The sequence below is a fragment of the Danio aesculapii genome, chromosome 8 (assembly GCF_903798145.1).
Source record: "Danio aesculapii chromosome 8, fDanAes4.1, whole genome shotgun sequence".
NCBI classification, from domain to species: domain Eukaryota; kingdom Metazoa; phylum Chordata; class Actinopteri; order Cypriniformes; family Danionidae; genus Danio; species Danio aesculapii.
The window spans coordinates 9255390-9399568 of NC_079442.1; the positions used below are offsets into that span (position 1 = coordinate 9255390).

The following is a 144179-nucleotide window of genomic DNA, read 5'->3' on the forward strand; positions in this document are numbered from 1 at the left end:
CAGTTTGTAAGTTGAGACGTTTAAACTTAAGAGTTGACTTCTAAAGTGGCATTCAATTTTATCAGTAACTATTCATTTGCAACTTGATTTAGTCTGAGTAAAATAAAAATTACATTATAATTCTGCTATCATTTAATTGTTTTTTACACTTCATAACACTACACTACATAACATAAGGCTATAGAAGTCAATGGCTGTTTTTCCCCAAAAACATTCTTCAGAAAAACTCATGTTCAGCAGAAAAAATAAGTTTAAAACAGATTAAATTCAGTACATGGTTGATGTTAACACCAGAAAGGACTAACTGAGCCTTCATAAGTTGTCACATTAAAGTTTGATTATGCAGCAATTTGATTGGACAAAAAGGGTAAAACAGGATAAAGCACAATGATGCGGCACTGATAAAATGAGCAGTTGCTCCATGTTTTACATTTCTGCGCATAGAGGTCATGTTTTGATCTATATGTCTCACGCATTCACGTGATGCAAGTGCGCAGGTCAGAGTTCACCAAGCTTGAACTTTGGTATGCAGCGACATGCAAAACTTGAAACACAAGCTTGTGTTAGGGGTCTGGCACATTCGCATTCATATGAATGGAAGTCAATGAGGTGAAAAGTGCCTTTAGGGCTGATAACACTGAATGTGTGTTGCAGTAAGATGCACTTTTATAATTTAAAATAAATACATTTTTATATTGGTGATGAGCATTTTGTGTGCTGCTTATGTGCTACAAGAGCCTCAAATTTTTGCCACCTGCTATGCATCACAGTTTTGCGCAAGCACTCTCAAGCCTGGTTGAAGCGATTGCTAGTTCAATTGTGTGCGCACAGCCAATGTGACGTCATTGTGGTGTTAGCAGAGATTCGTTTTGGGTGCGCGCGACATTATTTCAGCTGGTGGAGCACACAAAATTTTTTTAAGACTTGAGTGAACAGTTCGCACAGCAACGCGTTGAATATGAATCGCTTTGAATAATTTTTGTCTGAAATGGGTATGATTGTATACACATCTTTATGATCTGTCCATGCGTAATCACAGAGACGACTAGAAATTGCAGCAGCAGTGGGAAAAAAGACATTTTTGTTAAGTTTAGAAAAACTTGAGGGATAAGTTTGTTAAAACCAAAAAAAGAGGCCATGGCAAAAGTTGATGCCCATGTGGTTTTAATACACAATTACAGAATATGTTTTTCCACCATTTATAGGTTTGATACTGATGTATATATTACAATTTTAATTTTACAACAATTTAATAGTTACACAACTGAAATGAAGTAACATTATTTCTTTGATGACTGGAAAAGAATATTTGAACCTTTCGGTTTACAATATACTGGTGGCCTATTTTTCTAGGCTTTATTGGTGATGATGGTCAGGAATGTTGGACCATTTTTGTCTATTATCATATAAGTAGAGAACACACTAGCCAGACAGTAATGTATGAATTGTTGAGTGGGCTAAATCTATTAAAAAAGTTAGTATTTTTTAGTAAGTGAACTTTTTTTGGCTTTTATTCTTGCCATAATAAAAAATATATATATTTGTAGAGCAACATATGTTCTGTTGTCATTGATATTTAACTATAACAGTTAGAACTGTCCGAGATATGAACAAAAGCAAGTGATGCATCAAAGTTTGATTAAAAAAAAAAATCTGGAATGGTTATAAAAATCTTTATAATCATTAAAATAAATTATAAAAAATAATAAAAATAATTAGCTATTATACAGTATAATATGATGTAGTTCCGGAAACTTCCTACTTCTCTGTTTATACGTCTGACTTTACGTTGTTTTAAAGGATATCACAGCGGCGAACACGTCAACTATAAAAGCCTCATCCATTTCATGAGATGCGTGTGCAGTAAGCGGAGGTCTGCGATGCAGCGCCAGGCGAAAGTATAAATCAGCCTTTAAATGGAAAAGTGCCTGATGTCACCCGCTCCGGCACAAAGGCAGTCAATTCAGTGGTTGTCTAGCAACACAAAAAGCACAGTGCACTGCCCTTTTCTGAAGTCAACCAAAATGGACATTGTTGTATACCTCACAATTTCAGACTTGAAAAGCATGCACAATGTTATGTTCATAAATTTGTGTGATAGTCACTAAAAATGCCCCCAAACATAACGATGGTTACTGACAAAGAACAGTTTCATAAACATCTGACGAACAGCCTCCATGAAAAATGCTACCACAGTGCGTCATGTCTTTGTTTTCTATTTGTTGCCGACTGACACTGAATGGCCCTTATGATGTCCGCAAACTCGTAAAACAGATGTTCTGTGACTAGAGGCATACTCACACATTGTACAGTTGCCCATCTCCCCCGACTGCCCGCACTCACATTGCATTCGGGCCTGAGCATGCTTACATCATCGATGATGTGCTGTTCTGTAAGAAGCGCTCTCGCTCAGCTCAGTGGAGATTTCTTTATATCAATTTAGTCGTTTAGGATGGAATGAGACACAGTGCTGCAGGAATTAGGAGGTTTGCTAAAGGTACAGCTGTCGTGCAGTGAGGGGTTTGCGTCTTTACTAATCTACGACAGTTTGCATTCATTGAGTAAGAATGATTAATAAATCCTTATGAAATAGTCCCTTAAAAGTCACGTCTCGTCTTCAATTTCGGGCTCAGGGGCGCTTTGCACTCTCACTACAAGCGTACAGCACCAAAGCCCAAGTGAACCGCGCTCTGGCACACCTCTTCCAACCGGGCCAGGGCCGGCCAACTGAACCACGCCTGAGCCCGATTTAGAGCGTGCTCACTTCTTAAACAATCCGGGAAACGGGCCTTGGTGCGGTTCGGATAGCATAGTGAGAGTGCACCCTAGGTCGACTCAAAGGTATTTAGTAGCTAAGTCAAAGCCCCTTCCCCAGAAAAGTTTGCTTTGGTGAGCTGTTACGAACTGACAAAATTACCTCAAAAAGAATCCAGTTTAGTAAAATTACATAATTATGTAGTTTCAGTTTATTCTTTGATTTAGTTTGAAGTATAACAGGACCATTGTCACCTTTTTTTCATTGTGTGGAGACAAAAAATAATGTTATACTCATTGTAGATGTAGTAAGTATTGCTTCCTCCACTTTAGAATGAAATACAAATGATAATGATTATGCAAATCAGATTGCTATGATTAGGGCTCATTAAAACACTTTATGTAAGTTATTTACACCTTGTTTTTGTGACAGACATGATTTTTTATTTTTTAGACCAATTCTACTCTGTCTGACCCTGATATTAATTCAAGGGAAACCAACATGTTTAATATTGCTTGCCTCAAAATGATGAGTGGACACATTTTGCACAGGCTAACTGAATTCTCTGTCAGGTGGACTCGTTTGTGTGTCGAATGTGTGGACGCGGGGATGAGGACGAGAAGTTGATGCTCTGTGATGGATGTGATGATAATTACCACACATTCTGCCTGATACCTCCACTCACAGACCCACCCAAGGGCAACTGGCGCTGTCCCAAATGCATAGCAGAGGTGAGGGAGACCTGCCAAGGAAATATTCTTGCATCATGCTGTTGTTATAAAAGATGTGTTTGTTGGAAATCACTTTTGTATGTGGGACCTTTAGGTAACTATTAGTTGTCTATGTTTATTGACTGGGAAATGCATAAATATTGAAATACTTTATATAGCATGATTAAAAAATGTTCAATCTAGTGATTAATTATAAATGTGTGTTTTGTTTGTGTAGGAGTGTAAGAAGCCATCAGAAGCATTCGGCTTCGAACAGGCCACAAGAGAGTACACGTTACAGAGCTTCGGTGAAATGGCCGACACTTTCAAAGCAGACTACTTCAACATGCCTGTCCATGTGAGTGCTTTCCTGCCCTTTAATCCGTCTTGTGATCCCACAGATGCACTTTACATGTATGAATCACACTGCGTTTGTTCTTTGTGGGTTTTTTTTTTTAGATGGTACCCACAGAGTTGGTTGAAAAGGAGTTTTGGAGGTTGGTTAGCAGTATTGAAGAAGATGTAACTGTAGAATATGGTGCCGATATTCACTCAAAAGAATTTGGTAGTGGTTTTCCTGTCAACAATGGCAAGAGACACTTAACAGAGGAGGAAGAGGTTAGTTACTCTTATTTTCCGTTTTCAGACTTGCACGTTTTGAGTGATAAACTGAAAAAAGAAACGTAGACAAGCAACTTCTTTTTAAACTGCTACTCTGCTAATTTTGAAGTGCTTCTTTGATCCTCACTTTTTATTTAAAAGCATCTGCTTAATGAATAAATGTTAATGAACTCCTCTATCTTGTTTTTGTTGCAGAATTATGCCCGCAGCGGCTGGAACCTGAATGTTATGCCAGTGTTGGAACAGTCGTTGTTGTGCCACATCAATGCAGATATCTCTGGCATGAAGGTGCCATGGCTATATGTGGGCATGGTGTTCTCTGCTTTCTGTTGGCACATAGAGGACCACTGGAGTTACTCCATCAATTATTTACACTGGTAATACATGAGCTTTTATGTTAATATTCTTTGTAGTATTTATCTGGAACTCGTTTTCCTTTTTAATCCTCAGCTGATCACATGCCTGCATTTTACATCTGGTTTTAAGATGCATTTTTATTAATCCAAAGTGAACAATTCTTAGTACCAGTGTAAATAGAGTTTAAATGTTTTGCCCGTGACGTGCTGTTATAGGCCTTCCTATGGCACTAGCCATGCCAAGTTTGTTGCTTTTGATTTTCAGAGAAAGCAAAAGCTGATAAAATGTGTAGCTTCAATGCAAAGTAAGTTGCTTTAGATAAAAGCATCTGCCAATTGCATAAATGTAAAGGCACATCAAAATAAGACTTTGATATTTATACCAAAACCCACAGATTAGGCTCAAAATCATAGTTGCCATCAACATCCTTTTCATTTTATAAATAATTTAAATGATTAATTAAGATTAATTAATTAAGATCATTATTAAATCACTATTACTTATTATTTTCACACACTTGATATTTTGGTTAGATTACTTTAGCCAGTCTACGCTTCCTGGCAAAAGTCTTGTTGTCGATCCCAATTGTAAGAGCAACAAATAATAACTTGACTTCTAGTTGATCATTACCCAAGTACCCAAAAAATTAACCCACATGGACTCAGAGTTTTCACAGAAATCGGTGAAGTATGGTGAAGGAAAAATCATGGTTTGGGGTTACATTCAGTATGGGGGTGTGCGAGAGATCTGCAGAGTGGATGGCAACATTAATAGCATGAGGTATCGAGACATTTGTGCTGCCCATTACATTACAAACCACAGGAGAGGGCAAATTCTTCAGCAAGATAGCGCTCCGCAAACGCTAGCCTCAAAGATCCTGAAAGCAAAGAAGGTCAAGGTGCTCCAGGATTGGCCAGCCCAGTCACCAGAACGAACATTGTTGAGCGCATCTGAGGTAAGATGGAGGAGGCATTGAAGATGAATCCAAAGAGTCTTGATGAACTCTGAGAGTCCTGCAAGAACGCTTTCTTTGACATTCCAGATGACTGTTAATAAGATATTTGAGTCATTGCAGAGATGTATGGATGCAGTCGTCCAAGCTCATAGGAGTCATACACTATTCATTCTTTTTTCACTGCACCATGATTTTATATTCTATACTATTCATTATTTCTGTTACGAGACAATACTTTTGTCTAAGCAAAGTCAAACCTTACTGTCCTAATTAAATATTTAAAAATCAAGGCATGATCATATTTTATTTTAGTAAAATAAGCATAATCTAGAGACCTTTGCCTTTCATATAAGCCACTACTCATACCAAATGATCAACTAGAAGTCAAGTTATTATTTGTTGTTCCTAAAACTTGGATAGGCGACAAGACTTTTGGCAGGTAGTGCATATTTGAAAAGATCTTCTTGTAATACCTTACGCTTTGTGTGCTGCTTTTGTAGATTTAAGTAAATTCTGATGTATTCTCTATTTCAGGGGTGAGCCCAAAACATGGTATGGAGTTCCAAGTTCAGCTGCTGAGAAGTTGGAGGAGGTGATGAAGAAACTCACACCCGAGCTATTTGAGTTCCAGCCAGACCTGCTCCACCAGCTAGTCACCATCATGAACCCAAATATACTCATGAATCATGGAGTGCCGGTTTGTAACACTAACTTGCAATTTTCATTAGTGCACTTAAGATAATCCTGTGTTAAGCCATTGCTGTTTTAAAAATCCCAAATAGGGCCTGAATGAAAGCGCCCAATTAAATTAAGTAAATTTGATTGCGCTGGTTTATGATGTGTTGTTAAAAAATGCATAATATGTGCCCTAAAATAAATATATAAAAACATATATTGTTTTTTTAGAAGCTTATTTATTTTAAAATACAATTATTGCTTATAGTTTAAGTGTAATGAGACAACAATATGTGTTCTATATGTAAGTGGATTTGTTGGTGGGTCATAATTCATTTGTTGATTGACAGGTGGTTCGGACAAATCAGTGTGCTGGGGAGTTTGTCATCACCTTTCCACGAGCTTACCACAGCGGTTTTAATCAGGGATATAACTTTGCCGAAGCAGTCAACTTCTGCACTGCCGACTGGGTAAAAAATAAATACATGCTTAGACATACTTTCATTTACTTCTATAATGTGAGTGTAAACTAATGTGTGTAATAGTTACCTCTGTCTTTGAAGTGGTGCATGTTTGAAGTTTTGAAGACCTTGTTGTGATATAATGTGTCTGTTGCTTTTCCTGTTTCTGTTCTAGTTGCCCACAGGGCGCTCTTGTATTGAGCATTACCGGCAGCTGAGGCGCTACTGTGTGTTCTCTCAAGAGGAACTCACCTGCAAGATGGCGGCCTGCCCAGAAAAGCTGGATCTAAACCTGGCAGCCGCCACACACAGGGAGATGTTCATCATAGTGCAGGAAGAGAGGAAACTACGCAAAAGCCTACTGGAAAGGGTAAGAGGACTAAAAATGACCATAAATGAGTAAAGTTTCATGTACTGTGTATAAAATTTGTGAAGTAGAAATCAAAGCTAAAGAGAGCATCATGGTTATCAAAAAATCTTTTTTTTTTTTTTTCATTTTATTTACCTTCTTTTGTTGAAGTTGTCAAATAACTCTTTATAATCATTCATAATTAGGGATGCAATGATTATAGATTTTAGTTGTAGGATATTAGTCCGAGGAATAATCACAGTTTCATGGTTATCACAGTTATTATGCATTTATTCATTTCAAATCACTACTAGTTTAGAAAATCACATGAAAACTCCTTATATTTGAATGTGTTTATTACTGCTCAGTAACTAAATAATCAAGCACCAAATAATAATAAACTTAAGTTATAATTTTACACTGAAAATAAATGACAGAGCAATGAATAAATAAATAAAAATAAGAATAAATATATTTAATGTAAATTTAAGCGTCATATTAGCTAAGTATTTCCCTTTTAAAGAGAACAATTGTAGTCTGAAAGGTACTTTTGATCAACTATATTACAAATTTATTTTCTTGTTGTATTTTTTTCTATTTGGAGTAGAAATGCATATGTTTCATACAAAGTATGAAGAAGAATGGTCAGTTCTTGTCACGTGACTCGCATCATTCTTTCGACTAGGTGCACCTGGAAACAGTGAGCACATCGTTCCATGCGCGCACTGCTTGCGAATCACTCCCAGCATGCACGCAAGAAAAGAAATAACGAACTTGTGTGTGCAAAAGACACAACATGTTAATAGGACCTTAGTTAATGGCCTTAGCCTTAGTTACCTTAGCTTGGAACTTTAAAGTAGCGCACAGTTGTTATAACTTTGTTTATTTGCAGCATTTTTGTTCCGTCCAGACACACGTTGTTGGGTAGCCCTTATGATTAATCAATCGTAGTTAATAGTGAAATCGATTAATCATTACATTCCTATTCATAATAACTAACCTACCAAAAAGGCAAAGTTGCCGTTTTGCTCTGTTTCCAGTACATTATTTTTTGCAGCCCACCATATCAAAACTTACCGCCCCAAAGAGATTTTCCAAAAGCCTTTTGGCATTGTTGAATGAACACTGTGTGTTTCTAAATCAAAATGCAGCATTGTAGTTTAATATGAATGTGTTTTAGAAGAAAAAGTTTCACAAAAGTTTAATTTCCATTTAGACAGCTCAAGCAGTCTAAACCCATATATAGTTTTAAAAAAATATGGACATTTAATTTTTTTTAACAAATATCTGTACACTATATGTATAATATTGGTTAAGTTTCAAATACATTTGCATGGTCTTGTCTCATGTGACATTCTCTGTGTGGGGTAAAAAGCAGTTTCAGCTCAGTCTCTCCTTTACTTTCATTGATTGTAATTCAGGAAAAAATTTCTAACTGCATAGGTAAAATACTATGAGTGCTAATTTGTACTATTCTTATAACCTTGTGAGGACACTAGTGTTTTTAATATGTTCACATAGATTGCAAGAGAACAGCTAGCTTTTCATGTGGTGAATTCAGGTGCTCTTATTTCTGCACTTCCTGGCTGTCTTTATTTTTGGAAACTCACTTTGACAAATATGTCAAAGCAGAAAGTCTGTTATTATCAAAATGCCTAATATGTAACCTGTTGAATTTGCTGTATTTTACTTAAAAAAAAAAAAAGTCAAGAAGATGTTTGTCAGTGACACTCTCAGCTGAATTTACAATTGGGTTTTTTGCTATATAGACTAACTTTATTTGAGTCAAGCTGGAATAATGGGTTTACAAAAAACAATTCTGACAGCTGACCCACAGTACTCTTCAGTTTTTACCATAGATTGTTTTTTTTTTACCAAGTTTATTTTATATATATATAGAGAGAGAGAGAGAGAGAGAGAGAGAGAGAGAGATCTATCTATCTATCTATCCTTGGTACACACATGCTCTCATATTACTTTAGCAAAGTAGTGTTGAAGTCTAAATAATTGTTACACAGATTTAAATCTAAACTACATGGATACATATTTTACAATATGCTGTAATTTGAATGTGCATTTTTTTTCTTATTTACTACGTATACATAGATATTACATGAAACATTAGGTCATAAATATTTCCTTGAAAGTCAGGAAAAAGTAATGGATTTTTACAAGTAAAAATGTGTACAAATACTGTACATTTATATTTCCCACGGGAGTAGTGCCATCATATACAGTGCAAATCTGTCGGCAACACTGTGCTCTACTGTCTTTTTCTTTTACAGTTGCTTTTTTGCTCAAAACTACCATAATCTACAAACACACACAAATTGACTTCCATAAATTAAGTTCCTGCCTTTTGTTCTGTGGTGTTATCTCTCAGGGCATCAAGGAAGCTGAAAGGGAGGCCTTTGAGTTGCTGCCTGATGATGAAAGGCAGTGTGACAAATGTAAGACCACCTGCTTCCTCTCAGCCCTGGCATGTTCGAACTGCCAGGAGCGTCTCGTATGCCTCTATCATGCCCAGGACCTCTGCTCTTGCCCGAGTGAAAAACTCTACCTCAGGTAAAATAGTACTCTTTCTTGCTGTAGATATTTAGACCTAATTCACTAATTGATGCAGGTTTTATTGGGTTTGTTAGCTCTGTCTGTTTGTGCGTATAAGGCTTGTATTTACGCACTATACATACTGAATCTGAACTCATTAGTTGTAGATTGTCTTAGAGTGATTTTCCACATTTGACACACCTGTTGGTGCAGTGTGAATTAGCTTTTAGGCATCATTTACATGATTCAAGTGACCCAATTTAGATTTTTTTTCTTTGTGTGTGGCACAGATTGGATATGACAGGTTTATGTGTAAGATGAAAAAAAAAAAGCATGTGGATTACGATTGGTTTCAAACCTTATTTATATATGGAATTAAATCTGATATGAATCAGATAAATGCATTTGTGTCTGCCGTATAAGCATAGAGGTGACGTATTACCTTAATAATGCAAGTTGTACATCATTGGAAAAGTGACTGATGAATTGTCAACTCAGGCGGACACCAAGCAACCTACTATTTCAGAGGCACAATGGAGGAATAAGGCTCAACCCAATGGAGTCATGCTAAAGTTTTATATTTTGCTGATGTTTACAAATCATACAGGATGCAAAAGCTTCCTCATTCATTGCAAATTGCACAGTTGTAAGCATAAGCTTTTCAGGGTCAGTACGTGTACTTTCAATTGTTTTGTGTGTAGTGTAAAAGCTGATATCGATTACTTAAAAAAAAAAGTGAGATGGTAAATAAAAAAATTAATTAAATAATAAACATCAGATCTGGCAGCAAGACCTTAGTGTTCTGAAGTAAGTGTTGTATGTACTTCTATATGCAGGTATCGTTATACTCTGGATGAACTATTGGCTATGTTGCATCGGCTAAAAGTTCGCGCTGAGTCTTTTGACTCTTGGGCCAACCGTGTGAAGGAAGCCCTAGAGCAGGATGAAGGCAACAAAATAGGTAACTGTATTTCTTTACGTCAGTGGTTCTCAATGATGTTCCTGAAGCCCCTCCCTCATGAACTGCACAATTTACATCTCTTTGTTTCATGCAATAATTTCAGCTTCGGGAGAAGGGGTGCACAAACTTGGTTCTGGAGGGCAACTGTACTGCAGAGTTTAGCTCTAACCCTTAATTAGACATGCGTGAACCAGCTAATCAAGCTCTAAACATGGCAGTTTGTTCATGTTTTATGTTGTTGAAACGATCGTTTGCTCCTTTGTTTTTTTCCGGCTTCTCCTTTGTTTTTTCGCACTTCACTCTCACGTTTGCCCGCTTCTGAAAGGATTGGGTGTCAGAAGCACTTCAATAATCACGCGCACGTTATTATTATCAGCTCAAGAAGTTTACTATTTAAAATATAGACACGAGGCGAGCGCAAGCGAGAAAGCAAAACCACTCGTGCTTTAGACGGCCTTGTAAAAAACTACAGAGCACAGGGTAGATTCTGCTCTTTTTCTTGGCTATGTGGCTGTTTATCAAGACAACGACAAGGTTTGTTTGAGCTCTGGTCGACCATGGCTCGTTATTATATGTATATATTATTATGGTATAATGTCTCTGCTGTGTTTTTAAAAATTTGTGGTTCCTTTGTTTTAATTTTCGCTTGTTGCATGACCGAGTGACGTATCTCTGTAAACCAATAGCGTTCACTTGTGCATCTTGCTATGCTTTTTGGTACCCTTTTGTTGTGCTAAGTAACCCTTTGCAAAGGGTACCCAATAAGTGGTACGATACAGTTTGCTTTTAGGTATATTTTGACAGTGGAAACGACCATAAAAGCATACCGTACCGTACTGTACTGAACCACTCAGTGGAAACGGGCCATAAGGAAGGTATACAAAATGTGCAGGGTGGGGGGGCCCAAGGATTGGAATTGAGAACCACTGGACTAAGGAGACATGCAAAACATGCAGTGTTGTGAGGGGATCTATGAACGTGGTTGACACACTGCCTTAGATGAAAACCATTTTTGGGGAATGTGCAAAACAATGCACTAGTCCTTACAAAGAAATGAGTGTCTTAAAGTCTAACCGTCCTTTAAGCCAGTGGTTCTCAAACTTTAAAGCCAGCGACCCCCAATGTAAGATCGTCAAGAACTCGCGACCCCCCCCACTACCAAAGCATATACAAACAATAAAAATAACTTATTTTAAGCTGTTCACAATATTTTACCTATATTTACTACATTACAGGGCTCGAAATTAACATTTTTGCTTGGTAGCACTGGTGCTCCTTACTTTTAAAAATTTAGGCGCACCCGCCAAAATTTAGTCGCACCCACCATTTATGAGCACCGTTACTACAAGTTTTATAAACATATTTATTGCATTTGAAATCAACACTAATCAAAACTAACAACAAAAAATATATATGCATGAGTGAGGAAAACATGTCTCAATGAAATCTCGTTATCACAAGAAAATACATTTTTATAACATAATTAAGTGACCAAAAGATACACACGGACCGCTCACCAGGCCTGCACGCACTGCTTGACATAAATGAATCTGTTAATGATAACTGTGCTGTGTTCTCACGGGTGGTGTCTGATATTGCACAGATGGTTTTGACATGTACCTTATTATTTGTATACGTCATTTTAATAGCAATACCGGTCTTTTCATGAGTTGAAATATTAGTTTAACCTTAGTCAGTGCAAGCCCTTTTGCGATGGTGTATGTGGCGTTAACTTTTACATGTATCTGCCACTTGCACGGCAGACAGCATTTGGTGATTAAATGAAGGATTAAACAGAAACTCTCGTGCTTAAAATGTGTAGATGTGGCAAACAGTTACCTGAAAACCCTGTCCCACTGACTTTACAGTGAATGCTTTAGTTATTTTTCATAGCGGACTTGTCAGTGTCAACTGTCTGTGTTGTTTTCATTCTCATCTTCAGCGCTTGTCAAAGAAGGCAGAAGGCGTTGACTGAGTGATTGACAGCTGATATTAACCATTCTATTTGCGTTCGGTTCTTGAGCAGTGGGCCAATAAGAAGAGCGTGAAGGCGGGCAAGAGTTACGGGCTGTGTTTACTTGCGCAAGTTGACATGACAATTGTTTTAAACTGTTCCTGAGCGCTGCGTTTCAAGTGCAAAGATGCATTCTGCCTGAATGTGTCCTAAATACTTTATGAATTCATCCTGATATTTCTGACGTTTTCTACTTTTGTCTGATGGGGTCCTGCTCTAATGCTTCGTCAAAGAAGACGGCTCCGTAGACTGTTTTCACATCCAGATGCGTGCTGTATTGATAACTAGCGAGTTATTCGCTGCACAATTATGATGTTCCATTCACTTTTTTAAAACAAATAATCAGTAATATCTTAAAAAAAATCAGAAAATTTTAGCTTTTACTTGTAATACTGAAAAATATATATTACAATCACTGAAAATTAGACAATTTTTAAAATCACTCTCGCGACCCCTTGAAATTATTCTGCGACCTCTACAGGGGTCGCGACACCCAGTTTGAGAACCACTGCTTTAAGCAGTTGACATTCCCTGAAAGCCCACATATATTTTTATCTTCTGTCTTCAGATATTAAAGATCTAGAGGTATTAAAAGAAGAGGCAGCTGACAAAAAGTTCCCCAATAATGAGCTGCTCCAGCGCCTCAGCACCGTCTTCACGGACATCGAGAAGTGCGAGAGCAGCAGCACAGAACTCCTCAGCAACAGCCAGAGCAGTAGAATAACCCTGAAGGAGCTGAAGACTCTGGTGGACACCATGCAGAACCTGCCATGTGTTATAAAGCAGCAGGAGGAAGTTCAGGTAGAACATACCAAAGATATGCTCAATAGTCTTAATTATTTTTAGCAGCATGCATCTATGTGACCCTCTGTTAATTGTTTACCAGGTAATATTGCAGAAGATTGAGGAGTTTGATTCCCGTGCTCAAGTTCTGGTCGACAGCACCAAGAGTGAGTGGAAGCAGGACTCTCCTCTTCCTGCAGCCACTGAAATCCGGGCTCTGTTGGAGGAAGGAGCGTCACTGCCGGTTATTGCCCCAGCATGTGAGCTTCTGAGTGGGCTGTTGGAGCAGGGGCGCTGGCTGGGAGAGGTCAGGCGGACGTTAGGGCCAGAGGGCAGTGAGGTGACTCTGTCTGTGCTGAGGAACTTGATGGAGTCGGGCTGTAACGTACCACAGAGCGTGTCGGTGGAGACTGCAATGGCTGAACTGCAAGAGCTGTTGACAATAGCTGAACGCTGGGAGGAGAAGGCACAGATATGCCTGGAGGACAGGTGAGCTGGAGCACAAGAGAAGAGCAGAATGTCACCATACTGTTACAGCCATCGTTTATCTCTCAATTGTCTTTTGTGAGCAGGCAAAAACACCATTTATCAACGTTGGAGGCTATTGTGAATGAGGCTCAGCTAATACCAGTGCAGCTTCCTAATATCCTGTCCCTACAGGCCTGCTTGAGCCGAGCTCGGGCTTGGGTTACCGATCTAGAGGAAATTCAGGTGAGAATAGTTTGGTCAGTTCTGAAATAAGCTGCTAATGATGTTGCATATGCTTGTATGTGAAGCTGCTTTGAAACAATCTACATTGTAAAAGCGCTATACAAGTAAAGGTGAATTGAATTGAATATGGTCAACCTGCAATTCAGTGTGGTTGATTATTGGTGAATGGATCATTGAAATTTTCTTTTTCTGATCTCTTGTGGAGAAGAATGGTGAGCACTACCCATGTTTGGATGACCTGGAGGGTCTGGTAGCCATTGGGAGGGACCTGCCAGTGAAGATGGAGGAGCTAAAGCAGCTAGAGCTGCAGGTGGCCAGTGCTCACTCCTGGAGAGAGAAGGCCAGCAAAACCTTTCTGAAGAAAAACGGCCAACATAGTCTGCTCGAGGTAAAGCAGATGCTTTTGAAATACTGGAGTAGTGGTGGGCCAGTAGGACATGTATCCACCGAGCATTTTGCGCAGCTGAAAATGGTAGTTTTCTTCCAAAATCGCTCAGTTGAGAGCGCTTTTTCCAACTGTAGGAGCATTTACAAAATGGTGAATGCAAAACAGATGCTCAGTGCCTCACCCCACTGCTGGCATTCTAAAAAAACGCCACTTCCATTGAAAACAACTGACAAAATATGCTGCGCTGCTTGGGAGAAAAACTTTTCAGTCAGTGGAAAATTACTGTGTAATTCACAGTACTAATTTAGACATTTTCAGAAAAAGTTGTTTTGGCAAATTGTTTTAAAGTACAGATACAAACTTTACTTTGACCTGATTTAGTTTGAACAACATAACAATAGTTATTTGAGTTTGTTTGCAGACCTTAATGCCACCAATTAAATTCCAACCATTAATTTTTGCAATTTTGTAGGTGCTCTGCCCATGTGTTGAGAAGAGCAAGAAGATGGAGGACAACTCAATGGCTACAGAAGCAGATTCGGATGTCAATGTATTAGGTCTCACAGCTCAGGACCTCCGAGACCCAGGAGCTATTGTGAGTTCCTCTATATACATAACTGCTACTTTTAGGAGACTACCTCTGAATCTGTGTATGAAAAACACTGTTCCAAAATGTAATGTAGTAACCCTTTTCTCTTCATGAATGTTAAGTGTTGACCATATTCAATGTCTTTCTTCAGTGACTACAAATTGACTACAGTCACACAAAATTAAATGCCAACATATGAATTATACTTTGAGCTTTAGGATTTGGAGGACACTCCAAGGTTTTTGGAACTCCGCCTAGAGTAGATATAAGCAACCCTGGTTCTGGAGGCACACCAACAGTACACATTTTAGCAACTGGGGTGTCTACAGTAGTCAACATTTCAAGGGGATCATCATCTTTCATCAAAGTTGTCCTAAAACTGTTCAACAAAATCTATTCTTGTCTTAGGACAATTTGGGAAAAAAATTTTTGGTCCACTTATAATGTTGACTATATAAACAAAGCTGATTAGTTAAATTGGGTGCTTGATTTGGAAAAGTTTAAAGACGAGTGCTGTTGGTCTCCATGAGAAAAAGGTTTTTGAAATCTCCGCACGTCAGAATATTAATGCAATTCCCAAAGTGATTGTAAGTTTTACATCTTTGTCTCATTTGTGTCACCAATATCAGGTGATGGCATTTAAAGAAGGGGAGCGTCTGGAGAAAGAAGCCCTCCTTCGCCTCCAGCAGGTTAATTTGGCGAAACCCAGTATCGAAAATGGAGCAAGCACTGACCAGGACAGTATCAAGACAGAAAAGAAACAGAGTAACTCCATGGAGACAGATACACCCCTTAACTCAGACAGTCCCATGTTGCAAAATGGAGGCTCTTCCCATTCCCTCACCTCTAGCCAAACTGTGTGTGTTTGCGGTGGCCCACCTCGCCCCTTGCTTCACCGGTGCCATCTGTGCAAAGACTGGTTCCATGGAGGTTGTGTGTCCTTCCCACCACTGTTGGCCTCCTCAGACACGCATCTTGCAAAGCCCCTCTGCTGGTGGGACTGGAACACACGTTTCCTCTGTCCACGGTGCCAGCGATCCCGACGGCCACGGCTGGAAACCATTCTAGCGCTGCTGGTGGCGCTGCAGAGGTTACCTGTACGGCTGCCAGAGGGAGAAGCTTTACAGTGTCTTACAGAGAGGGCCATTAACTGGCAGGGCAAAGCCAAACAGGCGTTAGACACTCCAGAAGTACAGGGGGCACTAGAAAGACTGCAACAAGTAGAGGATGAAATGGTCAGTATAAAAGAGGAAGAACCAGAGGAGAAAAAGAAATGGAATGGAGATACTGTAATTGTGCTTTCTGACTCGGAGGAAGCAGAAGATGGTGTTATCGATCTGACGGAGGATGGGAACTCGCCAAAAAAGAGTGAAAAGAACGGCGTTAATGGTACACAGGTGAGCTTGTGCGATTGTACGTAAAGGAATCCACAATACACACCTTTTCCACCAAGGCAGTTTGAGTGCTAGTTCAGAGACAGAGCATAGTTCCAAATTGGTTCTTTGACTTTGGACAGCAAAATATTGCTGGGCTAGAAGAAAGAACCCCTTGTATTGGGGGGCTCAGGCTGGGGTTACGATGATCAATTAAATGAATAAACTGTTTTGACTACCATTTTTGAATTCGCAGAAGAACACAATGATAAACACGCTATTCTCATCTATAATCTCTGCCTATAGAAATTATTGCTAGTTGCACTAACACTTTGAATCAGGTTTTCCACAGATAATGGAATTTCTGCAATGTCATGGAATTTTAAAAGGTCTATTCCAGAATTGTATATATTTTTTGTCCTAGTCATGGAATATCAGGGATTTTTTGGAATGTCAGGGACCTCCTATTTATAAATATATATTTATTGTGCCTATTGTTATGGTTAGGATATTTTCATTTATTTTTTTTCCACTTGTCAACTGCCAATCAAATGCAGGCACCAGACTCTAGTTATTGTATGTGGGTGTTTTTTTCCTGCTTGGTGCTCAACCAGTTCCTCCTGCATTTTGTGGGGCAGAAAATCGGATTATTGTAGTCCAAAATTACTAATTAATTTTGTTGTGACCTTTCTCTTTACATTGATAGAAACTATATAAATCAGACCCCCTGTTTTTTTTTTTTTTTTGCAATTTAAAAATGTCTGATTTTGTGATGGTAATTGCCAGAAATTTGCGGACAATTTTGCGATTAAAATAGCATACAAATATAAAAAATTTGATATTATATTATTATATATACATCTCATCTTATATTATGTAGCCTATTATGTTAGATGTGCAATCTGACACAATGACACAAATCATAAAAATAGAGCTTCTTTATTTTGGTCTTTTGTCAAACAGTTAGATCTAAAACATTCGGGATTAAGCCAAAGGTAGGTTTATAACACCTATTTTATCCACGATCTTACTTTCTCTCTCTCAGATTTTACTTCCCGAGCCATCTGACATCATGTACCTCACTCAGGACATGCATTAGGGCTTTCCCTACCATAATACACCTAAAACACGGATTGCCTTAACTCGTAAATGGCAAGGAAGTGTTTTCTTTCGTTAACTGCAGGGAAAGAGTTAAACAAAATAATTTATCGATTTGACGCTCATCAAAATACCAGCCATACATGCAAAGCACAAATAATGTCCTTCAATTTGGTCACATCCAGCAGCCTTGAACCAATCTCCATCATTATAAGCTGCTTGCTTTTCTGTTTGTTCCATTACTCCGTTTGTTAGATGTTTGCTCACACTTTCGAACTCGGGTCGCCGTGAGCACAGAGTGCATGTGTCGACGCACTAACCACTACACCACTGGCGCAGACGATTTTTCGAGAGATACATCCAGTGTGCACAACGTCTCTAAGTCATGTAAAACAATTAATTGCAAACTGAAATAAATCTAATTTGACTATATGATTTGGAAGTGGATGTTTTATTAGATTTACATTTTTTTGTGTAGGTTCACAAAGTGGTTGTTCAACCAAAAATGTGAAAGTGCATTTAATATTTACTCACCATTAATTGGGTATAAACCTTTTTGCTTGATCTCTAGCATGTAAAAAAAACTTAAGACTTATCAGAAAAACCAGCTCCAACTCTGCAATGGCTCTAGCTCTGAACTAGCCCCAGTTTCATGCTTGTGGAAAAGGGTTATAAGTCTAGCCATCTTTTCTTGTTAGTTAACAAAAACATGTCTGTCTTCTGTACAGTCTGGCTGTGAGAATGGAATTGGCAGAAAGTTGAGCACACGTGAAGTTACAGGTTTGTTCGTTTGCTAGATTCCCTGATGTTGGTTTTCCAAGTATTGCTTTTAGTCATTTTTAACCCTGTGGCTTTTATTAGGGGTGGAGTCTCTGTTGTCACTAGTGCCGAGTCTTAAAGGGCCAGTGGTGGAGCTGAACACATCCGTCAGAGCACAGCTGGAGGAGCTTCAGCTTGAAGGAGACCTGCTGGAGGTCACGCTTGACCAGACCCACACTATTTACCGCATCCTGCAGGCAGCATCACAGCCACCACAGGACACCCTGCGGACACTCATACAGGTGAGGGAAGAGTGCTTCACATCTCTAGATTTGTGCTGTGGAGACCAAATTCTTATGTCAGGATACAGTGCTAAGGGGAGAAGTCAAAACCTACAATATTGCATAGGTTGTCCTCAGATTTTCAAATTTTTTCTTTTTTATAATAATGTTTGATTCACGAATAAAATTAAATCTGTGGTACACAAATGAACAGGACACACTCACATTCACACCTATGTAGTAACGATATAGACATATACACTGCTTCCAAATTGGTATTTTTAGTGTGTAATTCACATAGAACTAAGTTATATTTTCACAGACCTTCTTTTACTTGAGGAATTGAAAATAAATGCATAAATAAATGTACAGAAACGTGTCATTTGTTTGTTTTGGTTGTTTTCATTTTAATCGTTTCATGATGATGCGATGGTGTGCTTTATCTGCCTCTCTAATTCCTGCTGAACTGGGCGGGTTGTGTGATGTTTGATTCGGGGGACGTTCTGGAGGCGGGGTTTGCATGATGCGCTGCGAGCTACTAGCCCGACAGTGCTCATGCTCCCGGGTTATTGGCACGGCCCGGCCCAATAAAAGCCTTGGCTCGCACTGGCCTAACAGTGGAAATGCAGCTAATAATTTTTGAAGCTTTCAGAAGCACATAACTTTGTCATAAAACTAAACCCATACATTGCTAGTGGTTAGTGCATGTTTTTAAGGTAATCAATGAGTTTTTGTAACAAAAATGTTGCATAATTTTAAATTGTAAATTCAAATCACTTTTTCCGTTTGCTGCTGTATTTGCATTCTTGACTGAACTTCTCGGCTAATCTCTTGACTTGACATATGATACATAATGTAAGATGTGTTCTTAGCAGAAACTCCAATGAGAGTAGACAAACAAGGTTAACTAAACCCTGGTAAGAAATTGGAAGTGGAAACGAGAAGTTAAAATGTTAAAGGGTTTCACTGTTCGTCATTGTCTTGTGTTGTAAGTAGTTAATGTGAGCGGTTCACCAATAAGCTTTATACACAGGCTTATACAATAAGCAACAATAAACTTTATTCATTTCGGTAAGACAAACCGTTCACTTCCAGTGAACTGTCATGCCATCATAAACTCTGTGCTTAAGATCTTCATTGTTCAAACTCTGACCCTGACTGCAAGATTGAGACACAATATAATAAGGTTCTCTTGCCAGACAAGAACTACAGCATCAAGTTCCATTGTGCCATGCCATTTCTTTAAAATATAAACATTTATTGTACCACAATATTCTTGAGTTTTCAGTGCTCAGCCACTGCTCCTTCAGAAAGCTCACATTTTAAACATCTTATTCTTCACATATGAGTGGAGACTTTCGGTCTCAATCCCTTTCATTGATTTCTAGATTTTAAAAATGGCTTGTTATGCTTATTGATGTTACAAACTAATATTTTATGATTGTGTTCTACTTTTTATGTATAGTCATGAACACACTTGTTTGTAGAGCAAATAGTTTGACCCATAGGCAACTGAATCGGAAGTTCTATAACAATTGCAAAAACGAGCGCACTTCCACATCATAGAATAGGGTCAGTATTTTGACTCTGTTAGGGTGCTTTTACATCTGTGGCTAGGTTCATTTGCTTCAGATCAAGAGCAACAAATGATACATTGTCGCATTTTTCAGCATTTTAGGTTTCTTTACAACACATTTATTGCTCTGGTCTGAACCAGTTGAAACAAACCAAAAATGCAGTCCTGTGGTATCATCCATATCAGTTGTTGACCAGATATCTCCTAAAGTGCTTTTTAGTTGGTCAGATTTAACTTGCATGAAAATTCCTAACTCCCTAAAAGTAAACCGAGAGGATGAAAAGAGAGCTGTTGTTGGAGCACTGAAAACAAATACGTGCCCTTATCACATAAAACACAGCACAGCTGACTACTGCAGATGATTTAGTCCGAGAGTGTGCAGTACTTTTTGCAATTGGGTCTCTTTGAATTTGGATCATGTTCTCACCACAAACGAACCGATTCAGTCTTTGTTTAAAAAGCGTACTAAGGCGGCCTTTACAAGAGGGTCTCAGTACTCTTGTTAGGTCTAATTTTGGTGTCTTGCATTATATGTTGAGTCAAAGATCAACCAAGAAGTTGTCTAGACATTTAGCTGCCACCAGAAGTCAGTGATTTGAGTTCATAATTATACATTTAGAAATATTTTTGATACAACAACACATTGATCTGGTTTATAAGATACACGTTTTCCCCCTGGCAGTATATGGCTTAGTGTAACAACAAATTGATGTGCTCTTGTAAGCTTTAAAAAAGAGCCACTACTAAAAACTATTATAGAGCATGGAAGAGCCAGTGTAAAATTAAGGGGACCTATTAAGCGTCACTTGTATAAAGAGTTTACCACAGTTGTGTAGCAACAATGTGTGAACATCCAGCCTCTAAAAATGTATTAAATTTTTTCTAATCACACTGTATAAAAGCAGAAACGCTTTATTTGACATTCTCTTATTGTACATGTAATCTTTAATGGAACATCTCCCTCATTGCCGTAGACAGTCCTGAGTGAGAAGCAGCCATCCGCTGTTAGAGTTTTCGCACCATACCTTCTTCCAAAGATAATGTCAGTGACGAATTATAAATGTGGAGTTTTAGGATGCACAAATGAGCACTAGTCTTCATAGACTGCCTTCTGAGAGCATTCGTTGGCTCTGCCCTCTTCTAAAAAGAGGGCTGGAAGCAAAATCTCATTTGAACTTACAGCAAAAGTCACCAAAACAGCATTATTGGTATAAAATCCTAAAAGGGTCTGTTTCAAATAGTTATAAAACATTATTTGTGTTGTATTTTGAGCTGGAACTTCATGTACACCCTCTAGGGACATCACATCTTGTAAAACAAGGGGCATAATACGCCTATTTCACGCGGCCGCCATTTTAAAACACGAAAGCGAGGCTGCTGTGGGAAGAAACCCGGAAGTATAGGATCAGCACTGTAAACATTGCAGCAATATGCTGTGTACTACAAGCCTCCAGCTGTTGCCGCGATTTGAAAATGCAGATGTGGTGTAAACATCACTTTAATATTGTTCAGTTTAATTTAAACAATTAAAACAATATTAGGCATCAAACATCATCACAGTCTCTTTAAGAGTAATACACTTAAGTGTCCTCCTAGGCTTCAGTTCATGGCAGCAGGTTAACACTGTGAGGACGCTTCCCTGCTTCAGCCTATGTAACCCGGTAAGCGATAAAGCAATGAAGTCCTCTGTAGCACACCCTCGTGTTGTCTTCAACAGTGTTGTCCTGGTAATAAAGTTTTAAAAATGTCCATTTCCCGCTAAAATTTAAGTGCTGCTGAGCGCTTTCTTAAACAGCACTGATTTGCCATAGTATTCACCAGTGATCAACAGAAAGGACTCTGATTGGCTGTGAAGGTCATAAGTTCACCGCTCTTCACAGATCGCAAACAGATAGACGGACATTGGAGTGTTTTAAAGCCGTGAAGATCAGTCGATTCATCTGCGGATCGCTCGGCTGTGTTTGCACTTGGTAAACATCGGTGAAGAGCGATGAACTGATGACCTTCAAGTCCAATCACAGTCTTTTCTGTCACCATGGCAAATCAGAGCTATTTAAGAACGTCATCAACAGTGCTTAAATGTTAACGGAAAATGGGCGTTTTTTTTTTTTTTTAAGTACCGAAATTTTGGATCGTGACATGTCTAATATGGTAAAAAGAATCAGTTCATTAACTTGAGTTTAGAGTTGGCCTCTAAAATGTGTGTTTGGGAAAAATAACGTTAGCTAACAAGTGCCATTTCCCTTAACTTAGCTGAAAATAAGGTCCGATATCCCTTTTTATTTTCACTATTCATTCAGAACGGACCTTCGGGTCACTTGGAAGGTGGCGAAAGTATAAATTTGTGTCACTTTCTCTTTGCTAATAAGATATACAGCCAGGTACACAACATTCCTGTGTGACTCCTCTGTGTGACTCCTGTGTGATACGTCCGGGTTTCTTCCTACCGCAGCCTCGATTTTGTTGTTTAAAATGGTGGCCACGTGAAATCAGTCTATAGGTCCCCTACAAGAAAATTATGGGGTAACTTTCCTTCATGGCTGCCCTTTCCGGCTCGCTACCTACTCTGTGTTGACTGGGTTTGTGTTTCAGATTGAACTGCAGGAGCAGAGAAGCTCAGGTCGTGGCAACAAGTCGAAAGACTCCAAGAGGAAGAGAAAGAGCCAGAAAACCGAAGGCGAGCCGAAATCCACAGAGGCTTCAGACTGCAAGAAGACGAAAGCCCTCAATCACAGCCCACCTACAGACACACACAGAGGTACAAAACTCTCCACTCTTCATCCGTGAGAGCCATCTGTCGTCTGTGAAAGAAACAAACGCCTCTGTTCTTCCCTTGCAGATGTTGTGATGTTTTCCTGAAGCTGTGGAGGAGCCGATGGAGAACCATGAACCACAGAGACAGAAAAGCGCAGGGCTCAGGCTCATTCCCCCACATAATAAGCTCACGTTAATGTTTCTTTTCAACCCATCAAATGGATGATCCTGACCATACTAACCACTGCACTTTTTCTGTTTGTTTTGTTTTCTCCTCCGTTTGTGTCTGTTCACTCCCCTCATCCTGAACAGTGCACTGGCGCAGGCGGTTAATTCCGTTTCTGTTAGAGGAGGGATAAAACGGGATTCGCCCTGCGGTTAAGCTGTCTTGACTTTACAGTATAGATGTACCAAACTGTTCTTAACGCCAATGCCGTGTGCTGCATAAAATGACTTGTCCAGGTATACACACGTTCACACACACACATACTCGGCGGGGCAGAATGGGAGACTGGCATTGGCTGCCACGATGACACCGTATTCTTTTTGTACAGAGTCTCACGTTTTTGTCTGGGAGGCTCGACGTTGTGAATAAACTAGTACAATATTTTGAAAGTGTGACGGAAAAAACAAAGGCATTTACGTTCTGGTGCTACTTTCCTAAGATAGGTTCCTGCATAGTCCTTTTCCACTTCTTCATTGTCATTTCCTTTCAGTGCTTCTGTTGTGTCTCTTAAGCTTCCTGCTGTCCTCTCCTGTTCCTCTCCACACAGCTGTACAAACTCTCACTTTAACTCCCTTTATGTCCATCTTCTTTGTCACTGGGGTTCTAATAATTCTATTATTATTCTATTATTATTATTATTATTATTGGTATTGCTATTGCAGACACGCGCTGTCGTGGGTTTGTGTATAAACATTTTCATTTCCATGTTGCCTTTGTTTCTTTTCACTCTTGTTAGAAAATAAAAGTTTAGAATTGTTTTAGGAATCGCTTTCATTTACTGTGAGGCACTTTGAGTTTCAGGAGTCTTCGGTTAGAGGAGCGTTAGTGAGGAAGATGCTTAAAGGTATGAATGTTTGCTGTAAATTCACACTCAGCTATAAAAAAATGTACTTGACTTTTTTCTTTAAAGAGCCCCTATTATACATTAAAAAGGGTCATATTTTGGTTTTGGGGTCTCCAACAACAGGCTTATATGCATGCAAGGTCAAAAAACAATTTCATTGTCTTATAATATGCATTTATCTTTACCTAATTAGCCCAGCGACTCCCATATGATTCATCCAGCGATTAATTTGTTCCCAAACCCCTCCTTAGCACGATGCTAATCTGTGCTGATTGGTCCGATGGCCCAGTCTGTTGCGATTGATTGGTCTTCTTGCAGTCTGAAAATTACCTGAACACAGCACAAGGCTGGGGCTATAATGCTGAGGTATTTTTGCAAAAATAAACCTCAACCACTGACTCTTCAAAGCCTTATCGTTGGGTAGGGAAAATAACAGTAACTTTTCCTCACACTTCAGAGCACAGCGTCTTCGCAGCTTGAGTTAACCGAAATCTGCTACAGTGTTTGTGGGCGTTCAGTTTTCCCAGGTCTGTGCATGCAACAGCTGGGCAGGGCTTGAGTTCCGACGTCACGTGGGCACGACTAAAGATTTGTTACCCCCATGATTCATTTATAGATGAATCAATAATTTGAAACATGGCACACTTTAGATTTAAGCCTTCACTTCACTTAGAGCTGTTACACACGGCATGGAAGGTCATTTTCAAAAACCCATAATAGGGGCTCTTTAACAGAACATGAGTGAATTTGGTTTTCGTGATGATAAATATGCAGCGGGGTGTCAACGGGGTCTTAAAAAGTCTTCATTTCAAAAACTAAATTTTAGGCCTTAAAAATTCTTAAATTCACTGAAATATTGTCTTGTAGTTCTTAAACCATTTTACATGAGTCTTAATTTACTTGTATATGCTGAACACTGTATATATACAGCTAGGGTCAGCCTGTTTTGACCCATTATATAAAATGTGGTTAAGAAATAACTAATTAGAATTATTTTCTTTGAAGTGGCAGGTACACTTTTTTTTTTTTTTCTTTTGTGCCATTTAAAAAAATCCTTAACGTTTAGCCTTAAGTCTGAAATTCTTTGTGGTCTTAAAGTGTCTTAAATTTGACTTTGTGAAACCTGCAGAAACCCTGAGCAGGCGCAAACTACCATGTGAGCTGATGGGTATTTTTAATGTTCATTTTTGATAAATGCAACACTTCCTCCGTCTTCCTTTTCCACAAATACAGTAGCATCAGCTCATCTGTAAGTTTGTTCCAGAACATTAGTGTATTGTAAAAAAAAAAAAAAAAGTATTTTCACCAGCAAAAACAATGTTTTTAAATGGATGGTTCACTCAAACATTTTTATTTACTCGCTCTTTATCCAGAAGTGGGTCTGAAGTTTTGAATATCTTCTTTTGAAGATGGATGGATGGATGGATGGATGGATAGATAGATATAAATAAATATAGAAATATGTAGAAGAAAGCTGAACGCCTATAACTCTGGGCCTGCAACGTTTAGCTTCAACCCTAATGAAACACACCTGAACCGATTAATTAGGACCTGAACAGCACTTGATAATTACAGGCACGTGTGTTTGATATGGATTGATACTGAAATCTGCAGGAAGGTACTGTAGTGCAGATTTCCAGCAACAGGGTTAAGCACCCCTGCGGTGGCCACTTCTATAGTCGGAAAAACAAACATTGGATGGCAATGGTTACATGAATTCTGCTTTTTTTCTTTTTTTTTTTTTTCCTCCTCCAAAATATTTTCCGTTGTGTTTTATAGAAGACACTCGTAACTGTTTGAAACTAGGGTGAGTAAATGACAGAATTTACTTTTTTAATTAGCTATCCCTTTAATGCCGAGTTTAGCCTCGATTTTGACAAATCTCCGACAAATGCCTCAAATCACAGGTAAATCGATGCTCGTTAATGTGAGTAACAATCACAGCATGAACTATCAAGGATGCGATTTGAGAGAATCGCCACTGAGTCGCCGACGCCCGTGAGATATTTGGCATGCTAAATATCTGGTGCTTGTGCTCTGATTGAAAATAACATCGGTGATCTCCTACAGCCAATGAGAGAGCAGCATTTACTAGCGTGGGTACCTGCAGGCCAGCGGGATGGTGGGGGAGAAGTTAAAACGCTCTTTCAGGTTTGGACCCAAGAAATTGAGGAAAAACTAGTGGAAATTTGGCAGGAGCACTCGTGTCTGTTTGACGTGTCATCTGATCAATACCACAATTGGGTCGAAAAGTAAATAAATTTTTTTTTTTTTAAAGTTGAGAAATTGGTAATTCTCATCAAAAGTCAGGTGAGCAACATAAGTAGCTAAATTTTCTGAAACTAAAGCCTTCTTTTTCTCATTATGTAGTTAATAACGAAAGATATATTATGTGACCCCGCACTGTTTCCATGTCACTTCTCGCATGTGTTTGGTTGTGAGACGTAGTTTGGACAAAGTTGTGGTGATTCTTCCTATTTTAAAGTCATGCAGTGTGAACTCTCCTGTCGCCAGTCCATCCTACAGTATAAACCGCATCGACAGAAAGCTAACCCAGATAGTCATACAGTGTGAAAACATCCGAGACGCTGCTCGCTGCAGAGCCATTTGAGCTCCAGCGAGGGGGAGCTTGAGCTCCTCCTCCTGTAAGCTGTTTTAATCAGGTTTTAATGCGTACACCCACCCCACCCCTAACCCCCAGTGACATCACTCGTAGAAGAAGCGCAAGGAAGGAGGAGCTGGAGCTCAGCTCTGCCCAAGTGGCTCTGCAGTGAGCACCACTTGAAACATCCGTGACACGACTACTTTGAAAATCATGCAGTCTGAACTCGGCATAAGTTATTTCTATCTTTTGCTGTAGTGTCAAATTACAAACATCATTTGTTACTATAAAGTGTAATAATCCAGTGAGATTTTTGCACAATGAGTCTGACAGCAGCCAGTGCTCCACACAGAGATCTGAACATCATCTAGGTCCACCAGCACTGCATGTTTTGGATGTCTTTATATGTTACACCCATTACAGGTCTTTCAGTTTCTGCTGATGATTTGAATCAGGTGTGTTAAGAAGATGTGCAGAGCTTGTGCTCCTCCAGGAATGTGATTGAGAAACACTGATCTAGCTCATCTGGAAAGACACTTGCACATATGTGGTGGTTGCACCAAACGGTAACTTAATTTACTTAAATGCTAAAGAAAGTCTATTAAAACAGTACTGTAGCATTGCACGTAGATTTCCTGAAGCGTCTGAGATGTTGCCACAGATCTGGATTCAGTCAGTCTTGAGTTTCTTCATTATGATGGTGAGATCAGATCTCTGGCTGCTGTCTTATTCATTGTACATGCAGAAATCTATTCATCTTATTACAGTGAATAGCAGAAAATAATGTTTGTAAATGTAAACTGGTATTTGACACACTAAAGCAAAAGAAACAATTGACAATCTTTGTTGATAAATACTAGTAACTTGTATATGCAGTCTGAACCATTTGCCAAGGTTTGTTCAGTGTCTTGCAAAGACTTTTATTTTTTTTATTTTTTAAATGTAGCCACTTCACAGTTTCAGCTCTGTAATTTTAGCAATGTACTAAAGAAAAGTCACCTCCTGAAATTCTGAGACTTCTGAGTGTAGTTTTGTGTATTTGAGAGTACTGAGCTTTACAAAAATCTTGTCAGCTAAATGATGTAAGTGCTAATTAAGGTTAGACAAAAGCAAAGACTTAATTAAACATTTATTTAGAGCTCTTTACATGTAATTTAATCATGTAGGAATTACAAAATATAGAGGGATTCATAAGAGCTTCATAAAAAAACAGGATATTTTTCAGTTTCAACTCATCCCTGATTAAGAAAAAGTGTTGTATGTAGGAATTAATAAAAGCCCTTCACAACCCAGTGAACAGCACTGGCCAGTGCAAACAAAATGACAACAAAAACAAAATAATCATGGTCCCTTTTTCATCATAAACAGAACAACAAAAAATGATGTTTAAACTCAATCTAAAACTGACGTTGATGCTGTCAAAGGCAACATTAGAATGGTTAAAAGTATATCATTAAAATTGCATTTTATCCTAAATGATCATATTCTGGGTGTTTTACGCATCTTGTCTGTCAAGAAGACTGTCCAGAAGCTTCTCACACATGTAGAGACATCGAGGAATGTGGAAGAAGCCTGTATGGTGGGGAAAAAGGGGTAAATATTGAACAAGCTTGTGTTAAAACAATGAGAAGGCATCATTTCTTCAGTGCGTTTAAATACCATGTTAAATGATAATTGGCCAGATAGATTTTTATTTTGTGGGACATATTCAAGCAGGTAGTAGAAAAACCTATAGCAGAAGTCTGTTTCCGAAAGCAGGTTAAGTCTTAATTCTGAAATGAGAGATACTGGCTTTTCTCTTTTAAAATGGTAGCTATCTCAAACCTGAGAAAGCAGGGCGAGTTGGTTCCATCTCTGAAACAGAGTTCACTTTAACTGAGTTATTATGGTAACATACTTTAAACCCATCCTGATCTGAAGCACGTTTACTTTGGTAAACCCAGATGTGTTTTGTTGATTAAGCAAATATGTGTTCTTATAGTAGATATAAAGCAATATATGCAAATCACACATTTAAGTTCATGTTTGTATTTTTATTTAAAAAATGTTTCCAAAATTGCAAAAATTACTTGACATTCATTTACAACCATTAAAACGACATATATATAAAATACATGCATACATATAGATCACAATTTTCTATTCATTTATTAATTAAATATTTTCTTCAGCTAAAAGACTGAAATTGCTTGTTTTATAGAGGAGCCTTGAGATGAGGTGGCTGTGTCTTCAAAAAATTCCACAATTTCTTCTCAAATTAAATCGACTGTTAAATGAATACGGTTTAATGTATTTACTAGCAATTATAAACCAAATCTGCATTTTTTTGGAATGTGAAGTTTTTATTTAATAAGACAACTTGTTTCACATTGGCTAGAAGTAATTCAGTCTGAATATTTAAATATAACTGTATATAAACAGTAGGTTCAATAATTTACTGTTCTGAAAGTTTACCTCATACGTTGTAACTGTGGTTAAAAATTAACCCGTTTATGTACTGACTTGCGGGAACTTTCTATAATAGCTTTTCACCTTTTTTATGGATTTATGTGACTATAGTCACCATAGTTGCAGTCATACTGGAGGAAAAGTATGTGGATTACTTTATTTAGGTACTGTTGCCATGGTAAATTACACAAGAATCAAATCAGGGCTCAATTGATCATGGTTTTTTTATAGTCATGCATTTGATTGACCGAATCAACCTTTCTGAAACCAAAAATTCTGAGTTGGTTAATTTAACTGATTAGGTTGAGTTGATTTACCATATTGGTTGAAACCCCATATTAAACAGGCCTCAGGTGAACGATAAATTGTGACTGGTGGAAAGTAATTTCTCCACGGCTTCTCACCTTTAAAGGGGCCTCCTTTAAAATCCAGCACAACTTCCCCTTGACGATTCAGATATCCAAACCACTCGCCCTGCTCCTCATCAGAAAACTGAAGCAAAAAACAAAGTACAAGGCATTTGAACATTTCGTCAGTAAATACTGAAATGCGTGTGAAATAGATGTCTTACGTGTTTGAAGGTGTAGTTGTAGATCAATCTGAAGCGTTCCAGTAGCACAGGCTCTTTACTGTGACTGTAGGCCATCAAGTAGGCAATCAGAGCTTCACAGTGAGGCCACCACAGCTTCATATTCCACTCTAACTGTTCACACACACAAATGCATATTAGTACAGAATTCTATTCTGAAAAGCTCCCACTTGCCTTGTCCATCACATGAAATGAAGCCTATTGAAGAGCCCTTAGAAGTAGCTAGCTTTAAACACTTTTGTGCCATTGATTTTTCCAATTTGAAACCAAGCTATAAAGAATAATTCACCCAAAAATGACAATTCTGACAATTTACTCAACCTCTCGCTCCATACCAGTTTGTTTTCTTTCTCGCGTTGAATACAAAAGATATATATACAAAACAATGTTGGTGGGGAAAAAACAACCATTGACTTCTATAGTCATTTTTGTTCCCACTACAGATATCAATGAGTGCTCGTTCCCAACATTTATCACATCTTGTTTTCTGTTCTACAGAAGAACAAACTCTATAAAGGTTTGGAACCACTTGAATGCAAGTAAATAATGAGAAAATGTTCATTTTGGGGTGAACTGACTCTTTAGCTGTTCATAATTGTTTAATTGTTGGGGGGAACTATCCTTTGGTCAGGACTTCTAGCACTAAACCAAATCTTTTGAAGATGCCTTCATGGATTTGTCTTTAACTGCACTTGGCTAATCTCACTGACTTGATTTCTTCCATCACTACTACTCTATCCAACTAATAGAGTCTAACCTGAGTCGGACAATGGCCATCTACATCCAGGAAATAGAAAAGACCGCCATGCTGTTTGTCCCATCCAGCGAAGAATGGAACCTCCATAAACTTCTCCACTGCAGTCTTCTGCAGCTGAACATCTCCTTTTGTGAGCGCATACTTCAGCAGGAACCATCCAGCTTCAAGAGCATGACCTTGAGAAACACAGCACAGAATGATCATGCTGAATTTATTCCAACAGACTCAAACCAAGCAAATCCTTAAAGAGAACACACAATAATCAATATGTTATTATGACGTCAATGATTGTTTTATTTTGAAATGATCCATTACCAGGGTTCTGCAACCGCCCTTGACACCCAGGAAGCTCCTTTCCATTCAAAGTGACATTTTCCAAAATGGCTTTTCCATCTCTCTGAGATGAAAGAATTTTGGATTATTTATCATTCTGCTTCATCTCAGAATTTCCATTACTTTGCTATTTGATGCACTGAAGACGGTTCACACAAATAAGAAAATTATGTTATTAATTACTCAAATACTCCAATTTTCTGAGATCTTCGAATCATCTTCAGTCATTCAACGGATAATTTAGTTTACCCAATGCACATGTATCGTATGTCTTTGGACTGTGGAGGAAACGAGTACCTGGAGAAAACCCACGCGAACATGGGGAGAACATGCAAACTGAAATGCCAACTAACCCAGCCGAGGCTTAAACCAGCGATCTTCTTGCTGTGAGACGATCATGCTACTGTGACGCCCATTCAAATCATCTTCAGAACACAAATTAAGATATGTTAGATCAGGGGTTCCCAAACTTTTTCTTATGAAGGGCCAAAAGCCTAACTTGATTGAGGGCTGTGGGCCAACGGTAAATTTATCAAACTGTATTACAATACTGTATTACAATACAATACATGGTGATTTCCTCATTTGCTACAAAATAAATAGAAAACACTAATATTATATTTTTTAACGAACCTTTTATAATGAAAACATAAGAATTCCATTTAAGTTTAATGCTGAATACTCTAGTCAAGCTGCACCTGCCTTTGCCTTGATTTGCTTACTGTTGCTCAATGGATAGACCACAATTCAGAAGTCCTCAGCATGTTAATTTTTTTATTTTTTATTTATTTATTTTTATAGCACTTTTCTGAACACTTAAAGCGCATTTACACATTGGGGCAATCTCCTCATCCACCACCAGTGTGCAGCATTCACCTGGATGATGCGACAACAGCCATAATGCGCCAGACCAGCTGATTGGTGGAGATGAGACAGAGTGATGAAGCCAATTATGATTATAGGGATGGTTAGGAGTCCATGATGGACAGGGGCCAGTGGTTAAACCCCCTTTTTTTTCAAAGGACATCCTGGGATTTTTAATGACCACAGAGAGTCAGGACCTCGGTTTAAAGTCTCATCCGAAAGATGGCGCTCACTGAACAGTATAGAGCCCCCTTTACTATACTAGGGCATTAGGACCCACACAAACCGCAGGTTGAGCGCCCCCTGCTGGTCTCACTAACACCACTTCCAGCAGCAAGGTAGCTTTCTCATGTGGTCTCCCATCCAGGTACTGACCGGGCACAGCCCTGCTTAGCTTCAGTGGGTGACCGTGTGAGAGCTAGCTGCTGGCAATTTACTACAATTGATTGAAAAAATTTTTTTTTTGTACCTTAAAAATAAAACTAACAAATGAAAAGTTGTTAAAATAGACATGACATTGTGTATTAAAAGGCATTAACCCCAGCCCTTCCCCAAATTCTCTCTCTCCTATCAACTGGAATAGTGGGCCAAATCAAAGATTACCATGGGCCAACTTTGGCATGCGGGCCCTAGTTTGGGCATATCTGTTTTAGATAAAATATGAGAACTCCCTCAACCTCCATCGATAGCAATGATCAAAAGACATTCAAAGTCTAGAAAAGGAACCAAAACAGTGTCAAAATATTCCATGTGAATTTAGTGGTTTAACTGTAATCATACGAAGCTCTAAAAACACTTTTGTGCAGCACACACAAAAAAAACCCAGTGAATACAACCAGTGGCGGTTCTAGTTTAAATGGCACCCTGGGCGAGATCCCCCCCACCCCAATTCCCCCGAGAAATAAAGACTTGACTTTTTATTACTGTCATTGACATACATGTAATTGTCTCAAACTATTCAGACAACATACTAACATCTTTACTAATAATAAATATATTAAATTATTTTCAGTAAACATAACTCTTTATTTGTATTTATTAAAAATATAATAATAATAATAATTATTATTATAATTATACAATGATTCTAAATAAATAACAGAAAACAATCCAAAATTTAACTGGAAAACAATGTAGACACGACTGGAGTGATATGCTAAGATCACTTAATCTTTTGCATGAATATTATGACAATCTATGACAAAATCTATAGAATACAGAAAAATATGTTTTATATTTCTTTAATTATCTGTTGTGTTAGACCCAACTTAGTCCCACACGGAATCTGTGCACGCAGATTTTTAGCCCGTCATTGATTGTTTATTTACTTGTGTAATTTATATTTATTCAGTTTTTAAATTGTTTTCAGTAATAATATTGACAAATACTAAAATTGAAATTACAGTTTGTAAAGCAATATTTTCTATTTATGTTGTCCTTTAGTAGAGATATTATATGAGTGACTTGCTTTGTTTACCAAATAAAGTGGATCTAATTGGATTTGCATGGTAAACATTGAATAAAAGTTAAAGTATTTTTTATTTAATATATATAGTTTTTAGTTATGATTCTCCCAAAATCATTCCACATAAATCCGCAGATTTTTTACTAAATTCTCAGCAGAAATAGCAAAAAATGTCCGCAGATGTCTGGCCCTACTTATGATCAAGAACTAATTTAAAGTCTTACCTCCCTGACTCATCGTCTCTCCTTTCTGCTTCATAGCTATGCTTAGCCAAAATAAAGTCATCATCATATTATTTATATAACTCATATTTTATACAGTATAACATGTATAACAACTTATTTAATATATATAACTTTAGTTTTGTTGATTTGCAACACTCGCTGCGTGCCAACATCTCTGCATAAAAGGCTGTCACTTTGGTTTCACAGTGCATGAGTGGCACGTATTTTATCGGTGTGCAACCGGGATGCATCAGTTTGATAGAGTAACAAACGTGCGCACGGAAAAGATGGCAAATGTTAATGGCCCCTAACGTCTTTATTCTGTGTGATTACTCTAATATATGCATAAAGTAAATCATATCTCAAAGCTTTTACTGGGGCACGGTTTCCTTTTTTTTTTTTTGCACTGTCTCCCCTTGCGGTCCCTAGTAAAATGCCTAAATCCACCACTGAATACAACTTTGTTTGCCTATATTTTCTCTCCTAGCGTCAGGTCATGGTGTGCATTTATTACATGCAGTACAACATATTGAAAATAGTGTCAGCAGTGTGACACACACTAGTGCTGTATTGCCAATAGTAAATGCGCACCTTAATATGGTCTCTGATATGTTAGCCATTGATAGACAATGTTGACAGTTTTTGGCAGACAAAAGTGATCTTGGGGGTTTGAATGATTGCAGTCACACAGAATGTTTTGAGAAGGTTTTGTTTCCTTTTCTGGACTTTGAAGATCTTGTGATCATTGTTATGTGATCATTGAGCTCTCAGATTTCATCTAAAATATCTTAATTTGTGTACTGAAGATGAATGATGGTGTCAAAATTATTGTAATGATATAAGAGTGAGTAATTAATAACAGAATTTCATTTTTTGGTGAATTAATCCTTTAAGCTTGGTGAAGGCTCGTATTTTACGTTTACTGACCTGTATATGCTGTAGAATCTGTTCCACACACCATTCACTCAGGTCGTTGTACTTTTCTGCAACCTCCGTTCTATCCTCTGTCAGCTGATCTACCAAGCACAGGAGCATCATGGGAACTGCCATGCTATTGACAGGTGGATCCCCAGGAAGTTGAGGACGGCCGAGAGATGATGAATCGGTTTGAACCCATAACACCAGCTGATCCATCATGCTCTCGGCATCTGCCTAGGGTGAACAGGGGCAAACATTTGGCAATCCAATCATTAAATATATAAACCTAATACATAAACAGAAGTTTGAGCTTCAAGATGCCTCTCATATGGAGAATGAAGTCACATGCATTGCTCAGGTGTGAGTTTTTCACAGACTTCAACAGTAAAAAATCTTGATGGTTCTGTGGGTCTTGTCTATCAAATCTGATCTTTATTTTGTATTTTATATTGGATTCAGGTCAGATGATTGGCTGGGCCATTCTACAGCTTGTTTTTCTTTCTCTGAAAGCATTTGAGAGTTTCCTTGGCTGTGTTTTGGATCATTGTCTTGTTGAAATGTCCACTCTGGTTTCATTTTCATCATCCTGCTAATGTAGATGTTGGACTGAAGCAGCTACTATTCAATTACAATGAGGACAAGGGCAAAGAGTTGCTGAAGAACTACTGAGATTTCAGCTGCTGTCACTGCCTTTCTTCATATGTTCAATACTATTTTTGTGTCATTTCATTCTATTACACATAACTTAATTTGTAAAGTAATTAGGTGAATTTTCTTTGCATATATGAATTTATTTGGAGGTTATCAACATCTGGTAAAAATTTCAAGTCAACAGTACCTTAGAAATGTGTTTTCTGAGAAAAATGGTGACATGTTGAATACTTATTTCCCCTATTTGTATATGACGTCATATGTTTTAGGTGACATGCTGGCTAATAGTTTTACCTGCATCACTTTGTCTTGTGTAATCCTGGACAGCTCGTCCATGGCCATCACATAAAAACATTCACTGAATATTGTTCTCTGAACCTTCACTGCTCGACCGTCTCTTGTCAGGCAGAAGGCACATTTCCCTGGCTTGCGGGAGGCCTCGACTCGAGCAAACTTTTGCAGAAAAGCAGCACCTGAAATTAAAGTAGTTATTCAGTAATTATTGTATATGTAAACATTGATGTCAAATAGTTACTATATACAATGTAATAAAAACTACTTGTAATCTTTTATTACTAACATTTTAGTCTCTTACAGTGTAATGTTTAGTTTCTTAACATGTAATTGTAATTACTTTTCCAGTGTATTATGCCCACCAAGGCTGGATTTAATCTAAAATAATGTTAATTGTAGAACTAGAACCCAATAATATTAAGATTTAGATTTTTGCAACCCGTCAAGGTGACCATTATTCTAAATAAGCATTCTTTTTAAGTAGTCTATCGTCCAAGTTAACAATGGGTATTTTATAATACAGACTAGATCTAGATGAACTGACTAGAAGCTTGTATCAGAGGTGAATTAGTTGACTAGCCAGTGAAGTTTCAGTTTAGTTTGCACCAATCTTGAGTTTTAGGTACCATGAATGTGGCTCGGAATTGAAATGCATGGCTAACCTGCTCCAGCGCAGGTTATGTTCTGGTCTAGAGATCACAAGCTGAGATTTAACCAATCAACTGTGAGCAAAGTGACAAAGATGCTCCCCTAGTTTCTAGTGTCTCTTTCTCCAAATTAATTGTTATTATATAGTAAAACACATTGAAATGTATATATGCATAAATAAGCATTTTTAGTTTAATAACATTTGTGTTTTGTTTCAATAAACAAATAACTGCAAAATAAATAAGTTGTATTTTTATGAGTAGATTTAAAAAAAAAAAAAAAAAAAAAAAACCTAGATTTGAGTCTGTATACCTACACCTTGTATTGACAAAATTGTACCAAGAAACTTAGCAGTCTTTTTTCATGGATAGCTCATTTCATCTTGCTATAAATATTCCCTGTGAATTGCACCGACGCAAGAGAAATATATCACAGAATCTTTGTGTTTACAGGCATTTGATTGGCTGTTTGCTGTCTGGGTTTACAGAGAACATTGATTATCAGTCTTATGGTAAAGCTAGACTGCACTGGTTTGATTTTTGTCATCTCAGAATAGACAGACAGACAGATATATACAGGCATATATATATGCAGATGGACAGAGAGAGACATATGCAGAGACAGACAGACATATACAAAGACAGACGGACATACATAACATACTTATATAAACAGACAGATGGACAGACATGTATAGATAGATGAAGAGAGAGAGACAGACATGCATGTATAGACAGATGGTTAAACAGACAGAAATATATAGACAGACAGATGAACAGAAACAGACAGTCATATATATATATATATATATATATATATATATATATATATATATATATATATATATATATATATATATATATATATATATATATATATATATATATATATATATATATATATATATATATATATATATATATATATATATATATATATATATATATATATTAATATATATATATATATACAGACAGATATAAAGACAAATAGACAGACAGAGGCTGACACAGAAAGATAGACACACACATACATACATACATACATACATACATACATACAGACCTGATTTGGCAGCCTCAAGAATCTCAGGTTTGTGAAATCTTTCCACCGTACGATACAGCCTGCTGTACATCCATACCTGATAGAAACATTAAGACACATCTGACAACTGACCAATAATTGTCAATTAAAATATTTGATCAGCAGTTTGTTATATAAATAATTCGTTTTAACATGAAAAGCCTAAGAAAAGCTCTGACCTGTCTTCCTTGCAACCAGACATATTTCAGCTCATCGTAGACCTTCCCATCTTTTCCAAGACAGTTAAAATATCCACTAAGATCATCATAATAAAACAAACATTAAACTAATAATATATCATCTTAAATAAAACTAACAATAATAACTAAGCAAAGTAATTACCCATCATGCAGCCATCTGTTAACTATCCAAATACTCAGTTAAAAATGTGAAAATTTAGACAGACAGATAGACAGACAGATAGACAGATAGACAGACAGACAGACAGACAGACAGACAGACAGACAGACAGACAGACAGACAGATAGATAGATAGATAGATAGATAGATAGATAGATCAAATTTGGCAGAACTAAAATTTCTCAAATTTGATTAGATATGGAATTATGAGAGAAATTCCACTAAAGCCATGTATTAAAATGTAAATCGTCTCACCCGTGTTCCTTGTCATGGGAATATTTGAGCCAGAAATCCACAACTCTGTCCAGTTCAGTCCGGATTCTGTGTCGATACTCTTCCAGCAGTGCTGCAGTCATTGTTCCTTCAAAAAGCAAGAGACACTTTAGGGCCATGGCATGATGGCTGTTTTATAGTAGGTCCAATAAAGTTTTGATATACTGGTGTTGTGGCTGCAGTAGTGATCCTGTGATCTTAAACACCGACCCTTGATCTTTGCCGGTGAATCAATGCGTTTAGAACTTTAAACCTCTTCAGTCAGTTTTCAGGATCATGAATCTAATTACTATGGTCTTTATAATAATTCAGCATTAAAAAGATGAATTAATTCTAGTTTTTAGAACAGAATCTGACCCATTTTAGCAATATGTATGTACTATAATTGAGGTAAATTTGGTTTTAGATTCACACATTTGTTCAGTGACAACTTGTGACATGCTCCCTGCATTTGCTTACCATGGTATTTTAAATATACACATGTAAGAATGACTTCAAAACAACAGCGTTATTTATTTGATCATGAAGAATGTTGTACTTCGATAGTCATTGGCTGCTAATATGATTTACCCATTTAGAATTTGCAAAGAATACATTTCTGCAATTATATTATTAAGGAGGATGTCTTAATGTGCGAATATAAAACCAACTTTACCTCAATTGTATTATATAATAGGTATAGCCAGAATGTACAATATAATGCTTTCACTGGATTTTGTTGTTATTGTCTATTACTTTTGGTGCAAGTACTGTACAGTTGTTAATAATGATAAATTAATAATAAACACATGGAGTTCCCAGTTATGGGTTGTGGCTGGAAGGACATCTGCTGCATAAAACATTTGCTGGATAAGTTGGCGGTTCATTCCGCGCTGGCAACCCCTGATTAATAAAGGGACTAAGCCGAAAAGAAAATGGATGAATGAATGAATGAAAGACATGCAGAAAGAAAAACTCCATAGTTTGTCCTGAGTTCAGGCAAATAGAAGTAAAGTAAAACAGCAAACACTGACAGCTGTTTAGGTCACTGATTACACAGAAACTTGTGCTCAGTGCTTCATTAATATTATCTGCTTGAATGCATTAAAAGCTCCAACGTTAGCAAGAAAGTGATTGACGACTCTAAATGTTAATTCTTAGAGTTGTTATCTGTCATGATCGTTATCTGTCATGAAAACATGGGGTAAAATGGTTTTAGATTCGCACATTCTGACTTCTCCTTAATATAATTTCAGGCAAGTACGTTATTCTTTGCAAATTGTAATGGGGAAATCATATTAGCAGTCATTGACTATCAAAATACAAGCTTGTTTAGTCAATGAACTAGTGCTAATGTTGTTTTAAAGTCATACTTATGCGATTTTTAGACAGAATATTTAATGTATCGTGGTAAACAATATAGAGACCGTGTCACAAGTTGTCACTAAACGAATGTGCGAATATCAAGTAAACTTTACCTCGACGTCTTGAAATTTTCCATCTCGCAAAACCCTTCATAAAACACTCACCGGCTTTACAGACGAAACAAATTCCTCTTCTGTACTTTACTGTATTTAAAACAATCTTCTTTGTTAGTTAAAGCGAAAACTAAAGCGCTGTAAAACCGCCTCTTCCTCGAATTTGCAGAATCAGTTAAAACGCGATGCATCATATGACCTGCATCCAGACAGCTGCTCCTGTTTATTCGGCTTTCCTGAGATGATTCGCCAGCTCTTTTTCTGCTCCTCCAATCACGGTCCAGGAAAGCACGCAAGCGTGTGTTTCCTACGCTCATGTAAGTATTACAGTTGCGCAACTCCCATTCCATTTGCAAAAAAACTATACTGTTTAATTACTGCAAACGTAAAGAGGTTAACATTAAAGCTGAATAGTAGAACAATGTTTGTTTAGCGCAATTAATAATAATTGTTTAGATTTTTACAGTTCAGACGAAACGTATTGTCATTACTGACAATGCCTTATACTCCCTTTACCTAACTCTAACCTACTACTGTAAGTTGGTAACAGGGTAAAGTTAATTAAAGTTACTTGCAATATTAGGATCTACAACAACAACAACAACAACAACAACAACAAAAAAAAAAACTTCAATTTCTTGTTGGTTGATCAAAATAGCATTGTCATTCCAGCAATTCGGTGCCATAACAGTTAGCTAGTAACTGTCCCTTAAAATATATATATATATTTTTTTTTATTTTCAAGATTTTATAACTTTAGTTGAAGGAGTACTTATTAAACTATAAGAAAAATATATTGGACCAGCTCAGGATATTATGGTTTAGCATTTTTTACAGAATTTTCACATGTGACAGGCCAAATGGCCCCCTGCAGCAAATAATTTTGTGTTTAATAGCTATCTAAATGTATACAGCTTGGCTAAAACAAGGCTAAATTTGTGTTGCCAGTGGAAATCTAATAGACGTCTAAGAAGCCACTAGTCATCAAATAGACAGATGAGCCAGACTTTATATGTGTGGTCATTAGTTTCTGTTTATTTCTAGTATAGTTTTGGCCTATCCTTAAAAGTCTATTAGATACCGACAGCCCAAATAGCCTTTTTTTAGCCAAGACAACTATGTTTAGACGTCTATTAGACATCTTTTTTAAAACAAAAAATGCTTGCCGGGCTGTTACAGGACATTCTCGTATCTTTTAAAAGGTGTTTAAAATAATTACCGTAATATTTATATTTTCTAAGGGCTAAAATGTCCCTCACTTTACACTGCGATAGTATTTTTTAAAAGGTAGCCTATTACTAAAGAAGAATTATCTAAAAAAAAATTGTATGAGTTGTTACGATACATGAAATAATAATAAAAAATTACAAATGTTTTCAATTTTAAAATGGTTCTAGGTTTCATAAACTATTAGAACTGTTAATTATGACTATATTACATATTCTCTTGGAGAAAATAATCACTATATGCACTCTTTTTAGTTTTTATAAAATAAAACAGAACAAAGCTATAATTATGTTTAATCACAATCCTCAACGTTGAAAGGACCAATCCATTATTTTATAATAAGGAATTAAATGATCAAATGGTTTTAAATAGATTTAAGGAAATTAAGATTAAAAACTTTAAAAGAGATAATTGAAACATTATTTTCAATTAAAAACCAAACTGAAATAAAATTTGACACCTACACATAAAAAAAACATGATTCAGAGTGACAGAGAATTGATTTGAAAGTTTTAACTTATGAATTTAAAGCTCTAAATGGGCTTTCCTCAGCTTATATATCTGAACATTTAAGATTGTACTCTTCCCAAAGATCCCTCACTGTTCATTGAATCCCACTTGAAAACAAAGGAGACAGAGCTTTCTCAGTCTATGCTAACTTTGGAACACATTACCTTTAGAAATTAGAGCTTCATCTACATTGGGTGTTTTTTTTTTTTAAATCAGTCAAAACCCACCTCTTCTCTTTGGCCTATTGATATAAATTATTCTTTTTTAGGACTCACTGACTAGACAAATTTTTAAAAATTTATTTTCATTTTTTACATTTTATTGTAGCATACGTGTATATTGTCCTGTCTCTCTAATTGTTTATAATTGTTGCCATGTTTATGAAGCACTTTAGTCAGCACTTGGATTGAATTGGCCTTTTCTGTCATGACATTAAGTATCAATCTGAGACAAACCAGCCTAAATATTTACATTTTGTCATTCTAATAACAGAGCGGCATCAATATCAAATGTTTAATGGGAATGATAGTTATCCTACTGCAGAACATAAATGAAGTCAACTTTAACAGAATAAAAGGTAACACTTTATTGTTGAACACTTTAGACACTAACAGCAAGCAAGTTTGCAACTACTTGTCAACTAGCAGTCATTATTAAAGAGTAAGTAGATTATTGTTATTAAAGGGTTAGTTCACCCAAAAATGAAAATGTGGTTATGAATTACTCACCCTCATGTGGTTCCAATCCTCTGAGACCTTTGATCATCTTCAGAACACAAATAAACATATTTTAAGTGAAATCTGAGAGCTCCCCCATCCTCCATAGACAGCAATGGTCACAAGACAATCAAAGTCCAGAAAAGAAACCAAAAACATTGTCAAAACATGTGACTTCAGTGTTTCAGCATGAGGGGGTGTAATTTACTTTATTGGGGGGGTAGGTGAACTAATCCTTTTAATATTTGCTACACTTCATATCATGATGGATCCACAACAGACACTCAACTGACTATAAGTAACTTTGCAACTATATGTCAGCTCGTTTCACTAACCCTAAAACGAACCCTAAATGAATAGTGTAATATTCCACTACACTCAAAAATTACCTTTGCTGCATGTTTAAACTACTTATAACACAATTTTTAAGTTTTTTGTGGGGAACAACTTAATTGTTTTAAGTTCAACCACTTAAATTGAAAAAAAAAAAACGAATCATTTAACGTAATCAATTTGAGTTGGGACAACATGTAGAAATTATGTGGAACCTTTTTACAGTACTCTAATGAGAGTTAGTTGACAACTATCATTGCAAAGTTATTTATCGTCAGAACAATGTCTAAAATTAACTATCAAACCATAGTCCAACTGAATAAAATGTATGAAATGGTTTAATAACAGGATTATTTCAATGCATCACCACGTGCTTTATTTCAAAATGAAGCTGGATGTCCAAATGAAGTTTGCTTTAGTCAGATGATCTGCTTCAGGAGTGAATGTTCTTCTGTAGAGCCGTGTGGACTTTCTTCAAGTTCTGCCGCACTCGCACGAACTCCAAAAGCTGAACCTCCTCACGTACCTTCTGCTCCTCTTCTTTCTCCTTCTGAAATATTAAAGAGACAAACCACGTAACACACTACAAATAAAACGGAATGAGATTTCACTCTTTAACTGTTGCTTCTATCAAAATATCAATTACTATAGTCGTTAAAGTGATGCTAAATAAAACACCATATCATGTAAATAAATCCAAAATCAAACAAAAATAGCTTCAGAGGTAGTTATCACCATATCATGTACATTTATGATGATATTGTTACTCTTTACATATCATGAATATAAGCAGCTATGCTATTTTAAATGTAAATTATGGTTAAAGGCACGGCATGCGATTTATTTGCGCCACTAGAGGGCGCGTATTCACAACAAACAAAGGTGTAATTTGATGATGTTGTGACTAAGCATGAAATCAAGAGAGTTATCATCTTCATTACATCACATGTGCAGAAATTATGTTCATGGATGAGCTGAAGTATTCAAATCTTATAAACATGATCGTATGAAGCAGATTAAGGCAGAAAGCTGTCGAAGCAAAATGAGACAGATGAAGCAATTGGGAATTGTTTTAAAACAAACGAGTGTGATGCAAACTTGTCAACGTCTTCCAGCCATGATTACATGTAGAAGAAGCAGCACTGTTTTATCACTCATAATACATTTTAGAGTTCTGTTAAAATTATGTTCTGTGCAGTAAAAAAACACAACATATTTAAGCAACTTTAGTGTATCCTTGTTTTCAAAATAACCAAACTGGAAATCAAGGGTGTATGACGTAGGGCTGCACGATTAATCGTAAAAAGATGCAATCTCGATTCATCCCAACAAATTAGCTTAATTCAGCTTTTCTGCAAATCAGCCAATTATATTTTCAAGGTCTCCAAATGGCGTTAAAAGTGTCAAATCCTGTATTTAGAAGATATTATTCAAAAATGTCATTTCTGTCTTAATGTAATGATGTATTGGCTGCCGCAAAATCCCACCTGAGCTGACACACTGTTGTTTACAACTGAGAGGAATGATGTCTACTTTAGTGAACAGAACCTGCATACATAGGCTGTGAATAACGTTCAGTTTGTTGTAAACTGAACTCAATGTGACGGCAGCCATGTGAAAAGTAAAACTGAAAGCACGCACATCATTTAAATGATTATATCGCACTTTTGAGTTATAATTACAAGCATTTTAATTTTTTTTTTTCATATCGAACACAAAATTTTGTGCATGTAAATAAATGTTTAAGTGTGTCAGTATAACTACTCTAGCCTATATAATGCAAAAAGAAATTTGATAATGACAATTTTTTTATTTCACCAGAGGAAAAAAAATGGTCTAATGTTTTCAATGACAAATGACAAGCATATGTCTCAAACCTAATAATTCAACTTCAGAATTATGATTAGTTATATTCTGATGTCATCTTTTTACTGTGAATTAACAACCAGTACATATTTAAAGTCCGTTCAAGTCCACCTTTCCAAGTCTATACAGAATTTAGCATTTTAAACCACAGTAGACCTACACACAAGCCTAATATTATTGTTGTTTTACCATATGTTTGAGAAATAACAATAATAGCCTACTCATAGTAACCTTACATCTACAGAATTGTGAGAAAATCGCGATCTTAATTTTAAGCAAAAAAATTATAATAATAATTGTGATCCTCATTTTTGCCAGAATTGTGCAGCCCTTATATAACGTCATTAGCATGGTATTGACAACACAAGACATGTGCTGTGTCCTAAATGGCACACTATACACTCATGCAATTACACACTCAACAGCATAGTATATGAATTTAGTTTTGTCCCAATAGGGTATCTGCACAGCTAGGGTTTTTCAGCCAATGATGAACTTCCGGTGAAAGCTTAATGTGACTATTTCCAATTTTTAATTATTTTTTTATTTTTAAGGTTCCTTTTAATGCATCAATGTTGTAATGTTATTAAAATGCATTCAGTTAAATAGACTTCAGCATTTATTTGGATGTTAAAGCATAAAAAGAGACGAAAGACCATTTAAACACAGGCGCCGTCAGTAGCAGCAGGCTAGTGCAAAAACTCCTTTGAAAATACTGGGGTAAAATAAATTTCCATTTTTTTAAAGACATGGCACGGAAAAATATCATTTAATGCAATGCTTCTTGTTTGTTCTGATACTCACTTTATATCGTATCTCAGCCAGGCAGTGAAGATTTTTAAAAGAAATCAATTTAGGCATTTAAAGTAGAATAAAAAGAATATTTCAGTGTGAATGCACTACTTATGCTATTTATACTACAAAATGATGAAGAATGGTGCATAAGTATGGAATTTGGAATGCACCTATGGTCCCAAATCCCATGCTTATGCACCATTCTTCAGCTAAAATTGCTTATTTCTCTGAATTTTAACATTCTTTGAAACATTTGGTTAACATTTTAAGTACATAAATCAGCAAAATGCATAACGTTGTTGAAGTGGTTTGTGGATATTTTAATGAAAAAAAACCTACATATTGTACCTTTTAAGTCAGTTTTTATCAAGAATGAAGCAACATGCAAAAAAATTAACCTGAAATGCTAGAATAAAGGTTTGTGTTTGTTTGGTTTCAGCACACACATTTAGGAGGCTGCTGACCATCATCTCCTGATGCTTCTGCTGGCGTTGGAGAAGCACCTGCTCCAGAGGACTCCTGCTCTGCTCGCCCTCCTCCTTCTGAGTCTTCTCTCTCTTCCTCCTCTCCAGGACCATCTGAAGCTCTGGCTTAGCACACACCACCAGCCCTCTGTCCCGCCCAAAGAGTCAAAGCACAAACAACACATATCAAAGTAACATTTTACCAGTGCTATTTCACTAATAATTGTATAATATTATTATGGTGGCTGGAGAAAGCCAACATATTGTTATACTATATCAAGCTACAGAAATCAAACTCACTTCAAACCTCCAAACTGGTCTGACTCGGGTTGCTATATCTTTTCCAACTGATCCGACTTACGGATTTCCGAAAACTGACCGGAAAAATTCAGAAAAGTCCCATTGACTTAACACTGGACCAAACTTTACGACCTCATAACTTTGCACTAGATTGTCAAACAGACTTAAGGTTGGGCTTATAAAGTCTATTTATAAGACTTTATACTATACAGTACGCTAAAATCAGTATGCGACCCGAGTAGTATGTCCGAATTCACAAAATTCGAAAATCAGTATGCGAGAAGTACCCGAATGGCATACTACTTCCGGCGAGATTCTGAAGTGCGCATCCCATGCTCACTGCGCTATCCCATGATGCCCCGCAAGAGAATTCATGAATGGGAGTGAAGCGACACAACGCAACGGGTAAGTCTAGATTGGATATGTGGCCCGCCGGAAGTGTGACATGCACATTAATAAAGCAGCATTTTTTTATGACACTTTATAACAATAATTAATATTTTTACAGTACTGTGATGGTTTGGTTTAGGGTTGGGGTGGTAATAGGTGTTAAAAATACAATTTATTGGGTAATTTAATAGAAAACATATCTTATACTCGGTACAACAACTGTTTTTACATTACTGTGACGGTTGGGGTAGACGTTAATAAAATACAATATAGGCCGCAAACGTGTCCGATCTAGCAACAACCCTACGCAACTCAGGAGGATAGGTCACGTGATCATGACAAAATAGCGGATGTTGTACGTCCGAATTCCATTCAGACTACTCACATTCACACTGTATAGAATGTACTTTTCTAAGGGCCGAGCAGTACGTTTAAATTCAAATGCAGTACCTACTGAGTAGTACGTGGTTTTGGACCTAAGTGAAATTTACATTTACATCTATGCACTTAGCAAATTATTTATTCAAAATTTAAGAGGAATTGTGGAAATAATTGAAATGGTTAAAGAAAAAGCTACAAATATTATTGAGATATTTTCATGTACTGTAATTTCAAAATGTCCTTTTTGCATTGTGACATCATATGGTACTCTACATCAGTGTTTCTCAACCATGTTCCTGGAGGACCACCAACACTGCATGTTTTAGATGTTTCCTTTGCCTGTCACACTCGTAACAGGTCTTTCATTCTCTGCTAATGAGCTGATGATCAGAATCGGGTGTGATTGGTTAAGGAGAAATGGAAAATGTGCAGAGCTAGTGGTCCTCAAGGAATATGGTTGAGAAACACTGCTCTACATGATGCCGCTCTCACAAAGCTTTTGTGTGCTCCTAAGAAATATAGGTTTCTCTCACAAAACTTATGTAATCTCTCTCAAAAAACCATTGCAATGTACTTTTTTCTATATTACTTCCATCACATAGCAAACGCTTTTAAAAAGCTTTGGAATGGTGATTGTGAATGCTATCATAACAGCAATCAATAAGCAATATTTCTTTGTATTACACATTTAAAGTTAAATATACATTTATCCAACAGTAGCCTCACAGCAAGAAGGTCGCTGGTTCGAGCCCCGGCTGGGTCATTTGGCATTTCTGTGTGGAGTTTGCATGTTCTCCCTGTGTTCGTGCCGGTTTCACCCCCCAGTCCAAAGACATGCGGTACTGGTGGATTGAATAAGCTAAATTGGCCGTAGTGTACGTGTGTGAAAGCAAGAGTGTATGGGTGTTTCCCAGTGTTGGGTTGCGGATGGAAGGGCATCTGCTGCGTAAAACATATGCTGGATAAGTTGGCTTAAGTTGGATAAATTTCTGATGTGACCCCTGATTAATAAAGGGAAAATGAATAAATGAACATACAACAGTTCTGTCTGGTTCTCGGTTCTGATTGGCTGAAAGATGTGCGATATTCTGCAATATCAGAACTCCAACAGCCCCTCACCCTTCTGTATTACTTCGTCCACTTAGAGTGACAGCAGATCAATAAACTCTCTACAGTTTGACAAATATTGCAGCTGTTGGACAACAATGTATTTTAAGGCTTTTTTAGGTGAGAATGCAGTTGTTTATATTACAACTATGCAGCGTCATCCACAAGATTGTGATTAAGACCGCATAATAAGCCCTTAGAGGAGGAAAAACTGAGCGTAATTTTAAACTACAGCAGATCAAATTATTATAAAACTGGTAAGTGAGTTTCTAAGTCAACCTCTTTTGTATGTTGTAGTCGGTGGCGTAGCAGAGGGGTCCCGCACAATACAATTGTTAGGTTAAAAAAATAGATATAACTTTTTGTAATTTACTTATAGCAATGAACAAAAGTTTATAGGCCTATTTCCTTGCCATATTTTTGGGGATTATATGCAACATTCTTTATTTATTCTCTTAACTTAAATATCAAACTTGAAGGGAAAATGTGCTTTATGCTTCATAAAGCATCCGAATCGGCACTCAGTATCAGTTGATCATGATGACAAGGAATTGGTACTTGGTATTGGCTTCAAGAATCCTGATCGGAGCATTATTTTGTGTCAAAATATATTACATTATTAAAAAAAACATTTTTTGCAAGCTAATTCATTGTTTCTTGGAGGAACTGTTTTTAATATACAGTTGAAGTCAGAATTATTAGCCTCTCTTTTAAGTTTTTAACTGTTTAACAGAGAAAGGAAATTTTCACAGTATGTCTGATAATATTTTTTTCTTCTGGAGAAAGTCTTATTTGTTTTATTTCAGCTAGAATAAAAGCAGTTTTTGATTTTTTAAAAATCCATTTAAGGTCAAAATTATTAGCCCCTTTAAGCTAATTTTTTTCGATAGTCTACAGAACAAACCATCGTTATACAATATAACTTGCCTAATTACCCTAACCTGCCTAGTTAACCTAATTAACCTAGTTAAGCCTTTAAATGTCACTTTAAGCTGTATAGAAGTGTCTTGAAAATTATATAGTCAAATATTATTTACTGTCATGATGGCAAAGATAAAAAAGATCAGTTATTAGAAACGAGTTATTAAAACTATTATGTTTAGAAATGTGTTGAGAAAATCTTCTGTCCGTTAAAAAGAAATTGGGAAAAAATAAACAGGGGGGCTAATAATTCTGACTTCAACTGTACAAATACTCCATGAAATGTTGAATTAGCTTGCAAAAAGAGATCTAAGGGAATGCAAACTTTTGCATAAACCAAAAGCATTAAAATAGTGATTTTCCTCCCATCTCATTCATCAAGCCATGCTCCTTTGATTCACTATTGAGCTTGTGTTTTTCTACAGTAGCAGTCAAACTGACTGATCTTCTGATTTAGTCTCTAAAGGACACGCTGTCAGGACAGGCCTATTATTACAGTGTCTAACACAGCGTGGCCTGAGCATACGCTGCTGATAAAACCAGAGGGTGTACGATTGCAGTCGGTGTGTCCACACATGACTGCCTGATACAAAAGCCCAGCGAGAGAGAGCGAGCGCGGCTTCATCAATATTTCACCAACCCTTCTCCAAATAAAGCGATTTATTGGAGTCCTCATGGATCGTTTTATAAGGCAGAACTTTCTGTATAGTGATCTTACTTTCTGTGGGCCAGTAACAGCTCTTTGTGAAGCTCCTGGTGGCTCCTCGAGGCTTTCACTGGGTTGTTCAGGTTCCAGGGACCCTCGGCAGTATCACATTTATCTGCATTTTCTTAGACACAAAATATTTCTGCAAGGTTCAATAAGACACACTTCTCATGTCACTGCGTGTGTAAAAAATAGCATGGCAACGCACCTCGATTATGGCCATGATGATGCAAAGAACTGCAATGAACTGTGTCTGAGGTGGACTTGGCTCTGGGCTGTGCTGGTCTGCCGGAGACGTGGTTGTGTCCGCTGAAGCTGTTGGATATGGCATTTTTCAGTTCTTGCTCGGATGGTCTTATCGGGAGTGATTGTGCAGCGGCTGATCTCATCGCACACGCAGGTATCAGAAAGGGCCCTCTGCCAAAGCTCCTGCTGCATGCTGGGAAACTGTGCATTGGGGTCGCCAACGAAAGCAAAGAGAGTAACAAGAGGGGAGAGATTGAGTTTCACCTAAGTGGGAATCTATAATTTATCCGCTGGTCAAATACCTGCCCCACTCAAATCATTTGTCATTTCAAGCAAAATCACATCAACAGATTGCTTACTGGCACCAAAATGTGCATGATGTACAGTTGAAGTCAGAATTATTAGCCCACCTGTTTATTTTTTCCCCCAATTTCTGTTTAACGGAGAGAAGTTTTTTTTTCAACACAATTTTAAACATAATTGTTTTAATAACTCCTCTCTAATAGCTGATTTAAAGTGACATTTAAAGTCTTAACTAGGTTAATTAGGTTAACTAGGCAGGTTAGGGTAATTAGGCAAGTTATTGTATAATGATGGTTTGTTCTGTAGACTATCAAAAAATATATAGCTTAAAGGGGCTAATAATTTGACCTTAAAATGGATTTAAAAAAATTTAAACTGCTTTTATTCTAACCGAAATAAAACAAATAAGATATTATGTAGAAAAAAAATTATCAGACATACTCTGAAAATGTCCTTGCTCTGTTAAACATTTGGGAAATATTTAAAAAAAGAAAAAACAATTCAAAGGGGGGCTAATAATTCTGACTTCAACTGTATATGTGACCTGGTCAAAAGTGTTGTATTTTGGAAATGTATATGTATGTGTTATATGGTAGTTGAGTAAATAAGCTTTCTATAGATATACATTTTGTTAGGATTGGACAATATTTGTTAACATGCAACTAATTTAAATCTGAGGATAAAATAAAATGGAAATACTGAGAAAATCTCCTTTAAAGCTGCCCAAATTAAAGTTTTGATAAGTTTACAGTAGGAAATTTACTAAATATCATAATGAAACATGATATTCATCTAATATTCTAAATTTTTTGACATAAAAAAAAACGAAATTTGATCATTTTGACAAGCATTTGTATCTTTTGACAAAATGTTACCTGTGTGTAACATATTGTTTGTCTGGTTTTATCAAATTCACACATTTTAGAAAGCTTACAACTAAAATGTTTATTTACTGCATACATTGTAATATATAGAAGTCCGTTCCAGCTGCTGAATAAAAAAAATAACAAGGTTATTGTGAGTTATTAAGTCAAAATTCTAAATATTAAGTAAGAATTCTGACTTAAAGTCACAATAACCCTTTTATTTTAATTCAGAGGTAATAGTAGTTGTATTTGAAACGTTATTAGTTTGGTTTAGAAAATAACACACCAAAACATGCATGAGGTAAATAATTCACATCGACTACAGCATGTATATGTTGTAAACGTCTAAACAGGCTATCTTCATGTATTGTTATGCAAATCACCATTAAAACAAACCGTCTTGCTTCAAACACTACGTTGCTGTTAAACGATACTAGAAAGAGCGAAAGCGTAGTTCTGAACTCACCAAAAGTGTGTCAGGGCTCCATGAGCGAGGTCTCTTCTGAGCAGCGGCGTGAGTATGAGTCAGATATCTGTTACCTCTCAACACAACGGTGGACACCTGAGAAAGGTGGTGTGGCTGTTGTATCGATGCGCACTTCACTTGGTCACCGCTTGGGGGCAGTAAGCGTGCGAGAAATCAAACGACTTCCAATCCTAGCGCCACAACTTCTTCACATTGAAAGGGATAGTTCACCCCAAAATTTGAATTTGATCAACATTCGCTCACTCTTCGGGTGTTCCAAACCTTCATGCGTTTCTTTCTTGTATTGAACACAAAATATGATATGTTGAAGAAAGCTGGAAACCATGGCTGAAGGTACTGGCGCATTGTTTTGTATCCAACATTTCAACTTGACATAGACGTTTTTACTCAGGTTTTTGCAGTTTCAGGGCTATTTATAAAAAAAAACAATAAGATAGAAATAAAAATGCTGCTCTTAAAGGGATAGTTCAGCCAAAACTGAAATGTCTCCCTGCTGAAAAATCCAGCTTAAACCAGCCTAGGCTGGTTGGCTGGTTTTAGCTGGTTGACCAGCCTGGTTTTAGAGGGGTTTTGGCCATTTCCAGGCTGGGTTCCAGCCATTTCCAGCCTGGTCTTAGCTGGTCAGGCTGGAAAATGACCAGCTAAATCCAGCCAAAACCAGGTTGACCAGCTGGACATAGTTGGTTTTGGCTGGGCTCCCAGCCTGGCTAGGTGGTCAAGCTGGTTTTAGCTAGTCATTTTCCAGCTTGACCAGCCTGGAAATGGCCAAAACCCCTCTAAAACCAGGCTGGTCAACCAGCTAAAACCAGCCTAGGCTGGTTTAAGCAGTTTTTTTCAGTAGGGTCATTAAACTTGTTTGTCTTTCTTCTTCCTGCTGAACACAAGAATATATTTTGAAGAAAGCTGGACACATGTAACCATATTGACTTCCATAGTATTTGTTTATGGAAGTCAGTCTTTACAGGTTTTCATCTTTCTTCAAAATATCTTTGTTTGTGTTCAGCAGAAGTAAGAAACTCATAAAGCTTTCCCTGGTGGAAAAAAAAGCCTAGTCTGGTCACCTCCCAGCTAAGACCAGGCTGAAAATGGCTGAAAACCACCTAGAAATGGCCAAAACCCCTTTAAAAACAAACCAGCTTTGTCTGGTTTACGCTATTTACAATCCATGTAAATAGGCTACTGTTAGACTAATCAGACATTTGTTTTTGCTTCGATGATTATTAGACCAGTAGAGAAGGTTTTTTGCATTATACAAAACACACACATATTTACAATTACGTAATTTTAATTCATTTGGCCTGCAGTTCCAAAAGCAGACATTATTTGCTTCACAGTTCTAAAATGGAAAATAAATGGGGAAAACTTTTTTTTGACTTTCTTTCTCCTGTTGAAGACAAAAGAATATATTTTGAAGAAAGCTGGAAACATGTAACCATTAACTTGCACATTTAGTTTTTCTTATTGATGTCAGCGGTTACAGGTTATCTTTCTTCTATCTTCTTTTGTGATCAACAGAATAAACTCATAAATGTTTGGAACAACTAGAAGGTGAATAAATAGTAAGTAAATATTTATTTTTGAGTGAATTTTTTTCCATTAAGTGTTTCTTTGACACCACATTTTAATGAAAAAAAAAAAAAATATATATATATATATATATATATAAATACACTTTCATTCCGACAAATTTCGCCAGTCTCTTTCATCACATTTGGGTTGAAATAACTACAAAGAGAAGTTTTGGCCCTCTGTCAGTCATGTAAAGTCACACTGAGCTCAGGGATCTGTTTACTGCAGGACGCAATGACAAAAATTGACCCCTCCAACTAAAGATGGCCAAATGTCAAACTAGAGGGCCCAAAACGCTCAAACCTGAAATACGATTCTGGGAACTGAGAGGGAAACGGAGCACTCCATAATGAATGGAGAGCACGGAAATAATGCAAATTATTATTATTTGAATACAGTAAGAGTAACAGTATCTGAATTTTCACTAATGTTACTAATCATAGACATAAGAACTCACATTCAGAAAGTAGAGGTTTGTTATTCAAGTTAACAATCAAATAAAAGACCAAAAGAGAAACATTACAATCGCTTTGCCTTCTTCATGTCAATGTTATTTGTTTTTAGTAACTGAAATTAATCCAATTATTTTTTCAACATTTTATTTATAATTTATTATTAAGTTTATATTATTATATGTACTAGTAAAATGTATATAAAATAAAACATCCGAAATGTTAAAATGACTTAACATGTAATCTTTTAAAGCTCTACTTTTTAAGAGTTCACAGTTAGCTGATTGATAATAAAGCTTGTTTGGCATGCTGTCCTGAGAGAGAGCCCTGAGATTATGAGATCCTCGAGCCCTGGGTTCCATCCCGTTTGCAGGGCAAGAGTTTGAGCTCAGGTAGACATGATGACAGATATAGGATGGCTAAGGACAGATGTACACTTGCGAAGGTATCAATTTGGTACGTTCAATTTACTTAGGTTGCGTGTTTTTGAACTGGGAGGAAACCGGTGAACCCGGGGAAAACCCACGCAAGCATGGGGAGAACGAGCAAACTCCGCACAGAAATGTCAGGGACTGGGACTAGGGACTTTAACCAGAGACATTCTTGCTGTGAGGCAACAGTGCTAATCACTGGGCCGCTGTGTTGCCTATCTGGAAAGGAGGGGGAGTAGGCTGTATTTTTCAAGACGAAGATACTGAGATAAGAAAACACTGGTTATTTATAGTGAGTTGGTGAATCAATTATGAGCTGATGGGGGGCTGCTGTTAACAATAATAAGCATGTGATCCTCTTGAAAATTGTTTATAAATAAACTTCACTGAAATTTTATCGATTATAGGAAAAACATCTTAAATATACACTGTAAAAAAAATCCGTAATTTTACGGATTATTTCCGGCAGCTGGGGTGCCAGGAAAAAAGGTAAATAACAGCTATTAAATTACAGAAATTTACTGTAACATGACAGAGATTGAATTACAGAAATTTACCAGAAATTTATATTTAAGGCATTTTCAGTAATTTAATGGTCGTTATTTTACGGCAAATTTCTGTAATTTAATGACCGTTATTTTACAGTAAATTTCAGTAATTTAATGGTCGTTATTTTACAGTAAATTTCAGTAATTTAATGGTCGATATTTTACAGTAAATGTCTGTAATTTAATGTCCGTTATTTTACAGTAAATTTCAGTAATTTAATGGTCGTTATTTTACAGTAAATTTCAGTAATTTATTGGTCGTTATTTTACAGTAAATGTCTAATTTAATGTCCGTTATTTAACAGTAAATTTCAGTAATTTAATGGTCATTATTTTACGGTAAATTTCTGTAATTTAATGTCCGCTATTTTACGGTAAATTTCTGTAATTTAATGTCCGTTATTTTACAGTAAATTTCGGTAATTTAATGTCCGCTATTTTACAGTAAATTTCAGTAATTTAATGTCCGTTATTTTACAGTAAATTTCAGTAATTTAATGGTCGTTATTTTACAGTAAATTTCAGTAATTTAATGGTCGATATTTTACAGTAAATGTCTGTAATTTAATGTCCGTTATTTTACAGTAAATTTCAGTAATTTAATGGTCGTTATTTTACGGTAAATTTCTGTAATTTAATGTCTGTTATCTTACAGTAAATTTCAGTAATTTAATGTCCGCTATTTTACAGTAAATTTCAGTAATTTATTGGTCGTTATTTTACAGTAAATGTCTAATTTAATGTCCGTTATTTTACAGTAAATTTCAGTAATTTAATGGTCATTATTTTACGGTAAATTTCTGTAATTTAATGTCTGTTATCTTACAGTAAATTTCAGTAATTTAATGTCCGCTATTTTACAGTAAATTTCAGTAATTTATTGGTCGTTATTTTACAGTAAATGTCTAATTTAATGTCCGTTATTTTACAGTAAATTTCAGTAATTTAATGGTCATTATTTTACGGTAAATTTCTGTAATTTAATGTCCGTTATTTTACAGTAAATTTCGGTAATTTAATGTCCACTATTTTACAGTAAATTTCAGTAATTTAATGTCCGTTATTTTACAGTAAATTTCAGTAATTTAATGTCCGCTATTTTACAGTAAATTTCTGTAATTTAATGTCCGGTATTTTACAGTAAATTTCAGTAATTTATTGGTCGTTATTTTAAAGTAAATGCCTGTAATTTAATGTCCGTTATTTTACAGTAAATTTTAATAATTTTATTGGTCGTTATTTCACAGTAAATTTCAGTAATTTAATGTCTGCTATTTTACAGTAAATTTCTGTAATTTGTCCGTTATTTTACAGTAAATTTCAGTAATTTATTGGTCATTATTTTACGGTAAATTTCTGTAATTTAATGTCTGTTATTTTACAGTAAATTTCAGTAATTTATTGGTCGTTATTTTACAGTAAATTTCTGTAATTTAATGTCCGGTAATTTACCATAAATTTCAGTAATTTGTTGGTCGTTATTTTACAGTAAATGTCTGTAATTTAATGTCCATTATTTTACAGTAAATTTCAGTAATTTATTGGTTGTTATTTTACAGTAAATTTCAGTAATTTAATGTCCACTATTTTACAGAAAATTTCTGTAATTTAATGTCCGTTTATTTACAGTAAATTTTAGTAATTTATTGGTCGTTATTTTACGGTAAATTTCTGTAATTTAATGTCTGTTATTTTACAGTAAATTTCAGTAATTAAGGGGTTGTTATTTTACTGTAAATTTCTGTAATTTTATGGCCGTTATTTTACGGTAAATTTCTGCAATTTAACAGCCACTATATTATGTTTTTTTTTTCCAGCACACCAGCTGCCGGAAATAAATTGTATAATTACAGATTCTTTTTACAATGTATACAAAAAAAAACATAGTAGTATATGGTAATAAATAAAATTTGACACCATTCTAGAAAATGTGTCACACTACTGCATGACAAATTCTTAAGACCCCAGAAAAAGCAAAAATACATAAAACATTGAAAATAATTATATTTCTTCACTACATTTACCCCAAACAAGATAAATCTGATATTACATGAAATGTATTACTCTGTAGGTCTGAAAAATAAAATATAAAAAGAAAAGCAGGTAAAAATAGAATGAAAACAATAAAAATACAACAGAAAGATTTAGGTTTTTTGCAATATGGAAATATTCACCACAGGCTGAAGACGAGATGGAAGTGTTAGACAGGCAGGTCAACACAACATCTTACACAGTTCTCACAAGAACAATCAAATATTGGTTGCTAAGGCCTAGTTTTTTTTTAACAAAACAGGCCTTTTCCAGGGAATGTACCATTTTCAGCACATACATACACAAACAAATGTCCATAATTAGTCTTAAAACCATCTAAACTCCTCTGTTAAATCAATAAACAAAATATGAAACCAATTATCTTCAAACTTCCACTCAAATCGTCAAAGAATTAAGGCACTACTTTAAATCCAATCATAATTTTCTTTTGCCATTAATGTGTTTCCAAGACTTTAACAGTCCAACACAGTGAGGAGTTTTCCACAGTCTGACTCCGTAAAAATAAAATCACATGTCAAACAGTGCTGCTGGTTAACCCTTATTTGAAGGCAGAATAAACTGGCAGTTTGGTAAGTTGATTTATTTATTTTTATTTTTTTGTGCACGAGCTAATTAGCAGCAAAAGTCTTTGTACATCTGCATAGTTCATTGTTCTGATTGCTACTTGTGTGTGTTTGTATCGGTCTTTAAAAGGCCAGGTCAAGTTGCTAGTAAATAACCAATAAAAACTCTGTAGACTTATAGTCAGTTACACCAGAGGAATGTCCTAAAAATTCCACCATTCAGTGTTTGGCTGGGAAAGGTCAGAAAAGGTCAGTCACAGCCAGTGGGAAGTACATGCGTTCATGAATCAAGAGAGAACAGTTGAATGATGGGTCATCATGAGATGTCATGATGGTGTTCAGCTTTCAGTATCTTGAAGCTGAATGACTTGATCAAACACATGGAGGATAAAGATGCGAGAGAGGGTGGGAGAGGCACGAGGAGAGACAGAGATCCAATGAGGTGAGGTCTGATGAGGGTGGAGGACACGAGGAGATGCTCATCTCTGCAAAGACAGCGAGACAGTGAGTTAAAGATCATTCACACAAATGACAAATGCTGAGCTATATATAAATATATTTTTTATACAACAGTTCTGTCTGGTTCTTGAATCTGATTGGCTGATAGCCGTGCGATATTCTGCAATAATAGCATTTGTACAGCCTCCTCACTCTTCTGTATTACTCTTCCAACATACTGCAACAATAGGACACGCTACAATTTGACAAATATTGCAGCTGTTAGACAACAATGTACTTTGAGGCTTTTTTAGTCGAGAATTTTATTGTTTAGATTGCAACTATGCAGTTTATTTATAAGGATAGTGCCTATTTTAAATATTTATAATTTCTGAGAGACAAGCGTCGGCATCTATTAGCCAAAGAAGGTTGATGTTGTCTATTCACAAGATGGCGCCAGAACCGCATAATGTTTAGAAGATTTAAACAGCGGGATTTCTAACTACAGCTGATTAAATCATTATTAAACTGGTAAGTGATATTCTAAGTTGATCTCTCTCTTTTGTATAGAAATACTGTAGACTGTAACACTGTAAGAAGATATCTCTGTAAAGGGAGGGTATTTCATGTCAATTTCAGCCTTATATTCTTAAAATGTCAGCAAAATCACCTGTTTTGTCATCACTTTATCCATTATGCTTGAGAATCATTCAAACACTACCTCTAAAGTGACGTTGGTGAATTAGTAACGGCTTCTGCTGTATTGAATGAATGGTGGAAGAAAGTAGTTCTTAATACAAAAGGGTTTTTTTAGACTCTCCGTGTTTGATTATCTTTTTTTAGATCCACACAATTGTGCCGTCGAACTGTTGTATAAATGTAATATCATACTCGTAGCAGTGCGATATGGCTGTATATCAGCACTGGTGGGATGCTAAGGCACTCGGCCTGTGGCCTCCCACCAGTGCTGATATATAGCCATGCCATATCACACTGCTACGAGTATGATATATATATATATATATATATATATATATATATATATATATATATATATATATATATATATATATATATATATATATATATATATATATATATATATATATATTTTTTTTTTTTTTATAAAATATATTTTTTACTACTACTATTTACTGTTTTTACTATGTTTGTTTTTTATGTTTTTTGTTTTATGTTTTTATGCATGTTTTTTTAAATGTAAACTTTATAAATTATTATTCAATTATTGCATTGAATTGAATTGAATAGAGATATGATTGAATTTTGAAAAAAACTTTTATATATATATAATACAATACACAAAGCTCCATTATTGCACCAAATCCTTTGTAAAGTAGTCAAGTGTTTCATAGATTTCTAACATTTAAAATCAATCCACACTATTGATTTGACCAAAATAAAACAACTAAATTAAAACTCCTTTTGCAGAGATTTTTGTTCAATTCTATTTTCCCGACTGATATAAATTGCCATTTTTGCTTGTCCCAGCATAAAATTAAGCAACTGACAAACACACACTTATTTGTGTGTATTTAAGTGTGAAAGGGATAATTAACACATTTGCTGTGAGTTAAAGGATGTTAATTGCACGACGCAGAGGCAAAGAACACCAAACGGCACAAAATGTATGGTTAAGCATTATAGCTATTTTAATTTAATGGTTTAGTATAGTTAAAGGGATCGTTCACCCAAAAAATATAATCCTGTCATAATTTACACACACTTTATGAGGGTTTTTTCTTGTTCAACACAAAAGAAGATATTTTGAAGAATGCTGAAAACTTGTAACCACTATCTGCTTTTTTTCTACTAAGTTCTTTCAAAATATCTTCACGTGTTTTCAACAGAAGAAAGACATTCATAAAGGATTATAACCATCTGAGGATGAGTAAATAGCGAGTACATTTTAATTGTGGGGTGAACTATCCCTTTAAGGTAGGTTTTAAGAGTTCACATTTAGATAATGCTTGATTGTGATAGCAGGATTGGCATGCCTGAGCTCTGAGCTGGATAAGCCCAGGGTTCCCACCTGGTCAATGAGCATTAGGAGGGATACGAGATCAGGGATTTCTCGAGAGCCCCAAGTTCTATACTTTGGCTAATATGGTGGATCTGATTGATTCAGTATGTATGCGTTAGGTGCTTGTGACTGTTATTATAATTTGCTTATGTACATGTTTTTAAAATGTGGGAGGAAACTGGAGTACACAGGGAAAACCCACGCGAACACAGGGAGAACATGCAAACTCCACGCAGAGTGCGCCGACTGGCTCAATTAGAACTTGAGCCTTGGCCATTCCACTGCGAGGCAGCAGCGCCAGCCACTGAGCTGCCATGTTGAAATTAGCCTGTGAAACTTCACTTAGTTTAATGTGAACTGGGTTTAGAAGCTTGGAACATTTAAACGTCAGGTTAGGTCAGGTTTAAGAGTAAGCTGAGGTTGTCTTCCAACAACACTACTGCATGCACCAACAAATGCATCTAGATTCTTGAAAAGATTTGACATGAAATAGTTTTCCCCCAATGGATCCAATGTTGAAACTAGCAATAAAAGATATTTTATTATATATATATATATATATATATATATATATATATATATATATATATATATATATATATATATATAAAGGATATATAGAAAATATGGAGTACAGCCATTTTCAACATTTAGAATGAGAAATGTTTCTCGAGCACCAGATCAGATCAACATATTCATAAAGTGCTTTGGAAACCTCTCTAATCATTTGCACATTATTATTGCAATACAACAACAGATAAACCCCAGTAGCACCATTATAAAAAAATGCTGTGCTGCAGATCATTTGATTGAAAAATGGAAGAACCACTCTTAATTTGTAGAATGTTTTTACCCTGTTAAAAGCCCTTACACAGCAATCATAGAAAAATGACCAGAATTCGCTACCATTAAATACAGAATTTTGCTGTTCCTTCCTTCTTTTTACTGGTAAGATTACACTACCGGGCAAAAAATTGGGATCAGTAGCATTTTTAAATGTTTTAAAATAAGCTTATCTGCTCACCAAGATCGCATTTATTTAGTCAAAAATACAGTACAAATTGTAAAATTGTGAAATGTTCACTAGTGCACTATAAAAAAAAAAAACATATTATCATTTAATATTATATTATAATATTTTCAGCTTCATTAATCCAGTCTTCAGAGTTACATGAGCCTTCAGAAATCACTCTAATAGTTATTATTGTTATTATTATTATTATTATTATTATTATAGCAATAATGACTGAAGTAATAATTTCATTTGAAAATACATACAATAAGAAAGCAGTTATTTAATTTTTTTATAAACATTTAACAGTTTAACATTTTTTACATTTAATAAATGCTGCCTTGATGAACAGAATAAACTCAAAGTTAAAAAAATAAATAAAATAAAAAAAAATGACCCCAAATTTTTGACCAGTAGTGTACATTCACACATCAGTCCTCAAATACCAAATCACTGGAATATATTTGTGACCCTGAGCCACAAAACCAGTAATAAAAGGCCATGAATAAACCACTAATGTATCGTTTGTTGGGACAAAAATTAAGTTTATACATTTCCACAAGAAAATTTACAAAAAACCTGATCTTTACATAATATTCTAAAGATTTGTGGCATAAAATAAAAATCTATATTACTGACTCATACAATATACGTATATTTGGCTATTGCCTAAAAATGTACCCATTTTGAGCAGGGTCCCTTTTTATATACAGTTGAAGTCAGAATTATTAGCCACCCTTTGAATTTTTCTTTTCTTTTCAAAGAAATTTTCACAGTATGTCTGAATTTTTTTCTTCTGGAGAAAGTCTTATTTGTTTTATTTAGGCTAGAATAAAAGCAGTTCTTAATTTTTTAAACACCATTTTAAGGTCAATATTATCCCCTTTAAGCTATATTTTTTCCGATAGTCTACAGAACAAACCATCGTTATACAATAACTTGCCTAATTACCCTAACCTAATGACCCTAGTTAAGCCTTTAAATGTCACTTTAAGCTGTATAGAAGTGTTTTGCAAATATCTAGTCAAATATTATTTACTGTCATCATGGCAAAGATAAAATAAATCAGTTATTAGAAATAAGTTATTAAAACTATTATGATTAGAAATATTGAAAGAAAGAAATTAATGAAAAAATCTTTCCGTTAAACGGAAATTGGGAAAAAATAAACAGGGGGGGGGGGGGGGGGGGTTAAAGATTAAAGTCTTGGGCTAATAATTCAGGTGGGCTAATAATTCTGGCTTCAACTGTATATGCTATTCCAGTTCTTCATTCAATAGGATGCAGAGGTTTAGCAAAAACGCAAGTACCGCAATAGTACTGCAGAGTGCAGACACTACTGTAATAAATGTCACACAACAGATTCTATGAATGGAAATGAAAGAAGAGTTTTGAGCACCAATGGTCATGTGTTCATCTTCCACATAATTATATAGGAACACTATAAAAACCAGCATTGATGTTCTGTAAACATTTTTATGATTGGCCCAAGGCTGACCTCTTACGTATGCCCTCAGACACCAAATTACAGTGATTTACGGGTAATGTTACTTCTCATAATTAACCTGTTAATACTGTGAGAAGGGGCTAGTGACCGGTTAAACTGATCCATCAGGTTTTATCAGAAGCACCAGATTCTCTTCATGCATGCTTTTTAAATCAACTTAGGGTTGTAAAAGTTGCGTTACAGTTGAAGTCAGAATTATTATCCCCCGTTTTCCCAATTTCTGTTTAACAAGAGAGAACATTTTTTCAACACATTTCTAAACATATTAGTTTTAATAATTTATTTCTAATAACTGATTCATTTTATCTTTGCCATGATGACAGTAAATAATATTTGACTAGATATGTTTTAACACACTTATACAGCTTAAAGTGACATTTAAAGGCTTTACTAGGGTAATTAGTTTAACTAGGCAGGTTAGGATAATTAGGCAAGTTATTGTATAACGATGGTTTGTTCTGTAGACTATTGAAAAAATTTAGCTTTAAGGGGCTAATAATATTGACCTTAAAAAGTGTTTAAAAAATTAAAAACTCCTTTTATTCTAGCCGAAATAAAACAAACAAGACTTTCTCCAGAAGAAAAAATATTATCAGATATACTGTGAAAATTTCTTTGCTCTGTTAAACATCATATGGAATATATTTTAAAAATAAAAAAAATTCAAAGGGGGGCTAATAATTCTGACTTCAACTGTAGGTGCCATAATTAGCACCAACAACTAAGCAGTTATGTGGCTCTAACTAAACTTGGTCTGGTTTCTGTAAGTTTGTGATGACCTGTTAGCAGCATCGACACTTCTTTGTTGTTTTCGTAGTTGATCTTGCTGCCTCTTAATCTCACGACTTGGATTAGAGATCCTTTCCTCAAAGTCACGCTGGGCTAACCTAGAGGATGTTTTTGTTCGACAGGGGACGGTCGGCTGTTTATCTGATGAACTGTATTGTGTGGACTGACTACTAGAAGATGCGACACTTGCGGTTGCCTTGGGGCGAAACTTCGATTGGGTCGAAGAAGCCGTATTTGACGCAGCAAACCGGCTCCAAGTAGTTCCCTCAGCAGATCGCGACTTAGAGATGTTAGATTGCTTTTTGAGGAACGCACGTTCTGCATCTGATTTTTTGGAACGTTTCAGATCATTCTCCATTGTAACTTTACGTGCTTTTTCTGATCTATCAATATTACCCAATCGTGTGGCAAGAACTTCGACAGAATGCATTTTGGACACAGGTAATGATGCACGACGTGTTTTAATGAATGTGTTACTGCGCAATGGTGCGGATACTCTCATAGTATTTGCCTGCGACACGTTAACTTTAGGGGGTCGTGACTGAATAGCGAATGGTCCCAACCCTCCAGTAGAGTCATCTAAGGAGCGAGACGAACTTGAGCCATAACTACGAACAAAAGTAGTGTCGCGCACAAGTCCGACAGAAGATAAACTCTGAGTGGAGGTTGAGGACTCGGGTTCATTTGAGGCAGAAAAAGAGGAGGATGAGGAAGAAGATGAAGAAAGTGCTCTTACAGGACTGCAGTGAAGACTGCGTGAGATCGTCCTCATGTGGCTGCCAGTAGGAAGCACCGGACTGGAGCGTGGACTGCTTCTCATGGGGCTCCGCGGAGCTCGTCCAGATTTGGTCATATGTTTGGTTCGGGAAGAATGGCGTGGACTGCCACCATTGCTGAGTGGGAAAAGAGGAGCCTCCAGGTCCTCCAGCCGCTGTGTGAGAGCCAGCTTCTGCTGAATGGCCATGCGGAGCAGAGAGTTGAGGGTCTTCTTCTCATCCTCAGCGGCGGCGAGCTGTCTCTGCATCTCATCTAACTGAGTTACGTACTGGTCACATCTGTGAAAACACAGGGAACGATAAGAACACAGGAAACAGGAATGGAGATACATACAGAATCAAATAATAAAAGAATAGAAAGGCTTACTTTTTGCATAAACGTCCCTTAAAAAGCCTTTAGTTTTTATTAAAGTCTGATGAAAGATTGTGTGGAATAGTTGCAGTTGTCTGCACCCACAACAAAAAGTCAATTCTTATTAGCCCCAGACTTCTGACATTTTGGTACGTCACGTCACGTATTTTAAAGAGAGGAAGTACCATGCAAAACTTAATTAATGTAATTAACCTAAAACTAATTGAACCTAATTTAAACAGTTAAATTAGGGCTGGTCGATAAAATCTGTATTGGTATTTATCGACCGAACACTACTGTCAATAATGCAAACATTTTTTTTTTTAAAGTTCGGTATGAAAGTTTTGGTATGAAGCGCTATAGTTTTATTAAATGTGGCTGCTATGCGCGGGCATTGGACGGAATGGAGGCGTACGACTTGCAAGACACGCACATGGGAGCAATGCGCACATTGTGTGCAAACGGTACACATGTGATGCACGCATTTTCCAGGCGCTCAGAGTTTAAAAAAAAAAAAATCTGAACTTTTCTGAATGCTTTTATGAACTTTTCGCGATTTATGCAAGTCGAAGCAACTTATCTGCTTTACACGTTGCATGAAATATTCACATTTCATAAATAACGGTATACTAATTACCTCAGACAAACACTGCACCCAAACACTGCAGTGTCTTTTACTCTTCTCCATAAACTTGCAGCAATGGTTTGACAGTTTGTCATCTTAAAAAAAAAAAAAAAAAAAAAAAAAAAAAAAAAAAAAAAACGGTTTGATGGTTGCCTACTTACAGAGAGACAGCAGGGGAGCACGAACGCAAAGCTCATTGAAATGGTGAAGGAAATAACACACTCGCGCTTGTCACTTCAGGTCAGAATAACAAATTATTGAAAATTAGTGCCGTATAGCAGCAGTGACGAGATTGTAAATAAAAAAGGATGTAAGAATGTCGCCAAGGTGGCTATTTGGTTTCTTTTCTTGTGCATCACAGCTGCACCCAATCTGAAAGAGTTTTTAGCATAATGATAATGTAGTCATCCAACTTCACAATATGTAATGTTGCAATATGTATTTGAATAATGATGGTTAGGTCCTTTACTTGAAAGCTCAGATTTAATTATTATAATTTGTTTAGTTGACAGAGTTTGAGGTTTACTGTATAATTATTATTGACACCTTACAGATGTTGATCTACCTTCACTATTGCACACACTTTGTAACTTTTCTTTATCAAGTTTAAGAGTCTCTTTAGCACTCATGTTTATTTTATTATAAAGAGATCAGATATTTTGTTGAAATATTTTAGTTTTTGACTATTAAAACTATCTGCCTTAGTAATGTTGGTAAATTATAATAAATTGTTTAAATAAAAAAATCCTAATATTCCTAATTGTATTGTTAAAAAATATTCCATCATTTTCGATACTGAATGATATGAAACATTATATTGTGATCTTTTTTTTTTTCAATATCGCCCAGCCCCAAGTGAAATTTTTCGATTGTTGTTGTCAGTATGCCTGAACACTTATTTTGCTTTGTTGCACTTGTTGAAAGTATGCATGAAATCAAAATCGAATAATCTTATTTTTATATGTATATAGTAGTGTTTGTTATAAACCATGTATCTATTTTTCTTGAGGCAACTTAAGAAGAACCAGCTTTCATCAGCTGTCTTGGTGAATTTCTACCGCTGCACAATTGAAAGCATCCTGACCAACTGCGTCACAGTCTGGTATGGAAGCTGCTCTGTTGCTGAGCGTAAGGCACTGCAGCGGGTGGTGAAAACTGCCCAACACATCACAGGGACCACACTACCAGCCATAGAGGACATCCAGAAGAAACTGTCTGCGCAGAGCACGCAGTATTCTTAACAGACTGTTTTCTCTCTTGCCTTCCGGCAAGCGCTTCAGGCTCTCGCGGACAAAAACCAGCAGACTGAGAAACAGCTTTTTTCCCAGAGCTGTCTCCCTTTTGAACTCTGCCCCTTACTGACTCTTTTGCCCCCCCAATACACCCCCCACTCTCCTCTAACTTATACTCCTCACAATCACTGCACTGTTTAACATTTGCACATTTAAAATTTGCACATATTCATTGCACTACATTGCACTGATTCATTTATTTGAACTGTACATACCCACTGCACATGGACATTTGTAATTATGTACACACCCACTGTACATATACATTTGTAATTATGTTTATCTATCTGCACACTTCTGAATATTAATAGCATACTGTACATAAATTCATTTATTGTAAATCTCTGTTCATAGCTAATACAACCTGTATATAATGTTGATAGTACATCCATCTGTAAATATCACCGTAGTTTTTCTATAACTGCACTTTATAACTTATACCTGTATCCTGCACTTGCTGCTATTGCACTGCTGGTTAGACCTAAACTGCATTTCGTTGCCTTGTACTTGTACATGTGTAATGACAATAAAGTTGAATCTAATCTAATCTGTGCACTTAATTTGTAAAAAAATATCAAATATAATCACTATCATTATCAGGGTTTCTGCAGGTTTCTTTAAGTCAAATTTAAGACTTTTTAAGACCCTTTAAGGACCATTGTAAATGACATTTTAGACTTATACAGGGCTAAACACTAAGGGCGTACTCACAATATGTCTCCTCCCTTCTTCCCCGACGGCCCGCACTCATATTGCATTCGGGCCTGAGCACACTTATGTCATCGATGATGCGCTGTTCAGTTTCAGAAGCGCTCTCGCTCAGCACAGTGAAGATTTTTTTTATATCGTTTTAGTCGTTTGAGATGCAGTGACATGCAGTCAAATATTTCGCTAAACATATCAGCCACTTTTGACACTCATAAACAATCGTAAAGTCCTCGTGCTGCAGGAATTAGGTTTGCTGAAGGTGCAGCTGTCGTGCAGTGAGGGGTTTGGTTTCTTTAATAATCTACGACATTTTGCGTTCAGTAAACAGTAAGAATGATTAATAAATCCATATGAAAGTCCCTTAAAGTCACGTCTTGTCTTCAGTTTCGGGGTCCAAGTGAACTGCGATTTGGCACACCTCTTCCAACCGTGCCTGAGCCCGATTCAGAGCACTCACACTTCTCAAACGATCCGGGAAACGGGGCTGGGCACAGTTCAGATAGCATAGTGTGAGTACGCCCTAAGGATTTTTTCTAATGGCCCAGTTACTTCAGTAAATAGTTTTTATAGTAATGAAAGATCATGTAAAGACGTGTTGCTTTGATTTTCTTTCCTTGCTTAGGGAATTTAATTAGAAGAATTTGCTGTAAACATGTTTAACAGCTGTTGTGATTTATGATCTCTTTGCAATAAAAAAAGTTTTGAGATGGGACATAGGAAAATTAAGACCTGTTTAACATGATTTAAGACCTACAACAAAATATTTAAATGAATTTAAGGCCTAATATATATAAATATATTTTAAATTTAGGACATTTTAAGAAGACCTCACAGACACCTTGATTATATACTTTCAGGGGTTTTGAGTATGTAAATGCCCGCAACCCCCCCAAAACCTTAAAAAAGTATATAAATAAATAAATAAATAAATAAATAAATACAATAGGTCTTTCACCCATTAGGCTTGGGCCCTAATACAGGGTTTCATTAACATGTAAAATAGTGTTTAAACGTTCCATACAGTCTTTTTAAATTACGAGATTTTAAACATTATCCTTGCTTTCACTATTCGCCGTTCCCTTGACATTTGATCTATGACATCAGCCCAGACTGAGCTGCCCTCGCCTGCACACGGGATCAGAACGAGCGCACGTTAATCAGCATGTGAGGGGAGCTCGTGGGAGAATGGGCCTTAAGATGATAATCTTATTAGCTTGCTCTTAAAACAAGGTCCTGACTGTCTAATCCCTGTGACTCTGTATACCTAAGAGCTCTCCTCTCGTATGCAGTTCAACAAACATAAACAAACACTGCCTGCTACCCACAGTGCAGGTTACTCTGACTATGAAAGCCTTACATCACGCACACATTACATTTATTATTATTGAGCCAGCCCAAGCCAACATATCAGTTAGATTATTAGATTTAAAACTAAAATTGATCAGTTTATTTTGTGAATTAACATGAAAATCTGGAAAATCAACAGTGAGAATCAACTTCTCCCATGAACTCTTCTGAACTCTGCGCATAAATCAAAGCAGTTTACACACATCCGGTTTAGCCTTAAGAAAAAAGGGGCTACATGCTTCAGACGTTGACCTGAGAAATTTCCCTGGCTCGTGAGTACACAAATCACTTTGTGCACATGTAATCCCATCATACCTGCTTGCGAACATGACCCGCAATGAGGAGAAGGTGGCTGCATCCTCCTTCAAGGCTTTCAGCTCATTTCTCAGCTTCATCATAGTCTCGGTCACCATGCTCTTCTCGGTCTCATACTTCGTCTTTAGGTTGGTCAAAGCCAACTCTGCCGTCTAAAAGAACGAAAGCATATTTTTTAGTTTAGAATCACACTAGACACTACAAAGAGTAAAAGACAGGGGTGAAACAATCCACATATTCAAATCGAATCGTTCAGTACAAGCGCATTACAAACCAAATGATTAAAAAACATTAGGAAATTAAAAGGTCTGCCACTCCAACCCCAAAGAAAAACATACTACTCCAGTCAGACATACACTGGACAAGTTCTTTGCAGTATGGCTAATAACATTAATGCGACTAACTGAACAAAAAGAACTTGTTTAGGCTACGGGTCCACAAAAAGCGGTGAGTGGTTGAGAGCACTACTATAGCACTGAGTTTAACTCATTTTCTAATGGTTGGCGCATTTAAAACACGCTGAGCACTCAGCAGTGTGTGCCAAGCTCCTTGTCATGATGCTGCCACTGTAAAAAAAACAAAACAAGGAAGAGGTTCCAAGGAAAACCTGGAATTATTTACTGTTTACATTAAGAACTGACAGACCATAAATTCTGGCTGTCCCTATCGTCATGGCAGACTTGTCGATATTCAATAATTTAATACATCATGATAATGAACATGCATAATATTGATATCATGTGCACGGAGTGTTTTTTTTAATATTGTTTTGTATTTGCAGACTTAATTGGGCTTAATAATAATAATAATAATAGTTATGATGATGATAATGATAATAATAATAGCACAATAAAAAAATGTAATCTTATTACAAGTAATTATTTTATTATAACTACAACTAATGAAAATTATTTATATTTTATTATTTACATTTTTTTATTTGAACAGCAACTGTAATAAATTGCTTTTTCTCACTGCTGATTTTGATGCATTAACTAATGTTTACTAATGATATTTTATTGTAAAGTGTTACCTATTGTACTTTATAATACTTTTGCAATTCAATTTAGTTGAAACAGTAGTAGTTCACTTTGAAACCTGTATATAACTAAGGAATGCACTAAGCATTTTTGGCTATTTTACCTGTTGATGTAACCTTTTTCGCAGCTTAGATCAATATCTTATACTGTATACAGATAATATCTTATACTGTGATAAGAGCTTCAGCAATTAATCGCAACAAGAAAAATTATAAACCATCATAAGCCTAAGCACGAGCGTATTCCACTGCAGGTGATATTGTCGCATTAAGCCAATCTGTGCTGACCATAGAAAATGTCATATATATAATGTCAATATATATATATATATATATATATATATATATATATATATATATATATATATATATATATATATATATATATATATATATATATATATATATATATATATATATATATAATGTTATTTACTTTTTTATTTATTTAGCATAATATCTTTAAAACACTGTCCCTTCCCTGCCATCCAAAGCCACGGCTCCTGAAACCTAAATGCGTGCACCTTAAAGATGACAGTAGACAACCCACTTGTTCATGTCAATTGCCAGTAAGGAAACTTTATAGTCCTTTATAATACTACAATTCCGAATGAAAAGCTGTATTATATCTAGCAAGTTTTCAGTTGTGTAGCAAGCAAGACTTGTCATAATGTGCAATATTTCATGTATGCAAGGATCGCTGGTCTAACTCTCTTAAGCATTTTGTCCTAAAGCGACTACTGTATGCTTGGCCGGAGGGGTGCAGGAATTACAGTTATTACTAAGCCATAGTTGCACGCTATATCAGACCGAATATTTAAAGTAGCATGGACAACAATATAGGGAGCATCACAGGTTATCATTGTTCAAAAATGAACCAATGTGAATATAAAACCAACTTCAACTCAACTCAATTTATTTCTATAGCACTTTCAACAAACCACAATGGGTACCAAAGTGCTGTACATAAAACACATAAAACGCATGCAAATATACACAAAAACCAAAATACATAAACTCACATCACATGATTAAAAGCTAAAGTGACCTCTGAAAAGACTCAAAAGTTGGAGCTGTTCTTTAGGACAGTGGAAGATCGTTCCAGAGTCTTGGAGCTGCTACTGAGAACGCTCTATCACCTCGACATTTTAAGCGTGATCGTGGAACTTGCAGATAGAGATGATCTCTAGAGCGAAGAGATCTCACAGGTTGGTGTATAATAATTAGCTCAGAAATATACTCAGGGGCCAGGCCATGGAGGGATTTAAAAACATACAACAGAACTTTGTACTGAATTCTAAACTGGATTGGCAGCCAGTGTAGGGAAACCAGTACAGGTGTAATGTGTTCTTGTTTTTTTGTGCCTGTTATTCAGCTTCAGCTCAGTAAAGCAGGCTAGGCGGAATAGCACAGGCTAGGCGGAATTGTTGTTAAAAAAAAAAACAAAAAAAAAAAATACATTATTGATGCAATAAAAGGTCCCTTATGAAATTGAAAATAGTCACATTAATCTTTCGCCAAAAGATTTCAGAGGCTGAACAACACTTCCGTGCATATAACCCATTCGTAACACAACACAATTTACATCAGCCTTTCGTGAGTAAACTAGTTTTAAAACATTAACATTACCTGTCTAAAAGAAATACTTCAGCCATGATGTCATCCCTCCTCCAGCGTGCAAAAGTAACTCCAATATTAATTCAGGATTTGAAAAAGTTTTGATTCAGCATTCGTTTTTACCGCTGTCACGCTCTCTCTTGTGCACGTGTAGTGAACGCGGCGTGCGTGCATGTGAAAATGGTGGATCTACGTGATCAGATGTACAAATCTACATTTGTTGACAGACAGTTTGAGCTACTTAATAGAATTATGGGAACTGTTAGCCTGACAAATTTTAATTGGATGAACATTTTTCAGTCTTATGCCTTACCCAGAATATAAAAATACATATAAACACATTTAGATCATTTCCTTTAATCATTACTATTGGAATGTGAAGGACTTTCAACCAGCAAAACAAAAAATGTTTCTGGAGACAATCACCTACTGCACCTTTAAGTACAGCTCTATCATTGTTCAAAGCAAAATAAAATAAAAATGATTCTTTAGGATGTTAGTTTTATTTATTTTTTAAGATTTTTTTCTTTTTGCTGTATTGAAAACAAATAAAACAATGACACCGCTGCATCCAAACCGAACCATTATATCCCTAGTAAAAGATTATTTAGACCACCGTTCAATCAATTCAAAATAAAAACATTTATTGATTAATATATTAGCCGACTAATCAATCTATATTATCCAATTGAAGAATATAAGATATTTAAATCTACTAACAGCTCTCAGAAAAATCAATGAAAATACACAATAAGACTCTACTGCTTGAATTTCATTCAAATTTACAATAGAACACAACCAAAGGATATTATGTGCATAATAATAATAATAAAATAGAACTGAAAAGTAGGGCTTGCATATCAAGTATGTTTTAAATCATCTTACAAATATAACACATGACTTACCTGTTTGTTAGCTTTTAGGACAGTTCTGAGAGTGGCTATCTGCTCTCTCTTGGTGCTCAGAAGTGACTTAAGTTTTAACACCTCTTCAATCAATGCTTCTGTGTCGCGGTCAGATTCAGTGCTTCCACCAGCTGCTGGAGAGGACAAAAAGCTGCGCTGCCTGCACAAGTCCACCGCCACCTTCAAAAGGTGCAGAAATAGGTCAAATACATTTAAACCAAACATTGCTAAATTACAACACAATAGAGCATGTACGGTATGACAGAGAAATGAAAAAATACAAACAAAAACTAAAATATAGGCATATTTTAATATTTATATTGACTTAATTTTTTATTTTTTATTTTATTACTTTAGTTGACAAAGCAAAAAAGCAGCTATTCTCTGAACTTTGGTATTAAAGAAGATTCAGTCAGGCATCCTGATGCAGCCTGTGAGATCAGTTCATAGTTCTCCCCCAAAAAAACTGCTTAAAGGCTTATAAGGATGGTTGACTCAAAGATGAACATTCTGCCATCATTTACATTTACTACCCAATTTCCCTTTTTTATCTTCTCATGTTTTCTGCAATACATTAAAGTCAGTAATAACACAAACAGTTTAATCCTTTGTAGGGAACTTATTAAAATACTCACAATGTGAATGAAACAGTGTTTACCTTAATAAAAACTGATCAAACAACAGCAAATTTAAGAGTTATTTAAGATGCAACAGCATGATTTTATGTACTTTCCATGTAGAATAAAAACACAAACAGATGTGCATTTGTTTGTGCATTAATTCAATTGCAGCAGTCACATGGTTTGCATATGTTTGTAATACAAAGAGCTTGCATTTGTGAGAAGCTGTGATACTTTTAACTCCATCAAAGTCAAATAAATCTGTCTGCATCTTAAGATGCTGTTGTGTTGATCGTCTCCCATCTCCTCCTCCACTCCTCAGCTGAACATGACAAATAGCAGCATTTCTCAAAACGGAGTTGAAAACTAAGTAGTGCTGAAATGTAACTGGTACGTTTCCAGAATAACACTCAGGACAGCTAAGCATTCTTTTTATTGCTAAAGGGCAAAATTACACACTAAAGAAAAATGAAAATGCGGTTTTTGCAGGTTTCACCAAGTCAAATGTGATATATTTTACAATATAACAGGGTTTCTGCAGGTTTCACCAAGTCAAATGTGATATATTTTACAATATAACAGGTTTTCTGCAGGTTTCATCAAGTCAAATGTGATATATTTTACAATATAACGGGTTTTCTGCAGGTTTCACAAAGTCAAATGTGATATATTTTACAATATAACGGGTTTTCTGCAGGTTTCACAAAGTCGAATGTGATATATTTTACCAAATAACGGGTTTTCTGCAGGTTTCACCAAGTCAAATGTGATATATTTTACAATATAACAGGTTTTCTGCAGGTTTCACAAAGTCGAATGTGATATATTTTACAAAATAATGGGTTTTCTGCAGGTTTCACAAAGTCAAATGTGATATATTTTTCAATATAATGCGGTTTCTGCAGGTTTCACAAAGTCAAATGTGATATATTTTACCAAATAACGGGTTTTCTGCAGGTTTCACAAAGTCGAATGTGATATATTTTACCAAATAACGGGTTTTCTGCAGGTTTCACCAAGTCAAATGTGATATATTTTACAATATAACAGGTTTTCTGCAGGTTTCACAAAGTCGAATGTGATATATTTTACAAAATAACGGGTTTTCTGCAGGTTTCACCAAGTCAAATGTGATATATTTTACAAATAATGGTTTTCTGCAGGTTTCACAAAGTCAAATGTGATATATTTTTCAATATAATGCGGTTTCTGCAGGTTTCACAAAGTCAAATGTGATATATTTTACAAAATAACGGGTTTTCTGCAGGTTTCAACAAGTCAAATGTAATATATTTTTTAATATAATGGGGTTTCTGCAAGTTTCACCAAGTCAAATGTGATATATATTTCAATATAACAGGATTTCTGCAGGTTTCACAAAGTCAAATGTGATATTTTTCAATATAACAGGGTTTCTGCAGGTTTCACCTAGTCAAATGTGATATATTTTTCAATACAACGGGGTTTCTGCAGGTTTCACCAAGTCAAATGTGATATATTTTTCAATATAACAGGGTTTCTACAGGTTGTATTGAAAAATATCACATTTGACTTGGTGAAACCATGCAGACACCCCGTTATATTGAAATGTATATCACATTTGACTTGGTGAAACCTATACATTTTTCAATGTAACTGGGTTTCTTCAGGTTTCACCAAGCCAAATGGGATATATTCTTCAATGTAACGGGGTTTCTGCAGGTTTCACCAAGTCAAATGTGATATATTTTTCAAGATAACAGGGTTTCTGCAGGTTTCACATAGTCAAATGTGATATATATTTCAATATAACGAGGTTTCTGCAGGTTTCATTAAGTCAAATCTCAAATGTGATATATTTTTCAATATAACGGGATTTCTGCAGGTTTCACCAAGTCAAATGTGATATTTTTTTCAATATAACAGGATTTTTGCAGGTTTCACCAAGTCAGATGTGATATATATTTTTCAATATAACTGGGTTTTTTGTAGGTTTTACCAAGTCAAATGTGATGTTTTTCAATATAATGGGGTTTCTGCAGGTTTCACCAAGCCAAATGTGATATATTTTTCAATATAACAGGGTTTCTGCAGGTTTCATCAAGTTAAATGTGATATATTTTTCAATATAACTTTTCTGTACAAAAATGGACAACTTTTAAAAACTAGAAATAAACAATGTATTTACAACAGTCTGTCGAAGTCAGTGTCCTCATCAGGTAGCTATAAATACAGGATAGAGAACTTTCAAACAATTGTTATTGTAAGGAAGACAATACAACCCTCTTTGGTAAAAAGAGCTAATAAATAAAACGTTGTTAAAAGTTTTGAGTGGGATTATTTATGAATGGATGGGCATTTGCAATGGGCATTGGCCAGATTGGGTAGATTTACATGAATGTAGAAAATTATGACCGGTTTAAATGATTATATACCTATGAATATTTGTGTGAATTTAAGACTTTTGAATGCCAACAATTTTGCTTTTAAAATTTAAGACATTTTAAGACTATTGAAAAGGGATGAACCAATATGAATTTTTCGCACAATATCAATAACAGATAACTCAGCCGATAACTGACATATCAGCCGATAAATATTTCAAAATGTTATATTTTTATACAGTGAACAACTGATTTTATTTTAAAAACTTCCAAAAAGTTTGAATTGATCTTAGAACAGCCAACAAAAAAAAAGTAATAATTTCAAAATTGCAAGGTGATCATATAGAACCTATATTCATGGTTTCACATAAATCAGCATGCCAAAAATTCTCATCCAATCATAACCAATTAAATGCTCTCCAGTATCTGACATGCCCCGCCCCCTTCAATATGCTTCTCATTTGCTTTTCAGTTAATGCGCTTGAGCTCAACCACTCTTACCGGCAGAGCGCTGATAAAACAAAACGCTATTGGCTGTTTTTAAAAAAAAGGAGGAGCTACACTATAGCTGCGCTTTATCATTATGGTTGAGACTATGTCACAATTTCAAAGTACTTCATGGGACCTTTAAGTGAAAACCATTGTCTTTCTTCTGCCTCCAAATTGTTGTACATACAGATGTGAGACATACCTGCAAATGTTTAATCTGACAGCGTATAACTGCCACCAGGTTGCGCACATTGGTTGGGTCCCTGAAGTCTAGTGTAGGAGACCCGGGACAACTTCCACAGTTAGAGGGTGCATCTCCACTTCCTGTGCTGCTCGGGTCTAGCACTTCACCAGACCGTCTTTGTCTGCGCAAGGATCCACGGTAGTGGTGTGGCAACTGATGGTTTTGTGTTCTCCCTGCTTGGGCACCTTCGCGATAGTAATCCAGTGTAACTCGACTGGGCGTGAGGTTGTTACTAACACACACGTGATGGTAAAGGTTGGCCAGATCCTCTGAGAAAGCCAGAAGCTCTTCCTGTGCAGCACTGAGGTGGCCCTCAGAGTCGGTGGCAACCTGCCGCGTAGCACCGATTTCTCTCTCCAACTGTCCAATTCTCTCCTGGTCTTGTCGGCTAGCAGTAATACACTGGCGAATTTGATCAGCGAGATCCTGCGCCTCTCCTCTCCAACGTTGTTTCTCTAGCTTGCATCGCTCCTCCAGGGTCTTATAGCGTTTTTCAGCATCTTTAAGCTCCTCGTGTAGACGTGCAAGCTCCTCATTGGCTGCTTGCATTCGGCATTCTAATACTTCTGTGCTTTTTGTGTCCACTTCATAGTAGTTGATGCCATTTTCTGGATCTTGGGATGTAGGAGACGAGCTCATTCTATTCCCTTCTTCAGCAGATCTTTTAGAGATCATGCTCTGAAGGTTCTCCAAATGCTGAGTCAGCTGATCCATCTTCTCCTGTTGCTCACTGAAGGCATCTTTAGACTGGATTAACTGCTGCTGGAGCTCATGCACAGTGCTGCTCAGTGTGGCTTTCTCTCTCTCCACCTGGATATGGGTACATAATATGGCTATCAACAAATGATATAAATTTTTATGAGATAGATTCCAACTGGTCAATTAAAATCAAATGCTCAAATTGGTACTGAATGGACTAACAAACAAACAACAAACAAAAGCCCTGTAAAACAACTGATTAATGTAAAAAAAAATTGGTTTCCATTCTGTCTCCTAACCAGTGTTGGGGGTAACGCGTTATAAGTAGGCCCACATGGAATCTGCGTGTGCAGAAACACTCAGATTTCTGCAGATTTTTAGCCTATTGAGTCTATTTATTTATTCACTTGTGTAAATGTGTGTAAATTTAAATTTATTCAGTTTTTAAAAAGATTTCAGTAATATTATTGACTAATATGAACATATTCATTTGATTTATTTACAATACAGTTTGTAAAGTAATATTTTCTGTATTTTAGGAGATATATTACATAGCGACTTGCTTAGTTTACCAATGTATAAGTGGATCTAATTGGATTTGCATTATAAACATTAAACAACACTTAATTTATTATTTTTTATTTCATGTATTAAGTTTTTTACGATACTCCCAAAATCATTCCACAAATCCGCAGACTATTTACAAAATTCTGCACAGAAATAGCAATTAAATTCCGCAGATGTAACGCGGGTTACTTTTTACCTTGCTTAATTGGCTTTAAAATATATATTACAAAATAAAATTTACCTTATTCACATACTCAATGAGAGAGTGTGCTGTGAGGGAATAGACAGTCGGCTTACATTCATCAGCATCAGCTCTCTTTTTTCACAGATAAGTGTACTGTTCTAGCTGGATAACTCAGGATAGTGGTCTATTTCGAGTCAGATGGGGCTATCCGGCATCTTAAAAAGTAAGTAATAAAGTACTTGGCCTACTAAAGATGCAAATGTTTTACGCCGACTCAATTTGGTGAACTGGTTTAACCGGTTCACTTAGAAGATCCGGTTAAAACAAATGATTCATTCACAAATCGCCTGTCATCAATAAACACAGTTAGAAACAGAAACAATGGCAGGCCGAAGACTTACATTTTTGCAATGGATTCTTGTTATTTTGAACTCATTGAAGCAAAGAAGTGGATTGTCATAAATGTAGATTATGTGCAAGTTAAACTTGTCGACTGCAAGAAAATCAACATCGAATAACGTTACCGCCAGCTAAACAACAAATGATTGACACCAGTTCACGTTCCCTTAGGTAAAACAATTAATTTATTGTTGAGGATAGAAGCCACTGTCTACTGTAGAAGCGACTACGTTTTTGTAATATAGTAAGATTTTTTCTCTTTTGGGAAACGATTTACACATTCGTTAAGGCCATGTGAAGCAATTTATTCAATGTATAAAGCGCAAAGATTTATTTTGATTTGGGGTGTTTTTTTATCGTCTTACTGTTCATTTTGTTATAAAAAATTTCAAAGGTTTAAAATCTGTTTTTGCCTTAATATAAAATATTTCATGTTAGTAATCTTAGGTTATTGCTATCTTTATCTCAATGGACATTGAATTTAATAACTAATAACACAAAAATGTACAAAAGTAGCAAAAACATTACTTTACATGCTTTCATTAATCTGTATGTACAGCATGTACAGCTCTGGGCTTAGAAAGGTCTTAAAATATAATTTTTATCCAACATTTTAAAAGGAAAATGAACCTGAACCTCAGCCAGGAAAGGAAAAGTAACGCAAAAGTAATTTTAAGCTTTCCATAAAAACTAAGTAACGCAATTAGTTACTTTTTTGGGGAGTAACTCAATGTAATGCACTACTTTCAAAAGTAACTTTCGCCAACTCTGGTCCTAACATATCATAAAGAACATCAATGTTTACCTTAAAAAAATTACATAAAAATGATTACAAATTTTCAGGTAATAAAACTTGATGTATAAAAATCTGCCTGAGCAGGAAGTGGTGTGAAACAGGAAGCAATGTTCATCTCAGATGAAACTGCCAAGTTAAAAATAAAAACCATGTTATTACATCATTTGAATCTTTGGTTTGAGGTGAGATCTGAAGAGATAGACTTTAGTCAGCAACCTTCATTAACTTTCTTAATCAACTTCCCTAGCCCTTCTGATTTATAAACAGGGTCAGAGTAATGAATTCCCGGTCATATATTATATACAGGTACCTAACTTTTAATTACCTAATTCACAATTTAGAACATACATGTACATGCCAAAAAATTTAAATATCGTGGAAAAGTCCATTTATTTCAATAAATTGTCTCAAAAAGTGAAACTTGTGTATTATACTAATTCACTACAGACAAAATTAAATATTTCAAGCCTTCATTTGTTTCAATTTTTATGATTATGGATTAAAGATCCCCCCACAAATGTAGTATTTCACAAAATAAGAATAATTCATGTGACCAATAAAAAAGGGTCTTAAACAAATCTTGGAAAGTGTGTTATTGTACTGTTTTATGTCCTTCAGGTGAGTTTCCTGGCCAATTAAGAACAGGGAAACCATGGTCCTTACCATGGTCCTCATTGTAGCTTTGGCACTGTGTGCAGGTCCCAAGTCCTGCTGAAAATTAAAATCATCATCTCCAAAAAGCTTGTTGGCAGCAGGAAGCATGAAGTGCTCTAAAACAAGTTGACTGTGGACTTGATAAAAAAACAATGGACCCACACCAGCATATGACATGGCTCTCCAAACCATCACTGACTGTGGAAACTTCACACTTGACTTTAAGCAGCTTGACTTTTATATCTCTCTGTTCTTCCTCCAGACTCCGGGATCTTGATATCCAAATGAAATACAAAATTTGCTTTCATCTGAAAAGAGTTCTTGGAACCACTGCACAATAGACCAGTACTTTTTCTCTTTAGCCCAGCACAGACGCTTCTAACGTTGTTTTTGGTTCAGGAGTGGCTTGACACATGGAATTTTACAGCTGTAGCTCATCTCATACAGCTGTCTGCATGCAATGGTTTTTGATGCTCTGACACCAGCCTCAGACATCCTTGCTTGACAATCCTCTCAAGCTTGCGGTCATACTTGTGCACCTTTTCCAGCCACCTTTTTTGTCCCTTCCTCTTAACACTCTAATAATATACTTAGATACTGCACTCTGAGAGCACCCAGCTTCTTTTGCAATTGCCTTTTGAGACTTTTCCTCTTTATGGAGGGTTCCAATGATGGTCTTTTGCACAACTGTCAAGTCAGAAGTCTTCCCCATGATTCTGAAGCCTAGTTTCAAGGCTTTGCATTAATTAGCAGACTAGATTGAGACACAGGGAGCCTACAATGTTGAACTTTGTCATGATATCCTAATTTTGTGAAACACTGGATTTGAGTTTTTTTTATCTTTAATCCATAATCATTCAAATGGAAACAAACGAAGGCTTGAAATATTTCACTATGTGTGTAGTGAACTAATATAACACACAAGTTTAACTTTTTGAAACAAATTATTGAAATAAATGGACTTTTCCTTGATATTCTAATTCTTTTGCACATACCTGTATATTCAGGATGGAACCAGGATCTTTAATTTACAACAGGTTAACATGTCAATATACAGAAAGAAACCTGTATTTGATGTCTAATCTGGAAAGCTAAATTTGCATGCACGCGTGCATGCAAAATAAGGCCAGGAAAGACAGAGGGAAAGCCCAATAACCCAAAGAAAATGAATAAAGAAGCATGTAGAAGAGGTTTCTCTCACCTGTAGCAAGCTGTTGCTTAAGTTTCTGGCTGTCTGACAGGTGCAGCTCGCTCAGCAGGTCAGACACCAGCCCAGGAGCTTGGGTCTGAGGAACACTTCACTGCTTCTGGGTGTGGAGCACCTGTTTCTCTCCATGCCTTTGGAGTTATTATACCCACTGTCCATTTCTTCATCCTCTTCTTCCTCTCTGTCCTTCTCTCCCTCCCGGCTGTCATTCAGCTGTAGCTCTAAGTGGCTAATAGAGTCGAAGGGATTGAGGGTGAGGGCGGCAACCTCTCGCCTCAGGCTGTTCTTCTGCTCCCTCTCCTCCTTCAGGGCCTCGAGTGCTTCATCCAGTTGGTGCTCTGCAATCTCCCGGAGACGGCCAGCTTCTTCCAGCTGTGCCCTCATCAGCTCCAGCTCCTCATCTTTATGGGTCAACTCCAACTTCACAGACTCAAACTCCACCTGCAAACAAGCACAAATGTAATGTATTTGATAGTCTGTCTGCGTGTAGCTGTGATAAAGTACTAAACTAAAAAAAAAAAAAAAAGGCCTAACAACTGTAAAATGACTTAAATGGGAAGGTGTTATTTACATAAATTATGATTCAACACAGGTTCAGGTGTGTTTTATCAGGGTTGGAGCTAAGAAAATTCTTAAGAGATTCTTGAGTTTGTGGTGTTTTTCCATTTTAGTACTGTAGCTTTACTTAAACGACACATTGCATAGATGACTATTTAAAATAAGCTGATGTTTTTATCAAATATTTATATTTTACATCAGCTTTCACTTCAGTTACTGAAAACTATTTTTATTTAATAATATTTATGAGGTGAATGCACATGAATGACATTACAAAGTTTTTTAAGCTCAGAGGTCCAAAGTTGGGGGTATATCAGAGAGAAACATTGCTGGATCACTAAACTATAATAGAAAATTGTACATTACATATCTTATTATTTATAAGTCAGTGGGTGGAATTCATGGATGCAAAATGAGAGACAAAACAATCAGAGTTAAACCATGCTGTATTTTTTTTTTATAATTTATCAGAATTATATACGTAACTTGTGTCGACGAAAGTGGCTTTAACGTACCTTATGTCGTTATTACGACTTATCAACTCAGTGCTTCCCAAAGGTTTGAAATATACTTGCGGTGGTAGCCTGATTGAAACACACCATTTACCCACATCACATAAATAGTTAACTATATTCGGCAAAATCGGTTTCTCCCTCTCTTTCAAATAGTTCAAATTAATAAAATAATCAGCAAATGAGAAATGAATGACAGAAGGAATATAAACATATTATTTACAAGATTAAAACATGTAGATTTAAAACAAGGCAAAATGCGTTGATTAACCATTACAAATGGTGTACATATATTTTGCAGCCAGTTTAGACCAGTCATTTCAGTCGTACTCTGCAAGCGTATAGTAAAGTTACTCTGAGTCATTTAGATTAAAAAAAATGTATTATTTAATATTTCTCTTGCTTTCGCGACTGTACGCTCGCAGTCAGCAGTGAAGCCAAGCGAAAGTAGGCATTTGTAAAAAGGTAATGCGAAACGCATAGAAACTTCAGAAAGCCGAAGCAAAAGTTGAATTCCGGACATTTTAACGAGATTTAGAACCCGGGCCAGCTCGCCTCTGTGGGTCTGCAGAGCATGTGAGATTGTCTGTAGAAGTGTTGATCTTGCGCACAGAAATGGGTAAATAAGAGAAGATTTTCCACTACTTGGGCAAATTCATCGTGGATGTTTGGTTATATTGGTTGGATACAAACAACTGTAAAGGATGTTAATAATAGTAAAAAAATACAAATAAAAAAAATTACATGTGTCACTAAATATACTTGGGCAGCCGTTAATATACCTGGGTGGCTCGCCCAAGTAAAGGTCTATGTGTGGGAAAGCACTGCAACCTATAAATGAACTAAATCAGGTGTGTTTTGGGTGACATACAACATGCATAGAGCAATGGGTCCACAGGAACAAAATTGAAAACCACTGGACTTCACTGGAAGTTTTCACATTGTAACTTCTATACATTTTTGACACATGGTATTAACAAATAATTTCCTAATATATTACACACCAAATGGATACAAACATACTGTAAGCACTATCACATGGCAGTGTCAATCCCAAAATGATGCTTCTTTAAATGCTGGTGGCATATACTCAAACTTGCTGTTAGATTCCTGACACGACACATATTTGTGAGTTTACTCACTATGTCTAGTCTTGTTACAGAATCAACTCATCAGAACTACTCCACTCATTTGTATATTTAATATCTGAGGCCCTGTCCACACGAACAGAGGTATTTTTTTAAACCACACTTTTTTCTACGCAGTTTTGCTGTTTGCCCATATAAAAATGCAGTGTCAGGTGATGGAAATGGAGCCTTTCTGAAAACTCTGGCCAAGGTAAAGATTTTTCACAACCGGATACAGATTTTCTGATACAAACGGAGATTTCGCCTCATGACATCAGCGTGCGCCCTGTTTTCTCCTTTCTGATTGACCAATTGCTTGGTTCCGCAAGTTTGTGGCATACGCATCGTGTATTCCACATCATCTGCCTGTTATTACATTTGCATTGACCTGTATGGAATATACCCACGAAAATCACATTTGCACTGAACTGTATGGAATATACTCACGAAAATATTTAATTCCCCATTTGAAGTAAATCCAGCATAAGTGTCATTATCTCCGCCTGTTGGTTTGGCTCGCCCTTAACATGCAACAGTGTGTATTGTACTTTCATGTGGACAGAGATTTGTTTTAAAACGAAAGTGACAATAACAATAAGTTTATAAAATACCCCTGTACATGTGAACATGGCCTGAATTTACACTGAGCAAACCAGTTTGTGGTCCAATAGAGGTGGTGTTCTAGTGCCTGTGACTCTGAATATTCATGCACAGAAGTGAATAAAACCTTTCTCTTGTGCAGCTCCTCAGAAGGAAGGCTTTGTCACAAAAGCAGCTGAGACTGAAGGACTACAACAGAAGTATTTGTGCTGCCGTGACTGCAGCTGCGAAAAACACATTGAAAGTCACAAGACATCTCTGGTGAAGCAAATTCCATAAAGGGCGACTAATGTCCAGAAAAACACCAAGTGTGAGGTTTAAGGTCAATCTAGTGTTAACCTTAATGCAGAATTAGTGTTGTCAGTTTCAGTTCCACCACACATACCTGTAGTTTTCAAATAAGCTAGAAAGACTTGATCAGGTGAGTTTAATTAAGGTCGAAGCTAAACTCTGCAGGAGTTTGACGCCCCTCAATTACAGGTCTATTATGCCACATTTAAGGATAAAACAGCTGGTTATATAAAGAAAACAACACGAACAATAGTTAAATCTAATCCTTCTCCGAATCGTAACACCTCTAACATGTTTTTCCCCCACACACCTGGTTCTCCTTAAGCACTGAGACTTGTTTCTGCAGGGAGATATTCTCCTCCTCCAGCTCGCTGTTATCCTGTAGCTGCTGCACCTCTCGAGTCTTGTACTCCTTCATCTCCTCTCTCATTCGGGTCTTCTCCACCTCCAAACACTCACACTCCTAAAGAAAACAGGTTGTCAAAAACAATCCCACTGAACTCAGAACAGACGTTAAGGAATCAATTAAAATCTGCATGTGGTGGTAGCTTTATAGGGTCATAAAATGGACAATCCAAATGTTTTTTCAAATTTACACATATAAGGTGTTACTCTACAATTCTACAATCAACACGGCACATTTCAAAACTAGCCAGTTTTAAGCATAACTCATTACTTTTCTTACTTTCTGAAACATGTGGACAAAGAAATTGTAAATTGATATGCCACATAATATGAGTGACTAGCTGGGTTTTCATCATCTTGTTATAATGTGCATTTTGAAGTATGACATGACAAACAAGGGATGGAAACATCAAATTTTGATAAAAAAAAAAAAAAAAAAAAACAACAAAAAAAACCTCATCTGCGTCACCACTCTGTGAACAGTGCTTGTGGTTAGAGCCAATTACAGACATTTCTGTTGAGCATAATTGGCAAACATAGGCTGCGTCCAAAACCACATACTTCCATACTATACAGTACGGTATAATCATGAGGCGAGCCCAGTAGTGTGTCTGAATTCATAGAATTTGAAAATCAGTATGCGAGAAGTACCCAGATGACTTACTACTTCTGGCAAGATTCTGAAGTGCGCATCCCATGCATGCTGCGCTATCCCATGATGCCCCGCGAGAGAATTCATGAATAAGAGTGAAGCAACGCAAATGACGCAGGTAGGTCATGTGATCATGACAAAATGGCGGATGTAGTATGTCCGAATTCCATACATACTTCTTAGATTCATAGTGTATAGAACATACTTTTCTAATGGCCAAATAGTACGTTTAAATTCAAATGCAGTGCTTACTGAGTAGTAGGCGGTTTCAGACGCAGCCATAGACATTTAAAAACTTGCTTGACTACGCTCAAAAAGTAAGCAGGGTTATTATCTACTGTTGTGTATTTGCTCTAATGGCCCTTTTCCACTGAGTGGTACAGTACGGTACGGTTTGGTATGCTTTTATGGCCGTTTCCACTGTCAAAACGTACCTAAAAGCAAACCGTACCATACCACTTTTGGCCCGTTTCCACTGAGTGGTACAGTACGCTTTTTATGGCCGTTTCCACTGTCAAAAGGTACCTAAAAGCGAACCATACCGTACCACTTTTTGGGCACCCTTTGCAAAGGGTATCTAGCGCGACAAAAGGGTACCAAAAGGTGCAGCTAGACGCACAGCTGAACACTATTGGTTTACAGAGAAGCGCCACTCGCGTACACACAAGCAGAAGAATGAAAAAGTAACCACCATTTTTAAATACACAGCCAAGATATTACATCATAATACTATATGCATATAATAACGAGCCATGGTTGACTCGAGCTCAGACAAACCTTGTCGTTGTCTTGATGTACAGCCAGAAACAAAAACCGGAGCACCGGAGAGCATGTGTCGACGCACTAACCACTACACCACTGGCACTGACACCTTTAGGACTATTATGAACTCAGAATGATGGAATTACTTTTTAACAGAGGTTCCATGTGCTGCTGAAGATTAAAGATAGAGATGAGAGGTTTGCACTGACTGTGGGCTATATGTTGCGTGTTGTTTTTGAACCCAAATAAGGACTAAAATGTATGCTGTGTGTAGTTTTTTTGTAATTGGTAACATATCAGAGACTGTAAGGGGCTGCATGTGTTCATATATGTTGCATTTATTTATTTTATATAAATCACAGACATTACAGTAGGCTATTTCGCATTATCATTGAGCTGCAGTTATGATCAAATCATGTTCATTGAAAGGTTAGTAATGAACATTTATGCACAAGTATTTATGTGTATAAAGCATCTGTTTTGAGGGAAGTGCTTCTCATATAAAACAACCCGTATGGGTTTACTTTGACATTCCCTTGAGCAAGAATGACGTTGATTGAAACTTTCTGTCGTACACCACATCCGTCAAAAGGGTACCCTTGGTACCCTTTAGGCCAGGCATGTCCAAGCTCGGTCCTGGAGGGCCGGTGTCCTGCAAAGTTTAGTTCCAACCCCAATCAGACACACCTGGCTAGCTAATCAAGCACTTACTAGGCTTTCTAGAAACATCCGTGCAGGTGTGTTGAGGCAAGTTGGAGCTAAAATCTGCATGACACCGGCCCTCCAGGACCGAGTTTGGACACCCCTGCTTTAGGCAGTGGAAATGCAAGCCTGATAAAGGTGATCCATAACGACCAGTACCATACTGTACCACTTAGTGGAAACGGGCCAAATGCACCTGTTGTCTTCTGTGCCTGTACTTGAGTTTTGTTTACATTAAAACTGGTGTGTTTTCTTACAGCTGGTAAAGTTAATGGTTCAGTTCAAATATCTGACTGCTTGTATTAAAAGATTAAATTGCATTATTGTGAAGTAAAATATTGTGTGGAATCGAAGACATGATAATCGTAACCAAACTGAACCATGAGATCAGTATAAGTTTGGACCCCTAGTCTATCCATTATGCTTGCCTTGTTTACTTTTGGTAACTAGGTTACCAAAACTACACTCAGCCTCTCTAACAACTTGATGGAAACACACCATGGCATGTATTGAGGGTTTGCAATATTAAATTACTAAAAATAATATTATTTTATTCATTTATTGTCCTTTATTCACTGAAAATTATAAAAACATTGTTTTATTTTGTTTTAATTAATATAATAAATAGCATAATGCTAAACTGTGTATATTGTTAACCACTAGGAGATTACAGACAATTATCAATTTTAATAGTATTACAACAGTTAAAATAATAGTTGAAACCTTTGGGACATTTACTACTAGACTAGGCTACTAGACTAGATCTTATTCTAACGTTTAATGCAGAGAAGAAATCTATCCCTGAAGCCTAAAGCCCTGGTCAGATCACACAATTTTGGCACAATTTCCTTGACATAGGGTGTCGTGGGGATTCGTAATCGACAAATGGGTGTCGCGACACAATTCAAACATTTCTTCTCATGTAATGTGGCATAGTTCACGACAAACAATGCCAATCACAGAAAGTCTAGCATGTTTAATTTTTGCCCCAATCTTCACAAAGAGTTCCGTCACGTGGATGACACTGTGCAATAGGAGCACATCTATTCTCAGTTATATCAGCGAGTGCTGCCGTTAATGCGCTGGTCAGGTAATCAAAAAATAGGCAGCATATTTACTTTTGGGTGGGTCACGGGTGGATAAGATCAATCATTGGTTATGCAAACTTTAACTACCTTTTTTTAACATATTAAGGTGTTTAAAGCAATTTTTCTGACAGACTGGCACAAATATGCAGACATCTTCATTTTCACAACAAGTCACGTTCATTTTATTTAACAATAAATGTTCCAGTCCAGTTATCTCTCCAAGAGTAGTCCCTTCTATTGAAACACTGTCAAAACTCCATACAAATTTTCCTGTTTGAAATGAACTTGTGTATGAAATCATTCAATGATCACGACATGCTCGTTTATATGTCATTACTTAATCAAATATCTGACAAATTAAAAATAGATGTGTAAGTGTGTGTTTGTTTATGAACAGTGAGAATATTTTGCCATTTCACTGCATCACCACCTTTAAAATATGCTTGACATTGATACAGCTGTCTGTGACAAGTGTATTGTACGTGCACAATAGTTCTATAAGTAGTTCACATGGCCTCTCTTTTTTTCAAGCTGACACTGAAACTCAAGCAGGCTTGGTGTCACATGATCTGGCCTCATGAAAACAAGGTGTCTTATTCCCACTTTTACTTTGATCAGCTAGAGATCTAGCAAAGGGTACGTCCTTTATCACCATTTCAGCTGTTTATTTGTGTTTAATGCCACGCCAGCATCTACAGCAGGGATAAAAAAATAAAAAAAAGAATCCGGTCCCACTAGTTTAGTATGTCTTAAATTTAGAGGTTTCTTTTTCCAACATTAGGACTAATTGCATGGAGTTTGTTCCATTAGTACAGATCTTATTCTCTTTTTCATTTGTTATTAACATATGAGGCAATGCAGTGGTTATCGCTGTCCCCTAACAGCAAGAAGGTCGCTGGTTCGAGTGGAGTTTGCATGTTCTCCTTGTGTTCGCATGGGTTTCCTTCAGGTGCAATAGGTGAATTGGGTCCATAGTGTATGTGTGTGAATAAGTGTGTATGGATGTTTCCCAGTGATGGGTTGCAGCTGCAAGGGCATCCGCTGCGTAATACATTTTGGATAAGTTGGTGGTTCATTCCGCTGTGGCGACCCCTGATTAATAAAGGGACCAAGCCAATAAGAAAATGAATGAATGAATGACATATGAACAAAATATTGGTACTATTTTAGTCCATAGAGGTTTTCTGCACGAAACTGGAAAAATATGTGATATTCGATTGATTAGTATTGTCATAATATCTCTTATGACTTTCCTTAGAAATGTTTTTTTTTATTTGCTGTTTTAAATTATTTATTTATTTATTTATTTATTTATTTATTTAATGACATTAAAATAAACAGGTAAAATATATTTCTTTATATTTTAGAAATATATTTTATTTATAACTAATTAATAAATTATATTTATTTATTTATTTGACATGGACATTACAATTAAACTGGACAACCAAATGCTTTTGATTAAGTGTTTTAGCAGACTTGCTAATTCTCAACACCTGTCCACAGGAGGCTTGACAAAATGAAAATAAAATAGATAAATACACAACATTATAATTCTTTACATAAAATTACTGAAGGCAAAAGCAAAGGCAGCATGATCAAACAAACTAGTAGTCTAATTAATAGATTTATAAACTACATATACTTTATATATCAAATTAATCCTAATTCAGACAAAAAAAATGTGACAAGGTGCAAATATTCTGTCGTTTAAAACACTATGAGTGAGTGAAAACCTAGGCAGATATTCATTTTCCTGTCATCTCAACTCCCGCTATTAGTGCTACTAGTGCTTATTTTCAGCTCTGAGTTCACTTTTGGGCTGCTCCAGCCAACAGCAGAACAGCAACTACTAGGGTGGTCGTAAAGATCGTAAAGCCCCATCTGATTGTATAAAAAAAATTGATAAACAGATAATGCCTTAAATCAATGTAATTTATCACACACCTGCGATATGTAGTGCATAAACTATTAAGTTTAAGTAACAACGTAAAATAAGTTAAAGCAACATAAAAATATTTGTCTTGAATTTTGTCATTACATTACACTATAAAAAGAGTTTATTTTTATTTTTTTATATGCAGTTATGAATACTTAGGCCCAATCCCAATTCTACACCTTATTACTTCACCTTACCCCTCATTCATATGAAGGGGTATCCCAATTCTCTTTAGCTTGAAGGCATAGGGCTGAGGGTTTTCCAAACAGATTTTCCAGGACCACACTAGAAACCAAGGGGTACAAAATTACCTTATTACAGTGTCTGATAGGGCTGTGCAATTTGGGCAAAATATATAAATGCGATTTTTTTTTTTTAAAGATATTGCGATTTACGATTTACATTTGTAGTCAAGCTTCAGCTCAATAATCTGTAAGCCGTGGCAACAATTCTGCGACAGCTCTTAAAAATGACCTGTTTGTTCAGTGTCTGTGACTTTGAAACTAAAATATTATATTCCCATATTACAAATGCTGTTTTTCTTGGATATTAATTTGTCTATTAATGCTTCTGAAGCAGCAGATGCCATAACCCCACTTGTCAGCGCTTTCCTGTTTGTTTTCTATTTTTTATTATTGTGGGCGTAGTTCAGTTGCACAATTATGATTGGGCAGGATGAAAGTGTGCTAACTCATTTGGCTAGTAAGGCTGTCACACACAGCCGATGTTCTGTCGATTTACTCTACGTTGTCAGATTGTCCTACCTCCCATTCAAAAAGTGAGTAGCACATTTTGGAGACGCAATATGCTACCCATCAGATTTTGCTACCAGTTTAAATTTTAATGTGGATTCAGTGTTTCCTCTAGGATTTTTTCCAGCTGTGGCAGCAGACTCTGTTGGGCCTTTTACACAGATCTACCTGTGGTGTTATTTCATTGACAAATTTCATGAGCGCAGTATTACAAGTCGAGATCTTATTCATGTAATACAAGCATGTAAATCTCTATGCTCGAGTGGCGATTTTCTCTGTTCGTGCACAAATTTCTTGCGCGCGCTCAAATATACGCTACTCAAGTGCAGATTGTCTTGTGCGCTCTTAAATAAACGCTGCTGAAGTGCGCTTTAGTGCGTTTATGTAACGAGAATGTCTCCAACATTTATTAGATTTGCTAGGAATATTTGTGAATGTCTCCAATAGACCTACAGAGCGGCGTTAATGCGTCCTGAAGTAAAGTGAAACAGTTATGTAGCACTACTACAATTAGAGAAAAGTTTGCACTATTATAATTCACTTACCTTTTAATATGTTTTGTTGTGATTATAGCCTGCTGTTTAAAAAAACAACTGAATGTTTTGAATGAGAAGCTGTAATGTAGCCGTGGCGGGATGAATTTTGTTGTGGCTCCCCGCCATGGAACAATGTATGTAGTGGAAACCATGGGATTAATGTTATATGAAGCTGTAATATAGCCCTAATCTACCTAATCCCAAACCTCAGAACCATTTAAACAGTGTTGATAGCATAACCTGGTGTGTAGGATAAAATGTCAGTACACCGGCAGCCATGTATTTGCTCTGGGCAGCGGAAATTAAATAATCCATATACATTTATATCGTAGCTTCTTGCTTTTAACTAATCACAAATTGCGATTCGATTCAAATTGCGATTCGATTAAATCACACAGCCCTAGAATCTAGAAACACTATAATGTTCATGTTGTTTAGAGCAGTGTTTCTCAACCACGTTCCTGGAGGACGACCAGCGCTGCATGTTTTGGATGTCTCCTTTATCTCACCCATCACAGGTTTTCAGTCTCTACTATTGAGCTGATGATCAGAATCAGGTGTGTTTGGTTAAGGAAACATGGAAAATGTGCAGGGCTAGTGGTCCTCCAGGGACATGGTTGAGAAACACTGGACTAATAAATATGATGAATAACGTTATATATAGATGAATATGGCCATGGGATTAAAACACAATAGACAATTACGAGCTTATTGCCACATTGCATCATTGTGATAACATGATATTGTTGCCTTCAGTCATCTCCCGAAGATAAATACCAAAAAATAATGCCACCGGAATAACTACAGCAGTCACCATCATCGACATATGATCACGTGCGAGTCCCATTTGAGTCCCCATGATAACCCATTTCTTAAGTGTGGGAAAGGGCTTTAAATTTACCCCCGTTTCAAGGGCCAAGGGGAAGGAGTAGGGAATAAAACATATAGAATTGGGATTTCTTTTATTATAATACAGTATTACATATCTAGTGTTCAACCTTTTATTATAATATAGTATTACATATCTAGGGTTCAACCTTTCTGATTGATGACATTATAAACGTACCTTCTTCATCTGTGTGGAAAGGCTGACCAGCCTCTCGTTTTCAGCCGAGGTATTGTTCAGCATGACTCGGGCCTGTTTAAGCTCCGCCTGCAGCTCGTCCATGCGAATATCCATTTCTGCCTCCTTGTTGGCCGACTCCTGCAGGAGCCGCTCTTCTCGACTCTCGCCATCTGCAGCTGCACGCTTATGGCTGCTCACAGAGTCTGCCAGTGCCTATAAAGCGCATACACATTTCAATCAATCATTCACTGTTGTCCATTAAAGTTAAAACACTGAGTTACACTATTAAAGACTGCCAATTCCCAACAATAGAAGAAACAAAACAATGAGATGATTGACAGAACCAACAAGCGATTCTGACACAATTTACGTCCCTCTGCTACTTTGCGTGAATATGTGAAATTCTTTTAACGGGAACAGCAGTTTTCGGAGCTGTTGAAAATTAAGAAGTTGTCCGTCTTGAGTTATTCGAAGGAATTTGTTTATTTGCCTTGCCAACAAACAACAGCAACTGCATCGAGAGTGGTTGAAGTGAAACACTATACACATCACTGCTTCACATTCTGACTTCAGTGAGGGTGTAATTACAATGTTTAGTTTACACTAAGTGCTTTGACAAATGGTAACAAACGTACGGCAGATCGTCTCGCACTGAACTGAGCCGCTTCCAGATGATCCAAGATTGTCCAGGTTGCTAGTAAATGTAGCACACAATTTTCTGAACATTATAATTTGTGTCGTGTGACAACATGTGGGAGAAACATGCTTGTGCTGCTCTATAATTAATGATGAAAGGAAGCCTGAAGAGGGGGAAGTGCTCTATACCTCTCTGTATAAGTTAACAGTATGTTTAGCTGCTTAAAAAAAGACTAGCCTCGTTCAGCCAAAAAAGTTAATATCAATGTCATCTCAACTCATCTCTTTAAATTATGGGAAATAAAGATGACAGTATTTCTGAACTCTTATCTATCATACAAAAGCATGAGGTGATTTGTAATGCCAAGCTAAAAAAACAAAACACAAAAAAGTATTAAAAGTCACCCATGGTTTCGAAGTTCTTGCAATAGGTGGCGAGGAAAAGGAAAAGTCAGAAAATGTACAAATGTAAATTTTTATTTTATCTAAATGTATAATGCAAGTTGCAAATGTGTTACTGAACCTGCAAATGTGTTTTAAAATGATCTTTAGAAGCTTTAAAATAATCCTTTTTTTAGATTTTATATTATTTTTATTATTAATATTATTATTAATAATAATTAAATAGGCTACGCAATAATGGAAAACTTTGACATTGCGATATTTAGTTTTGCTGTGATTTACATTGCGATATGAATACAATTTCACCAAAAGGCTTGAATAGCTCTATTTGGAAAGAATTCATTAAATTTGACTGATTTGAGATTATTCTGAAAGATTACGGGAATTATTCTGGATTATTATTGGGAAGATAGAAGTGAAATATTTTACATGACAGTATTCAAGCACAGAAATTCTCAGAAATTTCTCTCATTCAAATTGTGTAAATTTAATAATCAAATTATAATAATTGAATAATAAAATAACACTGTATAGTCTTTGTTGTATAAATAATTTAATAAATTTTTCAGAGTACTGAATATTTTACAATTTATTTTTATTCAGCTGATTATTTCTTCTTTTATTTTCAATAAAATTACAGGATCTAAGTTTTGTTTATTAAAACCAAAATTGTCTTGCAGTGCTGTGTTGTAATAAATGGAAAGCAAATAACATTTGTCTCCTCCCCTTTTTTTGGCTGATACGAAAAACGGTCCGATCCATGACTAAAAAACATTATGTGATCCGTTACATCACTTATACATAAATAATAATTTTAATAAAAATTATTCCATTGAAAAGATGCATTCATTCAACCCAAATATTGATTAGTAGAATCATGAAAGACTAAACAGCAAATTGAATGTGAACCACGTCTATATGTGTAGATCATACAACTACCAGACATGCTTTCTCTAGCCCACTGAACCCAGATCTGTTCATTCCAGTCATCTCACTCTACCACACTCACCTACTTTGATGATTTCATGCTCTACTAATCAGACACACAGAGAGACAGAGAAATACACAAGCCTAATCTTCATACACCAGAGGCTGTTCATCAACCATGTGTCACATGTGAACTTTCAATAAAATGAGTCACATATTAGCTGTAGTTTGCCAATAAATAATAATACATAGATGCATGTAACTGCCTAAATATGCTGCTAAATACAAATACTCTAAATGCTCAAGGATTTTGGGGAGCAGATTTATGTAATAAATCGGATAACAAAGAGAGAAATATGCTGAGGCATAGCAGGCTTACAGGCTAAATGTTTTCAACTCTGGCCAGAGACCACAACAACAGCTGTCTAAACAGTGCTCTATTAATAGCATCTTAAAATGACAGTGTCCACACAAAACCTCTGTAATCTAAAACACAAGAAAAATAGCAATGTTTTTTCTCCATTTATGAGAACATTTGCAAAACAGCAACTGGAAAGTGTTTTGATATTATTATTTTTTAATCTGAGTGAACAGAAATGAGCTGACAAGTTCTTGCAAAGCTCCAGCACTTTCAGCAATTCAAACATTCATTGCTTATGTTAAGCAAAATGCAAGCTATTGGACCGTTCTTCAGTGCTTGATGAAACATACTAAATCATTTAGTTTTTTTAACGATATCAAGACTACTTGCACACATTTTAAGACCTCATAACCACTTAAGGTATCAACCGGTAACATTGGCGATATTTTAAACGACAGTAGATTTCCTAAATATTGATTGTAAGAAGCTAATCCTAAACTAAAACATTATTCATATACAGAATAAAAATGCTAATCCAACAGGTGACTCCTATAGACCTTTTTATTTGTTGCTGCATGGAGGGTGCCATAGTGACCAGCGCAGAACTTGGAGAGTGGAGAGCATGAGAGTGGTCTTCGCTGACATCCAGCGTTCTCCAGCCTTCAGCGCCTAGACTGCAGCTCTGCAAAAGACGTTTGGCCATAGGAAAAATGGCCGTGTCCAACTGAGCCTGGTTTCTCTCAAGGTTTTTTAATTCTTCACTTCAATTGTGATTTTAACGACAATTTCAACGACAATTGGTGAAGTTTTTTCCTCGCCATTGGTTTGCATGGTTCGGGACATGTAGAGCTGCGCATCGATGGATTGCTCTTCAGTGTTTGAACTACGTATTGAATATTAAACCACACTGAACTGAGCTAAACGGAACTTAAACTCTGAAAACTGAACTGACACAGTTTCAATTTACTATAATCTTCTATGTGAAGCTGTTTTGACACAATTTACATTGTAAAAGCGCTATAGAAAAAGGTGAATTATAATTGAACTTCCGTTAAGAACTGTCATCAGCCAGAGCAGCGTTTCTCAACTGGGTGTCAATACTGTTTTCAGTGGCTTAAGGAGTGTTTTGTGATGCAAAAATTTAATTTTGAAAGAAAGATGTGTGTTAAAGTTGTTATACTTCTGTTAGATGTGTTTCAAGTGCGAGAGAAAAGCGCTCTCCTAATTCAGTGTCTGCCATCAGATCAGATGCTGGAGTATAGTGTCAGAGTTCCTGACCTGTCAGCTGTTATAACGTACTCTGCAGCTCTTCAATGCAAACAGACACACAAACAATACCTCACTGCATTATAAAGAGCAAACCATATTACTGACATGAAACTAGCAGGTACGTAAACCATGCAATTTCCAAAAATGACAAATAAAAGTATGTTACTAATACTCTGCTGGCTGATTTGCATGTTGATTCTAATCGGGAGCAGTTATGTTTCATTTACGTTAGTTAGTTTGTATTGGGTAGTATTTATCATGGTATGTTTTTTATGTCATTTCAAAATGCCACTTTATTTTCACTTTGTGACACTTATAAAATCAAAGCACTAGTGGAACAGTACAGGCTACGTGTGGGTGTCAAACATTTTAGTGAATTACATTTGTTTCAGCTAGTTATATATTGAAAAGAACGAAAAAATTACCACTTTATCGATGACGAGGCTTCATTTAAAATGGCAGAAGATGCCTCGCAGCAGTTGTTTTCCGTCCCATTGGATCACATTTTTTAAATGATCAGCCCAGGAGGTGGTGCTAGATAGCAGTATTAGATCAAATACATTAAAAGCAAGTAAAATCAAACTATTAAATGATTAAAACTGCAGTTTCAAAGCTGTCCTAACGTGACTCTTTATACACATCAGCAGCCGACCGGAAGTTCTTAGCATCCTCCTTGCGCATTCACGCAAAGCAAAATGGGTAATTTTGCGTCTTAAGAAAAAGGTCTATAGATGAATTAACATGTTAGTAAACATCCAGGATGTGCGTGCAGCGAGGTTGCAGAAAAAAAACTGGGAGCGCTAGCATTTACAGCGAGGGAATGACATCCGATGCAGTACAGAGTTTGTTGTTGGCTTAGACACTAAATATTACCTATGAAATGCCTTAATGCTTTGTTTTCTTTGTTTGCTTGTTACTACACCTGTACGCAGTGCAAAAGTCCTGCATGTTCAGATTGACTTTGGTTGACTGTGCGGTTGAATGACATTTGACCTGGGAGCACTGTACAAATATGGCAGTGGTATAGATGCATGATCAGGTGCCCTATGCGATATCTAATGCATAGATCTATGATTGATTTCATAAAATATGCAGCACCCCAATATTATTACACATTACAATATTATTATACATACAAACGTATAATTCAATACCTTGTATAAAATAATTTAAGACTTATTAGGGGTCATAAATTTCTCTAAATTAATTTATGAATTTTTAATACTATAAAAGACACAGGGAACACCCTAAACTAGGCCCCAAAGAAGAACCTAGATTTAAATATTAAGCTTTAATAGCTCTTTTCACACCCAAATTCAGTGTTGCGAAATGACAAAATCCTGCATGACAGGGATAAACAAAGAAAACAGGTCACTGGAAGTTAAGTGTTCTTTCCAGATAAAACATTTGAGTATGCAAAATATCTATCTGTCGAGAAAAAAGGATATGAATCTCACAAGTAAAACACTGCTTAGACTTAATCAAAAAAACAAATAGCAATGTAAAATATCCCCAGGCTGGTTGTAAAATTTATATTAGAAATTTCTTACTAATTATTGGTTGTTTTTTTTAGACAAAAACGAAAGGCAAATTAATATCTTAGTGTAACTTTGGATGTAAACAGCTAGGTAATGAACCAAAATTGTGTGGCAGCTCTATCACCTTCCAAAAAAAACCCCACTAAATTCCTAATGAAATACAACTAGCCACATGAACATACTGTCATTATTTTAAACGGAGGGAAATTTTTGAAAAAATAAAATACTAAAAATAAAAAAATAAATAATAAAAAATAAATAGAAAAATGATTTGAAAAGACAATGTCCACTCCATCACACATAGTATTCACTCAACAACAATACCCCTTCTCATGATGTACCTCTCTAAGCTGCTGCACTTCCATCTTAAGTGCCTCGTGTTCCTCCTCCAGCTGGCTGTGTTTGCTCTTCAGCGCCGCGCTCTCCTCCAGAACGGCCAGGCCATATCGTGCAGCCTGTAACTTCTCCTCGTTGGCCTCCTGGAGTTCAGCCATTAGCCTCTCCACCTCCATCTGAAGACCCCCTCCTCCACCTCTTCCCATCTCCTCAGTCTCTCCGTCACTCTCCTCCAGCATCCTTCACCCAACGTCACACTCCAGCAGAGAACAAATTCTTCACTCCTGTCTCCTCATGCCTTCAGAAGGCCTGTTCACACCAAGAGAAAAAGAGAGAGAGAGTTGAGTTTATTTTCATATCGGCTTCTCTGGCTATGTCAAGGAGAACAAGATACAATTTACAAACATTTTAGAAATATCACTTTTCTATATAAAAAAAGGTTCATAACAATAAAAATACTTCAACATGAATAAACTATACATAACATAAGATAAAAATCTAAAACAGTTTTATACTTTTGATTAAAATCCTACAATTTCTGAAGGACTCATAATTAAAAATAATTCTTTCAAAGTCTCTTCAAATAAAAAAACATTGTTTGATCAAATTAAATATATGGCTTTCCAAAAGTAAATGCAATACTGACATTTAGGAGGAACTTCTCCTTTAAGTAGATGTACATGAGTAAGTCTTGTGTGTCCAATACAGCATCTTGTTTAAACAAAAATCTCATCATGTCTTTTGAGTAAAAAGAATAGTTAGATTTTCTTCTTACTGAGGGTTGTATTTTAAAAATAATTTTTTGAGCACTGAAAAATGATACAATACAATAGCTTAGAAATACTATATCCATATTCACAGCTATGTACAGTTGTTTAATAAATGTTGCATGTTGCAATAATATTGTCTGATTTAAATGTTTGATGATCTTAATCCTTTAACTGCCCCACTAATAAAACATTTTTTTGGATTGCATTTCTTAACTTCTAATGTTGCTAGTTAACACAAGGTTTTAAAACCACAAACATTTTCTGCAATACTAAGGTATGTGTAAGATTTTTTATTTAAGTTAAGATATATTGTGTTCAAAGGGGAAAAAAGCTTTTGTTTTTTATCCAGACATTTAAAAAGAATATATTTTAGAGCAGTAATCATAATACTGTGAAACCGTGATATTTTTATCCAAGGTTATCATACCGTAAGAATCTTATACCGGCCCATGCCTAGTTGGTTTATGGTAAAAGTATCAGAATTAATACATATACTACAAAAAAAAAATCTGAAAATATGAAGTGTAAAAACAGTTTATTTAAAATATATTCAAAATTAAAAATAATTAAATACTAAATCATCTTTATTTTTTGAAGTATGCCATAAAATATTTCCGATTCTCATTTCACATTTTCTAGGTGTATTTTTTTTACAGTAAAAACAAGATCAAGTGTCGTAGTGCATTATTTTAAAAAAATTTAAAAATTTTAAAACAGTCAAAACACGGTCAACCAATTGGTAGTGCAGGCAGTTAAAGGGTTAAAAATGGTGTCTGGCAGTGGTATATTTTTTTTAATTCATTGCCTTAAAAATTATCTGAAAACATTTACATAGTATCATGCCTTTGTGTATTTATTGTTAAAGTTGTGGTGACTGTGGAATATCCTATTTTTATAGAAAAACATGATAATATAAACTCTACACTACCAACCAAATACTTGTGAGTTAAATAATTATGACTTTTAGAAAAGTCTCTTTCAGATTTGGTTGTTTTTATTTTGATCAAATAAACGGGTGAAATATTTATACTAATTAAATCAACTCTTTAAATGGCAATGGCATGGGCTGGTATAGGACACCGACAGTATGATAACCTTGGATAAGAATATCACGGTTTCACGGTATTGTGATTACTGCTCTAAAATATATTCATTTAATAATACAATAATAATACAATAATAATAATAATAATAATAATAATAATAATAATAATAATAATAATACAATTTCACTCTATTATTGTTAAACTCTGCAATAATTCCACAAATCTCATCTTCTGAACTGTGACTCTTGCTCAAATATTATCCCATAGCTATGTGATGTGACTATTGCGGATGCACACATTGCGATATTGATGCTGAAACAATATATTGTGCAGCCCTATGGGGGGTGTAAAACTGCATTCAACTACACATTTAAATCATCATATTACTTTTCCTTTCAGTGAATATCAACATTCACTGGATTAAAAACATTTAAAACAATACATTAGTTGTCATTTTTTGTGAATATCAACATTGATATTGTATTTAAAAAAAAACTAACAAAAAGCAAACAAACAAAAACAGCTTTAACATTCTACTAAACTTCTCCTTTTCTGTGGAGACACAGCTAAATATTTCTGGGGAACTATGACTTTTATATCCATTGTTTTGAACCAATAATCTAACCCAGTGGTAGGGAACTGTTTAAAACTATAACCATTACTAGAAATCAGTTTCCTATTGAAAATACAATTAAAATTTTTACATTTCGACCAACGCACGTGTGCGGTGCTGTGGATAAAATTGAATTAAGACACCAATGAAGGGTGAATGCATGTGCGTGGCAACCATAAAAATATAAGTTGTTTTGTCCTTCATTTACTCAATAACAGTACATTTTTTGTTCTTCAAAACTAGCGAAAATTAATATAACAATAATATATGTTTTTTAAAACTAGCCAAAATTATTGTCACACACTTTATTATGAATTATCTTAAGTGTAATTTTTTATATTAGTAAAATGTTTTTTTTTTTAATTATTTTAAATTATGTTGCTTTGTTGCAGAAATTTTATTAAATTGTCCATTCTTCATTCATGGACTTGCTCAACATGTGTTGCTTCATATTTCTTTATTTTTAGTTGTGCATGAGCATAAATAAAGGTTTTGTTTAAACCTGTATTATTTATAGTAGTTGTATAGACTGGGGTGCATATAAGAGTATATATACGCCAATGGTTCTTTACAAAAATGCATTTGCCAAAAATATCAGAAATGGCTATTTGCTGAAAAAAGGTTCCCGATCCCTGATCTAACCCAACGGCACAGCTCAAAGGCCTCAGACGTAACATTATTATGAGATTATTAGAGCTGCTAATCTGACATTCAATGAGAAGGTTTCTAGTGAGACCTGGAAGACAGAGCCGAATGAGATTTACTCCAGGAGCTTAGAGGACTTTTACACTTTCACTCTAGCAGGTAATTTGTCAGTCTAATGACACAATGGTTTTAGATGGATTACTGAGACAACAGCTCTAAACCTGAATGCCTATTGTACACTGCACAACGCACAAGTCAAATGACCTCACCAGCCACTTATATGGAGGTGGAATTGTTATATTTTAGTTGAACTGTGTTATGATTTTGCTTGTTTGTTCATTAATCATCAATTTATGGCTATTTTTATATAGATAAAACTGTCCCATGATTTTGATACCATCCTCCAATATTTGTGGAAACAAGTGTTTCAAAATATTAACACATACAGTGACACTTTAAAATATAGACTCGAGTTGTGTTTATAAAAATAGACTGTAATTTGTGGCCGACTGGCATTTCAGATTTCAGGAAGTGTTTTGTGTTTACTCTTTATCGCAATAGATCTAATAGGCTGGTCATTTTACAAAAGAGTCATCATTATTAATATTACACTTATTTAAGGATTTGGGATTTGTAATGCGACTTTAAAACCCCATTTGCTAGTTGTGTCATTTGTATGGTATAGCCACTATGCTAACATAAATATTACAGTGTTGTTAACCTTAGCGAAATATTACAATGCACTTTTTCAGCTGCCATAAAAGTGTGAACTGCAGTCTACAAAACGAACAACGGAGCATTTGTTAAAGTATCTGCTAAAGCGCAACGCATCCGCCTTGTTTCTTCATTTGCGACAATGTTACTTCGGTTTAGCTAAGAGGAAATTACCACATGGCACTGGCTAAAGATACAAATGCCGCATTTAATAGTCTCTTACCTTGCGATTTGGATTACAGAAGCATACAGTAATGGGATGAAACATGAATTTGAGCTCGAAGGAGATCAACCCTTTCCTTGCGCGCGCTCCAGAAGTCAGCCGTTTGAATGAATGCACGAGCACAACTCTGAAGATCAGCTGAACAGCTAATCGTCACTTCCGCCCCAGGGTTGGAAAAGCGCACGCTCGTGCAGCGCGCGCGACAGTTTCTGTGAAGACTTTACAGAGCACTGCGGTGCGGATGTGGTTGTGGTGCGGAATAAATAAGATTAAGTTGTCACGTAAAACCCAAACGTGTATATTTTAACGCGGTAGTGTATGTATGTGGTTTAATGACTCCCCCCGTTGGGTGTTTTGTTTTATTTTACATGAAACAAGAAGCAGCCAGCACAGTAGCCTACCAAAGAATGTACATAACTCTACCTTCTGCAAAATTAAATAAATGGGCTAAATACTAGGCCGCACGAACTGCTATTCAATAGTTTAATGAAAAACACTGTGTAGTCAAATGCCATGGCCATTTACCATTTTAATTCCCCTTTATAAAAAAAGTAGTCCAGTCTAATGTCAACACAGTTCATTCAACGACCCAAAAGTCATTTATCTTACATTTGAATGTTATTTTGATGTGTTGAACAAAAGCTAGTAAGAGAATACTATAACCTTTTTCTCTTTCACTATGGAGCTAATGACATGCCAAAACAATCTGAATTTGAATTGTGTTAATTTGAATTATCGACAATTGTAATTTAATAATTCAGAATTTATTATATGTCGTTAAAATCATTTGAATTTGAATTTCATAACTTGAATATCGAACATCTGAATTGTAGATAACTAAAATCTTCAAGGATAATTTTTTATAGACGTATTTTCAAACTTCAGATTTCTTGTGTTCTGAATTCAAATTTTCAAGATGAAGAAATTCAGAACATCAAATTCAATATCCTAAAATTCAAAACCAGAAATTCAGATTGTGAAACTCAGATTTTAGCAGAAGGTCAGGGGTGATCAACAGGGAAGAGATGACGATCACCGCTGCTTGATTCACTATGGACGAATTACAAGGTGCGAATTACGAGGGTGCGGTTTTGGGGGTCTGGAAATAGGTAAAAATAAATGTTTTTTTTTTTTTAAATCTACATGTAGCCAAATGTAAAATTAAATGCATATGTATTTAGCTTCAAGTATAAAGAAAGCTGCTTTTAGTTCCGGGTCACATAAAACAAATATTATGTTGAAATCTCATCAAGTGAATTTGCCTGTACACTATCCACAACAATATAGACTTTTAAACACCCCTTATGTTGTTAAAGTTTGAAACAAAGTTTTAAGCATTTAATAATCAAGGTTCAAATACCTATAAATGTAATGTTAAATATGACATCTTAGATGTAAATAGATGATATTTAAAAGAGGCAGCATTTTAGTGTTGATAATGGGCTTTGGGCAAACATTTCATTAATATTTTCATTAAAATACTATATGATGTGCTGTGCTGTACTATAGAATATTGTAACAAAAAGCATCTGAAAAGTCTGAAAATGCACATGGAAAGAGCTTAAAAAGTCCTTAAATGTGGCTTTGGTAAAGATGTAAGAGCCCTGTGTCTGCTATAATAGTCCATTAGAGGTTACAGTATAGGTCAGAATCAGCTCTTTATCCCTTAATACACCAAAAACTTAAATAAAATTGATTAACCAATGAGATGTAATTAAATTAAATATATGAATTTGGTTCACTGAAGCATGTACATATTTATTATGAGATCGTCTACTCTTCCCTGATGATCACCTCTTACCTACTTTCTGCTGAATCTGAATTTCACAATCTGAATTTCTGATTTAGAATAGTGAATTTGATGCTCTGAATTTCTTCATCCTAGAAATTTGAAACTGTATTTTCACAAACTGGATATCTGCAGTCTAGGATATCAAATGATAAAAAATTGAAGTTTGTGAATACTTCTATAAAAATTTCAGTCATGAAAAGTTGTCTTAAATTTCAGATGTTCAATATTCAAGTTATGAAATTCAAATTAGGAAATTTAAATTCAAAACAATTTTTAACGGCATATAAAAAATCTGATAAATTACAATTGTCAATAATTCAAATGAACACAATTCAAATTCAGATTGTTTTGGCATATTATTAGCTCCATATTTCTCAAAATCAACACCTTTGTTGTTTAGTACTTAGTCGCTGGTTTTAAGAATGAATATCGTAAAGATATAGGAATAGGAATTAAAATAGGAATTGATAACATTAGGTGTTGTTACTCTGTATATACCTCCCCAAGATGTACATTTTTCTGAACCAATTTTTCTGAAAGTATTCAATCTAATTTATGTACTTTCTGCAATATACATGAAGAAACTTTTTTTCACTTATAAGTTGCACTCACGTTAAACTTCTTTGGAACATAATTTTTTATTTATCGTTCTTATTTAAATATGATTTAAAATTGTCACAAAAACGTATTATATATTAGTATATAAAAGATATTCTGTATTTCTCTGATAATGCTTATGTTCTTGATCTTATTGTTAAGTTTTTTGTACACTACATTATTTATACACAAAAATAAGTATATTGAATACTTGCTGAAATGTTGTTCAATATTAAATCTCATAGGCTTATTAATAATAAGAAGAATAATACTTTCTTGAAGCTTATGATAATATGTTTTTCTTAATGATTGAGGCTTTGTAAAGTTTTTCTTCTTCTTCTTCTTCTTCTTCTCTTTCCTAATTTTTTGTTATCGTGTTTTCTCTTCAATGCAGTGATGTTATTTTTCTTGTACACTATATATATATAAAGTGTTGTTGCACCAGTTTTTTAATTTGACATCTAGTGGTTGAAATGGGTTAGTGCAACCAGATATCCACTAGGAAACTTGAACAGTTGTTCATTTAAATAACATCAGCAAGTGTCAAATCAAATCATCATAGTAGCAATAAAGTAGCAAGTGTAGATAAGAAGTGGCATCCAACAGCTGACTATTTCACTATTACTTTATAGAAATAAGGGACATTCTACCAGAAGCATACATTGTCTGCCCCTCAAATAAAAACATAAGCACAGTGAATAAAAAGTATTTCATCCCAAAAAAAATCTAAAATGGACTGTGAGTTGTTCTGTAGGAATTTTTTGTTCTTTATTAAAAAAAAAACACTTCACAAATGTACAAATAATGTCATTGTCCTTGTCTTTAGCCCAATTGAACCTACAGCTTTAATAATGTTGTTATGCTAAAAACTGTTATTTAGAAATAAAATACTTCAGAAATAGGAAGTTAAAATTGTTATCATTCACATCAATTGATTAAAAACATGAAATTATAAATAAATTATACAAATAAATTATACAAACACGTACATAACACAAATAAATGTACAATTGTCCCCATGTTTCTGTCAGTCCTGTCACATTTGCATTAAATTTAACATAAAATGTGTGTTTTTACAATTAAGGCTTTGACTCAAAGGAAGTGACATCATTTGATAGAGAAGCTGACAGTGATTAAGGACGAGTTCTATCATTAAATTGTATGATTTTATACATGTTTCTGTAAGACTTTTCTGAGAAAACAAGCTTAAAGTTCAGGCCCTGTCACAGATTTTATAAGTGAAAATGTACGTTTCTGGAAAAGTGTCCCCTAATGTCATTTTATTACTGATAATCAGATTATGGGGGCCCAATGGCCCATGTGCACTATTAGCCCAAGTGGGGAAAAATCTTTTTTTGTGCCATTTTTATTTCATGGGCAATACAGAGTTTTAGTATTTTATACCAGAGTAGATTTCAACTGAAAATAAATCGAAGTTAATGTAATTAAGGACTATACAGTACATAAAACACACAGGGACTAGATTCCTAATTCGGCTCTGGTGTCAATTGTCAATATGGCAGGTGCACTGCATATTTTAGCATGAATTCTGAAATATAATATCAAATAACATAACCAGTGGGTTGTATCTAACATTAATTATGTTTTAGTCACTGTAGGCAGTTTCACAGGCATGTGACGGGCCAGCTGTGAGCCTAAATAAGATGCCAGTTGTCATGGTTGGTGTTCATCTCAACTATATTGAATGTTATCAAATAGCAAAGTATGAACTTCATAACACAAAGTGCAGGTGTTGTTTATTTTTAGGCAGGATTATGTTTATTCCTCAGAAGTGGCTATCTATTGTACAAACTGGTTCACATCACTAATAACCTTTAAAAATTCAGCCCATTTAAGATTAATTGAAACAGGTTTCAGTGATAGCATTGACCTGTGGAGCTTCCCATGACGGAATGTTTGGTAAGGAGACTAGGAATTGCACATTACTGTGGGAAACCCAGTTTTTGGGTTCCACGTTGCCCCTAAAGCTTAAAGGTCAAGGATCCTCGAGAGCTGCATGCCAGTCACTGCCCTTAAAAACAAGCCAATAACGTCAGCACTGTGTCAGAGATTTGGTCATTGATGTAAATGCTAACCACACACATTAGATTTTATTGAAGACAATGTTACAAAAAATTTATCTTTTAAACAAATGGTGTTTTTCTGAACACTTTAAAATCAAATAATCTAAAAAACAAACAATCAAACAAACAAATAAACTTACATGTCACAGCTACATGAAATTTTAAAATGTTATAAAATACACTCATTCCACGTCGCACATTGATAGCATCCAGTTTGGAAACCCTTTTAAATTAAAACCCTCTTAATTTTAAGGGTGACAATTAAACAAGTAAGCTTTAGATTGTTGGAATTTGTTTTGGTCGACACTAACATGGCAGTGTCAAGCAATTGCTGCTGATTTGAATCTGAGTGTTGTGAAGTGCATTACAGCACATCCCGGATATATGTATATCATTTCGTTTATATTCATTACATTTCAAGCAAAGATAAGCTATTATTTGATTTGACATGACTGTAAAGAGTGATGCGATGAATTATGTGAAAGCTTGGCTATAAAGACATGTCTTTAATCTACATTTACATTTAAACAGCCTGAACTTATTTTGAAATTATTTGAGCTGATATGACTTAATCTAAGATAATTTAGATGTGCCAAAGAAAGAATCTGCAAATGAAAAAATGCAGTGTTTGACAATATTTCCTGTTGCAATTAAACAATTAATATTTTGCCCCATAATTTCTACGTTTACCTATATATGTAGGCCTCTTATTTTGAAAACCGACAGGCTTTAGGAAAGATTTAGGAGCCTATCACACCAAATGCATTTCTATTCTGAGAAAACAAGGCGCACCACACTGCCTTTTTTGTTGACAAGATAAAAAAGGGCATTGCTCTTTTTATGTCGCTAAAGGCAATGACTGAATCAGCAGCACATTGTGCACGAGCACTCCTATTGATATTGATATAATTGTAATATGTATTAATATTGTGATATTCACATTTTGTGAAGGCATACAGCTCTGAATAACTCGAAACAGTGACCATTAGTCACTGTAGTCATCTTGACAACCCAAACATTGCTGTCACCTCAACAGAAATCCCGCCTCTGCTTTCATTTGATTGGAGAATGAAAAAGATGTGAGTGACCTTGCATGATTTTCTGCTCAGAGTTGACTTTTTCTCCTTAGGCCTCGATCACACCAAATGCACTTTTGGTGGTGAAAGGCACCTATTTCTATTGGCAGGGAATATTTTGCGCAATGTTAATGCGTCCTGGATGCCTTGTGTTATAACTGCCTGCTGCACCTTGCATTTTTGATTTAGAGCTCTGTGAACCTGCAGTGGTAAAAAGTGCCTGACATTATACACCATCAGAACACAATGTGAGATATACAGATTAGAAATTCAATGTCACCCTGAAGAGGCATGAGGTCTGTTTAAATGTATCTTTTGTTTAATGTGTTCAGTTTAATGTGTGTTTTGTAAAATTTGCCACATACAGTACTGTATGTTTAAAATAAGGAACAGACATATGTATGTTTGTAATAAGCTACTGAATATAACATATTTAGGAATCATCTCATACACTCAGCTCCTACAGTCATTTTTCTGAAGTGCAACCATGCCAATAAACTACAAAAACACCTGTTGTGGAGGTTGATATACATTTTTGCCTCTTTATTTTCATATACATTAAAACCCACAAAATGCAACTCCCTGACATCAAAATCTCTGTCTGCTCCCTTTGTTGAGTATAATTATAATTTGGCCTATATTTAATTTACAACACAACCCAGGAGCAAACTAGGTTACTCTGGTGGCATAAAGATTGCACACTCACTCCTTGTAGCTGAAATAAACATCTCTACCACTTCACTTAAAACAATTAATTTATCGATACTCAAATATACACTGAAAAAAAATATTCAAAGATGATTTCTTAGATTTATTTTAACCAAGTTAAGTGGTTGTAAACAAGTTATTTGGGCTGAATTTAAACAAATAAAATTAGGTTGAACATTATTAAATTGTTTATAATAGACATTGTTTTTTTCTGTGTACTCATTAAAAAAAACTGTTGACAACTAAAAAATTATTATTTTGCACATGTGTATTTTAGAGTACTTCCCTCTGTGTGTGTGTGAGGGTCACACACTAACATTAGTAGAGCTTATTAACATTTATGACCCTTCCAAATATGGTCAAAACCAACCATATCATATAGGGCCAATTCCTAAAGTAAAAAATTTACCTGTAAAACCATTTCTGAATAACGTTTGGACCTACTTAAGCCACATTCTATATTGATATCAACAAGGCATATATGGCACCTTTAAGGAGTGTTTAATAGGTAATAAAGTAACCACTGAGAATTTAAAGTAATGTACCTGTACTACTTTGTATATAGTTAAATATTTAGTTTTTACTCTGATTTTTAAAACAACAACCACAACAACTACAACAGCAAGATTAACAACTGCAATTTACTGAATTTAATCTTTTTATACATATTTTTGTCCCTAAACATTCCTTAGGGCCACACAAGAATGAATTTATTAATTGAAGTGGTCTTAAATCACAGTGTGTTGGAACAAGAGGTCACTCTGTTGACGGAGCATTTATCAGAAGGAAAGAGGAGGTGGGGTGGGCTAGAGGACAGAGAAAGCAAAGGGTTTGTGTCAAGGTCAAACTGAGCATATATAAGAGAAATAGTATAAGAACACAGAAAGGAGGAAAGTCTCTTAAATAGAGCAAAGTAAAAGAGAACTTTGCGAACCAGTGGGTTTAACACGGGCATAAAACGTGTGGCACAGATTTACTGGGTTACTGGACAGTGAGTACTAGATCCATCAGTGAGAATGAAAATCCACTGCTTGACTCTTCTAATTCTGTCTCTCTCAGTGACCAGCACAAATGCCTTATGGAGGTAAGTGAACATATTTTTCCTAAATGGAAAACAGTATCCTGCTCGTTATATTTTTGCAGTTTTTCTCATACATATGGTATTTTATCATGGTACAAAAGTAATTATTCATTAATTAAAGAATGTAATATCATGGTACTGTATGTGCATAATAATAGCAATAATAATCATAAAACCGTAATGTGGTTTAAAACAGTGGTTTCCAATTCCACTTCTGGGCCTCATCCGCTCTGCACATTTTCCATGTCTTGCTTATTTAACACACCTGATTCAGATCATCAGCTTGAAAGCAGACACTCTATGAACTGGCCTTGTGTAGAATAAGAGAGACATGTGCAGTCCGAGAGGTGTCCAGGACTGGAGTAGGAACAGCTGATTTAAACATCATGTACCATTGTAGTCGTTTGCATCTGCAGGAGGACATTTGTTTTACTCATTGTTAAATAAATTTCCTTGTTTAAGTGGTTTTTTTTTTCAAATTGGGGTCTAGGGACTGCAAGGCAAAGTAAAAGGGTGCTAAAAATGTTTAACATTTAAATTTTGGACATGAAAAGATTAACTGCATAATTAACAATAATCACATCCAAAATAAAGTATTGTATATATATTATATGTGTGCTGTATATTGATAATGTATATAAACATACACATAGGCATACAGTGCTCAGGATAAATGCGTTTAGAACACTTTTAAATTATTATTTTCTATAGGATGCTTTACAATAATACATTTGTGCATATTAGATTAGTCAGCACACTCAAAAATATGATTAATGCTGTTTGTTCTAACTACCTGTTTAAAATGAGATCAATCATTACAATACTTGTAATTTCTTTGGCCAATTTATTTGTTTTATGTTGAGTCCACTTAAATTTGTAAACCATTAAGTTAACTAAAGAACTTTGTGTTGGGACAACATGAAGAAATTGTGTCGGACCAAATTTGAATGTTTGTGTTTTCCAGGATGTTTTATGGGATTGAATTAAGAGAGGGAAAAGTTGACATTAAAAGTAATCTTAGGTGTTAAAAGTTAATAGAAGACTTGTTAGAGTTTAATCTTCACTTTAGTTTGAAGATTTACATGCTTTGGGTGTCGACAGCTTAACTGGCAAACATGCAGTTTATTTGCTTTGCTCAGTGAGCAATAACTGTCCTAAAATGAGTACTGAGATCAGTCTCAATCAACTGTATTTGTAAGTCATGAAATATGCTTAAAATGGCTCTTTTAGTTCATTTAGGATTTAACTTCAAATAAAACTAAAAGTTTCAAAATGTAAAACACATAATAGACATACAGTTGAAGTCAGAATTATTAGCCCCCCTATTGACTTGTTATTTGATAGTCAACAGAACAAACCATCGTTATACAATAACTTGTCTAATTACCCTAACCTGCCTAGTTAACCTAATTAACCTAGTTAAGCCTTTAAATGTCACTTTAAGCTGTATAGAAGTGTCATGAAAATATCTAGTAAAATATTTTTCACTGTCATCATGGCAAAGATAAAATAAATCAGTTATTAGAAATAATTTAGTAAAACTTTTATGTTTACAAATGTGTTGAAAAAATATTCTCTTCCTTAAACAGAAATTGGGGAAAAAAATAAACAGGGGGGCTAATAATTCTGACTTTAACTGTACATTATATATTTCAGACCTCAAAATAAATAAAATAAGCAAAAAATATAAACGTATTTAAACTTTATTTGATAAAATCGTGTTGGACCAACTCAATTGTGTTTATTTGTGAAAATAGTTTTTTTAATTTGGTGCTAAACAAATTCATTGGATGGAAATCCTGCCCTCAAATCAACTAATAAGTTTTTTTTTTGAGTGCACCAAAGCCCAAATTGGAACCATCTAACAAAAAACATCAAACCACAGACCAAAAATTAGTACATCTAAATTAATATGTTGGGAGGAAATTCTAAATAAAATGTTAATAAACAGGAAAAATATAGATAAACATACAAAATAAATAATTTACTGGACATTTTTGAAATTGTATATTTGCTATAACTCTTTGGAATTGAATATCTTTCTATTCCTAAATATGTTAGGTGACCAAACTCTTTGAATATAACTGTTTAATAAAACTGTTTTATTTAAATGCAACAAAAGATATTGTCTATATTCGCTGAGAAATAGATAAAATATTTATAATTAAAAGGGGATGTACTCATTTATGCTGTGCACTGTATGTTTGAGAAAATGTTTATTTATATTTAGATAAAAATATACACTTGAAGTCTGACTTATTAGCCCCCCTGTTTATTTTTTTCTCCCAATTTCTTTTTAATGGAGAGAAGATGTTTTCAACAAATTTCTAAACATAATAGTTTTAATAACTCATCTCTAATAACTGATTTATTTGATCTTTCCATGATGACAGTAAATAATATTTGACTAGACATTTTTCAAGACACTTCTATACAGATCAAAGTGACATTTAAAGACTGAACTAGGTTAATTAGGTTAGCAAGTTAGGGTAATTAGGCAAGTTATTGTATAATGATGGTTTGTTCTGTAGACTATCGAAAAAATATATAGTTTAAAGGGGCTAATAATTTTGATCTCAAAATGGTTTTTAAAAAATTTAAAACTGCTTTTATTCTAGCTGAAATAAAACAAATCAGACTTTCTCCAGAAGAAAAAATTATTATCAGACATACTGTGAAAATTTTATTGCTCTGTTAAACATCATTTGGGAATTATTTAAAAAAAGAAAAATAAAATCAAAGGGGGGCTAATAATTCTGACTTTAACTGTATATTTATAGGATATAAATGTTTTGTATAGTTTTGTTTTAATGTATGAGTGTGTATTATATATAGATAATAAAATATAAAATACACATATATTATTTTAAAAATATATACATATATTTGGAATTTGATTAATCATGATTAATTAAGAGTAAGCGTTTAAGTTTTTATTTATCTCAAATGTTTTGACAAAAATCAAATATATGCTATATACCTCTTATAAAGAGGTAAATAAAGAAAGAGTAAATAAAGAAAATGCTTAAGGAAATATATCTTTTTACAAATATGTGTACATACAGTATTAGAGACAGTATTCGTTCATTCATTTATTTTCCTTGGGCTTAGTCCCTTTATTCATATGGGGCCGCCAACTTATCGGCATATATTTTACACAGCGGATGCCCTTCCAGCTGCAACTCAGTACTGGGAAATATCCATGCACACTTATTCATACACATAAACTATGGCCCATTTAGTTTATTCAATTCACCTATAGCACATGTCTTTGGACTGTGGGGGAAACCGGGATGAAACCCACGCAAACACGGGGAGAACATGCAACTGACACACAGAAATGCCAACTGACCCAGCCAGGAATCAAACCAGTGACCTTCTTGCTGTAAGGCGAATGCGCTACCCACTGTGCCACTACATTGCCCTATATGGAAATGTAATTTTCAAATGTCAAAATACATTGCAAAGTGCAATTTAAAGGTATAGTTCAGACTATTAAAAACTATTTATATATATATATATATATATATATATATATATATATATATATATATATATATATATATTATATAAAACTAGACTATTTTTTTTTAATTTGGTCATTATTTTGAGGAATACCTAAAATGGTTAGTCATTACATTTTGGTTGATTTCCACTATTTCACTACTTTGTAATCTTGGTGTTTTATAATAATACATAAATATCTAAACAAATAATAAAGGTAACACAACTTTCTCTCTAGGGTAAAACTGAAGAAAATGCCTTCCATACAAGAAACTCTGAAGGAAATGGGCGTCACTCCAGCTCAAGTGTTTTCTGAGATTATGCCAAAATATCAAGAACCATCTCCCACTAACGGCACAGCTCCGACACCTCTGATCAACTACTTAGATGTAATTAGCGGATAGAAATACATTTTCAGCACCTGTATGCAGTACATGTAATCTACATATTTCTTGTTTTGCAGACTCAATATTTTGGTGAAATCAGCATTGGTTCACCAGCTCAGATGTTCAACGTTGTGTTTGACACGGGTTCTGCCAATCTCTGGGTTCCCTCACATAGTTGTTCTCCTTTATACACAGCCTGCTGTAAGTCTTACTGTAAAAAATATCTTTAAGCTGTTTTCCTAATTTTGTGATTCATGTTTTCAATTGTTATTTTTCCCTGTTTATTTATGCTTTTGATTTGCATTATGGAACCTTAATCTTACTTTCAACAACTTTTAACTTTTAAAAACGTCACTGTTATTAACATTTTTAATAGTTTAAAGTGATATATCGTCTGGGTTGGTGTTGTATATTGCGCTACAAAAACCTTGTAATAAACTGCCAATATATTTTTTGTTATTTGACAGACTTATTTCTCTCTATATTATTTCTTACACATTACCTAATTTTTAAGTACTAAAATGTCCAACACAACTGTCAATAAAAGTCACTTTGTTAAACCGTAGAATCGAATTTTCAATATCAAAAGTCAACAGAGATCAACATCTTATAATGCAAATCACAACCGTAAATAAAACACTTAGTAGAAAACACTTGTGATTCACAAAATACAAAATTATTTGAGTAATATTTTTACAGAGTAGTTTTTGTAAAATGTGACCCTGGACCACAAAACTAGTCAATTATACACAATTATATTTAGCTATATAGCTAAAAAAACATTGTATGGGTCAAAATGATAGATTTTTCTTTTATCCAAACAATAATTAGAGTATTAAGTAAAATAAGGTTCCATGAATTTTTTTTGAACATTTCCTACACTATAAACAATAATATCAACAACAATAATAAAAACAGTAATAAGTTGAGACTACTCAAATGATTTGTGATAAGTGATTCCCTAAGTTCGTTTGAGTAATGGGACATTGACAACTCAGTTGAGTTGAGCAAATGTGGTCTCTTCATTGAACTAACTTTGAAGAATCCATCAGTGGAAATGTTAATTTATTCAGCTTCCAAGTGATGTATAATGTCATATATAATGTATAATAATTACATCAGATGATGTAAAAAATGATACTTAAGATGACTTATAATAATTGTGTGTTCCAGGGTAACATATTATCTACACTGTAAAATTTTGTGTTTTCTGTTTATTTGCTGCACTGTAAAAAAATTATATGACCAATTAGTCCTGACGGCATATGTTTTTAGGTTATTGTAACTTATTAATCTAAGTTAATCATGATTTAACTTAATTTTATAAGTTACGCAAGCTGTTTTAAGTCAGTTTAACATAATATAAGTTTATTGGACTCATAAGGTTCATTTGACTGTTTGACATTTGACCAAGATTGTTTTTACAGTGTGTTGTGAATTGCATTATAGGATGTTGATCTCTGCTCTGTCGACTTTTGATGTTAAAAATTCAACTCTACAGTTTAACAAAGTGACTTTTATTTACATTTTAGTAGTTTGAGACAAGATATTGCTTAAGAAATAATATATAGAGAACTAATTTAGTAAAATAACAGAAAATGTCCTGACAGCTTATTGCCAGGTTTTTACAGCAAAATATATTACATCAACCCAGACAATATATCACTTTAAATGATTAAATATGTTACTAAAAGTCACTTTTTCAAAATTTTCAAGGTAAAAAAAAAATTGTTCACAAAAATGAAACACAAAATATAAAAAATTTCAATTCAAATGTGCAATTTACAGATATTTTTTACAGTGTACATGTCATAAAAAAACAAAACTAAACCAACATTTGCACCTTCCTTTCTCCATATGTTTTTTTAGTCACACACAACAGATACGATGCTTCCAAATCCCTCACACATATTTTCAACGGCACAGGATTCTCCATCCAGTACGCTTCTGGAAATGTCCGGGGCTTTCTGAGTGAGGACGTGGTTATAGTGAGTCTTGATATAAATCTTGATTCATCAAATGATTTTTAATGGAATGCGTGCACTAGGATGGTATTTTTATGGTTCATCGGATCAAACAAAATATATTGGTAGTCATCTAGATTGCCAAGTTGGACAGAGTTACAAGATATATGGACAACCAAGTCCAGATTCTTATGCACCATATTTGACCTGCAATACATATGGAATGCTTATAGTGTGTAAAGACAAGAACCATAATTACAAAAAGGAAACGACTTGACCTCTCTCTTTTTTAGGTGGGCGGTATCCCAGTGGTGCAGGTTTTTGCAGAAGCTACAGCTCTTCCTGCAATCCCCTTCATCTTTGCCAAATTTGATGGAGTGCTGGGAATGGGCTATCCAGATGTGGCCATTGATGGGATTACTCCAGTGTTTGATCGCATCATGTCTCAGCATGTTCTGAAAGAGAATGTTTTCTCTGTGTATTACAGCAGGTGAGCATCAGCCTTCATTTATAGTACATGTCAGCAAAGTAAGTGAGACAGAGAAATTTCATAATAGAGTTTATGGTTAAAGGTCACGTGAAGTGCTTTGAAATGCACATTTTTGTTCGATTTGTGACATAATTTATCATTTCTTTTTAAATACAATGTAGGGCGGGACATAGAGTAGTTCCTGTGCTTTTTAAATAACTTTTACAATGTAAATTGTGTCAAAGCAGCTTAACATAGAAGTTCTGGTAAATTGAAACTGTCAGTCCAGTTTTCAAAGTTGAAGTTCAGTTTAGTTCATTTCAGTGTGGTTTAGTTTTCACTGCTTAAAGTCCAAACACTGAAGAGCAAATCAATCGATGCGCAGCTCCACAAGTCTTAAACCGTGCAAGCCAGTCACGACAGTGGCGAGGAACAAACTTCACCAATTGACGAAAGTGAAGAAAAAAAAAAAAAGAGAAATGTCTTGTGCAGAGCTGCAGTCTAGGTGCCGGAGGCTAAAGAACCCTGGACGCCCATCATGGAGAAGTTGCAGGTACCACTCTGCCAGTGAGAGAGGTTGAGCTCAATGTCTTGAAGGGGGCGGGGCATGTGAGATACTAGAAAGTATTTGATAGGTCAGAAAATGTATTTCTTCTTTTTTTAGATTAGATTAAAATTTATTGTCATTACACATGTACAAGTACAAGGCAACGAAATGCAGTTCAGGTCTAACCAGCAGTGCAAAAGCAGCAAGTGCAGGTTACAGGTATAAGTTATAAAGTGCAGTTATAGAAAAACTACGGTAATATTTACAGATGGATGTACTATGAACATTATATACAGGTGTATTAGCTATGAACAGATTTATAATAAATGAATATATATACAGGTTGCTATTAGTAATCAGAAGTGTGCAGATAGATAAACAATTACAAATGTATATGTACAGTGGGTGTGTACATAGTTAGAAATGTCCATGTGCAGTCGGTATGTACAGTTCAAATAAATGAATCAGTGCAATGTAGTGCAATGAATATGTGCAAATGTTAAACAGTGCAGTGATTGTGAGGAGTATAAGTTAGAGGAGTGTGGGGGGTGTATTGGGGGGGCTAAAGAGTCAGTGAGGGGCAGAGTTCAAAAGGGAGACAGCTCTTGGGAAAAAGCTGTTCCTCAGTCTGCTGGTTTTTGTCCAGAGGATCCTGAAGCGCCTGCCGGAAGGCAGGAGAGAAAACAATCTGTGAGCAGGGTGAGAGGTGGCCCTAAGAATACTGCGTGCTCGGCACAGACAGTGTCTCTTCTGGATGTCCTCTATGGCTGGCAGTGTGGTCTCTGTGATGCGTTGGGCAGTTTTCACCACCCGCTGCAGTGCCTTACGCTCAGCAACAGAGCAGCTTCCATACCAGACTGTGACGCAGTTGGTCAGTATGCTTTCTATTGTGCTGTGGTAGAAGTTCACCAAGACAGCTGATGAAAGCTGGTTCTTCTTAAGTTACCTCAAGAAAAAAAAGGGCGCTGGTGAGCCTTCTTGACCAGGCTGGAGGTGTTGGTGGTCCAGGAAAGGTCCTCTGAGATGTGGGTCCCCAGGAACTTGAAGGATGAGACAGGCTCAACGACCATCCCATTAATGTGGATGGGATCATGTGAGCCTGTTCATCGTTCGTTGTCAACTGCCAAAACAAAAACAAGAATAGAGAGATAAAACATAGTTATATCTCTTACAAGTGTAATATTAAAATACAGAGAAACAGAAAACACAATAAACAAAAAAAAAAAAAAAAGTGAGTTTGCATAAACGGGTTTACATGAATCAAGCTACATAAACAACAGGCCAAAAGAAAGAAAACTCAAAAAGGCATTATGACTTGTCCTTAAAAAGGTTGTCATAATGTATGTCAAAAATGTAGCGCTTTTCTTGTTCCTTGTAAGTCTAAGAGAAAAAATATGAGACTGAAATGCAGCAAGAAAAATAGGGAAATATAGAGGGTATTTAAGCCATTTTTGCATGTGAATAAAACATTTTGCATTAAATATTAAAAAAATACATTACAAAACATTACAAAATGTCACATTTATAAACTTAAAGAGCTCAACTCAACCCAAAATCTGTTTGTCACACAGCATTCAAAAATCTAATGAGGAACCAATGGGATATGAGCAAATTAGCATCAGCATACTTAGAAATGGATAAATTAACCAAATAAATTTTGTGCAAAATTTTGTAATGAATCACCCTAACATTTGTAGATATAGAAAATATAATTGACAAAAAAGCTGACATATAAACGAACCCCAGTAGAATTGATCCCTGGGGTTAATTGTTCTTTGCAGTTGGAATATTTTTGCGAATGTGACTGTTATTACATTTATGATCAAAAATTTCAATACCACTCAAACATAGAGCTGGATAATCACTGTTAGCTTTATTAAACCAAAGATCATTTGTAACTAACTGTTTTAAGCCAGTTGGAATTGTTTTAGCAAAGTATTATATTCCTTAAATGGTTTTGGAAAGTTATGGAGATTCATGAATTGTTCAAAGCTTAGAATATTGCCAACATCATTAAACTCAGATAAAATACAAATCAAATTATTATTCAACCACCTAGAGAATAATAAGAATTAAGCAACTTATTTCTTATAGTCAGGTCAGAATTGTTTTAAAGAAATATTTTGTGGAGGAGAAGCCATGAACAAAACAATTTTCCCACGAAAGAAGACATTGCTGATGGAAGTTGGATAAAGAAACAGGTAACTTGCCAGGCAGGAAATTACTTTTCAGTTCGAAAATGTATAGAACACTGAGATGATTAAATATATGATCAGGAATGAAAAAACAAAACAAAACACTTTGATATTGGATTTGCAAGGCATCTTTTCAACCAGTTTACTTGAAAGATTTTCACAGTATTTTCGAAAATCAGAAAATCCAAGCTGCCTTCGCTTTTAGGGTTAGAAAGGACTTCTTTTTTGTTTATAAGGGTTATTTTTCCTGATGAAGTTGAAAAATATTAATTTCCTTTATAGCTTTAAAGAATAAATAAATAAAGAAAGAGTATGGTACACAAAATGAGAGAGGCCTTCCACCTTAGATAGAAGAACTATTCCATATACAGTACAGTCAAAGATCTCTCTGAAACCAAGCACTAAGGATATATTTAGTGCATTTTATAAGAAAATTTAAATTATGTCTGCTAATGGAGTGTTTAGTGATATGAATGCCTGAATATTTTACACTTTTTTACTGAAATTCCTTAAATCTATTATCCATATCATGAATTCTCATAATTTAACATTTTGAGATGTTAAGTTTTAAACAGAAGGCAGATGAAAATTGGTCAACCAATTCTAAAGCTCTAGGTAGCATTTTTTTTTTTGTCCTCTGAGAACAATGTAGTGTCATGAAATAATGGTGGACACCTCCACTATGAATGTCCAGAATTCTTTAGCCTCCAGTGCCTTGACTGCTGCTCTGCACAAGAAGTTTGGCCTGGCTTCTCTCAATGTTTTTTATAACACTTTATTTTGATGGTCCATTTGAGTATTAGTAGACTATCTGCTTAGTATCTGCTGATACTACTCCTTCAACAGACATTTAACTGACTATAAGAAACTTTGCAAGTACATGTCAACTTACACTAACCATAACCCTAACCCCAACCTAACAGTTTACTTATAATCTAATGAGAATTAGTTGGCATGTAGATGTAACGTAACATAAATTCAACAAATGGACCATCAAAAAAAGTGTGACCGTTTTTTCCCCTCACTTTTGTCAGTTGGTGAAATTTTGTTCCTTACCACTGTCGCCACTGGCTTGCTTGGTTTGGGACTTGTGGAGCTGCGCATCGATGAACTTGCACAGTTTCAATACATGAGAACTTCTAATTTTGTTAAGCTGCTTTGACACAATCTACATTGTAAAAGCACTACAGAAATATAGATGAATTAATTTAATTGAATTAAACAGATTTAACAGATTATGCAATTTTAATTTCCTATTATCATCTTGGTTAATTTTTAGGCAAGGTAGCTCTGGCTAAAAAAAGGTAATTGGGCAGCCCTTAATTCCTCAATAAATATCAACATTAACAATCACTGAGCTGTTGATGTCTTTATAAAAGACAGTTATAGACAGTATCTATAAACGTTCTACCAAATCCAAATAGTTTTAGGGTGTAAAAAATTAGCACGTGTTCTATGGAATCGAATGCCTTATGGAAGTCTTAAAAAGAGTATGAATCAATCTAAATGAATCATTGGTCAAAAGATTTGATGAGAAACTGAAGTATAAGGTGATGTAAAAAAAAAAATATTTTGATGGTCCATTTGAGTATTAGTAGACTGTCTGCTTATTATCTGTTGATACTTCTCTTTCAATAAACATTTAAGAAACTTTGCAAGAACATGTCAACTTACACTAACCCTAACGCCAACCGAACAGTTTAGTTATAATCTAATGAAAATAAGTTGGCATGCAGATGCAATGTAACTTAAATTTAACAAACGTCGTACTAATGCATTTGTTTTTGTCTGTATTTGTATATCTATAAGGGACCCAACACAAATCCCTGGTGGAGAGCTGGTGCTGGGTGGGACAGATCCGAATTACCACACTGGATCTTTCCATTATATAAACACCAAAGAGGAAGGCAAGTGGGAGGTCATCATGAAAGGGTACGAATATAATCATCATCAATTACACGAAACAATAATGATTTCTTTCTGACATTCCACATCTGCTTTGCATCACACTTTTCACAAATACTTCTGCTTATAATAGATATCCTATATCAGTTAATACAAGATCTCCGGTAGCCATCCGTTTTTAATTTTGACCAGAAACTAAACCATTTCCCGAGAGGTCCTTACTCTGTCCTTTAAAAAAACAGCTGACCTGAAAATCAATCATGTGGCCACGCTTATGTCGTTCCAAATCTGCATTACTATTTTTTTCTTTCTTGAAATACGAGACATACTTTTGAAGTTTACAGTGTACAGTAGGTTGTCCTTTTCCATACATTTTCTGTGATGGAGCTTTTAAGCTTGAAAAAATTGACACAAGGCCCCGAAAAGGTACGAAACAATTTCCAAATAACTTTTTCATTATCTGCATGTGACTACTGCCTTGTAAATTATGGGATGCAATTGTAGTTTGGGTGACTTCCATTTAAACTAACTGAAACAAATCACTTTAATTAATAAAATAATGCATTTACAGTACATAGTGTAAGATGTGTTTGGCTTTGTGCTTTATTTTTACAAATCAATAAAATATCATTACAGTATGTTTGTTTTTAATGTGACATTAATAGTACAAGCCTAGTTGTGGCCAAATTTTTTTTTTTTTGCCTTTTGTTCCTCCAGATTATTTTATCTTTGTATTCCCTTTACAGTACAGTAATATTCAAGAATAAATGCTTGCATTATTGCTGCAGAAAGACCCAAAGAGTTATTCATGGTCAAATTCTAAGAAATAGCCTTTTAATATTGGATGGATGAATTGTGAGAAGAATAATGGCACCTCTGTAAGGCAAGGCAAGTCTATTTATATAGCACATTTCATACACAGTGACAATTTAAAGTGCTTAACATAAACAGGAATAAAAGAGACAAGTATAAGAAAATAAAAACAAAGAGTAAAAATGAATAACAACACATTAAAAAGGTTTAAAAAAAAAAAAAAAAAAGAAAGACATAATAGTGCGAGTTGTGGGACGTAGCACAGTGCTCATTCAGTAAAGGCACAGCTAAACAGATGTGTTTTCAGTCTTGATTTGAACGTGCCTAATGTTGGAGCACATCTGATCATTTCTAGAAACCGATTCCAGCAGCGAGGGTTGTAGCAGCTGAATGCCGGTTCACCCTGCTTTGACTGAACCCTTGGAATTTCTAGTTTATTTGATCCTAGTGATCTGAGTGATCTGTTTTGAAGTCCTAAGTCATTTAGTGATTTATAAACAAGTAACAATACTTAAAAATCGATTCTGAATGTAACTGGGAGCCAGTGTAAAGACCTGAGAACAGGTGTGATGTGCTCTGATTTTCTGGTTCTGGTCAGAATCCTGGTTGCAGCGTTCTGGATAAGCTGTTGTCTGACTGTATTTTTGGGAAGGCCGTTGAGGAGTCCATTACAGTAATCCACTCTGCTGGTGATAAAAGCATGAACAAGTTTCTTTAAGTCTTCAGTAAGAATAAAGCATCTAATTCTTGCAATGCTTTTGACATGATTGTATGCTGATTTAATTATTGCTTTGACATGACTCTACCCAATTTTTTCACAACCAAAATGACATCACTTTTCAGACCCACTTCTGAACTCAACATGCAGTCAATTGCGCTTCACAGTTGTATAATCATATGGATATTTTGTGTAATTGAGCCAATTATGGGTCAATTATGAAAAAAAAAAAAAAACAGAAAATGTTCTTTGAAAACAGCTGGCAAAAAATATAAATAAGATAACGTCATTGTACTCCATTGCTTCCCACTTATAGACTTTACTTGGGTGGGCTGCTTTACCCATTTCATGCTGTTCGTTCTGTGTCCGAATTGTCAACGCACAGAAAGTATCATGTCTCACATGCGCTGCAGACCCACAGAGACCCACAGCTTTTTGCATCTGGCTGGGGTTTCTAAGTCTACTAAAGTGTCTGGGATTTGGTTTTGCTTTCGTTTTCGAAGCTGCCGTTAATTTTATGCGTAGAGCCGTGAGAGATGCATTAAATAATTAATTCTTTAATCTAAACGACTCAGAAAAACTTTACTAAATACTCGGAGAGGACGACATTACATCAAAATTGGCTGCAGAATATTTGCACACCATCAGAAATGGCTAATCAACTCATTTGCCTTAATTAAATAATCTACACGTTTTATTTTTGTAATGTAATTTTTTTTTAGGTATTGTCTGTTTTTATCCCTTTTATCTGACATTTATTTCTCATTTGCTGTATATTTTATTAATTCGATGATGGCAATACTGTACAAATGTCATGCCAATAAAGCAACCTGAACTTGACTGAGAGATAGATGAGCAGATTTGACCTGTCAGTGGGTGCACTTGCCTCCTGATTAGTATAAAAAAAGAAACAGTGTATTTTTTTTTAAGTCTTTTTAAAAAAAAAAAAAAAACTTTTAAACCCATTGAAAAGCCTTCATTAGGTATTTAGAAGTAGTATTTTTTTAAGTAGTAAGAGGAAAACAATTCTAATTTTGAGTTGCTGAAACAAAGCATCCCATGATTTATGCAAAGCCTCATGGGCAAAAAGCAAAAAAAAAAGGATATTCCAAGTAGGGTGATCAAATTAACACATTTTCTATTACTAGACATGTCCTCGGAAACCTGCCTTTTTTTCAGCCAGCAAACCACAGCCACATCCATATCACTCTGCAGCCCAAGACTGGTTACTTACTGAATCTAAGGAGGGCTGTGCCTGGTCACATGGGAAAACTAGGTTGCTTTTGGAAATGGTGTTAGTAAGGCCAGCAGGGGCGATCAACCTAATCCCCAGTCCTAATGCACCAGTAAAGTGAAGGGGACACTATTGTTATAGAGCGCTGTATTTCGCATGAGATGTTAAACCGAGGTTCATGACCGTGGTCATTAAAAATCCCATGGTGCTTCTCGTAAAGAATAGAGGTGTAACCCCGGTGTCCTGGTCAAATTCCCTCCATAAGCCCGTACCTATCATGGCCTCCCAATCATCCCCATTCACTGAATTGGCTATATCACTAACTCTCATCTCCACCAATAGCTAGTGTGTGGTGAGCGCACTGGCACCATTGTCCTGTGGCTGCCACCGTATCACCCAAGTGGATGCTGCACACTGGTGTTGGTGTGGAGAGACCCCCCCCCCCTCATAATTGTGAAGCGCTTTAGGTGTATGGCCAATAAAAATGCAGACTAACATAATATGCTGGTTATGTAAGCAATTGTGTCATCTTGCAAGAGCTACTTTCACTATATAGTCAAGTCACCTTTATTTCTAGACTATAGCACTTTATACTCTGTACAATTCTTCAAAAACAAACAAACAAACAAACAAAGGACTGGCCATCACTAGGCCATCATTGGATTAATGTGGGAAGTTCACTTGTGTGGGCTACACACACAGAGCCCGCAATGAGCTCACAGCTGTGGATCATACCTGGGGCTAGGCCGGACTGGGTCTGTTTAGATTTGGTGTGCTGGAACGGGCCCATTGTGCATCATTGGCCCTGCAGGAGCATGTTTGTAGGGGATTGATAGTTTGATTCTAACAAAGTAAAATACTAATTTATTAATTCAGTCTATGATTCATTCATTCATTAATTTTCCTTCGGCTTAGTCTCTTATTTTCCAGGGCCAACTTATCCAGCATATGTTTCAGGCAGATGATGCCCTTCCAGTCGCAATAAAATACTAATTATTTAATTAAAGTAATCAATGGGATTAGGTACAGTAATCAATTTGAGGACCAAGGCGATGCAGCACCGCTAGTTAGAGTCAGTGTGACATTTATGGTCCAAAACCAGCTTCTAATCGTACCAATGTAAAAACTCACACGCCTGGCCAGACCGAATGACGGGGATGGATCTAGGCTGGCAAGCTGACAGAATTGGGTTGAGTATTCCCACAAAACAAGAGTCGGCAAGTTCACAGTTTTACAAATTTGCCTCTAGCCTTAATCAAACGCACACAAACAAGCTAATTAGGGGCTAAGAGTTGATGAAAAGCAACAGACAGAGTTTTATATCAAGACTAAACTTGCCCACACATGCAGATCCTCATGGCAGAGGGCAAGAATTGGTGAGAAAGACCTGAATGCAGACTGGTTGGTGACATCACTACCTCTTTTGAGTGCATGTGTCTGAGACTACATGTTTGAGATCAGTTTAGTTTGCTCCATGTCACTGTGGTATCTTATACTGGATGGCTAACCTGCTTAGGGGAAGGTTAAGAACCAGAGCCAAGTGACAATAAAGACTAATCTTGCCTATCCCTGCCCACACATGCAGATCCTCATAGCTAAAGGCAAGACATAGTGAGAAGGGTCTGACGGCAGACTGGTTGCTGTAGGCTGTAAGCTGAGACTAATGCTTTTAAAGGCTGATTTGAGGCTGATTTATACTTCTATAGCTAGCGTTTCAGAGGTGTTATTGCAGAGCAACACAAACAGAGCACAGAAGTATATATGCATGGTGGAATGCAAGGCAGGCGCCGTGGGTCACACTGATAACTTGACGCAGAAGTATAAATCAGCCTTTCTACTTATTTTTTTATTTTTATATTTTATTCATATATATATATATATATATATAAATATATATATATATATATATATATATATATATATATATATATATATATATATTTTTTTTTTTTTTATTATTATTTTTTTTTAATTAGAATATGCAAGTAGTACACAAAATGGGATCACATACAAAGAGAACAAAACAACAAAAAACATGAAAACACAATGCGTGCATGTAAAGGTAACAAGGTGGACAGTCTGAGTACATACGTACATACATATGGTAAAAAAAAATGTGTATATATATATATGACCTGTATAACCATCATTAACTGAAACCAATAGCATAGATAAATCTATATAAAAGAGGTAGAGAAAAAAAAACAAAAAAAACAATCCGTAGTAAGGAATGTCAACAATGATAGTAATGTAATGATAGTGAAAAAGGACAACAGTAATAACGACTGACAACAACAACAACAATAATAATAATAATAATAATTAATTACAAGTACTACGCCAACTACTACTACTACAGAAAAATACTAATGTTACAACCACTACTGCTGCTGCTACTACAGCCACACTACTACTACTACCACGTCTACTACAACTGATACTACTACAATGACTAAAACTATTGATACTACCACAACTGATACTACTACAACAACATTTACCACTACTAGAACGTCTACATCGACAAAATCGGCTACTTCTAATACTACTACACCAACGACAACTACTGCTACTACAACATCTACCAATTCTGATACTACTACACCAATGACGTCTACTATTACTTATACTACTACAGCTATTACTTCAATAACCACAACTACTACTACAATCACTACTACCACTACTACAACAATGACAGCAATCTGAATAATGACACAAGCAGAAATACTGATGATAATGATAATGAGGAGATAAGAGGAGGACAAGTCAAAACAGTAATACTAATAATGGTAACAAAAGTAGAAGTAATAATATTGATGATAGTGAAAAGCGAGGGGAGGTTTGGAAATCAGGAAGAGGACATCTAAGTCTAATCACCAAAACAAGTGAGTATACCAAGGGTATAAGCAATTATTTATCCTCAGAACTCGTAATACCCAAACAGCTTGTGGAAAAAAGCAGGCATACTGAGTATACGTGCGTGTAGCAAGGACTACACCACTGGCGTAGAAGTATAAATGCATGGCTACGCACAAGGCAGGAGCCATCACTCGACGCAGAAGTATAAATCAGCCTTAAATGCGTACACCTAAACCCGTAGAATTTTCAATGGAGTTTCTGCTCTCACCTGCTGCTCCTGACGGCACTTGCATTTAAATGAGTCTATCATTTCAGTTTACGAAAGAACAACTAAATAAATGGTTAAGTCTATTTAACTGATTATAGTTTAATTAAATTACATTAATACCATAAAAGGAACCTTATGGCATTGAAAATTGTCATGTTAACATTTCACCGGATGCTTAATGGTGGCTAAAGAACAGGCATGTGATTGGCTGCTTGCTACTGATATCCCACCTTCATGTGCACACGCATATAAAATCAGAATCAAAGCCCGGATTAACAGTGAAAGTAACCAATTAGAGTCATAGTAACGACAAAGTCGGACTGGACTGATTTGGTTTCGTCAACTTAAAACTAAAGGCTGATTTATACTTCTGCATCGAGTGACCCATGGCGCCTGCCTTGCGTGTAGTCGTGCATTTATACTTCTGTGTGCTGTTTGTATTGCTCTGCAAAAACACTTCCAAAATACTAGCTGGCAGTAGGGTTTTATGTTCCTCTGTGTCGGGTTTCTTCACTGGTGTTGGGTTTTTTTCTGAAAGCTTAAAGTAGCTAAAACTCGCTCATTCAGAGGCAGGATTCAGCGGATGTGCAACAACTTTAATCATAAGCTAAACACAAAATAAATGTTTCCATCTGGAGCTCCTTCATAGGGACTCGACACTTGTAAACAAATGTTCTATTGAGCTCGCAGCTCTCAGCACTACCCACACTTGTCAGCGATACCAAGCCAACCAATCACAGAGCTTGTGCTATGCATCATTGCGACGTGTAGTTACATTTTTTGAGAGGTGTGCGTCAGCATTGGCACCAGCCACGGCAAGGGGTGTATGACCACGCAAAGGCTGCGCTGGACCATACAATTGATTCAGATGTACATATCAGCCTTAATCCTGTAATCCTGAGTTTGTTCAGCCACCATTGTGGTACAGATACCAGTTGTAGATCCATCTAACTACTATCTAACCTTTTGCTTTCTATTTCTATATTTATTCATTTTCAAGCCAATAATAGCACAAAAAAGAATCTGTTTGAATTACCTCAATGATAAATTGTTTCTCTACAGGGTGTCTGTTGGGGCAGATATCCTGTTTTGCAAGGATGGTTGTACTGCTGTGATTGATACAGGCTCCTCCTACATCACAGGCCCCGCCTCCTCCATTTCCATTCTGATGAAAACCATTGGTGCCGTTGAACTGGCAGAAGGAGGGGTAAATTCTGCTTACCTAAGATTATAGACATTCCCTAAAAATCTGTCTTCATGCAAGAACGTACAAATAATCTGGTAATAATTTAAAAACGGGTTAGAAAGAATAAGCCATTAAAACCGGGAACGTTTCATTCTGAACATAAATTATAAATCCACTGTTTAACTTCATAAACTATAAAAACTGAAGAAGCCAAAATTGAAGACTCAAAAACAATATTATGATATCTCTAAATCTCAGCAGCAGTGGCAAACTATCAAACGTCTCCAGAGTTGTAAAAAAAAGTGTGTTACAGTGAACAGAGGATCTTTTGAAATATTTACCACTGCCAAATGATTGATAAAATTTTAAGTCAGTTTTTCAAAATGCAAACAAACATGCACAAGTGAATGATCATGCACAGATATATGAAACACGCCATTTCATTTACATCTCATATACAAATGCTATGGTTAAACAATACTTCTATAGCCAATGCCAGATGATATGAGCATTAAAACCTGTTTCTTATTGTTCTGTTTCCTTTTCCTGTTGCACAACTCCATGGGAACAGCTGCTTTGGTCTATCATGTTTGGCTGAGTCTCATAAATAACGTCTGAGGAGTGAACGGAATGATTGAAAGCTGATGTCGTTTTTTTTCCTATCGTCAATGTGGTTAATTTTCAGTGTAGAAAAATGTTTGTTTCTTTCAAAAGTGAAGTTTAGTGTCAGTTATCCAAAATGATGCAGCACAATGTGTTCCTTGTGTGGCTTTTAGGCCATCATTCACTTTCTTTTACTCTTTTGTTCTACTTTCAGTATACTGTGAGCTGTAATCTGGTCAGGATGTTGCCCACTGTTGCCTTCCATCTTGGTGGTCAGGAATATTCACTCACAGATGAGGACTATATTCTTTGGGTGAGGACTCTTTTTTATTTCATATAATGCACCACACACTTACCGGACACTTTATTCGGTATATTGCTGGTAATAAAACCCCCTGATGTATCTGAGACATAATGAATCTAATCCACTTCATATGTGGAAAAGTGACAAAGTTCTATTTTGAGTTCCTCCCTTACTGAAAGAGGCAGATCTCGCCATAATGCTCTATATTAAAAATCAGGGGTTTGCACAGCTGCTTCAAGTCAACACACATAATTAGTCAGAGGTGGTATCAGCAATCCTTACCTTACCCAGCAACCTTCTTGCTGTGAGGCGACAGTGCTATCTAAGTCTAAGCCACCATGCTGCCCTTAATAATTCTGAAAATTATTATTACTTTTGCTTATTATTTAATTTCAGTTAGTTTAAGTTCTTCATTTATTGTGATATCCAAAAAAATGTATTTAATTCATTCATTTTCTTTCACTTATCTGGGGCCGGGTTGTGGGGGCAACAGTTTCAGGAGAGAACCCCAGACTTCACTCTCCTCAGACATTTCCTACAGCTCTTGGAGGATCTTGGGTGTTCTTGAGGAATTCCCAGGCAAGCTGAGAGATATAGTCCCTTCAGTGTGTTTTTTATGAGTCTTCCTCCCAGTGGGACAAGCCTGAAACACCTCCCTAGGTAGGCGTCCAGGAGGCATCCGAATCAGATGCCCGAGCCACCTCAGCTGGCTCTATAGATGTGAAGGAGCAACGGCTCTGCTCAGTTCCTCTTGTGTAACAGAGCTCCTCACCCTATCTCTGAGGGTGCACCCTGCCACCCTGTGAAGGAAACTCATTTTGATTGCTTGTATCCAAGATCTTGCCCTTTCGGTCATGACACAAACTCAGGTGGGAATGCCTTTTCCAAGTCCACAAAACACATGTGGACTAGTTGGGCATACTCTCATGAACCCTCTAGCACTCTGATGACGGTATTGAGCTGGTCCAGTGTTCTGCGGTCTGGGCAAAATCTGCATTGTTTCTCCTGGGCTGAGGTTTAACTATCGGGCAGATCCTCCTCTCTAGTACCCTGTCATAGATATTTTTCCTGGGAGGCTGAGGAGTGTGATCCCCCTATAGTTGGAACACACACTCTGGTCCCCCTTCTTAAAAATGGGAACCACCACCCCAGTTGCCCAGTCTAGAGTACTGACTCTCAGTGACTTCAGCTTTGGTCAACCCCAGCATCCTCATCCCTGCTTCCTCAATGGAACATGTGTCAGTAGGATTGAGGATTTCTTTCAATGTCAGACAACATCCTCAGTTGAGGTCAATACTCTCTTACATGCTTGACTTGTCGGTACCAATCAGCTGCCTTGAAAGTCCTACAGGTCAGCCAAGCCTGGCAGGACTCCTTCTGCAGCTCGATGGCATCCCTTACTTCGGTGTCCACCACTGGGTTCATGGATTGCTGCCATGATAGGCTCCACAGCCACAGCTCATCACATCCACATCAACAAAACAATTGAACAGCATAGACCACTCTGTCTCAATGTCTCTGGCTGATGTGAATGTGAAGTTCTTCCAGAGGTGAGAGTTCAAGATCCTTCTTTGTTCAAGATCCTTCTCCAGATCTATCTGGCCTCTTCCTCTGCCAGCAGATCCTTAAACTTACAACCAGGTGGTGGTCAACTGACAGCTCTGCCCCTCTCTTTACATGAGTGTCCAAGACATATGGTTGGAGATTAGATGATACAACCACAAAGTTGATCATTGCATTGATGTACACCCTTATTCTCAAACATGGTGTTTGTTATGGATAAATGTGACTTGCACAGAATTTTAACAACAGAACACCACTTGGATGAAGATCAGGGTAGCCGTTCCTCCCAATCACCCCTCTCCAAGTATCACTGTCATTACCCACATGGGCATCGATGTCCCTCAGTAGAACAATGTCCCCAGTCACCTTATACCATTTCTCATAAGGACTCCAAAAAGGCAGAGTTGTTTGCTCAGGTATTTGGCCCATCCCATTCCCTCCAGAGCAGAGTTTCTTCCCTCCCAGAGAGGTGACATTACATGTCCCAAGAGCCAGTTTCAGTGCCTGACCATTGGGTCATCATGGTCCTGACCTTCAACCACCACTTATTGCCCCTTGTGGCTCCTCCTCCTGAGGTTGGTCCTACGTTGATCCTTCGGGCTGAGCCCGGCCGAGTGCTGTGGGGGGAAAAAAACTGTCATCAGACACTTGCCTACAAGCACCAACCCCATAAGAGTAACCATAAGGGGAATTTGTATTTCAAAAACATTTTTTTGACCAATAGTTTTATTTTTAATTTACCAAATTAAACTTGTTACTCTATATTCAGGGTTAGTTCACCTTTGAACTTTTTATATGTATGTTTCTAAATACATATTAATATTTCTTAATATAAATCAAGTTTTTATTTATACAGCACTTTACAAACCCAGAAGTGAGCCAAACAAATAATAATTATATTTTAAATTATAAATAATTTAGGATCAAGATCATAATACATCCACCAATAGGAGGCAATCTACACAGAGTGTAACTCATCAATTAACAGAAAAAGAAGAAAGAAGAGGCGGGACACATTTTGTTTGGCCTGCATTTCAATGTGGTGTTGCATTTCCAACAGTGTTGACAACTTAGCAATTTTGTTGCTAGATTTATCAACTTTTCATACTACCCTTGCAACGTTTTTTCAAAAAGCACCTAGCAACAATTTTGTATTTTTTAACATACATTTGGCTACTTTTAGCAATTTTTAAAAAGTGACTCAAAAGAGCAGTGGCTGCAGGCTACACTCAACACACACGTTACTTTCAAGTTAAACTGTTTGCTCAGATTGTTTTTCATAACTGTTAATTTACTGATATTTGTTAACATGTATAATTGTTGGTAATTTAGGTTGCAATAAATTCCAATAGTGCTATAATTGTTGCCAATTTCACAAATGTGTTAATTTCACAAGTTAAAAAACTACACAAGCTGTGATTGTTTAAAAGAATGCAACTGTTCATTATCAGTGTTATATTTAAAAAAAATCCTATCAAAGAGTGTTTGTATTTTACAAATTTTCAACTATATTTTTCATACAAATCTAAATGGACATATTTCAAATAATGTTTTTGCTAAGATTGCCAGTCAATTAGAGAAAACATTAATTATTTTGTATACTACATAAAGATGTAGCTTTGAGTTGCGATTACGCAATGATGTCATCACACAAAGTAATATGTTAATAAGAACCTATTTATTGTGCATATGGATGTAATGTTTTAATATAATACCGCGCCTTAGAGAGTTGAGACATGATGGGCTTACGCTTGTCAGATACTACGTGATGACATCACTGATATGCATATTAGTATGTGACGTCATCTGGCAACATTTAGCTACTTTTCATTGGAAATAGTTGACACTGGTGGTTCCACTTGTGGTTTTTACTACACTTATTCATGGACTTCCAGAGTCTTAATCAAAAAAAAAAATGCAATATATAAATATGACCTTACACTTTTTAAGTACACTTATATAGTACTTTAACAATTCCTTAATGTTTGTTAATTTTGTGTTTTGTGTTATTTGAATTTTTTTTGCATTTAAATCTGTTCTGTCATTAGATTTAGCCATGTGTTAACCAACCCCCCCACCCCCCACACTCTTTTTTTCAAAAATGAAAGAAAAAACTAAAATCCTTTATCCATTGTAATGTCAAGATGTGGTGTTCCCTTGTTCTATGATCATTTGAGTGTTTCATTGTGAACATTTTAGTCAGTTTCAAGAAGGCACCAATTCTACTCAAGCTATACTCAGCTAGCAAAATTTATGTGGCCCAGATCCGGCCCACACCAGACACTTTAATCTGGACCACATACTGATTGGAATGATGGCTCTAGGGCGGTCCGCTCCTGTTGGTCAGATCTGGGCCACAAATAAGCCAAAGCAATACCACATATCAGCCAGAATTCAACCAAATGAACAAGAATTGACCCTATTCTGGGCCACAGTTTGATTTTATTCTGGCCCAGATCTGGCCTACACTTTACACCTGCTGGGTGTGGCAAAGTACAAAAATCCCAGCATGCATTGCAGCATGAGTACATTCTATAGCTTATTGATGCTCCAGTTTTCATTGTTTGCTTTTGATTCTGCTGTTTATGTTTACGTTGTTGATTTTGTCACTTTTAGTATCCTTTTTGTGATGTTTGTGAGTTTTGTTCATTTTGTTAATTGTCACCGTTGTTGAGGTTCATATGCTGATTATTGATGTCTCTGTGAGCAGAAGTTAAAGCATAGAAGTTTTTTCAGCTTAACTTCAAAATTCTGTGGCATGTGCAAGCATGTTATTACAATACTTTTATTAATGGGTTAAATATTGGTTTACATCAGTGAATTATATTATTTCATCACAGGTTGCGCCTCAACTTTATTATTATTATTTTTTTTTCATTGGCTTGTTTGCTGTAATGAATAAACTTTTCAAGCAAGTTCTTAAAAGTTACAGCAACCAAAAAGAAAATTATATTAAGAGGTTTAGGGCTATGAGCCCAACTAAAGCAAACACTTTTCTCCATGGCATACTGTGATGAATATTCGCCAAATGTGGCCCACCTATGTTTTAAGATAACTGGGCCACATTTACACTTACACGTGTGAGCCACTTTAGGTTTAGACCCAGATTACCCTTAAATGACAATGCCACATTTTTGCCAACTGTGGCCCACATTTGTCCTCCATCATTTGGGCCAAATTTATCATTTTTTACATTGGTCACATTAGGCTCATATTCAGATTACATTTCGCCATAAGTGCCAAATCTTTGCCCTAAATGGCCCATATATGAATTTGAATCTTTGGCCCCCCTTTGCCATTGCACAGGTGGGCCATTTGAGGCTCACATTCATTTTGTCTGGGCCGAAGGAATACCACCAGTGCCGCATAACTGCCTAAAGTGGCCCACATTTGCATGCTATCTGGGTACTGCTAAGCTAAGTGTTGTTTTTATTACAAAAATACAACTGCTGACTCTGTGCTACACTGGAAAGGCCAGCCTTTTGTAAAGCATAGAAGTCTGGGATCTATTTCACTTAATGGAATGACACTTTTCATTAAAAATGAAATGCCTTATGTTGTATTTGCATATTGTTTTCCAGATGCCTTCTCAAGTGTAGCATCTGTTTTGGAATTCATCAGTCAATGATACACACATGGAATTTGCCTTCGCTCTGTTAATGTCTCTTTCTCTTCTTTTGTTCTACCCTACAGCAGTCAGAGTTCGGGGAGGATATTTGTACTGTCACGTTCAAAGCATTGGATGTGCCACCCCCTACTGGTCCTGTCTGGATACTGGGGGCAAACTTCATAGCTCGGTACTACACAGAGTTTGATCGAGGAAACAATCGCATTGGCTTTGCACGAGCTGTCTAACAAGCACTTGGTTTTCTGCTATTCTGAAAATTGAATTGTTTTCACTTAGTGTAACACAAACCATAGCCTTCTCGATCTGTCACATCAATAGCAGATTACAGCTTTCATTGTGAAAAAAAACAAGTGCACTTTAGCTTTACTTTTTATCACTTATTAAAAAAATAATATATTTTGAAACAGTATATTTAAGTGTGAACTGAATGTAATCCTTCAAGGGATTTAGGCTGTGTTATTTACAATACAACTTAAATATATTATAGTTCACATTTCTATAGAATCCTATTTGTTTTGTACATTTTTGACCATGTTTAAGTGTTTTTTAATTAATTTACACTTCTCTTATATCTGAAATATAGTTAAAATTTACTGCTGAATGCAAAGGCAGGTATTTAGAAATTTTATATGCTAGTCATTGCATCAAAACAAGTAAGCATATTAAAAGCACAACAACATTTAATGTAACTCTTTAAAAACATTGATTGTTTCAACCAAAATTTTCATTTTCATCAAATATGGACAAAATAAAATAATAAAATAATTTAAAAAAAATGTAACACAACCAATTGGTTTTGTCCATTTTTTACCAAAATGTGGGTAGAATCAAGACATATATATATATATATATATTTTTTTTTTACTAATGATTTAAAATGTACTTGTAAGGACGTTTTTGACATATGACAAAGTTTGTTTTTTTAGTATATTTTATTGTGTTAATAAACAGTTATGGACGATGTTTATAACTTTGGTGGCCTTTTGTTTCATTAATATTTTTTATTAAGATAGTGCCTATTTGAAAATGTGTTTTGATGATTTCAGAGATGGGACTTCAAGCACATCGGAAACCCCAATAGTCTATTGTGAAATGCAATTCAATTAATATTTCATCACAGTCATAAGTTTTTTACTCCAGACTAAAGTTTTTTGTTGTTTTGACTGCAATGTTAAGTTTTACAGCGTAAAGGTGCAGTATGTAAGTTTGACACTAAGTGGTTGAACTAGGTATTGCATTACTGGATCAAAACAAACATAAGCACAGGTTGCCAGATTGAGGACCAACAAGGCTGATATAAATCGTGTTCTATATTTCCATATATAAAAAGGAGTTTTTGTTCTAACCAACTCCTCAAATTAATATATTAGAAACAGCTTCTTTTTCTTGCTGCTGAACAGCAGAAAACTGACAATGATCACCTTGGTACAGCTTATGTGCTTTATTCAGTGTTAAATGCTAATAAAGTGAGTTTGAATGGCATTTTACATTACAGTTATTGCCATACTACTGAAAGCAGAAGCACATGGTTTACCTCAGATCTTGAAATTAAAATAAACCGTTGGAAATTGATATTTAGAACTGTGACTCAAAACTAACACATAGTGATACAGCATGTACATTTAATAATGTTAAAGAGATTTAATATGTATTAATTAGAATATAAATCTTACCATCTTGTGAGTGAGTGCATATTCTGTGCTTCTGTATGGCTGTATTTAAATGTCTGTCATGTAAACAGCCAAATTGCTTGTCACGTAGCATGTTGTTAGTGCACGGGGTTACAATGTAACCTCCTAACTTAATGTTTACATTTGTAATATTTATATTATTTGCTCATTAATAACGTCATGTGGAACTCTCAATTTGCGTCTCATTTCGGAGTCTTCTACTGTCCACCGGAGGTCGTATTTTGGTCACGGACTGAGAGTCTTTTTGAATGAATGAATGAAATAGGCAACCCGGGGTGCTGAAATATAATTGGCTAAACTAGTATTGGGTGGGTTAAAAGAACCAAAAACAAAGACAGTGTTCCAGCACAGAAAACACCCCACATAGCAAAATCTCTCTGGCCCACACACTCAGTTTTTGCTTGGCCAACATGCCGCAGTAAATTACGGTACATGATTGGACCAAGTCTGGCTTCCATTCAAGGGCCAAATATGGACTATATCTGGGCCAAGGCTCAGCCAAGTTAACAACCCATAACTAGGACTGAACTGGGCCAGATATGTTAGTGTGCCACGACTGCAATGAATTTGATAAACCCATGAAGCATTTCCCTTTAGGTGTGCCATGGGCGTGCTTATACTTGAAGTGACCTGATTGGTAGAATTTTTTCTTTACTCAAAAATAATTTAAATGTATTTTAAAAGTAGGTCATGATAGAGTAAATTTACGTGGCAGACATAAAAAATTTTAACATCTGGTCTAAATACTACACTTGAACGCCTGCTGTGTCAGCTTTATGCCAAATCTGGGCCAGAATTCTTTTCTACCTGGGACATTTTCAAAGCTGAATAACTGACTTCAGTTTTTCAGATAAACAAGAATGTTCACTTAGCATGTTTCTTAAATATCTGCAAACATATTATGGTATTTTGATGCTTTAGAAGAGCCAAAAACCTACATACAGCACCTTTAATATATATAATGTTGAATAAAAACTGTTGTTATTTTTTGACTGTTTTAATTGGTATATTTATGCTGTTGTTTGTTAAATGTTATTGATTAATAAATTAAATTTGATATAAATTGCAGTAACATTTAATAAAAGTGCTTTACAGCACAAACCGGAGCACTGGAGCAGTAATGATCGGCCAGTTAAAATTACTTTGTTTCGCGATAAGAAAGAGACATAGTAATCAGTCAATGTCTTTATGGGAGCAAACGCAAGTCATTATAGAACAGCTAAATCCTTCCAAACCCTTCTAACTCTTTTTCTATTTTGTAATGCTGTATTTATATAATAGTAATATAGTAGTGTTTGCTTTGCTTTGGCTTATATGGTGATAATGATGTTGTTAATGTAAATGACTGAATACCTGTATACAGCTAAGAAATGCAGGATAATTCTGTAGATTAATGTTCATTCATTCTTATAATCTCTGAGCAAGATCCTGTTTTGCCATCACAAAGTCATTACAATACGCTGTATTATGCAAGGGAGTCATTCAAATGCTAGTTCTAAAATGGCTTTTTTTGGTTAGCAGCAACTTATGTAGTACTTAAAGTAGTTCCTCCCCAAAAAAGATTTTTTTAAACTCTTTGTTTAATTTTTATATGTGCAATTATGCCAGCAAATTGTTGTATAAAAGCAGTATCACAGGTAACACTGGGATATGGCTCTATATCAGCACTGATGGGATACTAACTATATCACAAAACACAATTGGGTTCAAATAACATATTTTAGACCTTTCTTTTGGACAATTAGATGTTGAAATTACGTCCACTTAGGGTTTTTATGACATCCTTACAGGACTTAGACACAGCCTTAAAGGAAATCAACTAAAACATTAAATCTCTCAAAATCTCAGCAGAAGATCATTACTACAAACAGCATCAGCAGCTTCATAATAATATACTCAAGCAGGTTAGTAGTAAGTGAAGCTGTTGATGCTGTTGAATTGTTTAATGATCCTCTGCTGAGATTTTGAGAGATTTAATATTTTAGTTGATTTTATCTAAGGCTGTGTCTAAGTCCAATAAGGATGTCATAAAGCCTTTCACTCGGCACCCTTAGGGGACGTCAACATCTAATTGTCCAAAAGAAACGTCTATAAGATGTCATTTGAACACAATTGTGTTCAGTGGGATGACACGAGGCCGCACAGGCATCACAGCAGTGCTGATATACAGTGATAACGCTGTGCTACTCCTATATTGCTCATATAACCTCAAAAGGTCAGAGCTGACTTTAAATGTAAGAATTTAATTTACAAATTCATTTTCTCACAATACACAAGTGAAATTTCATTGAAAACGCAAATGTGTTGCTTTCTGTCAATCATATTTTGCATCAGCAGAAAAAATGGGTCTGTAATGCCTTTTATAAACTAGCTCAGACAGAGAAAAAACAGACAGCGATTTTTTCCCTTGAGCATTGTATTGTGGATTTCATTGACCATGACATTTGGTTTTCGTTTTAGCTGAATATGTCGTAAAGGAGTTCAAAAAGACACACCCTTTGAGCTTCTGCACCAAAAAAGTTATAAAACTTATAGTTTATTGTTATATAAGATAAATTTATAGTTACATAATGCAAATCATCTGTGTCATTAACAATTGCTGCGTTAAACAAAACACAGCATCCAAGAAAATCCAACTATTCCACTTTATGAACTGACTAATATTGTTTTAATGTATTATTATCAGTAGACGCAGTATGTAATGATTTCCCACATTAGTATTAGTGTTCTACAATGTGTGAATAATGTGTGAAATGCTAACACTCAATAAAGCAGATTGTTTTTAGTTGGCAACACTTCATTCTCCTCTCAGAACAACCAAAACATGTGCATAAGGCGCACGAGGTAAAGTGAAGGTTAGGACGGATGAAGATAAATGTGGAATATCTGTTTACCACATTTGACCAACCTCATCCTATCTCGCGTTATCTGCTCTGGAAGCTGTTACAGGTCTCCAGAACTGACGAACAGCTGTGGAACATCTTCATTACTCTGGCGTGTTCATCCAAATAAACATTGACTGAAGACATTCCCTAGTTCATGTTTTTGATGTTTTAGAGTCTCCGTCCCAGTCTTTGCGTGCTTGGAAACTTGCTTGTCTTTCAGCGTTTCTGTTGAGAAAGGTTGTGAAATGGAATGTGAGATGTGATCTCCTGCTGTTACAGTCACACTGAAGACGCCTTCCTCAGTGGGGGCTACAGATTTTATCACTATCTTGTATCTCCCTCTTTCTCTTTCTCTCTCTCTCCGTAACTTCCGTGCATTCTTTAGCTGGATAGTAGCATTTATCATCACCGATGTCAGTTTCGAAAGAGGTTATATCAGCTATAACAAATACATTTTTCATATAATGAATAAAATATTGAATTTGAAATATTATACAGAATATTGCTTATTCATTTCATACCTTTCTCTATCAAAAATGGTTTATTCTGCTGGTGTTTTACAATATTACTTTACCTAAAAAAACAGTGTTGCATAACAACACTATGATATAATGACATAATTTTTGCTTGGAAAACAACAGTGCAGACATGAAGCGTTTATGAAAACAAGACTGGCCCCTTCATACACCTGATGCGATGTGGCCACAGGTTTAAAGCAAGTGATTTTTAGCCTAGTCCGGATATCATTTCACATGTTGTTTAAATAGTAAATGCATTTGTGCCCATTTGTGCACCTCTGGGCATGCTGGTCTGAAAAGGAAGTGTGTGAAAGAGCACCTATTATGCACTGAAAAAGTGTTGCATGCAAAAATGTTGCAAACAATTTATTTGTGTTGAATTTAAACAAACAAATTTAATTTAACAATGTTCAACTTAATTTGTTTGTTTAAATTCAACACAAATAAATTGTTTACAACCACAAAAAATTGAGTAAATCCAAGGAATCATCTTTGAATTTTTTTTTTCAGTGTGGGTTTTTGAAAATGACCTTCCATGCAGTGTGTAACAGCTCTAAATGAAGTGAAATATCCAGCTAAGGCTTAAATTTGAAAGTGTGCCATGTTTAAATCTTTTGATTCATCTATAAAAAAGTCGACTCAGAGTGGTTCAAATAAATCGTGGGGGTTACGAGTCTTTAGCCGTGTTTGCGTGATGTCGATTTGGAACTGAAGCCCCGGCCATTTGTTGCACGTGCAGACCCAGGATAATTTAAACCTCCGGCCCTGCCCACAAACACTGTAGGTAGAAAAAGAAGAAGACAAACACTGTAGCAGATGCCGGTTGAATCATGTCGCGAAGACGCTGTGCTCTGAAGTGTGAGGGAAATTTTGTGTTATTTTCCCTACCCAAAGATGAGGCTATGAAGAGTCAGTGAAGTTTATTTTTGAAAAAATACCTCAGCATTATAGCCCCAGCCTTGTGCTGTGTTCTGGTCATTTTTCTGATGAGTGCTTCAGCAATCTACATGCTTACAACTAGGGATTTGCCTTGCATCCATATCAGCCTGTTGTTGAAGACCCCCAAAACCAAAATATGACCTTTTTTAATGCATAATAGAGGCTCTTTAAGGCTTATCGTAGGGGCTTTGCTGTTTTGAGTCAATTGAAATAAACTACACCATTCACTAACTACAAGCTGGTATAAAGTTATTGCAGTTTTTTTTGAGGTGGGTGGTAGACAGGTTAAAGAGCACATTAGTGATATGCGCCTATAGGTCCACAATGTGCATTCTCGTACAAAAAAAAAAAAAAAAATATGTAAGAATTAAGACATAAAAGGTTTTTATTGTCTACTTGAATAGAAAACCGCTAACTCCTCTCACGCCTTCTTCACCTCAGGGGGCCTTGTGGGAATCTTGCTTGATCTGTAGATGGTCTGCATGTGTTAAACTTTTGCACGAGCAGATCCATTACATCAGTGAAACACTGGGCGCTATCATACACTTGTGTGTTTTTTTGCTAGTTTTCGGGTGCTTTCACACCTGTAGATTGAATGTTTTGTTCTGAAATCTGAATCTTGTTGATATTTCAGATTAATTTCACTTTTGTATTTAACATGAAACACACTAGTAGTAGTGCCGTCCTACTGATAATTCTCTCTTCATATAGCCATATGCCTATTACATATCCATAATACACTGATATAGCTGGTTGGTTAGTTAGTTGGATCATATTGCTTTCTCACTACAATCAGTCCGCTCCAGAGTTTGTTTTAATTGAGCCGAGAGCTCCTCATTCAGGTTATCTCGGACTGATTATTTTGCCAAGGATTCATGCGCTATTGCTGGTTTCACATATGCCAAATGAACTGGGCTAACTGGGCTAACTAAGTCTATGTGTGAAAGCATCCTTAGTCCAACGCAAATAGCAAGCATAGTTTTTCGGGCCCATTTGTACTCCCATGCAAATTCTGTCTTAGTTTTGTTAAGGTGCATTTTTAATGCGTTGCTATTTTGAAGGAACTGAAATAGACCAACAGCATTGAACAACTAAAAGCTGGTCTAAAGTCAATGGCACAGTTTATTTATTTTTTGTTATTTAAAGGGAACAGTAGTAATAGTGCCCATATGCAATTCCAAAATGTGTATACATGTTGCTTATTACACACACAGCGACACACAGCAGCACACAAATTTTCTTAAACATGAAACAATTTATGAATTAAAGTGTAAAAGATTATTTTTGTCTACATAAATATAATTTATGTTTTCTCCCACATCTTCTTTACCTCAAGGGGACCAGCAAATTCTGATGGTCTGCCCACACACTTTAACCTTGCTTACGAGCAGATTTATTTTCTCACTAATGACTGTTTTTATGTAAACAGCATGCCATGGTGTTACCATAATTTGCTCTTAAAGGGAATGGAAAATTAGACTCCCATTGGGTTACTGCACATAGCGGCCAAAACACACCCGTTTTTTGCTGTTTCTGCTGAGAATTTTGTTAAAAATCTGCGGATTTATGCGGAATGATTTGGGAGTATCATAACTAAAACCTTAATATATGAAATAAAAAATTCAATACCTTTTTAAATTTAATTTCATGTTTACAATGCAAATTCAATAAGATCCACTTATTTGGTAAACATAGCAAGTCTCTCATTTAATATAACTACTAAACAACAGAAAATATTACTTTACAATATGTATTGTAAATAAATCATATTAATATTTTCAAATTAGCCAATACTTATACTGAAATTAATTTAAAAACTGAATAAATATAGATTTACACACATTTACTCAAGTAAATAAATAGAATCAAGGATGGACTAAAAATATGAAGACATCTTTGGATTTCTGCGCTCACAGATTCCGTGTAGGCCTACTTATAACTGATTATGAGAATAAGGATAACCATTTTAGACCATACACCAGGGTTATTTCCCAATAGCAAATATGGATTCAGACACACCATAAGTACACCACAAGTGCTTTAGACCATGTGCTTAGACCGTTAAAACAGAGCCTTACAGCTTCTCTAGTTAGCCTTAACAATAAATAAATAAATAAATAAATAAATAAATAAATAAATAAATTAATAAATTAATAAATTAATAAAGTAATAAATTAATAAATTAATAAATTAAAAATAATTGCTTTGTTTTCAAAACTGAGAATACGGAATGTTTATGTTTTATGAATGAATTCTTTGGGATTATGCAGTACACCTTAAACTGGAGTACTGATTTCTAATGACTGCTAAAAATTCAGCTTTGGTATCAGACTTTTTTATATTTAAAAATATAACAAATTTACTGTTTTTACTCTCAATAAAAATATTCTTTAAATCACCATTGGCTTTTAATGTTTATATTGTCATTTGACTGACAAACAGTATAGCTTTGAAATATGCAGATGTGTCAATAAGGCACAGCAAAATAACGGATGTGACATCTGAACAATTAATCTCCTCAGTTGAGTTTTAGCTGGTACAGTACAATCCATGTCATAATTTCCACCAGAGTAAGAATGAAACTTAAGATAAAGAACATTTGCTGTGAGACGAGTCTCAGTAAGATAAATGATTTGCTTCGACAAGCATTTTTTAAGACACACAAAAAGCAAACATTAAAGAATAATAAAGATAAGAGTCATATGAATACAATTTTGATGAAATATGCCCTAGTGTCACAGAGCAGGCAGAGATTCAGCATTCACTCACAACATCCTTCCATTGTTCCTGTACTTGTCCATCCTCTCCTCAAAAAAACACATAACTAAAGGTCAAACAAAGTCTCATCTGAGCTCTCATAACTTGCTTTTAATAACTATATAGCTAAATTTAAAAGCAGCTCACTGATATCTAAAAATATTCCAGATTAGATGGTAGATGTACCCTTTTGTCGATGCATGTGACATACCCAAAGGCATATTATATTTTCAAAGGGACATTCTGGAAAAATATCAAAGATAGGTTTATCCAAATCATTCTGAAATGTAATAACGCATAACATTTACATTCTCTTCCCCCTAAGGCAGCTCCATTCATGAAAGGGTTAGATAGCAGATCTAACCACACAGCCAGTATTTACTGGCTTTTCTTTAGGTCTGATATCTCATCATCAGGTTATTCTTGGTCATATCCTGAGTTCAAGTATTGTTGAATGAAGTCAGTAATTCTTCATTAGTGGCAAAGAAGAGGTAAGCCATAAAAAATCCATTTAATAAACTTCTAAAAAGTTCTTGAATGTAAAAATGAATACCCTGTGAATGTTGTTGTTTTGCTAAATGAAGCAAAAGTGCCTTTTGTTTGCAAGCTGATAAGCTTGGTGGCCTAGTTTGCCCTGTATCAAGCACACATGCAAGACATATGATCTGTTTATCTCAAGCTCAGGAGTGCAAAACATAGCAATCTGTCCACAATTGCATGAAATGCAAAAATTGAGAATTATTTATCATCAGTTTATCTTACATAATATCAATTTAATGTATTGATTCTGTAGTTTTTTAGTTTAGTTACTGTTTCTATGGAAGCTTTGTACTAGAGGAACAATTTTAGTTCACAGAACTATTGGCCAAAGTATTCAATGTTTGGCTTCTATGGCAGATTAGGGAACAAAGCAATCATAATCAGAATTCCTAGTGATGTCAGTGTACATTGAGAAAACCCATAACATACGAAACACATTATTTAAAGTGTTACAAGACAAGCACATAAAGTAAGCTAATGTTAGGGATACTAATTGCCTGCTGTGTTGTGTTTTGCCCTCAGTCTTGACGATATGTACAGTAGCACTACAAGATGTCTTAGTTGAATCAATCTCTCAGCCCTCCTTTTTCACTGAAAAGTCCTCCTCCAGTAGCTGATATAGTAAAATTCTGTACTCCATGCCACTTTTGACTGTCATACATTATATCAGTGCCAATAGTGAAAGTTCAAACGCAATAAGGAAAAAAGACCAATAGAAAACTATACAAATTTTTTATTTCTTTAGTCAATCTGTTTTGGGAAAATTAAACATCAGTGGTATATTCTCTAATTAACTGGCAGCCTAACTTTTTGGTTTTCACTTACTTCAGAGATGGTAAGCCATTCTGTGACTGAAACCCTTTATAAGCAGGCCACATGGATGAACATGTATTGCCCTACCGAGAGAAGATTATTGAGGTGATTTGCCAGAAGCTCTTTTGGTATCTCCAGTCTGCCAGCAATATACATCCAGGACATTGCCCCTGTCACACAGCAAATTGTGTAAAGTAGTTCCTTGAAGCTAAAAACAGCTTGAATAATGAACTGGTTATCCCACTACATTCACTGAAATCCACTACATTCACTGAACCCTGGAAGACACTAAAGAAGAGAATAAAATGACACCAGAGAAGTGTAAGGGTCTAGCGATGTCCAGTAGCCTCAGTCATTTGCTAAAGTCATTTAAAAAAACATACTTCCTATTAATTTGTGACCTCTGTAAATGTTAGAATTTTTAATTGCAATATTCTTTTTGCTACAATTATTGGTGTTCTCTAATTTTGATCATTGTGTTTTGCCCTCTACTTCAATTGCCTTCTTATTATGGTGGAGGGATTCGAGTGCCTGAATGGTTCTATTGTTGGGGTCTAAATTCCCCTGGTAGTTTTCTAAAACAGAAAGGTCCTAGGTGACAGTCCATACCAAGTGAGATTCAGAAACCTCATGCCAGAACTATAAATTTGCCTAGGATTGCACAGCCAGGCATTCTTGCTTGAGTCAGGCCTGGATGTGTGCTCACATGCAAGCACCTGGTGAACGGGTCAATACTCCAGTGGACTCAACTTCTGCAGGAGGAGCCATAGAGGGCACCCAGCAGGCACACAACATCATAAGATGTTAATATTAGGTTAGATTTAGGCCGTGGCGTCAGGTGACCAAAATTCAATGTCTAGCCAGTGTCTCAGTACAACGTTATTTTGATGTCCAATAACGACGTCAAATTACATTGATATTTGGTTGATTTTTGGTTGTGTTGGAATGTGACCAAAAGCCAACGTTTGATAGATGTCATAGTGGTAACGTCCACATATCGTCAAGGTGTAACATGATTAAATGTTGAAATTTGGTTGATTTTAAGCTGATTTCAGGTTGGACATTAGACATTAATGTCGATCTGATGTTGGGTTCTGAATTCAACCCGATTTTCATTTACAAACAAAATCCAATGTCCCCACGATGTTGGTGTACGTTGGGGTGTGACGTCAACATGACATCCTGTTGACCTCCTATGCCTGCAGGGCAGGTACAATGTGGACTGGGTGGTGGTTAAAATCCATGGCCTTGATGACCCAATCTTTGAACATCTTAGGACATGGAGTGTCAACACATAGATGGAAGGAGCCTGAGTTAATGCAGAAGGTTGAGCATTACAGACTAGTCAGGATAGTCAAGCCCATCTTCACGCACAGTTTGTTCTCTGATAATCAATATCTTAAGAATCTATGAAGGATAGACTCTTTTCTATTCTGGAGTTGCCCACGGTGGGCTGGTGAGGTTTGCGAAAAGCTGTGCAGCTCATGTTTGAGCATAAGGGTGTCCATCAGTGCACATGTAAGCAGAAGCAATCTGATTCTAATCTAATCTGCTTGATGAAGAAAGAGTTGAGATTAAAAGCAATATAAGCAGTACCAATGCAACATCACAGCAATTCATATTTTTATTTTTTTTATTTAGTGGCTAATTTGTATAAATTTTTACAATCCCATTTGTACATTTTAGTGCAATTTGCTTTTACCCCAAAAAAGAGTAGGGTTAGGGTTGGGGGTTGGGGAAAAAAGAAATTATGTAAAATTGGATGAATTATCCAAGTTTCTGACAATATGTAAAACTGTTGTGAGATCAGGCTGGTCTCTCACCTACTTTCACCTTTCACTCTGTCATTGGGAAGAGGCCCTGGGGAATATCCAGGACACTGGCATTTCCAAAATTATCCATACACTTTGCATACTGTCACAGTCTATTGGAAATCTAAAGTTCTATACCCTTCCAAGTGCAAGCTGTTCTAAAGTATCCTAATTATACTGGTTCATTGAGAACAGCTTTTTAAATAAACTCAACAGGTAAAAAACAGAGAATCTTTGCTGTTGGTTTGTGGACAGTTGTGAACAACAGGACAACAAAACAAAGGAGCTCAGTAAGGATCTGCAGCTGTGCATTGTGGCTGCTCACAAGTCAGGAAAGGGCTGCAAGACCCTATCTAAATGTTTTGAAGTTCCAGTGACTACAGTGCAAAATATTATTATAATATACAAGATATTTCACACTGTGAAAAATCTCAGAAGAAGTGGTTGAGAGCCAAAAGTGACACCAGTGCTGGCCAAGAATGAGAGAGATTGTGAGAGTGGTAAAATATAATCCAGGGAACACCACCAAGGCCATCCTAATGAATTTGAGCTCTGCTGGTGGCAACATTTCATAGCAGACTGTCCAACAGACACTGCACACTGCTGGATTCCACAAACGCAGACCAAGGAGAGCACTACTTCAGAGAAGGCGCACAAAAGCCCCTTTGGCCTTTGAAAATGCTCATCTAGACAAAGAAGACTTCTGGTCTTCTGTTTTATGGTCAGATGAAACAAAACTGAATTGTTAAGCAACAATGATAAGCCTTCATTTGGCATAAAAAGGAGAAGCCTTCAACCCCAAGAACACCATTCCCACTTTAAAACATGGTGGTTTCAAACACCTAATGTTTTGGGGGTGTTCTGCAGCTGGTGTACAAGGGAACCTAGTCACAGTCAATGGCACCATCAAAAAGGAGGAATAGACCAAAAAATTCAACAACATCAGGCTGTCAGTATTCTGCCACTTTGGTCTTGGTAATCCAGACACTGGTCCTGTCTTGTCTTGTATATTGTACTCGGCTTGAGTTTTCTCAGATCGAGCACTGATATTTCCTGTCTTTGTCTGTATTCGTCCTTGTATAAACATGGTCTTGGCTGGGCTTGGACTGCATGCACTCATGCTTGACGCAGGTCTGCGAGGTCTGGGAAAGCTCGGAATGCTCACTTTCATCCTTGTGCTTGTTATTTGTTCGTGGCGTGCTGTTTTGTTCTCATCGCTTCGGGCAAGTTGGTTTCTGTTTCGGTTGCTGCTGGGATCAGAACATTCACAACGCCTGTGTGAATGCATAGTAAGTGT

At 35.8% G+C, this 144179-nt stretch overlaps 5 protein-coding genes across 8 annotated transcripts in view; 2 read left to right on the forward strand and 3 right to left on the reverse strand.

Annotated features, from left to right (window-relative positions):
• The window catches only part of kdm5c (lysine (K)-specific demethylase 5C), a 39695-nt gene extending 15994 nt beyond the window's left edge, over positions 1–23701 (forward strand). For both annotated transcript variants that reach the window (XM_056463136.1, XM_056463137.1), the window contains 20 exons: positions 1–6; positions 3328–3486; positions 3704–3823; positions 3925–4083; positions 4282–4463; positions 5933–6095; positions 6424–6543; positions 6710–6904; positions 9267–9448; positions 10267–10391; positions 12974–13206; positions 13292–13677; positions 13761–13899; positions 14108–14287; positions 14760–14882; positions 15506–16273; positions 18076–18127; positions 18209–18408; positions 22556–22721; positions 22803–23701. The exon at positions 1–6 is cut by the window's left edge and continues 224 nt beyond it. In XM_056463136.1, coding sequence (XP_056319111.1) covers positions 1–6; positions 3328–3486; positions 3704–3823; positions 3925–4083; positions 4282–4463; positions 5933–6095; positions 6424–6543; positions 6710–6904; positions 9267–9448; positions 10267–10391; positions 12974–13206; positions 13292–13677; positions 13761–13899; positions 14108–14287; positions 14760–14882; positions 15506–16273; positions 18076–18127; positions 18209–18408; positions 22556–22721; positions 22803–22822 — 3678 coding nt within the window. In that variant the 3' untranslated portion in view covers positions 22823–23701. The remainder of the gene's footprint in view (positions 7–3327; positions 3487–3703; positions 3824–3924; positions 4084–4281; positions 4464–5932; positions 6096–6423; positions 6544–6709; positions 6905–9266; positions 9449–10266; positions 10392–12973; positions 13207–13291; positions 13678–13760; positions 13900–14107; positions 14288–14759; positions 14883–15505; positions 16274–18075; positions 18128–18208; positions 18409–22555; positions 22722–22802) is intronic.
• A 3827-nt stretch (positions 23702–27528) lies between these two features.
• Positions 27529–38961, reverse strand: renbp (renin binding protein). The gene is made up of 11 exons (XM_056464257.1): positions 38805–38961; positions 37279–37384; positions 36843–36918; positions 36646–36721; positions 34933–35111; positions 33997–34221; positions 30499–30580; positions 30184–30359; positions 29409–29540; positions 29242–29329; positions 27529–27961 (listed from the first exon to the last, which is right to left on the reverse strand). The coding sequence occupies exons 2-11, from the start codon at positions 37377–37379 to the stop codon at positions 27885–27887; spliced, it is 1212 nt and encodes a 403-aa protein (XP_056320232.1). The 5' UTR covers positions 37380–37384; positions 38805–38961; the 3' UTR covers positions 27529–27884.
• Positions 38962–41136: 2175 nt separating this feature from the next.
• On the reverse strand, positions 41137–50450 carry si:ch211-218o21.4 (actin-associated protein FAM107A). Of its 3 annotated transcripts, none has more exons than XM_056464502.1 (5): positions 50351–50450; positions 48678–48916; positions 48482–48584; positions 44647–44812; positions 41137–42089 (listed from the first exon to the last, which is right to left on the reverse strand). In XM_056464502.1, the coding sequence occupies exons 2-5, from the start codon at positions 48856–48858 to the stop codon at positions 41973–41975; spliced, it is 567 nt and encodes a 188-aa protein (XP_056320477.1). In that variant the 5' UTR covers positions 48859–48916; positions 50351–50450; the 3' UTR covers positions 41137–41972. The 3 variants fall into 3 exon arrangements, with proteins under 3 accessions (XP_056320477.1, XP_056320478.1, XP_056320476.1); XM_056464503.1 differs by having other exon boundaries at positions 44665–44812; positions 48482–48593; XM_056464501.1 differs by having other exon boundaries at positions 48482–48593.
• A 4907-nt stretch (positions 50451–55357) lies between these two features.
• zgc:162200 (uncharacterized protein LOC558638 homolog) lies at positions 55358–99572 on the reverse strand. The gene is given in 11 exon segments (XM_056463139.1): positions 55358–56471; positions 62510–62828; positions 67189–67340; positions 70750–70929; positions 74424–75298; positions 78966–79046; positions 79049–79412; positions 82370–82522; positions 89962–90174; positions 95436–95739; positions 99442–99572. Coding segments are annotated over 10 exon segments (2577 nt in total). The 5' UTR covers positions 95670–95739; positions 99442–99572; the 3' UTR covers positions 55358–56465.
• A 7070-nt stretch (positions 99573–106642) lies between these two features.
• On the forward strand, positions 106643–131612 carry ren (renin). The gene is made up of 9 exons (XM_056464265.1): positions 106643–106782; positions 110522–110672; positions 110747–110870; positions 112539–112657; positions 112927–113123; positions 117654–117776; positions 124707–124851; positions 125648–125746; positions 130994–131612. Exons 1-9 carry the CDS (start codon positions 106715–106717, stop codon positions 131153–131155), a joined length of 1188 nt encoding a protein of 395 aa, XP_056320240.1. The 5' UTR covers positions 106643–106714; the 3' UTR covers positions 131156–131612.
• The last annotated feature ends 12567 nt before the right edge of the window (positions 131613–144179 follow it).

Bases quoted from the DNA above. Each gene is read 5' to 3' on its own strand.
- renbp (XM_056464257.1), bottom strand. From the start codon at position 37,379: ATGACTGCAGCACTGCTGGAAGAGTATCGACACAGAATCCGGACTGAA. The intron at 30,581-33,996 runs GTCAGTAAACGT...CTTTCATCTCAG, and splicing joins AGATTCTACAGCATATACAG to AGAGATGGAAAAGCCATTTT. The intron at 29,541-30,183 runs GTTAGACTCTAT...GTGTGTGAACAG, and splicing joins ATGGCCATTGTCCGACTCAG to TTAGAGTGGAATATGAAGCT.
- si:ch211-218o21.4 (XM_056464501.1), bottom strand. From the start codon at position 48,858: ATGAGATCAGCCGCTGCACAATCACTCCCGATAAGACCATCCGAGCAA. The intron at 44,813-48,481 runs GTAAGATCACTA...TGGGCGGGACAG, and splicing joins CTGTTACTGGCCCACAGAAA to AGGGCTGGTGGTGTGTGCTA. The intron at 42,090-44,646 runs GTGTGTGCTGAA...TTAATATTTCAG, and splicing joins TGGTCAGCAGCCTCCTAAAT to AAGGAGAAAGAAGAGGAGCA.
- ren (XM_056464265.1), top strand. From the start codon at position 106,715: ATGAAAATCCACTGCTTGACTCTTCTAATTCTGTCTCTCTCAGTGACC. The intron at 106,783-110,521 runs GTAAGTGAACAT...CTTTCTCTCTAG, and splicing joins AGCACAAATGCCTTATGGAG to GGTAAAACTGAAGAAAATGC. The intron at 125,747-130,993 runs GTGAGGACTCTT...TCTACCCTACAG, and splicing joins ATGAGGACTATATTCTTTGG to CAGTCAGAGTTCGGGGAGGA.